The following is a 139997-nucleotide window of genomic DNA, read 5'->3' on the forward strand; positions in this document are numbered from 1 at the left end:
CGGCCATCAGGGAGGGGCACGTTCAAACATCTTCTCTGGATTTACACCATTTTACACACACCCCCATTGATTCCCAGCGAGCAAATCCCCTTCTCATTATTCCCATATGGCTTGTGGGGCCCACCTTAGCTGCCGATTCACTTCCAGATACCACGGTAGCTATTACACAGGTGCTGGCCTCCTAGTCGAGCATTTTGAATGTCCACACACATCTTCCCCCAGGTCAGCCTTTTGAAGCCATCCCCATCCATGTCATGAGGTTTTCTGTTAATTGAAACACAACAATGCTAACAACAAGACAAACACCACAGACAAACAACACAAAACATAGATTCATGGTATTCTGGGTTAGTCTTTTGCTGGCACCAGCTTGCTTGTAGAGTGTCTGAAAAACAAAAGAAACAATTTCCACACACACCCCCAGTGGGGACAGATTAGTGCTTAATAATAATAATACCACTTCCTTTTACAAATTTCCTTGCTAATTGCAGGAAAAACAGAAGAATTCCCTCCAGGCTGTCCTTATTTTGTTCTATAGTTAGATAGTGAATTACCCCACTCACTGGTCATTTATGAAATTCATGAGGTGGTGTGCCTCAGTTTCCCCTCTTGTACAACAGACCCAGTTTGCAATAGTTTCTCTGCTGCACCAAGCTTTAAGTTTATCCTCAGGTAATAGCTGAGAGACAGCTTTAGATTTAGCTTTAGCACTGTACATACACACACACTCCTTAGGGTTAACCTGTCCCCTTATTTTCAGGCTTGACGTGTTTTTTCACCTCCCTTTCCTGGAGGGCCACAATCTGAGTCTTCCAGTAGCTTGTTTGCTGACCAGATGTATTTATTATTTGCAGCTCCTTTGTGCTGCCACTGATGGGCATTTCTCTCCTTCCCCCATCAGCTAGGTCATTTGCATTCACCCCGGCTTTCGGGCTTGGCTTTTGGATCCAAAGCCATCAGCAGCTCAGAGACTGTCTTAAAAGGGACACAATCAACTTCCACCGGAGTTCTGATTACTTTCCACTTTCATCTTCTGCTTCAAAACATACAGATCTGAAAAAGAAACCTCAACCTATTGTGGCTCCCTTTGGAGCCCTAATAGGGTTTGAGCTAAGTACCATGTTTTGTTTGCATTTCTTTTACCCCTTCTCCAATATACACTGCACACGTCCTGGGAAAATGCACATTCCTTCCATAGTTTAACCTTCATAACATTATGTTACAAAACGTAAGTCTCACTTTAGGTTTTTAAAACCTGACACAATTACACACAACATTTTGTTTTGTGTAACATCCCTTGCACTGCAATAATTTTTTTTGCACAACTGAACCCCAATTACACGTCCATCTTGTACAGCCAGAGCCAGCCAGGGGTAGCCAAGTTAAATTCCAATAGAAACCCCTGACATTCCTTTAGTGATATTGCTTACATTACCCAGGAGTCAAATCATTTTGATGAGATTATCTCTCCGCCTGCTGCCTGCAGCCATCCCCCATAGACCATTTCTGTGGGCAAAGGGCCCATTTCCCCTCAGAATGTCTGTAAAGGCTTCTTGGGACAAAACACAGTGGTGGTAGCAGCCACTTTACCTGACCCTCTTGTATAATTTAATTACTAAGCTTCCATCCAACGTGAGTGCACAGAGCTGCACATACAGTTACATTTATATAACTGGGTTTTATTATTAAACCAACAACTGCCCTTCTTGTAACACCACAACTGTTGCCTTTTACTATTTCCACAACTCACAAATGTTTACTTTCCTCCAAACTCTGTATTATTAATTTTTGCAAAACCCTGGGCGGCTGCACTGCAGTGCTGGGGTGACTCTGCAGGGGGAGAAGCTGCTGTGGAGCAATGTAGAGCAGGTGCAGGAAGGAGATGAGGTCACTATTCACATTCTGAACTGCACAATTTTCCAAATTTGGGAATGTCCGAGAACAATTCTAAGGGGAAGGTGAATGCAGAGCAGTGACACTGGAGGTGCCCAGACCTCCAACGGGGGCGGCATGGAAATTAATAATGGGAAGATCATTTGTGAAATTAGTCGTCACTGACAAGATTTGTCTCTTCTTATTTCATGTTATGGTGTTATTTAGTGGAATCAGGACATATTTTTACTATGTTAATTAAACACGTAATTTTATTTAACTAAGCCAAAAACTTAGTGTCACTTATTTTTTTCTCTGTCCTAGGAAGAATTAAATGAATGTTCTGACTTTCTGGAAAGTGCAGCGAGATAAAATGTGGGGAATTCAGTCTCTGTGTTTGTGAGCTGATGTTTTCCTCTCACAGGTCAGTGCCTGCATTGAAATACCAAGAGGGATCTAAGGGCTGGTGTACGCCGGGCACAGGGGTGTTTGCAGAAGGGGCGGGGCCTCAGGTGGAAGGGGCGGGGCAGGGCGTTAGTCTCCCCCAGCTGGCGGTTCTCGCCCTGCCCATGGTGTTGCAATGACAGAGGCTGCCCAGGCTGCACTTGTAGCGAGGTTCCCCCACTAGGTGGCCGCGCAGGGGCTGCAGGAGACAGGCAGGTGGCAGCAGGGGAAGTGGCGACACAGGAGCTCTCAGCAGCAGGGTGAAGGACAATGCCGTAGAGCGACAGCGACGCAGAGTGAACAGGGCAAACCGAGAGCCACTTGAAGGAGTGGCAGAAGCAGAAGCTGAGAGTTTGCTTGATGCCTTCGCCCGCTGCTGTTTTCTGCTGGTCGCTGGGTGACAGTTCCTGCCTGTGGCAGCTGGGGGCTGCGGGGTCCCCTCGCTGCCCATGGCACCCAGGGTCCATGGGGTCCCCTCGCTGCCCGTGGCGGCCGGGGGCCATGGGGTCCCCTCGCTGCCCGTGGCAGCCAGGGTCCATGGGGTCCCCTCGCTGCCCATGGCACCCGTGGTCCATGGGGTCCCCTTGCTGCCTGTGGCAGCCAGGGTCCATGGGGTCCCCTCACTGCCCGTGGCGGCCGGGGGCCATGGGGTCCCCTCGCTGCCCGTGGCGGCTGGGAGCCGTGGGGTCCCCTCGCTGCCTGTGGCGCCCAGGGTCCGTGGGGTCCCCTTGCTGCCCGTGGCGGCCAGGAGCCGGGGGGTCCCCTCGCTGCCCATGGCACCCGGGGTCCATGGGGTCCCCTCGCTGCCCGTGGCGGCCGGGAGCTGGGGGGTCCCCTCGCTGCCCGTGGCATCCGTGGTCCATGGGGTCCCCTCGCTGCCCATGGCAGCCAGGGTCCATGGGGTCCCCTCGCTGCCTGTGGTGGCCGGGGGCCATGGGGTCCCCTTGCTGCCCGTGGCGGCCAGGGGCTGTGGGGTCCCCTTGCTGCCTGTGGCGCCCGGGGTCCATGGGGTCCCCTCGCTTCCCGTGGTGGCTGGGGGCATGGGGTGCCCTCGCTGCCCGTGGTGGCCACGGTCCGTGGGGTCCCGATGGCAGCTGGGGGCTCTGGCATCCACCTGCAGTGCCTGGGAGTTATGGGGCCATCTGCAATGGCATTTGGCTGAGGCTTCTCCTCACCCCCCATGGTGACTGCGCACTCCAGGCTCTGCCTGCGGTGTCTGAGAGCTGGGGGCTCCCTCACTTGCCTGTGTCAGCTGGGAGCTCCAAGGTCTTCGGTGCTGCAGGGTCTATTAGCAATGACGTGGGGCTGCAGGGTCCTCACGCCATCAATGCCTGCTGGGAAATCCTGGGTCTGCTCACAGCACCTGGGAGCTCTGGGGTCTACTTGTAGGAGCTGGGAGCTGCAGGGTCCATATACAGTGGTGTGGGGCTGTGGGGGCTCCCCCGCCAGCCATGGCTGCAGAGGTAGTATATATATTGTGTGAATGGTGCTCACAGAACACAGAGAAAGTTGCCTATGCAGCTCACAATAGTAAATAGGGTCAGACCAGAAGAGATCTTCTTTCCAAGTGGGAATTGTGCAGGGAGGAACAACAGACCTAGTGCAGCTGTGTTGCCACTGTCTACTAGCACTGAAATGGTTCACAATGCCTTGGGTCAAGTGGCACCAGTTCTAAAAGTAAGGGTGATTTAGTGCTGTGGTTCTCAAACAGGGGTATCCAATGGTCTTCCAGGGGGTACAGCAACTCATCTAGATATTTGCCTAGTTTTACAACAAGCTACATAGAAAGCACTAGCAAATTTGTAACAAATTAAAATTCATACGTTGATCTGTTTATACTGTTCTCTATATACACTGAAATGTAAGTACAATACTTATATTCAAGGGATTTATTTTTATAAATATTGCATCTGATTTTGTAAGCAAGTAGTTTTTAAGTGAGGTAAAAAATGGGGGAATGCAAGAGAAATCAGACTCCTGAAAGGGGTACAGGTGTCTCTAAAGGTTGAGAGCCACTGATTTAGTGCAGGTACCACCGGTAACATAGAACCCTGCAAAAACTTCTAGTGCAGATGAATTTGAGAGCAAGCCAGAGAGAAACCGCTGCGGAGCATGCTAGAAAGGGCTGACCTGTCCGCATTGTCTGTGCCTGACAGGCCGTCATGTGGTACAGAGGAGCCTGTGAGAGGTATCGCAAAGCAAGAGGGTTTGATTGGTCGGTAGGAGCTCCACATGCTAATCAGGAGGTGTGTGTCTGTAAATAGCGACATAAACATCTTCTAATGGACAGTGTGCTAAAGCTGTCTCAATTGTGCTTAATGAAATGGGAACCTGGTTTTAGATTTTTGGTCTTTAATTCTCTGGGGGTGAAACCCGTTGTATGAAAACATTCACCGTGGGAAGAAAGCTTGCGCACATTAGCCTGGGTGTGTAGCCGAGCACAGCTTTGTTAAGACTATACTTTCAGGGATCATTTCTATAGTTTGTAACTAGAGAAGTGTGGTTGGAAGTGTCTGACCTTGCTAACCACGATAAAGAGTTAAAGTGTTCTCTTCTGAGCATGAAGTGAGTGGATAGTGGTGCTTTAATGCACCTGCTAGTGATGAGTGTTCTTGCTTTTCTTTTAGGAAGCCGAGAGGAAGAAAACACAGACTGAGTGGTTAGTCCTTATAAAACAAGTTTAAAAATAAATGTTTTGGGTTTTTTTTCCTGTTATCTGAATTTATTTAAACCTTTTGTGCAGTTCTGTTTAGGGGCAAGTCTTAGTTTGTTTTGGTAGAATTTAGAAGAAAAGTAAAGGTAGTGTGAAAATAGTATTTTAAAGGTTTCTAATTCAATACTTACTGAAAGATTTTTTTAAATTTCTTTATGCTGCTCTCTCCTTTTTTCTTGTAATCTATTTAAGAATTTAGGTAGGGTCCTGTGTCTGCATGTTCTCTGCCTTTTCCACTTGCTTCTCCACTTCTCTCTTCTTCCCTTCCCATTTTTCAGGAAGCCCCTATTTTTACTTCTCCTGCTCTGGCAGGGGGTACGCAGTTTGCTCTTGGCCCCAAGCCCATCAGACAATCCACACAGGATCTGAGAGTTGCTGTCTCTTGGCTGTATAGTGGGTAGAGGGTTCTAAAGCTGTCTCAGGGTATGTCTACACTATGGGATTATTCCGATTTTACAGAAACCAGTTTTTGGAAACAGATTATATAAAGTCAAGTGAACGTGGCCACACTAAACACATTAATTTGGCAGTGTGCATCCATGTACCGAGGCTAGTATCAATTTCCGGAGCATTGCACTGTGGGTAGCTATCCCATAATTCCTGCAGTCTCACCCGCCCATTGGAATTCTGGGTTGAGATACCAGTGCATGATGGGGCAAAAACAGTGTCGCGGGTGATTCTGGGTAAATGTCGTCACTCAATCCTCCCTCCGTGAAAGCAACGGCAGACAATCATTTCGCGCCCTTTTCCCTGGATTGCCCGGGCAGACGCCATAGCACGGCAACCATGGAGCCCATTCAGCCTTTTTTCACTGTCACTGTATCTCTACTGGATGGTGCTGACAGACGCGGTACTGCAGTGCTACACAGCAGCATCCCCTTGCCTTTTGCAAGTTAGCAAAGATGGCTACTAGCCATACCGTCCCATCTGCTGCTTTGCAAGTTGACAATGACAGTTGCCAGTTATACTGTACTGTTTGCTGCTGTCATGGGTGCTCCTGGTTGGCCTTGGTGAGGTCGGCCGGGGGCGCATGGACAAAAATGGGAATGAGTCCCCAATTCATTCTCTTCTTTAAGTTTTGTCTAAAGGGAGAGTCAGTCCTGTCTAGACTATCAGGCAAGCCTACTAAAGAACCAGAGAGGCAAATGGCCGCTCTGGGTCAGAGTGCCAGACAGCCCACAGAAATGATGAGCTGCATGCCATTCAAGGGGGTGCCCCTGAAACAACCCCACCCGTTGCTTCCCTCCTCCCCCACCCCTCCTGGGCTACCGTGGCAGTTATCCCCCCATTTGTGTGACGAAGTAATAAAGAATGCAGGAATTTGAAACAACACTGACGTTATTGCCTCTGCAAGTAGAGCTCAAAGGGGGGAGGGGAGGGCAGCCTCCAGCTGCTATGATATTCCAGGCAGGACTGAATCTCCATTAGATAAAGTTTAAAGAAGAGTCATTCCCATTTTTGCCCAAGCACCCCCTACCAACCTCACCGAGGCCAGCCACGAGTACTCATGGGACGACGATGACAGATACCAGTCCTACTGTACCGTCTGCCGTCCGCAAGGGAAGGGAAGGGAAGGGGATGCTGCTGTGTAGCGCTGCAGCACCACATGTGCCAGCAGCATCCAGTAGACATACGGTGACACTGAAAAAAGGCGAGAAATGATTTTTTTCCCTTTGCTTTCACGGGGGGAGGGGGCAATGACATGTACCCTGAACCACCCGCAACAATGTTTTTGACCCTTCAGGCTTTGGGAACTCAGCCAAGAATTCAAATGGTTTTTGGAGAGTGCGGGAATTTTGGGATAGCTACAGACATCAGCCGCACCTCCCTCCGTGAGCGTCAATTTTATTCTTTAGCTTTCTGCTATGCTTGTCTCAGCTCCTTAAGTTTCAGCACTGTGTTGAGTCCCTGTTGTGGCCTCTGTCTATCATGGCCTTGGAGATGTTTTCAAATGTTTTGGTATTTTGTCTTTTGGAACGGAGTTCTGATAGAACAGATTCATCTCCCCATACAGAGATCAGCTTCAGTATCTCCCGTACGGTCCATGCTGGAGCTCTTTTTGGATTCTGGGACTGCATGGTCACCTGTGCTGATCAGTGCTCCACGCAGGGCAAACAGGAAATTAAATTCAAAAGTTCACGGGGCTTTTCCTGCCAACCTGGCCAGTGCATCCGAGTTCAGATTGCTGTCCAGAGCGGTCACAATGGTGCACTGTGGGATGGCGCCTGGAGGCCAATACCATTGAATTGTGGCCACACTAACCCTAATCCGACATGGCAATGCCGATTTCAGCGCTACTCCCTTCGTCGGGGAGGAGTACAGATACCGGTATTAAGAGCCCTTTATATCGATATAAAGGGCTTCGTTGTGTGGACGGTGCAGGGTTAATGCGATTTAACGCTGCTCAATTCGATATAAACTCGTAGTGTTGAGCACAGGGCCGGCTTTAGGCCGATTTGCCCGATTCCCCCGAATTGGGCCCCGCGCCTGAGAGGGCCCCGCACCGGCAGCGTCTCCCGGAAGCAGCAGCTGTTGTTGCTAGGCAACGAGAGACCCTGGCCGGCTGAGGCAGAGGCAGCCGCCTGGGTGTTGCAGGTCAGGAGGGGGGGGGAAGGCACATGTGCTTTGCAGCCTTCCTTCCCCTCCCCCACCCCCAGCACTCACCTGGAGGAGACGCCGAGGGAGCTTCCGGCCCGGTGGGAGACAGGAATCTCTGCCGTGCACCTCACTCACCTGAGCAGCTGCTGGGGCTTCCAGCCGTGAGTGTCTGACCCTGTGATTTCCCAGAGGTTTGTAATATTGGGCTGGTGTTGTGGTTTTCGTGGTGTTGCTGTTTGAGGGTGAGTTGGTGCCTGCCTGTGTCTGGTTCAAAACTAAAGTCGGGATCATGTAACCCAGGAAAAAAGCCCCGAGCCGGTACTTAGTGCTGTGAACTCCAGGTGAGAGAGAGGGGGGTTTGGAGGAGGAAACCAAATACATCAAGAGGGGAGAATGCGAAAGGTCTGCAACACGGCAGGCTGAGACTTCTCTCCCCCCACACCCTTCCTGGCAAGAGGGGAAACTGAGGCACGGCATGATCTGATTCCCCTCTCCAAATTATTTTGCAAAGAAAGAGGACGGAGGCTCCTATCCAGACCAGTTCCCTCCCATCAACTCTGCTTTCCCTGCTGCAAGATCTCTGTAGGGGCTGAATATTTCCATTAAACTATGGCTCCTTCGTTTGCCCTACAACAATAAATTAGACCAGCTTTCGGGGGGGGCTATTCCCCTCCCCCAAAGCTGTGGGGATATTAAGGTTTTTTTGAGGGGGGGCATGATAATATTCCAGATCAATCAAATGCCCAGCTCAGCTTTCTAGCCATCCAGCAGCTAGGGCAGGGAAGGAAGGTGCTCTTGGTGCAGAGTGGTTGCAAAACAGGGGTGAATTTAGCGGGGGGGGGGGGTCCGGTTGAAATCCCGCCTCATGCAGCCATACAGAATCGCTGGCAGTGCTGGGAGAGGCCAGGAGTGGAAACAGGTGGCCTGGGGGTGGGGGGACATTTGCCCTCAGTCCTGGGCTCTGGGATGGACTAGGCTGGGTGGTGGGTTCAGTCTAGTCTTCCAGCCTGTTGCTCTCACTGAGGTTTGTGGTTTTCATCTGGCTCCACCGAAAGAGCAAACAAGCCCAGTAGAAAAGCGGGGTGAGAGAGGCGGGAAAGGGTGTGTAATGGGTTAAAGTGACCCATCAACGAAAGAGTAAAACCAGAGTTTGACTGGGTTTCCCCCCAGCCACCACTCCTGCAAACACTGGGCAAGGGGCAGCCCCATTCCCCACCGAGGCTATGGTGAGGGGCAGCAGAGGAGGAAGGAAGCCTCATGTGATGGCAGTCCCCTCCCCTCCCCTCCCCCCCAAGCACCCAGCACCCCCTCTCTGGCCCCCAAACTCTGTCCCAGAGCCTGCACCCAGCCCTCCGCAATCCCTTCCAGAGCCTGCACCCCTCCACCCTTCCTGCACCCCACCCTGTGCCCCAGCCCAGAGCCTTCACCCCTCCACCCTTCCTGCACCCCACCCGGTGCCCCAGCCCAGCGCCTGCACCCAGCACCCAAACTCCATCCCACTCAGCCTGGGCAAAGCTCTCCTCCGTCTGGCTCCCTGCCCCTCTCCAAGGGTTGCAGGTGTCTGGAGGTGCTGCCTTCCACACCTTCCTCATTCACACCTCATCCATTCAACAGGGCAACTGATTACAAAGTGGGGGGAAGATCTTATTCTACTCCAAGCAAAAAGACATTTTTCTTTTACCTTAATTACACTACCTTTAGGGCCTGCTATAACATATTACCAAGGTTCAATACAAAGTCATATAAAAGTTATACAAAAATGCATAATGCAGAGATTTATCTACAACTGCATTGATTGACTGCGGTGTGCAGTAATATATAGGATCCCTGGGTCTTTGAATGAGGCTTTATACTTGGGGAAGGGTGAGGGGTAAGTGGCGAGTGTCCAAAGTGGCGAGCCGTGCGCCAGCAGGCGTCCTCGGGGCGGGCATGGGGGTTTCTGGCAGGGGAGGGAGAAGGTGAAAGGAGGCGAGTGGTGGTGGGGGACTGACTAGGAGGGATGCAGCAAGCCAGCAGGGAGCTAGGGGTGAAGAAGGATGTGATGGTGGGGCTGAGCAGGAGGGGCAGGTCCTATTTTACTGCTGTGATCTGGTCACCCCATGTGTGCTGTTTCTTCCTCCCTCCACCCCGAACCTTGTTTCGATGGGGCGGAGCTGGGGAAGGAGGGTTTGTTTCCATGGAGCCGGGCGGCGCTGGGGCGGGAAGGAGGGCAATTTTATATTAATAAGGAAATAATTTATAAATTTTAATAAAATAAACATTAATGAAGAAAATCAGTTGTACAACTATCAAAACAAATTATTTTCCTGATATGAAAGTGCAAATCAGCTAATTAATATATGATGCAATGTATGTAATAATAATTTTGTTATTATTTATATAGTCATGGAAAGTAAATAATACATGGAAGAAATGAAAGGGTTTTTTTTAAGGTTTTTTTTGTTTTAGTCATCCCTGCCGTGGCCCCATCGAAACTGTTCGAATTGGGCGCACTTCCTGAAGCCGGCCCTGACAATGAGGCTAATCATCTAGTGGAACAAGCTCTGCAAGGGACGTGGTTAATTCCCCATCACTGCCCTGTGTAAATCAAGACTGCAGCTCTTGCTGCGGACACCTGGTGTGTGGGTGTCCCTGTTCCCCCTTCAGAACCTCTGGTACATGGTGCTTCCCTGCTCCCAGTTCAAGATCCCCATCATGTGGGTGCTCCCATCCAGGATCTCTGGTGGGTGTCTCTGTCCCCCACCCCATGAACTAGCTCCAGTGTGTGGTTTCCCCTGCCTGCCCCCATCCGGGATCTGTGGGTGTCTCTGTTCCCCTTTTCAAGATCCGTGTTGCTTGGGTGCGTCCCTTCCCTCAAGTCAGACTCCCCATTGTGTGGGTGCTCCCATCCCCCCGTCCAGTCTCTGCGGGGGTGTCTGTATAAAAAGAGACTGTGTCTCACTGTCTTGCCCAGGCTACGCTGCAGGGGCTATTCACAGGTGCAACCCCACTACTGATTAGCATGGGAGTTTTGACCTGCTCTGTTTCCAACCTGGGCCGGTTCACCCCTCCTTAGACAACCTGGGGACCCCAAGCTTCCCTAGGATCACCATATTGATGCCAAACTTAGTGTGGACACCCGATCGGCACAGCCCCCTGCAGCCTAGAACTCCTGAGCTCAAGCAATCCACTGGCCTCAGCCTCCCCCAGAGCTGGGATCACAGGCACCAGCCACGGGACCCAGCTGGTTACAGGGTCTCCCGCTTCCAACTTCAGGCTTCAGCCTGGGAGCTCTGCGCTCAGAGCGGGTGGAAGTGGAGCCTGGAACTGAGCTGATGCGCTGAAGGTTATTTGCTCTGCGCGCTTCACATGGAGGTGAAAACACGGGGCACAGATCTTTGAGCACAACCCTTGTCCTGAGCAATGGGTGAGTGGGGGGGGGGGCTGCATAAAGAGAAACCGGCTCTCCCTGGCAGGGCTGCAGCGGCTCTTCACAGGGGCAGTCCCATGGCCAATCGGTACCAGAGTTTTGAAAGCCTCCTTTTACTGGACTGACCTCACTCCCCTCTCTCTAGGGGGACTGGTGACCCCAAACTTCCCAGAAACCATCATAGTGAGGCCAACCTAAGCACAGACACCTGCTCAGCACCCCTGGTTGCAGCCCTGAACCCCGGCAATCAGCTACGCTCAGCTGCCCACCCAAAAAGCGTTACACGCAGGAGCCTTCGTGCCCCGCGTGTTCAGCTCCCTCCCAGCGCCAGCTTCAAACTCCGCTGCTCAGTTCTAAGCTTTGGCCACACGGGGGCAGCCTGGAGCTCAGCCAACGCCTCCCGGTGCTGGTTGCGTTTCCCGCTCCTCGTGGCAGGTTCACACCCCGCAGGCAGATCTCTGAACCGGAGCCGAACCGTTCCCCAAATCCAGCGCTTTAGCAGCAGCTTTGCTAGGAAAGCGCTGACGTCCCCAAGTAAAGTAAGAGCCAGAGCGCTGTGTCCAGGATCTTCTATTGGGCCCCTCACCGTGGTGTCTGTCAGGCACAAGGAGAAACCAGGGAAATGTTTTCATGGCGTTTAAGGGCAGAAGGGGCCATTAGCTCAGCTAGTCTGACCCCCGAATAACACAGAATTACACCATGACACACATTGATCCCACAGACCTTAGATAGATCAAAGCGTTTCAGCCCTCAGGACGGAGGCTAAACTGGGTGCCAGAGGCAGCGAACAAGGGGCCCCCAAGGCAATGGCAGGGAACTGACGAGGTGAAATATGCCCAGATGATCCCAGCAGGCGACCCACCCCCATGCTGCAGATGTGGGAGTCCCTGTTCCTCCTGCCCTTAAGAATCTCTGGTGGTAAGTGGGTCCCCCCAGTTCCCCAGATAAGAATCCTCCATGTGGTTTCCCTGGCTTCACCTCCAAATAAGAACATTCTGTGGAGGGGGTGGGAGGAAGGTTGTCTGGCAGATATGTGTAAGCGGGGGAATGGTCCCACTACTGTGGGGAACTTTCCTGGCTTCTGTGCTACCCTGGTGAAGTGGGCTAGTGAAAGGATCTGAGTCCTCGCTCCCACTTCCTTTACCCAGAGGCCTCCCTGCCCTTGAGGACTCTCCTGTTTGGCAGAGTTCTCGTAGCCCCAACAAGACTGGGCCCAGGATTCCTGGGGGGCTCAACCCCCAACCCTGCTGTGGCCACCTAGGACAGGGGCTAAGGTGTCCCCACTCCGGGGTACCCTCTCTGCACTGGGCACCTCCCTGACCCACTGATTATTCCAGACAATTTAAAGCAAATACAAGTTGTTTACTTAACAATCAATTTAAAGAAAAGAATAAGAATAAATGGGAACGGTTACAGGGAAACACATCACCCTGCTCTGCGGCAGGGAACATTACAAACAATGTCTCTGGACATCAAGGCACTTTGCAGTCTGTTCCTTGTAGGCCCCAGGCCTCCTTCTCAGGCCCTGGCTGTGCTGCAGGGATGCTGTGGGTGGGACACTTGAAATGGTGGTGACCACACACCTCCGGGCTTTGGGTGGTGGGATCCTTCTTCCCAGTGCCAGCCCCCCGGCAGGTTAAGGTCCCCCACCCAGCCTGGCCTGCATGGACCCTTGGCTGGAGCGTCTTTCTGCGCTGGGCCCTTTTACCAAGGTTCCCCCCCTTGGCTGGCCCCAGTTGCTCACCACACTCTGGCTCTCTGGCTGCAGCTCTGCTCCCAGCACAGGATCTGCTCTCCCTGGGCTGTGCCTCTGGCTCTCTGGCTGCAGCTCCACTCCCAGCACAGGATCTGCTCTCTCTGCGCTGTGCCTCTGGCTCTCTGGCTGCAGCTCCGCTCCCAGCACAGGATCTGCTCTCTCTGCGCTGTGCCTCTGGCTCCAGCTCTGCTCCCAGCACGGGGTCTGCTCTCTCTGCGCTGTGCCTGTGGCTCTCTGGCTGCAGCTCTGCTCCCAGCACAGGATCTGCTCTCTCTGCGCTGTGCCTGTGGCTCTCTGGCTGCAGCTCTGCTCCCAGCACAGGATCTGCTCTCTCTGGGCTGTGCCTCTGGCTCTCTGGCTGCAGCTCCGCTCCCAGCACAGGATCTGCTCTCTCTGCGCTGTGCCTCTGGCTCTCTGGCTGCAGCTCCGCTCCCAGCACAGGATCTGCTCTCTCTGTGCTGTGCTGTGAGACTTTGACTCACCCAGGCTGGGCTGCCATCATGGAACAGACCAGGTCCTTCGGTGGAGGGTTTGCGTTCCTCCAAGGACGTGATCTCAGTGTGTGTGGGTGTCCCTGTCCCTTCAACCCTTAACAATCCCTGGTGCGTGGGTGTGCGGGGCCCCATTACAATCCCCTCTGTCTTACCCCCCATGAGGGATCCGGTGGATGTGGGTGTTCTCCACGCTACTGGGGGTGTCTGGTGCACCTGTCCCTCCTGGTTAATAGTGGAGTGTGTGGGTGTCCCCCCGCCCATTAAGGATCCGTGTTGTGCGGATGCACCCGTTCTTCTCATTAAGAATGGTGCAACGGAGCATATGAGTGTGTCCCCCACCCCATGAACTAGCTCCCGTATATGGTTCCCCTCGCTCCCATCCAGGCTCTGTGGGTGTCGCTGTTCCGCTTTTCAAGACCCGTGTTGCAGGGGGGCGTCCCTCCCCCCAAGTCAGAATCCCCAGCGTGTGGGTGCTCCCATCCCCCACTCCAGGCTCTGCAGGGGGTGTCTAAAAAGAGACTGTGTCTCACTGTCTTGCCCAGGCTACGCTGCAGGGGCTACTCACAGGTGCAATCCCACTACTGATCAGCACAGGAGTTTTGACCTGCTCCGTTTCCGACCTGGGCCGGTTCACCCCTCCTTAGGCAACCTGGAGACCCCAAGCTTCCCCGGGATCACCATATTGATGCTGAACTTAGTGTGGACACCCGATCGGCACAGCCTCCTGCAGCCCAGAACTCCTGAGCTCAAGCGATCCACCAGCCTCAGCCTCCCCAGGCGCTGGGATCACAGGCACCAGCCACAGAGCCCAGCTTGTTTTGCAGCTTGGCAGCTGGAGCTTTAAACTCTGCTTGTGAGCTCTGTGCCTTGGCCAGACGGGGACAGCCTGGAACTGGGAAATGCTTCTGCTCCTCCTGCCCCCGTCTCATATCAAGCTGCAGGCGCCGCTGTCCTGCCAGGTAAGATCCCGGATGTTTCGGTGACCCCTTTCCCCGCCCAGGTGTCCGGGTACCTCTCCCCCCCATACAGAATCCTGGATGTGTGGGTGTCCGTCCCTCTGCAGAGGATCCCGGAGTGTGGATGCCCTTGTCCCCCCCTACAACATCCTGGGTGTGTGGGTGCCACTCTCCCCCCCGTAGATCTCTGGTGGGTGGGTCTCCAGGGTGTGAGCGCTCCCATCCCCCGATACAGGCTGGGGGGGGGGGTATAACTGGCTCTCCCTGTCCTGCCCAGGCGGTGCTACAGCAGCTGTTCACAGGGGCAGCAACCTCACTGTCACCCTGCAGCTTTAACCTGCTCCAGGGGTGACCTGCTTCACCCTCCTGTGGGAGCCCGGGGACCCCGAACTGCCCAGAATCACCTGATTGATGCCGAGCTTAGCACAGACACCGGCTCACCCTGGCAGGGAGCTACCCTGAGAATCAGCTTCCCTCCGCCTCCTGCTGCACAGCGAGGGTCCCACGCGAGAGGCTTCGTGCCCAGTTTGTTCAGGAGCGTCCCAGGCTCCAGCTGTAAACTCTGCTGGTCAGTTCTAGTCTTTGGCCACATGGGGGCAGCACTAACGGTCCCATCTAAACGCTGTTTGCGTTCGGCCCTTCGGATCGCAGATTGTAACCCGCAGGCAGATCTCTGAGCGCAGCCAGATCCCTCCCCAAACTAAACATTGAAGCAGCAGCTCCCATTGGAAAGAGCAGGATTTTTGCCTTTAAAAACAAGGGAAATGTCTATAGCGAGAGACTGAAGAAGCTCAATTGATTTCATTGACTGGAGGTTAAGAGGCGATTTAATCACTGGTTTAAATACGTTTTACAAATTCCCAGAGGGGGGGATATGTGATTTAAAGGGTTCTTTAATTCACCTGACAAAATTTGCACAAGACCCCATTGGCTTGCAGTCGATGTCAGAAAATCCCAACTGGAAATGACCATTTTTTAACCGTGAGGCTAATTATCTAGTGGAACAAGCTCTGCAAGGAAGGTGGTAAATTCCCCATCACTTGCAGTTTGTAAATCAAGACTGCAGCTCTTGCTGCAAGATGCCTGGTGTGTGGGTGTCCCTGTTCTGCATTTCGGGATCCCTGGTACATGGTGCCTCCCTCCCACCAGTTCAGGATCCCCACAATGGGTGCTCCAGTCTCTGCGGGGGAGGGGGAGTGTATAAAAAGAGACCGTGTCTCACTGTCTTGCCTAGGCTACGCTGCAGGGGCTACTCACAGGTGCGGCCTGACTACTGATCGGCACGGGAGTTTTGACCTGCTCTGTTTCCGACCTGGGCCAGTTCACCCCTCCTTAGGCAACCTGGGGACCCCCAGCTTCCCAGGGATCACCATATTGATGCCGAGCTTAGTCCGGACACCCGATCGGCACAGCCCCCTGACCAGGCCAGAGAGAGCAGCAGGTTTCCCGTATTGTTTCCCGCTCTTGTTTTCTTGACTAGTTTCTCCTCTGCACCAGCTTCCACTTTTCCTTTGTGAGCCTGGCTAGCTCAGTTGGCTGAGCGTCAGACTTTTAATCTGAAGGTCCAGCATTCAAGTCCATAGTCAGGTGATAAACTACTTGCCAAGATCTTAAACTGTCCTTTCTGTAGTCCTCTTTGATGTTACTTTTTCTCTTCAGGATTTTCCCTTTCCTCAGAAGGGCCTTTTTGTGTGTGGGTTTGAAGGGGCAACTTCCTGACTGCCCCTCTGTCCTTGCAGCCTGGAGGAATAAAGGCCTCTGGTCATAGAGCATGTTCCTCCCCTGCACACACACACACACAGACACACACAAACACACAGAATATCCCTAAGGATTTAGAATCACCTGCTGCCTTCCCCTGTCCTGCTGGATCCCCAAATGAAGATGCTCTTCAGCCTAAACCCATGTCCCCTCTGTTCCCAGTGCCCCTCAGACCCAACCCTCAGCCCCTCCTATGCTCACTGCTCCTCACTCCCAACCAGAGCCTGCTCCTCTTCACCCTTCTCCTCTGTCCCAACCCACAGCCCCCTCCTATTCCCGGTGCCCTTCAATCCCAACCCACGGCTCCCTCCTTCCCTCCAGCAGCAGGTGCTTCACACCCCCTCAGGAAGATTTTCTTGCAAGGTTTCGTGTAGGAGTCTGCATGTGGATTTTACAGTATGTTGGAAATAGGTTGGGTTGCTTGCCGAAATGATCACTTGTGGCTGGTGTTAGATTCCGAGTCTCCTTGTTATTGGGGCAGGAGAAATAAAGGGTTGTTATCCTTGTTGTGTGACCCAAGGGCAGCAGAACTGTGCTTGGCAGACCCCGATGGAGGGACTCACCCTCAATTCAAGAGCACTTGCTAAGCAGGGGACAGGGGTTCCAAAGCCAAGTGGGATGGGGCCTGGGTCCCAATACTAAAATGTAGGTGTTAGACCAACGTTAGGACAGGGTGGCTGTGGAGGGATGAGTGAGTCCCTAGACAACATAGTGAGTACGGGGCCTTCTTATTTCCCACTTTTCCACCCAGGATGGCAGGTGAACTCTACAGAGGCACCTCTGGGCTTGCACTGACTAAGGACAACAGCTGTGAGTGGGGTGCAGAGAGGGGATGGCTCATGTTAAAGGACTTTTAGTTGCTGGACTTACGAATCGTAGGGAGAAGGACACTGCCCAGCTTATCTGGGGGGTGGGTCTTTCCCTCGTGGTTTATGTTTATGTGTTGGGGCTGCAGACATGACTTCTGCTAACCCTGGGCTTACATTGCAGTGTAGACATACCCTGAGAGGGCATCTAGACTGTGATAAAATCCTGCTGGCCTGGATGGTCTGATTTGGGCTCCTGGGGCTCAGGTTGTGGAGCTAAAAACTACAGCGCAGACATCTGGGCTCATACTGGAGCCCAGGCTCAGAGACCCTCTCCCCTCGTGGGGTCTCAGAGGCTGGGCTGAAGCCCAAGTGTCTACGCTGTTATTTTATAACCCTGCAGCACAAGCCTGAATCAACTGACCCAGGGTTTGAGAATAGTGACTTGGGTGTGTTAATGGCAGTGTAGACATAATGCTAGGCTATGTCCACACTGCAATGAAACACCCAGCTCTGTCCCGTGCCAGTGCAGGCTCCCAGGCTAGGGCTGTGGGGTGGTAAATTTGCAGCGTAGACATCTCGGCTCAGGCTCAATACCGGGCTCTGGGAGCCCTCAAGGTTGGGAGGGAGTTTAGCAAGCAAACAAGGTAAAATGGCAGGGGAGTATTACCCTGGACTCAATGGCATTTCTCCATTGGTCTGTCTGCTTTGGGGCAGGGACAATAACACGTCCTGCTGCTTTCGTTATTTCAAAGGGTGGTTTAGGATTTTCATTCTCACACACGGTGCACAAAGCAGGACTCAACCCTCGGTGCAAACTAAATGAGCTGCTCACAGGTTCTGGCAGCCACAATGAGCCATTCAGCCTGAGAGCCCAGACCTGCCCCTGTCCCAGAGGGAGGGGGACATCTGTGACAGGCTGAACCACTGACCTATCAGCTCTTAACTCCCAAACTTTCAGTAAGTCTGTTATCAGTGCCTGTGAGTATAATTTAAGCAACTATACTGGGCTGGACCAAAGAGCTCTGTGTTTTGCCTTCCCACAGTAACCAATACCAGGTTGCCCAAAGGTTAGTCAATAAGGCACCACTGGGAATTGAACCCAGGATCTCCTGTTTACAAGACAGGTGCTTTAGCCAGCTAAGCCATGGTGCCTGCCTGTGGCTAAAACACAGTGTCTGGCCACACCTGACTCCCTGCCAACCCCACTGGGGCCTGAAAAGCTTTGCTTGTGTTTGGATTCTGCAAAGCAGAGCAGCAGGTGAGGTTTTCCTTGCAAGCTCTGTGTGTGTGTGTGTGTGTGTGTGTGTGAGAGAGAGAGAGAGAGAGAGAGAGAGAAAATCTTTGGCCAGGTCTGCACTACAAGGTTACTTCAGCATCATTATTTTGCTCAGGTGTGTGAAAAACACAACGCTCCCTCGGTCAGCAGTTTTTGGCTGGTGCACACACTGCAATGCCACGTCTGGCGACAAAATTGCCCTGTTTTGGTGACAAAATAAAACCACCTCGACGAGAGGCCTAGAGCTTTTTGCAGCAAACTTAAAGTGACAAATTGTCAGTGTAAATGCTGCTGGTCATTATATCACCATAACTGGCCTCCACCAGTATCCCACCACATCTGCCATGAACTCGCCTGCCCTGCATTCCTGCTACAGAGGCTGGGCCCCTCCCTTTTCATAGCTCCAGAAAGTTCTGACAGCTGAGCCACTATCTAACCGGGATTAGCTTGATAGAACTGCATTGCCAGCCTAAGTCATGTAATTACACCAACCTAATTTTATAGTGTAGACCTGTCCAAAGAATCACACACAAACCTTGGGAGCAAAACTTCATCTGCTCCTCTGCTTTATAGAATACAAACACGAACAACACTTGTCACGGCCCAGTGGGGATTGGCAGAGAGTCAGGTGTGGGCCATCTTTATCCCAGGAGAGATGGACTCTAAGGGTACATCTCCATTGCAATGTAAGCCCAGGTGTGGCAGGCTGTGCTCAGAGCAGCACCTAGAAGCCCCATATTCACCACTCTCATATAATGATGACATGGTTTGTTCAAAGTCTGCCTTGTGACGTATCATTTCAAAAGTCTTGATCTGTTGAACATTAATATCATGTTGGATTGTGTGTGTAGCATTGGTTGGGAAGTTATGAAGTTTTGCTCTGTGTGTGTTACTGAGATATGTTATGAGGTTGGGAAATGCCCCCCACCAGCCTTTCAGGTGTGACACGGGAGGAGCCAGACTCGCTGCTGGCCCATTGAGGGGATCCACACTCCCAAGGACTATCCCAGGAACCGTGTACAATGCAGGCTTCTCCGAGATAGCACAGAGACAATGGACACTGCTTGAGTCACATGGTAGCAAAGGAGCTTCCTAGCAAGTTGGAAGAAACTATGAAAGAGGGGAAGAGACATCATGACTTGGTCTCTCTCCCCAACAACTCAGCAGCTGGAAACACACCTGGAGGACAAAGACTGAACTGACTCAGAAATCAGCAGAGAATAATAACAATAATACTTGCAAACCAAAGTCCCCAACCAGACTAGTATTGGTTTTTCAGCAGAAAATTTTCAGTTTGGGGAATTTTGTTTTCTCAGTCAGACTTTTCCAAGGGAAGCAGGGAGAAAATGTTTGAGTTGCCTCCTTCAGAACAGCTTGGCCTAGACACTAGCTCTGGTTCACTGTTCTGGCCTTGCTCGGATTGAGGGTATTTTAATAATTTGGGCAGGTCCCAGTGTTAGCCAAAAGGGCTCGTTTCCCCCTGGAGCTTACCTAATTACACCAAGGAGGCACGGAGACAGGAAGACGAGTACCACACCCTTTATTGATCGGTCAGCTGAGCGGGTGTTCCTCTCGGCTAGTGCCAGAGAAAGAGACACACCTTTCATGGCCAAACGGCCTACCTTTATAGCCGGTAACAAACAACTTAGCCTACGTTTGTCTACGTCATTTGGTTGACCTATAAACCCTGTGGATAATTGGGTGCAGGATACATATATCATTTTGTGGGGCTACAAGAGACATACAGCTGTTGAGGATACATTTGTCATTCTGAAGGGGACACAAGATACATCCGTTGACCCTTTGTACTAGATACTTTGGATGCATACATGTGAACGCAGCTCCATACACTTTGGGAGCCAACATATACTTGGGGAGCCAAACAAAACTGATAAGCGAAATAGCTGACTTAGGTAGATACACGGCCTTCAGTCTAATGAGTTCTGTAAGCTTTCCAACACAGTTTGGACAAGCATAACATAACTTTGGTTTACTCAGGCCTAATACGGAAAGGCTTCATTAGCACTATGATTTTTCCAACAACTCCCCTTTGAGAATACTCACCAAACCTTTTGGCTGAGTTTTCTCACACTTTGAGGCCAAAAAGCAATGAAGCTCTGCAGAAATATTTACAACTGCTCTTTTAAGCTTAGTCACCCCCAACCCAGGAATGAATGCATGGACAAAAGAGTGGAACCTTGTTCATTGAACAACTAAGGGATTGGGGCACTGACTATAACTCAGGTAGGTATACCTAATGGTTTAATTTCCCAGATGTCTCAGTGAATAATTTAGTCCCATATGCATCCTCCCCATGGACCCGGCAGGATTCGGTATGTGGGAGCCCACATCCACCCTAACCGGTCCATATGCTTGGAAGGAGCACTGTAAATGTACACACTTTCATCCAGAAAGTGTCCAAATATGTTTCCATGACCACAGATCAGATGGTACTTCAGATGTGTCTGTAAGGGCAGTGGGCCAAGTCTGGTGCTCAAGATTACTCCAAATGGCCATCAGCTGGTCATTCAGGAAATCCTGGATTTCTAAACATACTAGATCCCACTGCAATGCCTTCCCAGTCTTAGTGATATTTAATACCATCTCTGTCTTCAAAAATAAGGCTAGTGGCCTTTTCTAGTTGGCCCAATTTCTTAGCATATTCTTGGCTTTGAAAAATAATTCAGATGACTGCAACACTATTGGCCCCAGCCCACAGGGATCTGGTCAATTCCCCTTTCTCCAGAGGAAATAACCCAGGCTCTTTGTTGTGCTAAGCTAATGGCAGCCCCTTGTGAGCAATCTGGGTATGTAAAAGTGATCTTAAAACTGGATAAAGACAATGTCATTTAAAATCCAATTAGGAAGGGCAATACATACTAAAGGATTTATCCAAAACACAGGGCGCAGCCTGTAGAATAAACCCCAAAATCCAATTAATTCCACATTCCCAAACATGGGTCCCACAAGTTTTTTTCTGCCAGTGTATAATTCCTCGGGTTTCTTCACCAGGGTCAGTTCTCAATGTCCTTTTTAGTCAGGAATTCCTGGACTTTGGCAATGTCAGTGGAGTGAGTGTTTTTTTTTTTCTTCTTTCCCAAAACAATTGTAGTTTAGCATTCTACAGGGGAGAGATTATCAGCACATCACCCTGTAATGGTTTTTGATTCTTCTAGAAAAGTTCAAAGGCACAGTAGGTCTGTCAGCGGACAAGGGAGAGGTTAGCTAGCACGTCACCTTGTCCTTTTTCCCTGCTGTCCAGAAGGCACAGTGGAGCTAGAAGAAGGAATAGGCTAATCATATAGGAGAGTTCTCCTGATGTGGATGGGTCTTTTTGCAGTGAGAATCATGGGTCCAAGCAATCAGTTTTTGGCATTTCACAGCGGTGTTGGTAATCAGCAGGACTCAATAAGGGCCTTTCCAGCGTGGAGCCAAAGCAGTCTTTTGTTGGTGGACCTGTACATTGATCCGGTCTCCAGGTTCCATGGAGTGGCAGGGCTGCTAGGGTCTTCGGGTAGTGCGTCTTTACCTGTGTAAAAAGGAAACCTAACACATTGCATTAGTGTCTTTGCAGATTGTACAGCCCCCCTTTTCTGGTTGTTAGCCAAGTGTCCTTGAACGAAGTCAGTGTATTTTTTTTTTTTTTTTTTTTGGACTGAGCTTGCTAGTTAAAGTTTTTCTCATTTAACTCGTTCTTTTTCCTTTCCCCTTTTTGGCTTCCTTTTTTTAACCTACAAAGGAAACTTTTACTTTTTACTTATACACCTTTTGTTAACAATGAACACATACACATTGCTGTTATACAGTACATTAGTCTTATTATTTAATGTATGCCACATATACCCTTCTACTAAAATAACCTTATTACAGAGCTTTGGAACAACAAGCCAGGACAAGCACACCCACTTTGAGGAGTTCATTTAATACAAGCTCTAGTTCAATAGCTTCCCACCATCCCCAGCCCTCTGGCTAGAAATCTGAGGTAGCCAGAAGGATGCCATGCACAATATGGGGAGTGGGTTAACTTTTCATGTCCTCGCTTCCAAAGACTGTTAGTATGCAAATTTTAACAACAATTTTCAATTAAAAGATTTGGCCAATGTAGTTTCTTTCTCTTACTTAAGAAAATATATTAGACTTTAATAGATCACATTTTTCTGATGTATCCAAACACTTTGTATTTTAAGTTGAACAAAACAAATATCTGCATTTCAATTCAAGCCTTCTGCTTTATTTCAAACCAGACCATCCCATGAAAATATTAATCACAACAATTTTTTTTTTGGCCACGAGACAAAACACCACAACACAGAACACAGAACACAAAACTTAATTTTTACTCTGCCAGTAAATCACGATACGTTGAATGCTGTTCAGCTGGCATTAGTTTTCTTTGATTATCTGAAAGACCAAAACAGAGGTCTACCCCTTCTGGGCAGTCAATTATTGCTTAAAATATACAAATACCCTTGTTGATTTCAGGCAAAACAAGGAATTACCCCATATTGTCTTATATGTGTTTCATAGACAGCCCAGATTTCAGTGGCCTCTACCTTATCAGTTAGATAATTTGCATTAATACAGATGCTTTCTGGTTTGCTTTTTACTTTTAACTCCTGCTTTTAAACACTGAAAGAAAACATCACCACTTATAGTGCCTTAGAGCCTAATAAATTTTCATTTACATAGCATTGTATACATTCTTTAGCTAATTCAACAAAATTGTTCATAGCCAAATGATTGCAATCTAATAATTTCTTTGCCTGAATTTATTTACAAACATTTAAAAAAAACACCAAGAACTTTTCTCTTTAGCATTTTTACAAAGTTCAACTACTATTCCCTCCAGCAACTACAGAGTTAACTTTTCACTCTCCTTCAAATCACTTGCTCTTTCCTTATATCACTTGCTTTGTCTTTCAACAGCCACTTACCAATTCAAATCACCATTCCAAATATCCTTCTGAGTATTTGAAATCCCCATGCTTATACTCACTTACTTCTTCCTTCCACGAGACCCTCAAAAGTTTCCAACCTGTTCTCCAAGCTCTCTGTCTGTTGCCCGCCCGCCTGGGCCCGATCCTTTTTTTTTTTTTTTTTTTTTTCCGCTGAACCGTTTCTTTCATGGGCTTCTGCCCCCACCCTTCTGGTCTTTTCCCAAAACATTTTATTCACAAGACGACCCGAGTCCTCCCTCGTGAGGCTTGCCACCTGGGCAAAACGCATGGCCCACTGGCGTTAACTATTTAATTGCCTCTTGTAGCAAACACACTGCTGTTACGGCATATGCTGAGCACGAATGGTTACATTTTAACAAGTCCCTGAAGGACTGGTACTTGCTTAGCCAGGGCTTCCTTTTCTCCAACTACTCTATTGCCCAGTCCTGTTACGACTGGGGGTAGATCCTTTCACCTGCCACCCTTCCTGGTCAACCAGGGTGGAGAGAGGAATGCTAAACCCTTCTCCAGTTCTCAGACTTACTGCAGCTGAGAATGGGCACATCTTTAATTATGCAATCCTCAACATATAACACCAACAATACCAAACAGAACAAACATAAAATAACAAGGGTAAAACAAATAGATGGTGTAAATTCTGCAGGGCTCCCCCATTCTCTATTGCTCACCAAACTGTGACAAATTTCTGTTACCAATTTATGCCTCATGTCAGGTGATCAAACTGACACTGCAGGACGTTGCAGGAGGATAGAGAAAATACACCATATAACCAAATTTTAAAGCTTCATTAAAAATAATAAAACAACAATGGAGAGTGTTGGGAATGCTCCCACATCACTCAAGAAAGATATAAATGCCCCATACTTACACATATCCAGACTGGCCACGTCTGTATATAACATTCAGAAAAGGGGAATAGGTGGACGGGAGATTATCCTGTATACAGCTTGTTCAGAATTTCCAACATGCTTCCGCTCTTGGGAAGGCTGTTCTTTTACACCCTGGAATTTCCTGCGGTGTCTCTTTCAGAGATTCTAGTCCAGGTCAGCTACCTGTGGCTTCTCCAGTGTCACCAAGCCACACCAGCACCGGCATCCGTCACAAAGTCAGACTGTTGGATCTCACCAAACAGTTAAGCTTTGCAAATGTAATCTCAGTTCTGTAACTTGTACTGCCTTTGGTTTGCTTGACCTTGAGCATAAAACAACTTTCTCTTTTTATCTCTGGGCGAAGCTGAGTTTTAAATTAACCCGTTTCTAGACAAATTGCTCACACTGTGTCAGAGGCTTTTCTTTGGTGATTAAAAGCTCCTCTGAGATATATGATCCTATCTAGATTAAAGGTACCTTTTAATGGGCATTGTTTAGATGGATCTTCACGCGTATAAAGATTCCAATTCTCTAAATACCTGCAGGTTTTAGAACCATAATGTACGTACATATAATATGCTGGGGTACTCTTAGGGGGTGAGGTGGAATGTTTAGACTGTCCCTTACCCACACGGAAAAGAAGGGGGGGGAGAGAAGATGGGTTCACGCTCCTAGACCCGATTACAGTTTTGGCTTCCAGCATACCAATAGAACAAGAAACAAAAGTACCCCTACCAAAAAGAAAAGCCAGCCCTGGGGCTGCTCTAAGTCCCAGTAATTGTTCAGCACGGCCCACGGACTCGTGGAGTTAATGGAATTATTCATTAGCCATGTCTGAACCTAGGTACCTTAACCAGAAAGCTTTTACCCACACACCTTCCTATTTGTGGGTTCCTTTACCATTAGGGGCCCAAGGTCCCAACCCTCACTCTTCGGGGGCGTTAATCCTCAAACCCAGGAGGTAACGCACTTACCACGCCCGGAGTGGCCACGTCTGGCAGGTGGACTCCCCTCTTCTGGTACTGTCTTGCCTCCGTGTCGTTTGGAGTTCTCTATGGAGGGGGCGTAGCCGTCCCGGCCGATTGCGGCGACCCGGAGCTCGAGCAAACCAATAGCTCAAGGTGGCCACTCTCCTGAGCCGTCCTCGGCCGCCGGTCAGCGCCCCCAACAGGGAGAGAAGTCCCGGCGGAGTCGCCATTTGTTAGCCAAAAGGGCTCGTTTCCCCCTGGAGCTTACCTAATTACACCAAGGAGGCACGGAGACAGGAAGACGAGTACCACACCCTTTATTGATCGGTCAGCTGAGCGGGTGTTCCTCTCGGCTAGTGCCAGAGAAAGAGACACACCTTTCATGGCCAAACGGCCTACCTTTATAGCCGGTAACAAACAACTTAGCCTACGTTTGTCTACGTCATTTGGTTGACCTATAAACCCTGTGGATAATTGGGTACGCAGGATACATATATCATTTTGTGGGGGCTACAAGAGACATACAGCTGTTGAGGATACATTTGTCATTCTGAAGGGGACACAAGATACATCCGTTGACCCTTTGTACTAGATACTTTGGATGCATACATGTGAACGCAGCTGCAAACACTTGGGAGCCAACATATACTTGGGAGCCAAACAAAACTGATAAGCGAAATAGCTGACTTAGGTAGATACACGGCCTTCAGTCTAATGAGTTCTGTAAGCTTTCCAACACAGTTTGGACAAGCATAACATAACTTTGGTTTACTCAGGCCTAATACGGAAAGGCTTCATTAGCACTATGATTTTCCAACACCAGGTTGTTTGGGGGAGATGATGAGGATGTTCCCTTTTGAGATAAAAACTAAGAAATACAGCACTAGAGAATTTCTTTTTTTAAGAAATCTGGGATTTAGACATTTTATTTAAAGCAAGGGAGTTCTGAGTTTCTGATTGCAAGAAGCAACATTGTTTGGTCTGTCATTGTACCAAAGGAGGAGGCGATTGTCTACAAAGGAGGGGTGAAAACTCAACGCATCCAATGAGGATGGGATTTGAACCCATGCATGCAAAGCACAATGGATTAGCAGTCCATCACCTTAACCACTCGGCCACCTCATCTCAGCTGGCAATGAAGAGACAGGAGGAGAAATCTAAGGCCAGCAGAGATAGGGACAATAAGGAGTTTTTAAATACTAAGCAGAAGCAGAGGCTGAATGAGCTCCCCGCTCACATCTAGTGAGGAGCTGGGGGAAAGACTTCAGGAACAGACCGTGTTTGCATAGACACCTACTCTGCCTAGCTATGCAGCATGATGGGGCCGCTTCCCCAAAATGACCAGTTTTGGCTGGTGGTGGGTTACAAATCACTTTAGGATTGAGTGGAATGAAATGTTATTATCCTTCCTGCATGAGTGAAGGGCAGCAGAACATACCTAGTCAGTCCTGATGGAGGGGTAGGGGGTGAGGAATAGCTTTTATTGGACTGCATAGAAGTAATTGAGGATGTCACCCTAAACCAGTGGTCCCCAAACGTTTCACACTGTGCCCTCTTAGCCATGGCTGTGGCCCCTCGGAAGCCGCAGTCAAGAACCGGGGCTGGGAGTAGGGCTGTTGCTTGCTGGGGAGAGGGGTGCAGACAGGGGTAAGGGGGTCAAGGCCGAGCTGGGAGCCAGAGCCCCAGGCTGAGGGTGGGGTTGGGGAAGAGCTGGGGCTGAGTGCTTCTCCCTCCATGGGGGCTGGCTCAGGCCCTGAGGTGCCCCCATGAATGTTCCTCTGTGTCCCCCTAGGAGTCATGCCCCACATTTTGGGAACCACTGAACCCTTCTCGCTAAGCAGGGGCTAGTGATGCCAAAGCCCAGGGAAAGGGAGAACAAGTGCAGGGCCCCCAGCACTGGAACCATGTGAAGGGGCTGCAGGAGAGGAGCAATGGCTGGTGGCCCAGGGAGTTAAGGGCAAAGGAGGCACAGGAGGGGGCAGGAGTTAGGGGTGAAGGAGGTGCAAGGGCTGGGAGTGCAGGAGCTAGCGGTAAAGGGGGAGTGGGGATCATCCAGGGGCAATGGGGAAGTGCCAAAGTACAAGCTTTGCTCAGGGCACCATTTTCCCTAATGCTGGTCTGAGCAAACAATTGGAACTGACCCTTCAGTAAGAACAGAACCATAGTGTAGAAAAGCCCCTTTGTTAAGTGGTGGTGGCTGAGGGCTTAGGGAGATGGGTTAAAAAACAACAAGCATCTCTCTGTGGAGGTTTGATTCTTGCCTGCTAGGCCAGGCTGGTGTGTGGTGTCTCCATGGCTGCACTTTCAGTGTCTGATCACCCACGGTGTCACAGGGAGCCAAGTCTAGACATATTCAGAGGCTCTATGCCAGGGTTTCTCAAACTTCCTTTCACTGCAACCCCCTTCAGCTAAAATAAAAAAAAAAACCTTACTATATGGCCCTGGAAAGAGGGACCAAGCCCCTCCACACCAGGCAGGGGCAGGGGGGAGCCAAAGCCTGAGCCCTGCCCCAGTTAAGGGAGGGCAAAACCAAAGCTTGAGGGATTCAGCCCTGGGTGGTGGGGCTCAGACTTTTGGCTTCAGCCTCAGGCACCAACAAGTCTAATGCCAGCCCTTGCGACCCCATTAAAACAGGGTTATGACCCACTTTGGGGTCCTGACCCACAGCTTGAGAACCACTGCTCTATGCTGAGGGGAGATAGTTTTCCTGTGGGTGTAGTTAATCCACTTCCCCAAGAGGTGGCAGCTATGTCAGTGGGAGAAGCTATATCGGTGGGTGCGCAAGCTGTGGTGGTTGCCACATTTAAGAAGTTTAATCAAACCCCATTTTTAAAGGGGTCTGGGAATGGCAACGGAGCTCAATGAAGCAGGGTCTGTCCTTCAAAGTGCTGGAGATCACAATTCTATACTCCTGTTGTCATGGGGGTATAGCTTAGTGGTAGAGTGCTTAACTGCGGCTCAAGTGGTCCTTCGTTCAAACTCCTGTGTTCTCTTATAACCTTCTTTCTTTTTTTAAAAAAAAGGAAAACATTTATTTTCCATTCTCCATTCTGTTCAGGAGCTCCACTATACAGGGTGCTTGATATGAATGTACACACTCAACATTTCGCTGTCCAAATGCATAAAAACCTAGCAAAGCTGTCCATCAGCTGAAATCCGTTCCAATCCTCTAAGTGTCTAGTTTATGTTTTCATCAATTAAACAAAGGTATCATACGAATGTACATTTGCAGATCCTTCTTCTCCAGGAGCTGTGCTGTGCAGAAGAACAAGAGCCACATCCAGCTGCAGTTCAGGAATCTGATGACCAAAGAGCCAATAAATGTTCTGAGGGCTGGAGAAAAATGCCTTCTAGTGAGCTATTGAACGAGCTCAACCTGTTTAGCTTATCAAAAGAAGATTGAAAGGTGACTTCATTGAAGTGTTGAAGGGCCTTAATGGAGAGAAGAGATTGGGTATAAAAGGGCTCTTTAATCGAGCAGAGAAAGGCATAACAAGACCCAATCGCTGGAAGGTGAAAAGAGACAAATTCATATTACAAATAAGACACAAATATTCAACAGCGAGGATGATTCACCACAGGAACAAGCTACCAAGGAAAGTGGTGGATTTGCCATCTCCTGATGTCATTTAATGAAGACTAGATGCCTTTCTGGAATGTGTTGCCCCAAAAGTAGCTCTTGTGTCATACAGGAGGCCTGTGATATGCAGGGGGTCAGATTAGATGCTCTAATGGTCTCTTCTGGTCATAAAGTCGACCAATTTCTGAAAAACTGAGTGTAGCATTGGGAGCAGCGTCTGATGTTTTCCTGTCTAGCCGACTTGCTTCCTAGAACGAACGCTCCTTGAGTGGGGTGATCCACAGGGAGTAGCTCAAACCTCCAAAGTGCCTGGGCAGGGGCAGGACATTAGCACAGCAAGGGAGGGGTGTGGCAGTGACATCACAAAGGCCTTTTGCAGGACCTCAGACTATTGGTCAAAGGTGGTGGGGAGGTGGTGACCTCACAGAGAGATGCTGACATCAGCATGGCAGGACGGGGATGAGGGGCCAGGGAAACCTCAGAGACCCCTGTGGCTTTGCTTCAGCAAGTCTCCTTCTCCAGGTCTCTCTTTGAGGACTGAGAGAGTATTCGGGTTCACGTACCTGAGCGCCAGGAGGAACCTCTTTCGAGTTTTCTCCTTCCCTTTTCCTGATTTTACTAGAAAACAGACGTCCCTGTTTAGAAGGTAAGAGCCTCCTCGAGGTTTGAAACCTGTTCAGTCTGATCCATCTGGTGACAGTTGAATTCTAGGCATGGAAAACACGAGCTTAAGGAGGCAGAATTTTATTCCGTACCTGGGATTTTGTCCCGTAAAATCACTGGGGATATTAGGGTTTGTTCTTTTTGTTTCACCTTTTCCTCCATCCATCCATCCCTCCCTCCTTTCACTTTTTGTTTCACTGGGGGAGGGGAGCTCAGGGTGTTAGGGGCGGGGTAGAGAGGGGATGGGCGGCACTGGGGAGGGAGCTCGGGGTGTTGGAGCAGGGGCAGAAGAGGGGATGGGCGGCAGTGGGGAGGGGAGCTCAGGGGGTGTTTGGGGTGGGGGCAGAGAGGGGATGGGTGGCACTGGGGAGGGGAGCTCGGGGGTGTTGGGGGCGGGGCAGAGAGGGGATGGGCGGCACTGGGGAGGAGCTCGGGGTGTTTGGGGACGGGGCAGAGAGGGGAAAGGGAGGTCGGGGGTGTTGGGGCAGGGGCAGAGAGGGGATGGGCAGCACTGGGAGAGGGGAGGTCAGGGGTGTGTTTGAGGGGAAGAAGAGGGGATGGGCGGCACTGGGGGAGGGGAGCTCGGGGTGTTTGAGTGCGAGAGCAGAAGAGGGGATGGGCGGCATCGGGAGGGGAGCTCAGGGGTGTTGGGGCGGGGTCAGAGAGGGGAGGGCGGCACTGGAGGAGGTGGAGCTTGGGGGTGTTTGGGGCGGGGCAGAGAGGGGATGGGCGGCACCGGGGAGGAGGAGCTCAGGGGGTGTTGGGGCGGGGCAGAGAGGGGATGGGCGGCACCGGGAGGGGAGCTCAGGGGGTGTTGGGGTGGGGCAGAGAGGGGATGGGCGGCACTGGGGAGGGGAGCTCAGGGGATGTTGGGGCGGGGCAGAAGAGGGGATGGCGGCACTGGGGAGGGGAGGTCAGAGGGGATGTTGGGGCAGGGTCAGAGAGGGGATGGGCGGCACTGGGGAGGGGAGCTCAGGAGGGTTGGGGCGGGGCAGAGAGGGGATGGGCGGCAGTGGGGAGGGGAGCTCAGGGGTTGGGGCGGCGCAGAGAGGGGATGGGCGGCACTGGGGAGGGGAGCTCGGCGGGGTGTTGGGGGCAGGGCAGAGGAGGGGATGGGCGGCACTGGGGAGGGGAGGTCGGGGCGGGGCAGAGAGGGGATGGGCGGCAGTGGGGAGGGGAGCTCAGGGGTTGGGGGCGGGGCAGAGAGGGGATGGGCGGCACTGGGGAGAGGGGAACCCGGGGTTGGGGCGGGGCACAGAGGGGATGGGCGGCACTGGGGAGGGAGCTCGGGGGTGTTGGGGCGGGGCAGAGAGGGGATGGGCGGCAGTGGGGAGGAGCTCAGGGGTTGGGGGCGGGGCAGAGAGGGGGAGGCGGCACTGGGGAGGAGCTCAGGGGTTGGGGCGGGGGCAGAGAGGGGATGGGCGGCACTTGGGGAGGGGAGCTCAGGGGGTTGGGGCGGGGCAGAGAGGGGAGGGGCGGCACTGGGGAGGGGGAGCTCAGGGGGTTGGGGGCGGGGCAGAGAGGGGATGGGCGGCAGTGGGGAGGGGAGCTCCGGGCGTGTTGGGGCGGGGGCAGAGAGGGGAGGGGCGGCACTGGGGGTGGGGAGCTCGGGGGTTGGGGCGGGGCAGAGAGGGGATGGGCGGCATTGGGGAGGGAGCTCAGGGGTGTTGGGGCGGGGCAGGGAGGGGAGGGCGGCACTGGGGAGGGAGCTCAGGGCGGGTTGGGGCGGGGCAGAGAGGGGAGGCGGCAGTGGGGAGGGGGCTCAGGGGTGTTGGGCTGCTCAGGAGCCGCCTCGCGAACGCCTCAAGGCCACGTGACGCCCTCTCGGAAACTCCGCCTCTCCCGAGACAGCCAATAGGAAGAGGAGGCAGAGCCCTGACCAATGGGAGCGCGAGAAGAAACCTGCCCCCCACCCGCCCAGTTCCAGTGCGAGGTTGGGGGCTGCAGTGACCAGAGCCCCCAGCAGGGTGCATCGGGGGGGGCAGCAGGGACCACAGCCCCCAGCAGGGTGCATCGGGGGCTGCAGTGCCCAGCGCCCCCAGCAGGGTGCATCGGGGGGGGGCTGCAGTGACCAGAGCCCCAGCAGGGTGCATCGGGGGCTGCAGTGACCAGAGCCCCAGCAGGGTGCATCGGGGGCTGCAGTGACCAGAGCCCCAGCAGTGTGCATCGGGGGCTGCAGTGACCAGAGCCCCAGCAGGGTGCATCGGGGGCTGCAGTGACCAGAGCCCCAGCAGGGTGCATCGGGGCTGCAGTGACCAGAGCCCCAGCAGGGTGCATCGGAGGGCTGCAGTGACCAGAGCCCCAGCAGGGTGCATCGGGGAGGCTGCAGTGACCAGAGCCCCAGCAGGGTGCATCGGGGCTGCAGTGACCACAGCCCCAGCAGGGTGCATCGGGGGCTGCAGTGACCCGAGCCCCAGCAGGGTGCATCGGGGCTGCAGTGACCAGAGCCCCAGCAGGGTGCAGCGGGGGCTGCAGTGACTAGACCCCAGGAGGGTGCAGTGGGGGCTGCAGTGACCAGAGCCCCAGCAGGGGCTGCCGGGCCGGTTCCCTGCAGCCTGGTGCCAGTCACAGGAGACCCGCAATAGCCTGACCCCAGCCCTGTCCGAGCTCCCGCCCTGCCCCCAGCCCACTGCCTCTTGAGCAGCCCCCTGCGGTGTCACCACTACCCCCGGCTGTGTCCCCGCAGCTTCCCAGCCCCCAGCTCCCCTCCAGTGGCCCCCACACTTCCTCCCTGCAGCCTGGCCCGTTCCCCTGAGTCCCAGCTTCACCCCTCGACATCTCTCCAACCCACCTCCCCATCACAGCCCCTGCCCCCAGTGCCCGGCCCTGCTCCCGGGGCTTGAGGCCCCACCCCCGGCCGCTCCACTCCCCACAATGGGCAGCTGCTGGCGCTGAGGAAGGGGGGTCTGGGCCAGGCCAGGTGCTGGGCCGATCCTGGTGAAAGAGAGACGAGCCGGCAAGGCTGAGAGGCCCCTCCCTTTTCTGGGGGGGGGACAGGGGCTCCCACAATTTGGCCAGTGTCACCCTCCCCCATCCAGAGGAGACGTCCGCTCCCAGCAGGCCGTGCTCCATCTCCACCCTGCAGGGGGGCGCCCCCAGTCCAGCCGTGCCCCCACCCCGCCCCATCAGCAGCCAAGCCGGGAACCTGCCCTTCTCCCCTGCGAGGGCTGCAGGACTCCCTGCCCCGCAGCACCAGCCTCCCCCCATGTCCCCGGGGTGGGGTGGGGGAAGGGGGGATTCCTTCTTCCCATTGCCCAGATCCCACCCCCACCCCGGGCTGCCCAGACGGGAGCCAGGGGCTGCAGCAGTTGGCTGCTTCCCCAGGGCTCCCAAGGAGCCACCAGGAGAAGGGACGAGATTCTCCACGGCGCTGCAGCCGTTCACACTGGGACCCGTCTCACACGGGGGAAACTGAGGCACCAGGGAGGGCGAGATGGGCTGCACCAGCTCAGATTGGGAGTCTGTGGGAGAGCCAGGAATAGAACCCAGGAGTCCTGGCTCCATGGGCAGCTTGGGACTCCTCCACTTGGGGACGCTGGGCGGGCCCGGACTGTGGCCCTGCCCCAAGGCCTGCTGCCACTCAGCCTCCCAGCTCCTGGGGAGGCTGAGGCTGGTGGATCGCTTGAGCTCAGGAGTTCTGGGCTGCAGGGGGCTGTGCCGATCGGGTGTTCGCACTAAGTTCAGCATCAATATGGTGATCCTGGGGCAGCTTGGGGTCCCCAGGTTGCCTAAGGAGGGGTGAACTGGCCCAGGTTAGAAATGGAGCAGGTCAAAACTCTCGTGCTGATCAGAAGTGGGATTGTGCCTGTGAATAGCCCCTGCAGCGTAGCCTGGGCAAGACAGTGAGACACGGTCTCTTTTAAGACCCCCCCCCCCGCAGAGCCTGGAGGGGGGATGGGAGCACCCACACGCTGGGGATTCTGACTTGGGGTGAGGGACGCACCCAAGCAACACAGATCTTGAAAAGGGGAACAGAGACACCCACAGATCCTGGATGGGGGCAGGCAGGGGAAACCACACACGGGAGCTAGTTCATGGGGTGGGGGACAGAGACACCCACCAGAGATACTGGATGGGAGCACCCACATGATGGGGATCTTGAACTGGGAGGAGGGAAGCACCATGTACCAGAGGTTCTGAAGGGGGAACAGGGACACTCACACACCAGGTGTCTTGCAGCAAGAGCTGCGGTCTTGATTTACACAGGGCAGTGATGGGGATTTAACCAATTCCTGCGCAGAACTTTTTCCACTAGATAATTAGCCTCATGGTTAAAAAATGGTAATTTCCAGTTGGCGTTTTGTGACATTGACTGCAAACCAAGGGGGTCGTGTTCAACCTTTGTCTGGTGAATTAAAGAACCCTTTAAAATCAGATATTCCCCCCTCTGGGAATTTTTAAAACTGTGTATTTAAAATCAGTGACTAAATCCCCTCTTAACCTCCAGTCAATGAAATCAATTGAGTTTCTTCAATCTCTCGCTGTAGACAGAAGAGACCAATGCACATTTTCCTTGTTTTTAAAGGCAAAATTCCTGATCTTTCCAAGGGGATCTTCTGCTTCAGCTGTCAGTTTGGGGAAGGATTTGGCTTCCTGGGCTATAATCTGCCCGCTGGGTTATAATCTGCGGTCTGAAGGGTCAAATTTAGATGAGGCCATTAGTGCTGCCCCCGTGTGGCCGGAGATGGGAGCTCACAAGCAGAGTTGAAAGCTGGAGCTGGAACGGACCTGGCTGGACACGTGGGGCACAAAGGCTCTCGCGTGGGATCCTCGCTGTGCAGCAGGAGGCGGAGGGAAGCTGGTTGTCAGGGGTCAGGGCCATGGGCGCCAACTTATATGGGCTCGTGGAGCTAAAGCCCCAGGAATATTCAAAATCAGGGGCTCTGCTCCACCAATATTTGGAGCTAGGTTTTGCCCCTTTAAATTCCAGCCGCGGCTGGGAATCGGAGGGCTCTGGGCTGCCTGCAACCGCGGGGAGCACAGAGCCCTTTAAATCTCAGCCGCGGCTGGGAATCAGAGGGCTCTGGGCTGCCTACAAGCACGGGGAGCACAGAGCCCTTTAAATCTCAGCCGCGGCTGGGAATCAGAGGCTCTGGGCTGCCTGCAACCGCGGGGAGCCCAGAGCCCTTTAAATCTCAGCCGGGGCTGGGAATCGGAGGGCTCTGGGCTGCCCGCAGGGGCAGAGAGCCCAGAGCCCTTTGAATCCCAGCCGCGGCTGGGATTTAATGGGCTCTGGGCTCCCCGCGGCTGCCAGCAGCTCAGAGCCCTTTGAATCCCAGCCCCTGGCCGCTGATTGCCCCCTCCCCAGACCCCTGCCCCAACAGCCCCCCAGGACCCCCACCCCCTATCTAAGCACCACTGGTCCTTGTCCCCCGTTACCCACTCCTGAGACAACTGCCCCTAACTGCCCCTTGGGACCCCAGCCCCTATCTAAGCCTCCCTTCTCCTTGTCCCCAACTGCCCCTCCTGAGACCCCACCCAACTTTCCTCCAGGACCCCACCCCCGACCGGTCCCCAGATAAACCCCAGGGCTCCCCTGCCGATCCAATTGCGGCCGGTCCCCGGACTGCCCCAGCCAACCACTGCCCCAACCAACCCCCCCTGCTCCTTGTCCCTTGACTGGCCCCTGGAACCCCCTACCCCTTCTCCAACCTTGTAATCTTGTGGTACTGACGTGTTGTAGCTTCATTTTATATCGGCTTACAGGGCGGGAGTGCGGGGGGCACCACCATTTTGGGCCCCAACAAAAATTATACAAACCTGCCGCCTATGGTCAGGGCTGCACCCTGCCATGCTGAGCCGGTGTCTGTGCTAAGCTCGGCATCAATCACGTGACTCTGGGAAGTTCGGGTCCCCAGGCTCCCACAGGAGGGTGAAGCAGGTCACCCCTGGAGCAGGTTAAAGCTGCAGGGTGACAGTGGGGTTGCTGCCCCTGTGAACAGCTGCTGTAGCACCGCCTGGGCAGGACAGGGAGAGCCAGTTATACCCCGTCCCCCAGCCTGTATTGGGGGATGGGAGCACTCACACCCTGGGGACCCACCCACCAGAGATCTACGGGGGGGAGAGTGGCACCCACACACCCAGGATGTTGTAGGGGGGGACAAGGGCATCCACACTCCGGGATCCTCTGCAGAGGGACGGACACCCACACACCCAGGATTCTGTATGGGGGGCAGAGGTACCCGGACACCTGGGCGGGGGATGGGGGGCACCGAAACATCCAGGATCTTACCTAGGAGGACAGCGGCGCCTGCAGCTCGAGATGAGATGGGGGCAGGGGAAGCAGGAGCATTTCCCAGTTCCAGGCTGTCCCCGTCTGGCCAAGGCACAGAGCTCACAAGCAGAGTTTAAAGCTCCAGCTGCCAGATCGCAAAACAAGCTGGGCTCTGTGGCTGGTGCCTGTGATCCCAGTGCCTGGAGAGGCTGAGGCTGGCGGATCGCTTGAGCTCAGGAGTTCTGGGCTGCAGGGGGCTGTGTTGATCAGGTGTCCGCACTAAGTTCGGCATCAATATGGTGATCCTGGGGAAGCTTGGGGTCCCCAGGTTGCCTAAGGAGGGGTGAACCAGCCCAGGTCAGAAATGGAGCAGGTCAAAACTCCCATGCTGATCAGTAGTGGGATCACACCTGTGAATAGCCCCTGCAGTGTAGCCTGGGCAAGACAGTGAGACACGGTCTCTTTTTATACAGACACCCCCCGCAGAGCCTGGAGGGGGGGATTGGAGCACCCACATGATGGGGATTCTGACTTGGGGGAGGACACCCAAGCAACACAGATCTTGAAAAGGGGAACAGAGACACCCACAGATCCCGGATGGGGGCAGGCAGGGGAAACCACACACGGGAGCTAGTTCATGGGGTGGGGGACAGAGACACCCACCAGAGATCCTGGATGGGAGCACCCACATGATGGGGATCTTGAACTGGGAGGAGGGAAGCACCATGTACCAGAGGTTCTGAAGGGGGAACAGGGACACCCACACACCAGGTGTCTTGCAGCAAGAGCTGCGGTCTTCATTTACACACGGCAGTGATGGGGATTTAACCACGTCCCTTGCGGAGCTTGTTCCACTAGATGATTAGCCTCATTCAACACTACGAGTTTATATCGAATTTAGCAGCGTTAAATCACATTAACCCTGCACTCATCCACACAACGAAGCCCTTTATATCGATATAAAGGGCTCTTATCTGATATCTGTACTCCTCCCGACAAGGGGAGTAGCACTGAAATCGGTATTGCCATGTCGGATTAGGTTTAGCGTGGCCACTATTCGACGGTATTGGCATCCAGGCGCTATCCCACAGTGCACCATTGTGACCGCTCTGGACAGCAATCTGAACTCGGATGCACTGGCCAGGTTGACAGGAAAAGCCCCATGAACTTTTGATTTTCATTTCCTGTTTGCCCAGCGTGGAGCGCAGATCAGCACAGGTGACCATGCAGTCCCAGAATCCAAAAAAAGCTCCAGCATGGACCGTACAGGAGATACTGAAGTTGATCTCTGTATGGCGAGATGAATCTGTTCTATCAGAACTCCATTCCAAAAGACAAAATGCCTAAACATTTGACAAAATCTCCAAGGCCATGATAGACAGAGGCCACAACAGGGACTCAATACAGTGCTGAAACTTAAGGAGCTGTGACAAGCGTACCAGAAAGCCAAAGAATGAAATGGACGCTCACGGTGGGAGGGGCAACTGACGTCTGTAGCTCTCCCACAGTTCCCGCACTCTCCGAAAACCATTTGAATTCTTGGCTGAGTTCCCAAAGCCTGATGGGTCAAAAACATTGTTGCGGGTGGTTCAGGGTATATGTCGTTCCCAACCCCCCCCCCCACCCCCCCGTGAAAGCAAAGGGAAAAAATCATTTCTCGCCTTTTTTCAGTGTCACCGTATGTCTACTGGATGCTGCTGGCAGACGCAGTGCTGCAGCGCTACACAACACCATCCCCTCCCTTCCCTTCCCGGTACTACAGGACTGATGTTATGGTAGGACTGATATCTGTCATTGTCGTCCCGTGAGTGCTCCTGGCTGGCCTTGGTGAGGTCAGCTGGGGGTGCCTGGGCAAAAATGGGAATGACTCCCAGGTCATTCTCTTCTTTAAGCTTTGTCTAATGGAGATTCAGTCCTGCCTGGAATATCATAGCAGCTGGAGGCTGCCCTCCCCTCCCACCTTTGAGCTCTACTTGCAGAGGCAATAAAGTCAGTGTTGTTTCAAATTCCTGCATTCTTTATTACTTCATCACACAAATGGGTGGATAACTGCCACGGTAGCCCAGGAGGGGTGGGGGAGGAGGGAAGCAATGGGTGGGGTTGTTGCAGGGCACCCCTAGAATGGCATGCAGCTCATCATTTCTGCGGGATGTCTGGGGCTCTGACCTGGAGCGGCCGTTTGCTTCTCTGGTTCTTTTGTAGGCTTGTCTGATAGTCTAGACAGGACTGACCCTCCCTTTAGACAAAACTTAAGGGAATGACCTGGGGAGTCATTCCCATTTTTGTCCACGCACCCCCAGCCAACCTCACCAAGGCAAGCCAGGAGCACCCATGACAGCAGCAAACGGTACAGTATAACTGGCAACTGTCATTGTCAACTTGCAAAGCAGCAGTGGGACGGTATGGCTGGTAACCATCTCTGCTAACTTGCAAAAGGCAAGGGGATGCTGCTGTGTAGCGCTGCAGTACCGCGTCTGTCAGCAGCATCCAGTAGAGATACGGTGACAGTGAAAAAAGGCTGAACGGGCTCCAGGGAAAAGGGCGTGAAATGATTGTCTGCCGTTTCTTTCACGGAGGGAGGATTGACTGACATTTACCCAGAATCACCCACAACACTGTTTTTGCCCCATAAGGCATTGGGATCTCAACCCAGAATTCCAATGGGTGGGGGAGACTGCAGGAACTATGGGATAGCTATGGGATAGCTACCCACAGTGCAACGATCTGGAAATCGACAGTAGCCTCGGTACATGGACGCACACCGCTGAATTAATGTGCTTAGTGTGGCCGCGTGCACTCGACTTTATACAATCTGTTTCCAAAAAACAGTTTCTGTAAAATCAGAATAATCCTGTAGTGTAGACATACCCTGTGATTAATAACTTTGGTGGCTAAATGAAAGGCTGATGGTTCAAACCCAGGTGAAGATGGAGGTTTTTTTTTTAGTGATGAGAATCCAGTACATTTTAACAGGCAGAAAATCTCCTCAATGCTGCTCTAGCCTCATTGGGCAAGCATAAGTAGCCCTTTTGCCAGATGCATTGGTGGTATAGTGGTGAGCATAGCTGCCTTCCAAGTAGTTGAGCTGGGTTCAATTCCCAGCCAATGCAGGGATGTGATGTCTTCTCTGCTGGGAATTGGTTTAATTTCAGTCACGTTGTATCAGTTTATCAATAGAATGAGAGAATCAATGCCCTGCAGGTCATTCAACACAGAAGAAAGGGGCGGGACTATACAATGAGCTGTTGGAGTTATCCTGGTATTACAATGTTTGGTTTATTTTTTTTTTAATTTCTTTTCTTCCCTCTCCCTTTTAGACTCAGAGCCTTTAAGGTCAGAAGGGACCTTATCATCTAGTCCGACCTGCTGCACCTTGCAGGCCAAAAGACCCCACCCACCCACTCCTGTAATAGACCCAGGAGGGGAGGCAGCTCTGTGCACTGCCCCTACCCCAGGCAGCACATGGAGGCCCTCTGCTCCCCTCCCCCAATGGGTGTGCAGAAATGTGCCAGCAGCACTGAGGTGGCTCCCTGCCCACTCTGCCTCCATCCCTCCATGCCACTCCCAGAAGTGGCCGGCATGTCCCAGCATCCCCTGTGGCGGGGGAGTGTCTCCATTCATTGCCCCTGCCCCGAGTACCAACTCCGCAGCCCACATTGGCCAGGAACTGCAGCCACTGGGAGCTCTGGGGGCGGTGCCTGCAGGCAGCGGCACATGGAGACCCCCTGGCCCCACCCACCTAGGACCTGCTTCCGCAGGGTTGTGTGTACCAGTCACTTTGGGAGCTGCACTGGTCGGGGTAAGCGCCACCCCTCCTGCACCCCAACCCCCCCCCCCAGCACAGAGCCCGCACCCCGCACCCAAATTTCCTCCCAGAGCTTTGCTTGTCTTCCTTTCACCCAGAACCATCCTTCTTCTCCTGGGCTGCAAGTAGCCATCCCTGGGAAGCCAAGAGGCAGGCACAGGATTCTGCCTCCCAGCAGCCAACCGCACCTCCCCAGGCTTTGCAGAACGACTGGTGGTGCTCTACTAACCCCACTTAGCTGCACTGAGGCGCTTAGCTTCTGCCCTGCCTTCCTCAGCTCGACTTTCCTCTTTTGCCCCATTCCTGCCTCACTCCCTCCTTTGGCAAGTCACGCAGAAGAGCCGGCCGCCATAGGCCAATCTCCAAGGGCAGAGGAGACCAAGCCACAAGGCTTCAAAAGGTGAGTGGCCCAGATCCTCTAGCTTTCCCCTGCTGATGCCAAGGTTTCTTCTCAGCTCATTTCACCACCCTCTGCCATGCAGGAGTTGGGGTTATCACAGGGACGGACCAGTGGCAGCAGTAGGAGCGCCTTGCTGGACAGGCAGAAATAGTAAGCCCTCCTATTTCTGTCTGGTTTTGAGCCAGGGACCTTTTGTGTGGTAGGCAAACATGATAACCAATATACTACAGAAACTCTGTTGCAGTGCTTTCTCCCTCCCTTCATAAGAATGGCCATACTGGCTCAGACCAAAGGTCCATCCAGCCCAGTATCCTGTCTGCCAACAGTGGCCAATGCCAGGTGCCCCAGAGGAGTGAACAGGTAATGATCAAGTGATCTCTCTCCTGCCATCCATCTCCACCCTCTGACAAACAGAGGCTAGGGACACCATTCCTTACACGGCCTGCCTAATAGCCATTAATGGACTTAACCTCCATGAATTTATCTAGTTCTCTTTTAAACCCTGTTATAGTCCTAGCCTTCACAACCTCCTCAGGTAAGGAGTTCCACAGGTTGACTGTGCACTGTGTGAAGAACCTCCTTTTATTTGTTTTAAACCTGCTGCCTATTACTTTCATTTGGTGTTCCCTAGTTCTTATATTATGGGAACAAGTAAATAACTTTTCCTTATTCACTTTAAGGTGTGGGGGCTGGGCTGGGCTGACTTTAGTCCCAGGCTTGGATCTCCTGAATGACGGGAAACATCCTTTGCTGCTACGCAGGGACAGCAGCTACTGGTGACATACCAGGGCTGGGATGTGAGGGAATGTTGCATGGACTTTATCATACAGGCCCCATCTTGCTTCTCACAGCCCACAGGCGAGAATCTAGAGAAGGGTGAATCATTTCTCAGCTGCATTCTCAGGAGAAGCCGGTAGCCGTCCTTGACCAGAGACCCAGGGGAGCAACCACAGCAGTTCTGCGGACAGCTCTGGCTGCCAGGGGATCCAGCTAGGAAAGGGAGTGCTGGGGGCTCTGCAGTTTTTGACGTGGGGCTGTCTCAGGAGTCACAGGTGGCTTTGTTGGGGGGGTGGGGAAGTAGGGACTACAGGATGTGAGGCTGGCTGAAATGAACCTGCACAAAAAACCTCCCCCTTTGCTCCAGCTAAGGCCCTACTTTGGCCTCTCCCCCTTTCATAAATATCTCCATATCTACCCCAGCTCTCAGAAACCCCCTCTCTCCCATGGGTATTTTCACGGTTTCTTCCTTTTTTCATGGAGAGAGAGAGAGAAAAAACAAACCTATTAATTTGAGCTACCAACACAGTTCACAGCATGAAATACACAATTTTGTGTTCAATGAGTTGTGTTCGTTTACATAACATGAAAAATATGTTTTGGGCAATGCATGAAAACCTCACTGCATTGAACAACCCACTGGATATAGTTAATGTACTACAGAATATTTAAAGAAGTTAAGAAAGATGTGCTTATAAATTAACATGTTGTGCCATTTACACACGGACAAGACACAGAAGAAACTGAAATCTGAGCTACTAAAATTTCCATTTTCTCACAGCATTTTAGTTCTCAATATTGTTTTAATTTGCTTATTCTTTTGGAACTAGAAATGAGGAAAGAGCACACTGAAGTCAGTGGAATTACCGCAGTGAGGGATTAGTCTCATTATTTGCCAATAACAAAACCTTTGTTAACAGAGAGTTAACTTTGACTGTGAATATCTCTTACCTTCCAGAACATCGAGTTCAGTAAAACTCAAACTCTGGAAAAACAGGGAATACAGAGTGATGGTATATGCCCAGATAACCTTAACTCTGCCCTCTAGAAGAGAATCCCTGATAGCATATGAGAACAAGGAAAGGTTTGGGGACAAATTACATTTACTTCCCAAGAGTTTGTTTCTTCTGTAATTAATTGATCCTGGCCCCATCAATTGATCCTGGCCTGGTGTCTGGCTGTGGAATTTACTGTTTACTATTTTTATCCCAGTATATTTAAAGGCAAAACTGCTTTACAAAAGCTCCTTTATTCTAGGTGATACAAACAGGTCACTTCCCAGCTATTTCAAAGAGATGAAATTTTCCTGACCCACAGGGAACTTAAACTAACATGCTCAAGATCACACATTCCTTAGGAGAAAACGAAGGGGAAAAAAAACAAAACCCACCAAACCGTTGCTGTTTCTACCCAAATGATCAATGAGACCAGAAAGTGAGACTGTGCAATTAACTGTCTGGGACTACACTGACTCTGCAGTTACTTGGATGCAGACACACCCAGCTCTACGGCTGGTAACGTACAGAGACTCTGCTGCTGCTCATAAACTAGAAGCACATGACCTCTGAACAGCTGCCATTCGAATGTATCTGAAAGTCACAAGGAACAACGATCTGTGTTAAAGGAAGGTTGCCATTTATTAGAGCCCCAGTTGATGCCGTGTGCACAAACAGAGGATTGAATGTGTAACAGGGAGTTTGGTAAATCTTGGTTATTTTAGTTTTGTAACAGGCTCCTGTCCACCTCCAGTAGAGTTTTCAGTCCCAATGGCAACTTACTTACCAAATGTAATACAGACTAGTCCATGCCTCTCACGTGGATGTGGTTCTTGTTCTTCTGCACATTGTAGCCCATGGAGGCCAAGAACCTGCAAATGTGTCTTCATGTGCCTTCGTTTAGTTGATGAAAACACAAATTAGACACTTAGAGGATTGGAACTGATTTCAGCTGGGGGACATGTTTGCTAGGTTTTTATGCATTTGCACAGGAAAATGTTGAGTGTTTCCATTCATTTCAGGTATTCCTGGTCAGTGGAGCTCCTGAACATAATGGAAATGGATATGCAATTATTATTGCTGTTGAAGGACCAGGCTTTTAAGGGGGCACTTGGATTTGAACCAAGGACCACTTGATCTGCAGTCAAACACTCTACCACTGAGCTATACCCCCTGAGAATTACATTGGCAATGGCAGTGATCTTAAGGATCTTGAAACCTGAGAGTGGAGTTCATTTCTTCCACACCAGTGTTGCTGTCTGTGCATCCCGGAGCTATGGGGTGAGTGGGAAAGGCCCACAACTAGCTTGTCAGTATCAGCAAAGGAGCAGCCGACATCAGGACCAACGAGACGTGTTGGTGGCCCATCAGGAAGAATCCACTCTCCCAGAGACTTCTCGGCGAGGGCAGGGTACACAATGGGGGCTACCTACCCCCCACGTCCCAGCAAGGGTCTGTCTAGTCCCACTTCAGTGTTACCCAATTTCTAATCAGTCTTTGGCCCAGATTCCCTCCCTGAGCGGCACCAGCACATGCCTGGGCCCCCTGCTAGTGTTAAATCTGCCTTGAGCTGGGACCCAGCTTGGCAAAGAGCCTGCAGCCCCCTCTGTGCTGGGGAGTGAGAGCAGCCCTGGCACTGGGCAAGGCAGCCCTGAGGGAATGAACCCAATGTGCCCGTGAGGCCCTGATCCAGAACCTCTGCCAGGCAGCTCGTGCTGCTCGGGCGTCTCTAGTCTCCAGCGAGGATTCAAAGCTTCTCTGCTCCAGGGGAACCCCTGGGGGAGGGGGGCAGGGCTCCTTCAGGATAAATCTTCCTGCTGGCAGAGCTCCGGTCCCCTCCTCATGGGCACAGGGCGTTGCACACGGCACCCACCACGTGCACACACCCCTTTGTGGGGAGAATCAGCTCCGGGATATTGGGGTCAAACCCTTCCCACCTCGTCCCTGCAAACCTTCTCCTGGCTTCAGTGAGGGAATGGGGGCGTGAGGGGCTAGTGCGGTAACAGCAGCAGCGTGGCCGTGGGGCTCGGCCGGTGGCTGGGGCCAGTCACCTGAGCATGAACCCAGCCAACCCCAGGAGATGGACCCGGGTCACCAGCCCAACCCACCACGCGGCTGCTGCCGCTGCCCGCGCGAGCTCCCACAGACCACGCTGGGGAGAGCCCCCAGCTGCAGGGGAGACGCCCCTGAGTGCCTGGCAGGGCCCAGCTCCTGGCTGACCTGCCCTGCTGGGGGTTGGGGGCTGGGTGACAGGGGGGCTCTGGGGTGGGACTGTCACTTCCCCCCCTGCCAAGCCAACAGGATCACAGCAAACGAAACCAGCTCGGCCAGCAGGGGAAGAGTTCAGTCCAGGGCCTGGTGCATTCTGGGAGCAGGGGCGGGGCAGAGAAAGGGCAGATAGGGGGCAGCTCTGAACACTGTGCGCAGAACTGCCTGTCCTGTCCCACAGCCCCTGTTACAGGGGGCTTTTAGCCATAGTTTTAATCAGGCCAATAAATTGAAACAAACCCCTGTTAAACCATTGCTCAGCCCGAGTCCTTCACCCACATTCCTTAGGGCATTGGGTGTTTCATTTCCTGCCTCCATTTCCCACAGAGACACAATTTCCTTTGCACAGATCCATGAACAGCAAAACCTCCCTGTGTCTCTGGTCTGAGCCAGGGCATTCGATTCCAGTGAAATCTTCTCTCCTGCAATGCGATAGTCAGACAGAGGGGACGTGGCACCTGCATCCCTGCCAGGGAGATATTGGCTCGGCTCTTTCTTTCTGCTGCTGTTGTTAGTCCATGAAACATCAAGGGTGGAATGCAAGGCTCAGTTCATGCACCAGCCCCCTGAAAAATTTCAGTGCCCCAGAGAAATCCTGCCACCTGATATTGGAATGATGTGCTGGAGATTTGACTAGGAAAGGGACTGTCTGAATTGTCAGAGTGGGGAATGAACAACAATCTACAGCAATGTCATTCACACAAACACACTCTCATCCTGCTCCAGCCGGAAGGGAAATGGGCAGGAATTCTCGCTGTTCACCCAAGGACACACCTACACTGATGCACAGCCATGAATGTGCTGGGGAAGCTGGTCTGAGCAAACAATTTGAAGAGACAATTCAGTGAGAACTGAATTATCGTGTAGTAAAACAATTACACATCAAGTAGTTGTGGCTGAGTGGTTAAGGCGATGGACTAGAAATCCATTGGGGTTGCCCCGCGCAGGTTCAAATCCTGCCAACTACGTAAGCTCTGCACTGTTGTTATGATTACTGTAGTTTTAGTGCCTGAGCATTCACAGTGCAAACTGGAGCTAAATCTAGTTTCACTCTGTCTACACTTAAAATGCTGCTGTGGCACCTGCTATAGCACTCTGGAGTAGACAGTCAGTGGAGAGGTTTTCCCATCCCTGTAATAGCTGCATTGACAGAACAATTCTTCCTTTTCTTTAGCACTATCTAACCAGGGTTTAGGTCACTGTAACTATATGGATGGACGGGGGGGTTCATACCCTGAGAGACGTTGCTCTGCCAGTGAAGTGCCCAGCGTACACCAGCCCTTAGATCCCTTTTGGTATTTCAATGCAGGCACTGACCTGTGAGAGGAAAACATCAGCTCACAAACACAGAGACTGAATTTCCCACATTTAATCTCGCTGCACTTTCCAGAAAGTCACAAAATTCAATTCATTCTTGCTAGGACAGAGAAAAAATAAGTGATACTAAGTTTTTGTCTTGGTTAAATAAAATTAAGTGTTTAATTAATATAGTAAAAATCTGTACTGATTCCTCTAACTAACACCATAGCGTGAAATAGGAACAGAGACAAAGCTTGTCAGTGATGACTAATTTTGCAAGTGATCTTCCCATTATTAATTTCCACGCTGCCCCCATTGGAGGTCTGGGCATCTCCAATGTCATAGCTCTGCATTCACCTTCCCCTTAGAATTGTTATCGGACATTCGCCTTTCTCTGCAGCGTGGGGCTCGGGTCACTTGCTGGAGGATTCCCTGCACGTTGAAGTCTTTAAACCACGATTTGAGGACTTCGATAACTCAGACATAGGTTAGGGGTTTGTTACAGGAGTGGGTGGGTGAGATTCTGTGGCCTGAATTGTGCAGGAGGTCAGACTAGATGATCATAATGGTCCCTTCTGACCTTAAGTCTATGAATCGATGAATCTATTCCCAAATTTGGAAAATTGTGCAGCTCAGAATGTGAATAGTGACCCCGTCTCCTTCCTGCACCTGCTCTACATTGCTCCACAGCAGCTTCTCCACCTGCAGAGTCACCCCAGCACGGCAGTGCAGCTGCCCAGGGTTCAGCAGGGGCCCCTGGCAAGAACCGTGGGTGCAGCTAACAGCCTGGTTTGCCTGGCCGTGAGGCAGCTGTAAAAAAGCAACACCCCGCCCCCCAGAAGTACAGAGACTGAATTCCCCAACTTTAACATCATGACCCTGTGTAGAAAGCCACACGTGTCAGTTGTATTTTCACAGGGAGATGCAAAAATCAAGTGACACCAATTTTTAAGTTGAGTAAATAAAGTTGAGGAGATAGTTATTAACTTCCCAAAAATATACTAAAGATCCCTTAAGATAACACCTGAAGGTGAAATATGAACAGAGACAAACCTTGTCAGCAAAGGCTCATTTCCCAAACGATCCTCAAAATGTTACTAATTCCCACCCCTCCTCCACAGGAGCTCTGTGCAGTGTCACTGTTCTGCAGGCAGCTTCTCATTCAATGCTGTTGTGGGACATTCCCAGGCCTGGAAATGTACCAACGACAGAATTTGAAGAGCAAACCTGGCTCCCCGCACCAGGCGGGATTTGAGTGTTTTGTCCCTGTCACTTAGTCTTTGTCAATAGTACAGACGCCCTGGGCAGGACTCCAGGCTCTGCTTGAGGGATCCCGGCACTGGGGCTGGGGAGAAAGGAAGGTAGATTCTCACCTGTGCTCTGGAGAGGAGGTAATAAGTGAAGGGGCATTTTTAAATCCTCCCCTCCTCAGGGCTGGAATTCTACATTCCACAGGGCCAAACAAGGGGGTGATGTAATTTGGCTAATGAAAACCAGTGCTCTAGGTGAGGCTTGAACTCACAATCTCAGCATAGTTCCTCTCAGCACTGCCCTATAAGTACTGTGTGCTAACCAATTGTGCAACTGGAGCACCTATTAAATGCTATTCTCCTAGTTCCCTAGGTGGATACAGGCGAGGAGTGACCCCAAAACATTCTCAGTGGAGCTGAGAGCAGGTAGCGACAAGTGTTGTACTTGGTGGGGTGGATTCTTCTTAAGGGTTCCAGGCCCCATTTGTTCTTCCCTGTGTAATAACAGAGCTGGTTAAGACTCAATGGAGAGTCTTGCTGCAGACCAGCAGATCTGAAATCACTGATAACCAGCTCTAAGCGTTAGTCCTGCTTTGGGACAGTGTCTCTCCTGCAAGAAACTGCCCAGTCTGCGCTAGCAGTGAGGCTCCCTCACTAACAGCTGAAATCAGGGAGAGCTGTGTGAAGTGCAGGGCCCCAGGGGTGCCTGAACAGGGGGGAACAACACCCCAGGACTTTTAAAAATGGGAGAGCTCTGCCTTGCCACTTTGTGATGACCATAAGGGTGGGGAGGGGGCAGAGAGCAGTGTCTTGGAGAAAGAGGCAGCGTAGGAGTCCATCTAGCTCTGAAACTTGTCTTCTGACAGTAGCCAATACCAGGTGCCCCAAAAGCCACGCCCAAAGGTACCACTGGGAGTTGAACCCAGGATCTTCTGTTTACGAAACAGGTGCTTTAACCAGCTAAGCCATGGCACCTGCTGTTACTTAAAACATCCTGTTTGCCCACACCTGACTCTCTGCCAATCCCCACTGGGCCCTGACAAGTGTTGCTCGTGTTTGGATTCTGTAAAGCAGAGGAGCAGGTGACGTTTTGCTCCCAAGGTGTGTGTGTGATTCTTTGGACAGGTCTACACTACAAAATTAGGTTGGTGTAATTACATTACTTAGGCTGGCAATGCAGTTCTATCAATCTAATCCCAGTGCAGATAGCAGCTCAGCTGTCAGAACTTTCCCTTGGAGCAGGGGGACACTGAAAGGGGAGGGGCCCAGCCTCTGTAGCAGAAATACAGGGCAGGCGAGTTCACAGCAGGCATGGTGGGATACTGGTGGAGACCAGTCATGGTGATATAATGACCAACAGCATTTACACTGACAATTTATCACTTGAAGTTTGCTGCAAAAAGCTCTAGGCCTCTTGTCGAGGTGTTTTTATTTTGTCACCAAAACAGGGCAGTTTTGTCGCCAGACGTGGCATTGCAGTGTGTGCACCAGCCACAAGCTGCCGAACGAGGGAGCATTGTCTGTTTTTCACACACCTGAGCAATATAATTCTGCTGAAAGAATTAGTGCAGACCTGGCCAAAGATTCACACACACACACAGCTTGCAAGGAAAACGTCACTTGCTCCTCTGCTTTGCAGTATCCAAACACATGCAAAGTGTGTCAGGCCCCGGTGGGGCTGGCAGGGAGTCAGGTGTGGGCAGACACTGTGTCCTAGGGCTTGGCTACACTTACAAATTTGCAGCGCTGCAGCAGGGTGTGAAAACACACCCTCTGCAGCGCTGCAAATTGCGGCGCTACAAAGCGCCAGTGTAGTCAAAGCCCCAGCGCTGGGAGCCGTGCTCCCAGAGCACTACCAGTAGTGCCTTGTTGAGTAACTCTTGGGGTACCTGGTATTAGCTACTGTCAGAGAACAAAACAGAGCATTGGGTGGGCCTTTGGTCCAGCCCAGTATATCTGTTTTTATGGTTTAAATTACACTCACAGGCACTGATGATAGAGTTACTGAAAGTTTGGGAGTTAAGAGCTGATAGGTCAGTGGTCCAGCCTGTCACAGATGACCCCCCTCTCTCTGGGACAGGGGCAGGTCTGGGCTCTCACACCAAATGCTCATTGTGGCTGCCAGAATCTGTGAGCAGCTCATTTAGTTTACATGGAGGGTTGAGTCCTGCTTCATGCACCGTGTGTGAGAATGAAAATCCTAAACTGCCCTTTGAAATAACGAAAGCAGCAGGACGTGTTATTGTCCCTGCCCCAAAGCAGACAGACCAATGGAGAAATGCCATTGAGTCCAGGGTAACACTCCACTGCCATTTTACCTTTTTTGCTGGCTAAACTCCCTCCCTACCTTGAGGGCTCCCAGAGCCCGGTATTGAGCCTGAGCCAAGATGTCTACTGTTATATCCTTGGGGGCAGCCGGTTTAGGAAGAAATCACTTGAGGCCAGACAGGAGACAGCTAACAAAACCACCATTTTATTTACAGACACACAGCTCACCCAACCGGCCGAAACAGGCTGGGCTATCCCCTAATAAACTAACTCAGTTGCCATAGCAACAAAAACCATGACAACCAAATAGAGAACAGTGCCCAGAGGAGGGACCATGTGACAGGATCCAGCCTGGGGCTCTTCCTCCCTCCTGCCAAGCCCTGACTATCAATCCCAGCCCTGACCCTCCTTTCTTCAAGCGCCATGTGGGCCAGAGGAAAAGTGTGGCAGGAAGCACCAGGGCCAAACTTGTGGGCAGCAGGTGAAGCCCAACCATCAAGGTAGCAAGTTCCACAGCCCCAACCCTTTGTGGCCTTCCCAGCCAAAGACCTGGCTCTACAAGGTGTAAGTCACCCAGCAGGAGGGGGGAGACTGGCTCTTGCACAGCTGGAGACAGGGAAGTTGAGCACTGTGAGCTCCAGGGCTTCACCACAAGCCAACACAAGGTCTCACTGAGATTTGAACTCAGATTGCAGGATTCAGAGTCCTGAGTGCTGCCCGTTACACCATGGGACCAGCTCATGCTGCCTTCTCTGTACATCGGTGACCCTCATGGGGCTGGCTTGTGTAAGGGGGCTCTTGGCCCTTTACTAAAACTTAGTGTGTGTGTCGGGGGGGGGGGGTTGGTTGGCTAGTTCCCAGCACCAATAGAAGGGGCAAGGGCCAATGGGAAATCAGGACCCTGAGACTGACAGTCCCCAGGGGCAATGGGGAGAGGCCAAAGCTCCAAGTTAGCCGCACTGACAGGCCAGGCAGTGTAATGAGGGAGTCACCAGGCCAGGGGGTCCCATCTTCCGTGGGAGCTGGAACTGCCTGGGCCAGAGTGGGGCAGAGCTAAGGAGAGAGCAGGAGCCCGAGAAGAGCCAGGGAGCAGAGCTGCACAGGTGTAGTGCCAGAAACTGCTCCCTGTAGGATTTTGCTACCTTTGCTGCAGCAGTTACTGACACCTGAGGTTGTTCTTATTTGCTGACTTGTCCTAATTGGTTAAAACTTGACAGTGTTTTCTCTAGCAAAGGCCAGTCCCTGGCCCCTTGGTCCAGACATCCTCATTCACCTCAGGCTTCAAGTTGAGAGTCATTTCCCCTTCCCGCTCTGTGGGAGGGGAGACTTTTAAACGCGCTCTCTGTGCGACTGCACATGGCTAAGCAAAGAGAACAAACCCCCAATCCCCCCCTGTGCTTTGGGAGCCAGGTTTGCGGTGGGAATTCTGTAGTTCAGATGACTTCATGGCTGGGCATTGTGATTCTTTACCAGTTTCTCTGGCATTGGGGAAGTTTTGTCCTCACAGCTGTGATGGCCGAGTGGTTAAGGTGTTGGAGTCGAAATCCAATAGGGTTCCCCTGCACAGGTTCAAATCCTGCTCACAGCAAGGCCTGTGTTTTAGCCAGTCTCTCACCCGGGGAATACCTCTGTCCAACCCCCTGAGCCACTCTCAATTCTCTCCCCACCCCAAGTAAATCCTGTTCTGCTCCTTTCACAGAGATCCCTGGGACACCCCTCACACTGTGTCCCTGAGGGTCAGGCAAACTCTCAGCACCTGAAACCTCTGCCACTCACCTGGTGCCCCATAGATTAGCCATGTCGACGTGCTCTCCTTCACGTAAATCCGGTCAGTGCGACTCCTGGCCTGTCCCTGCAGAAAGGTGTATCCCCTGCAGCTGCTGTGAGCTCGGGTCTAGGACTAGGACTAGGAGGCTACCGCCCACCCTCCACTGGTTCTGCTATGGAGAAACAAGTCCTCTAAGCCAACCTCGCTACAGACCTGCGCCAGGTAGTGCTCATTGTAAAAACGTTTCCTCTCACAGTTGAGAAAACGGGACCAGCAGTTCTCAGGCCGGCTGAGACAATTAAAATCCGCCCCAACACCAAACACTGTGTGGTCCAGAGGAAGGGAGCCAGTTCCTACCATGGATCTTTCCTTTCACACCTTAACATCAAGTGCCTCCTCTTGGGCCTCTGAATCCCTGCCCCATTCCACGTGCCAGATGCCCCTTCCCAGTACTGTCGTCACTCAGCTTTGCAGAGGAGCTTCCTCCCAAGTCCCTGCCCCTCTGGCACCATCTCCGAGGCCGTCCTGCCTCACTCTGTTCCCGCCATTTTGGGTCGACAAATAAGTCATGTGGGAAAGACAGCTCCCATCTCCCATCCTTATAGGTCAGGTGGGCCAACTAGGGGGAGAAGCCCATGCTCTCTGTTGTCCTGCTGGGGAGCTCAAAATCAGGTACCTGCCCCAGATAAAGCTGCTGCCACCCTCCTAGAAAACAAGCCCCCCCTGCACAAAGAAGGATCAAAGGGCCTGCCAAAGCCTGGGATTGAAACAGGGGCCTTCAGATCTTCAGTCCAACACTCTCCCAACTGAGCTACTTTGGCAGCTGTGTGGCAGTGTTTTGGCCTGTTGCTTCTCTGTTCAGGATGTTTTTGCAGCAGTTGCACACAAAAAGGACGTCATTGTGAGTGGCCCATGAAGACAAAACTCGCTTTTGCCTGCCTTGCTCAGCCTGACTTGCTGCCTCACCCTGTTCCTGCCCTAGTGCCCGGGCTGACCTGGTGGTGGAAGGGGACTGGGGGCCAGTGGTGCGGGGAGGAAGTTGAGCTGGACCCTGAGCTAGATTAGACCCTGGTGGTGAGAGTCTGGCCACCACTTGCCGCCCCACCCTGTTGTCCTGGCTTCCCCCACTGGGTATCATTTCGGGAGGGAAGTGGGGCTTCTGCCTCCCCGCCCCAATTTTCACACCGCAGAGGAGTGCGAACAGGAAAACGAACGGCTGCTCCACACCCCCACCGGAGGAACCCAATGCCCTTAGCTGCTCCCCTTGCTCCCCCCCCAGCTGTGCTACTGAGTGGAAGCGTCCTGTGCCCATCACACAGAGATCGATCAATCAAAACCCTCTTCTGCCAGCACCGGGCCTCCTTCTTCTCACACTGGGCCTGCAAGCGAGGGGGCGGCTGGCACAGCACCAAGAGTCTAACCTGTGAGGCAGGAGGCGGCTGACGCCCGCAGCCTGCTGGGGAGCTCCCAGAAGTTATTAAGGGACAGAGGCTCCTCAATGCCCTTAGTAACAAGGGTTTGGGGTCACCAAGGCCAGTAAGGGGTCACTATTTCGGCCTTATAACCCTGGGTGTCAGGTCGCTGTGCAGCTTTGATCTAGAGCTCGGATCCCAACATCCAACCAGCAGCCCTCAGCCTCCCCCTGTGTCTGCCCCACCTGGTTCCTCCTTACAGGCCGACCTTACCCCCCTTCCAGCCCCGGATTCGCCCCCTAATCATACTACTGCCGCTCAGAGCCACAGCCGTGGAGGTGCTGAAGGAGGAGGGGTGACTCTAGGGTGGGGTTCTTCTCTAAAGATGGCTGGCAGAAAGGTGGTGCTCAGCTCTGTCAGCGACCTGCCCAGTTGCCTCGCTGCCAGGGGATGCAGATGTTTCTGTAAGGCCATTAATTGGTGTATTTGACTTCTGATTGAATGTGAGGAATGTGCAATCCTGAGAGGGAATTTCCATCCCTCTTTCCACTGGTTTTCAGGGCCCCAGTGGCCTAATGGATAAGGCGTTGGCTTCCTAAGCCAGAGATTGTGGGTTCAAGTCCCATTTGGGGTGAAAAACTCCTTTCTTCTTGTATATTGCAACAAAGCCTTGGTGCTATTTTCACCAAGGAAGCTGGGTGACGTTTGAACCCAAAGTACTGGATCTTGGGAGCAATCCCCCAGAAACGGTATCTTCCACTTGACAAATGCTTTCTAGACCCATCAGTAGCAAACAGTTAATACTAGTGTTTGTCTGAGAATAGAAGGAAGGGGAGTGTTTACTCTGACACCTCAGCGAGTGAAACAGACAGAAAGAGCAAGGCTGTCCTGAAAGAGAATGGATCTGTCTGGAGACAAAGCAGAACCTGAGAATGAGCAACAGTGTGAAAAGAAGAACTTCAAATGTGTGTTAGGTGTTAGTTAGGTTGGTCTGACAAATTTCAAGAAAATACCAATGCTCGTAGACTGATGCAGACACTGGCTGCTTCTGATCTTTTACTGAGAGGTCATTGAGAAATATTTTCCTTAACTATGATATGGAATATTGGGTGGGCTATGAAGGTACCATTCCTCCTGCTTTCGCCCTTGGAGACAACACGGCTACATGGCATGCGGCCAATGCTCACCTTCCAGTCAACTGCTAGAGAAGACAGCACAGACAGGGATGGCAGCAGGGCAGCCTGGAGCTCCATGGAGACGGTGGGACCAGGTCTCATCAATGGGGAGGTGGCCACCCCACCATGCACAAGGCTGAGCCAGCAAGTGCGGCGTGTGCTTCACTGTGTCCCTACTCACTGCACATGGTGGTGGAGGGCTGTCCTGCCTGGCTGATGTCAGCATCTCTCTGTGAGGTCACCACCTCCCCACCACCTTGGACCAATAGTCTGAGGTCCTGCCAAAGGCCTTTGTGATGTCACTGCCACACCCCTCCCTTGCTGTGTCAATGTCCTGCCCCTGGCCAGGCACTTTGGAGGTTTGAGCTACTCCCTGTGGATCACCCCACTCAAGGAGCGTTTGTTCTAGGAAGCAAGCCGGCTAGACAGGAAAACATCAGACGCTGCTCCCAATGCTACACTCAGTTATTCAGAAATTAGTCGACTTTATGGCCAGAAGAGACGATTAGAGCATCTAATCTGACCCCCTGCATATCACCGGCCTCCTGTATGACACAAGCCGGCTTCCAGAAAGGCATCTAGCCTTCATTAAATGACATCAGGAGATGGCGAATCCACCACTTTCCTTGGTAGCTTGTTCCTGTGGTGAATCATGCTCGCTGTTGAATATTTGTGCCTTAGATGTAATATGAATTTGTCTCTTTTCACCTTCCAGCCATTTGCTCTTGTTATGCCTTTCTCTGCTGGATTAAAGAGCCCTTTAATACCCAATATTTTCTCTCCATTAAGGCCCTTCAACACTTCATTGATGTCACCTGCCAATCTTCTTTTGATAAGCTAAACAGGTTGAGCTCATTCAGTAGCTCACTAAAAGGCATTTTTCTCCAGCCCTCAGAACATTTGGTGGCTCTTTGCTGCCCCAGCTCCAATTTCACAACATCTTTTCAAATGAGGACACCAAAACTGGAGGCAGTATTCCAGTATCAGTCTCACTGATGCCGTGTCACCTCCTGTGACGTTATTGACATAATCTGTAACTGTACAGATCACTGTTGCGACCACTGTTCTATATTTGCAGCCAATATTGTAGAAAGGTTGTTGTGTAAGGGGTCTACGGAGAGGTTCTGATTGGCTGATTCTAATGATGCTATCTCTAGATGTGTATCATTTTTGTAGCTGACGTTATGAATATTGGCTGTATGCTGCTCGTATTTCAAACTTGTGCTCTGCTTCCGGGGAACACCCCAGACAAGTTGGTGTCAGTTCTGTCTAGCCTGTTTGATGGGTCATTAAGGAACATCAGCTGTACAATTGACCCATTGAGAGAAGGCAGATATGGCTCCCTGCCATGCCAAACCCCCGCTGAAGGCCACTCACAGACCAGCATTCGTTCAGCGGCCAGCATCACAAGGCGGTAGGAAAGCAGGGCCAGCCCCTGAGTGGGGCCTCTGACCGTTCCCACTCAAGGGGCTCCTTTTGGCGGTGGGGCAGGAGATATTTCCCCCAAGAGGCTTTTTCCCAGCTGCTGAGAAGCACAGAAGTACCCGGTGTTTGCTCTTGTGGTGAAAGGGGTTAATACGTTTAGGCGGCCTGGCTAGCTCAGCTGGCAGCACCTCTGGCTCTTACTCTGAAGGTTGAAGTGACAATTCCCTGTTTGGGTGCTTGGGGCTCCTCTTCAACAACACAACACACAATCTGCCTAAGCCCCCACCCAGTAACCTGGGGAAACTAACCCTGGCCACTGGGTGCCTCTAAGAGGCGATACTTTCCCCACTCACACGCACTGAGTGTAGAAAAGACACTTTAAGAAAAAGGAGGAAAATCACCTTGTATTAACTTGGGAAAACACCACAATCAGGATTCACAACACAACACTATGAGCAAAACACCCCCCCCCCCCACAGTGCGCTGGGCAGTGGCCTTTTGCCTCGGGTTCCTAAATCTAGACACCAGAAGCTCTTTGGATGTGCCCCTCCCTTTACTGCACCTCACCCACAGCTGCTGCCCTGGGTCAGTGAAAACCCAGATTTCACCTATCACCTCCCGGGAAAGCCCTTTCTCCCTCCGCTGTCGGGCCACCTCGCCGGCCACTTGCCCGCCCCCCCGCTCACCGCCCTGCTGGCCACCCTCTGCGCTCTGGGACGTCTTGTGGTCCCACCAGGAGCGGAACAGGCTCCTAAAAGGAGCGGCCACCAGAGCCCGACAGTAGTCCCACCCCTTCCACTCAACACCACGCCCCTGCCCCACCCCTTCTCCTGAAGGCCCCACTCCTACGCTGCCTCTTCCCCCAGACCCCACCTCCCGCTCACTGCTCTCCGCCTCCCCACCCTCACTCGCCCTTACGGTCATTACAAAGTAGCAAGGCAGAGCCCTCCCATTTTAAAAGTCCTGGGGTGTTGTTCCCCTGTTCAGGCACCCTGGGGCCCTGCACTTCACACAGCTCTCCTGATTTCAGCTGTTAGTGAGGGAGCCTCACTGCTAGCGCAGACTGGGCAGTTTCTTGCATGAGAGACACTGTCCCAAAGCAGGACTAATGCTTAGAGCTGGTTCTCAGTGATTTCAGCTCTGTTGGGCTGCAGCAAGACTCTCCATTGAGTCTTAACCAGCTCTGTTATTACACAGGGAAGAACAAAAGGGTCAAATGGTGCCGGGAACCCTTAAGAAGAATCCACCCCACCAAGTACCAACACTTGTCACTACCTGCTGTCAGCTGCACTGAGAATGTTTTGGGGTCATGCCTTGGCTTTATCAGCCTAGGGGGTCTCAGAGACTTACAATTAACAGGTGCTCCAGTGGCGCAATTGGTTAGCGCACAGTACTTATAAGGCAGTGCTGAGAGGAGCTATGCTAAGGTTGTGAGTTCAAGCCTCACCTGGAGCACTGGTTTTCATTAGCCAAATGGCTTCACCCCCTTATTTGGCCCTGTGGACTGTAGAATTCCGGCCCTGGGGACACTGAGGAGGGGAGGAGTCAAAAATGCCCCCTTCACTTATTATCTCCACAGTGCAGGTGAGAATCTACAATTCTTCTCCCTGCCCCAGCCCAGCACCTGTGCCAGGATCCCTCAAGCAGAGCCTGGAGTCCTGCCCATCCTTGACCCCTGAGCCTGGGGAGGGAGAGGAGCAAGGAGCCATTGTTAGAGGGCTTTCCCTTCCCCCGCCCACTTCCCTGGCTCTTGTCACACAATCAATAAGCAGCAAAAGACCAGAAGTCGGAAGCGCAGACAACGGGATGTTTACTGGGGTTAGTTTCCAAGCAAGCAGATTCCAAAGCCCTTCACACCAGTCGGGCTTATCTCTATAGACCGACAGAGTCTGTTCCCCAGTGTTCCCTTCCCAGCTCTGACACCGCAGAGCGTTTACCCCACATCCCTACAGACAATTCTTTCCTGGGTGCTGAGTCCTGCCCACATGCTAAGGGTTTAGCTGATCGTCATATTTGGGGTCAGGAAGGAATTTTCCTCTAGGGCAGGTTGGCAGAGACCCTGGGGGGGTTTCACCTTCCTCTGCAGCGTGGGGCACGGGTCACTTGCTGGAGGATTCTCTGCACCTTGAAGTATTTAAACAACGAGTTGAGGACTTCGCTAGCTCAGACATAGGCCAGGGGTTTGTTACAGGAGTGGGTGGGTGAGAGTCTGTGGCCTGCGTTGTGCAGGAGGTCAGACTAGACGATCACAATGGTCCCTTCTGACCTTAAAGTCGATGAGTCTATGAGCTCTGACACTGCAGAGTGTTTACCCACATCCCCTTCCCAGCTGTGACACTGCAAAGCCTTGTCTGTGTCCCTGTTCCCTATTCCCATCCCCCTGTTAGCATGATTCCAATTTCCTCTTCCACTTCCTGTCTGACCCCAGTTTATACAGTAATATTCTCAGCTAGACCTTAACCAGTCATTGTAACTAACCAATTCTAACCTATTGTAACAGAATTCTCTAACCAATTACATCCCACTCCCCTAATTAACTTACACCCAGCAAAATTAATTCTGCAGCAGACAGAAACAATTAGAGAACCAGACAGATTGACAATAGAAAAGTGGGGGCCAGAAAGCTAAACCCTACAGAAATGAGGGTTTCACAACCACAACCATTGAGAAGGATTTCTTGCCAGACCGGATGCTCCTTAAGATCTGTTTCGTTATCTGGTGTTGATGGGCACTATCGGGACAGGATCGTCTTCCTAACAGCCCAACCCCACCTTAGTTCAGTGTGACGGGTTTGGGAGGTGAGGATGGGACCGTTCTTCCCAGCTTATGGCTGCCCCTGCTGCTTAGCCAAAGGCCTTCGCCTACAAACAAGGCTCAGACTCTCCGAGGAGAGAAGGCCCAGACGCAGGCCGACTGGGATTTTGGGTCTTTCTTTTATACCCCTGTCACTAGCTAAGTGATAAAAATACACCTGAGTTCTTAAAGTCTCGGCCTGTACAGGCAGCCTGAATATCTCTAGTCTAACAGCCATCGGTCCCTGTGGGAAAATGATCTATTCAGGGTTGTCCCTAGACATTTTGGTGCCCTACACGGCACCCCCGTCCCCCAGCCCGAGCTGGCAGAGTGGAGCAGGCTGGGGCCAGGTCACTCCACTTCCCGCAGCCCGGTGATTGCAGGGGACGCCCGAACCCACAATCACGGGGCATCGGGAAGGGGCGGGAGCCGGCCCCAGCCTGCTGCACTCTGCTCCCCGCCGGGGCAGTTGGGGGGGACACGCCCCCCCCCGCGCTCACCAGTGGCGCGGGCGGGAGCTAGTGGAGCAGAGCAGGCTGGGGCCAGGTCGTTCCACTTCCCACCGCCCAGTGAGTGCCGGGTGCGCCTGATCCCTCCTGCCGTCCACCGGGGTGTCGCTCTGGGGCAGGGGGGGCGGGGGGGGGGAGGGGGGGGAGCGGGGGGGGAAGTGGGGGGTGGGGGCAGACCAGGGGTGGGGGCTGTGGGGAAGAGGTGGAGCAGGGGCAGGGGCAGCTTTCCTGGCCGGCTCAGCCAGCCGGGGGATCGGGTTCCCCGCTGGAGCAGTACGCAGCTGCGCAGGGCACCGGGAAATTTGGGGCAATTTGGTGCCTCCACATCCCTTAACCAGGCAGCGTCCCTGTGGTGTGGGCTGTCTGCATAGGCCCTTTCTCAATCTTTCTCACCCTCTTGTCTCCAGTCTCCTGTGTCTCTGCTTTCTAAGCACAGACTCACTCTGGCTGTTCAGAGGAGGGGACGACCATGCCTATGCGTGGCCAGCAGACAGCGACAAAGACCCCCAGCCAGCCTGCTCCCTGCCATGCCAAACACCCACTGAAGGCCACCCACAGACCAGCATGCGGGGCGGCTGCTGATGCTCTGTGGCCAACATCAGACGATGGTAGGAAAGCAGGGCCAGCCCCCCCGGTGGGGCCTCTTACTGTTCCCACTCCAGGTGCTCACTTTGGCAGTGGGGCAGGAGATTTTACCTCGAGAGGCTTTTCCCCAGCTGGCGAGAAGCAGAGAAACACCCAGGCTCCCAAGGTGCTATGTAGCAAGTACCCTCCAGCACAGGGACAGGCGCACACTTGGAAGAGGGAAACTGCTCCACACGCTAGCCCGGCAGCCGCCCAGTTTCTTGGGCAAGTCAGGAAGGGCAAAGGCGAGACTGGAAGCACCTGGGGCTCATGCCCCAGCCTTTGTGACACCCACCCCAACTCCTTCCCGGGGCTCTAGCTGAAGCCAGAGCATTGGCCTAAGTGACCAAAAAGAGGTTCCAGCCCTGAAGGGAGCAGGACGTTCAGCCAAAGGTAAAACTGCACAAGAACAAAGGGACTTGAACTCTCAACTGCCTGATTTAAAGTCAGACACCTTATCCATTAGGCCACGTGGTCACACTAGAAAATGCTCTCCAAGTACTTCTTTAGAGAAGACAGACACTGTGTTTCTCAGACTCAGGTCAGCTACTGAGGGGGGCCGAGACTCTCTGGGCACAAGAAGTTGAGTTCCCAGCGAGATGTGAGACTTAATTCTATGGAGCCAGGTGCAGGGCTTTGGCAGGGAGGCTTAGGTATGGGGGACTGGGGTGCAGCGGATGGACCAGCTGTCTAGGTGCGGAGATTTAGTTGCACTGAGGCACAGGAGGGAGGAGGAATCCCGCTGATGGTCAGTGGCTGTGCAGAAAAAAGGGTGTTGATTCCCCCATCCTAAATGGGCTGGTTGGCTTGACTCTTCTCTCTGCTGCAGAGCATGGTGGGGACTGCAGCTCACCCCTTGTGGGGCAGGAAAGCACAGGTGCAGGGCGCTGGGCTCCGATGCACCTGGAAGGCAGCTCCGGTGGGGTGGGGCAGGGCCTGTGGTTTACGTTCTGCGTTGCCTGGTGCTGGGCCATTGCACAATCCCCAGCCATGCCGCACAGCGCACCCCGAGAGGGGCAGGGGCCCAGCAGATGATCCAGCCTGAGGGGGCGTGGAGGGGGGGTTGGGGGAAGAAAGGCCTGTGGCTGCACTGGGGGAGTGCCGAGCAGGGGTGACACCCCCGAAACCTGCAGCCCAGGGAGGGACCGGTGGGGTGGGTGGATAGAAAGGGCCGTGCGCCTAAACGGGGAGTGGGGGTCAGTGGTCAGAACAGGGAGGGGGCTGGGTGCTAGGACCTCTGGATTCTATTCCTGGCTCTGGGAGCAGAGGTGGGTCTAGAGGTGGGAGCAGGGGGACTGGGAGCATCTTCCTAATTCACAGGGTAGTTCTCTTCCCAGCTCGTGCGAGGGCGGGAAGCGCCACCAGCCCCATTTCCTGGACGGGAGAAGAGAGGCTGAGTGATGTGCCCAAGGACACTCGGGAAGTCTGTGGCAGAGCACAGCATGTTTCTCCCCCTCCCCCGCCGGGCTCTGGCCTGTTAGTGGGTGGTGCAGGGGCGGGGTCTCAGGAGAAGGAGCAGTGGGAGGGCGGGGTCTCAGGACAATGTGAGGGTGGGGTCATAGGGGCAGTGTGGGGCGGGGACTCAGGGGAAATGGGCAGTGTGGCACTGGGGACTTGGGGGAAGAGGCGCTGTGAGGGCAGGGTCTCGGGGCAAAGCGGAAGCATGTGGGTGGGGTCTCGGGGGAAGGGGCACTGCAGGGGCGGGGAGTAGAGGGAACAGGTGCGGCAGGGGTGGGGTCTAGTGGGAATGTGAGGGCAGGGTCCCAGGTGAATGGGCGGTGCAGGCGCAGGGTCCCAGGGGAAGGGGCGGTGCCGGGGTCTCAGGGGGAATGGGTGGTGCAGGCATGCGGTTCCAGGGGGGAAGGGGCAGTGCAGGGGCGGGGTCTCGAGGAGAAAGGGAAGCTCAAGGGTGGGAACTCGGGGGAAGGGGCCATGTGGGGTGGGTCCTTGGGGAAAGGGTGCAGGGAGGTGTATTGGGGGCAATGTGGGAGTGGGGAGTCGGGGAAGGGGCAGCGTGAGGGTGGGGTGCTGGGGAAAAGGGGCAATGCGAGGGTGGTGCCTTGGAGGAAGGGGCGGGGCAGGACTTCAGGGAAAGGGGCAGGGATTAGGGGAACAGGCGATGTGAGGGGGACCTCGGGGTTAGGGGCAGCGTGAGGGCAGGACCTCGGGGGTGGGGGCAGGTCTTTGGGGAAAGGGCAGAGTGAGGGGGCAGGAGCAGGGCTTTGGGGGGGGCGGGGCAGGACCTCGGGGAAGGGGGCAGGGGCAGGGCTTTGGGGAAAGGGGTTTGGCAGGGGCAGGGCTTTGGGGAAGGGCACAGCGGGGGGGCAGGGCTTTGGGGGAAGGGTGGAGCGAGGGGGGCGGGGGCAGGGCTTTGGGCTTTGACCTGCCCTCCAGCTGAGCCACCACTGAAAATTGAAAAACAAAACAGTAGAACCGTAAAAGGCTTCAAAGCCCACCAGGACCAACCCCGCTTCTAATACGGCAGAAAAGCCACAGTTCTCCTGACTAGGTAGGGACGTCCTATGGCCCCACAAGAAGTGGAAGGCCATCGTGTTCGGTCTCAGCAGCACTCGTGGAGCAGGGGGAAATACCTGGCTGAGGAAATTCCCCACAGATGGGTCTTGAGCATCACAACCTTGTAGGTAATGACAAGGTCCACTTACGCCACCGGCTGAGCCATTCCTCACAGGCCAGCAACCATTTCTCCCAGTTCGCGTTCTCCACCTCAACCCCAACCGAACGCTAGAAGGCCCAGCCATCAACCTGCCCACTCTTGCAGCCCTCCCCTTCCGCCCTGACTGATAGGGGGGAGCATTGAGCCTCCCTCCCTTAGGCCCTTCAGCATCCCTGGGGAACACCAACACCGCCCAAGTGACTTTGGGCCAGTAGGTCAACCAACAGGGCTGCCTCCCAGGCCAGGCTGCAGCCCAGCTTCAGGACTGAGAGGAAATGGAGCTCGCATCCCTACCTACAGGACTCCAGGCATGGCCAGGCTTCTGGATCAAACATCCCCTCTTGTGCTCAAGTCACAACAGCTAGCGGGTGAAAGACAGGCATTCATGGCATTGGAGAGAGCAAGATAGAGCCTTGGAAGACCCAGCAGGGTTTGTGGCACAGGAATTGTCCTCAGATCCCACCGAGACTTCAGCTCAGATTGCAGGATTCAAAGTCCCGAGTGCTGCCCTTACACCATGGGACCAATAGGGAACCCCCAGACCTCTGCTGAGCTCTGGTGTGTATGACCCTGTGCGGGCAGCCCTGCATTTGCTCACCAAGTTGTCATGCAGCAGTTTGCTGCACCTCCCAGAGGCCTTTCTTAATCCAGACTGTGAAAGGCCAGTGGGCATGAGAGGAAGTTTCCCCTTCAGTCCCAGGCAGTACATGGCCCTTCCTAGTGAAAGGTGAACTCCTGGGGGAAAAAAGTGATTCAAATAACATCCTGGAGAGATGCCTTCATCAGTTCTGGGGGAAATATCCAACAGGGAAAGGTTACTTCTCACCTGACCAGGGACTTGAACCCTGGACCCTCAGATTAAAAGTCTGATGCTCTACCAACTGAGCTAGTCAGGCTCATGTTTCAAAGAAGCAAATTCCATGCAGAAGAGAAACTAATCAAGAAAATGAGAGCAGGAAACAATACAGAAAACCTGCTACTCTGGCTCTCTTAGCAGTCCTAGCCCTAGCCTGCTCCTCCATCCGGTGCCCTGAGGCCTTATTCTTTTTTTAGTTAAATAACAAATCCAGGAGAAAACACAGTTATACAAAGCAAAACAAAATCACAAACAGAAATGCCATTGGAAATACAAAAATAAAAAAGGAAAATGCAATCCCCATCACTTTATCATGTCTGGGCCATTCCTGTATCGAGAGCACCCGCTAAGGTCCCTGTGTGCTTACGAGAAACCTGGAGGAACTCATACCACAGCCTGAACATGAAACTCAACTGCTCCCAAGTGCCGCAGTAAAACCCTTTCCCTGCTGTGACGTTGCACTCCATAGGATTTTATGAATATATGCTAATGAGTGTGAATATGATGTAACTGGAACATGCTTCATGCAAAAGGTCTCTTGTGCAGTATCATTACAAAGCTTATAATCTACTGTGTGTGTTCATCCTATTTGTATGAACCGATCATTCTTGTATCTGAAACTAGAAATATGAACTATAACTCTGAGGTCCTGTTGTAATGATGCAAAGTGAGGGCCATTAATAGTGGTTTGGACTCTTGATGGCTCCCATTAACCAGGACAATTGACTGGAGATGGCTCTGTCCTGCACCATCTGTGAGTCAGGCCAGGAAGAATGAAGGCTTGGGGGGGTCTCACAGGACATGTGACCATGTTACCTGGTACAGGAATCCATCTTAAACCTGGGGCTTTTCCCCAGGAGAGAGACAAAAGATTCCTGCCTTGTACCAAAGCTGTATAAGGGGGTGGAACAGAACAAAGGTGGCTGCAGTCATGAGACATCCCCTAGCTACCACCTGAGCTGGAACAAGGGCTATACCAGGTGAAAAGGTTGGGCCCAGACAAGTGTAACCCTTCTGCCCCTCTGAGCTGGCAGCAACAAGGGCCGGGTTCAGTATCCAGGGGTTCCGTTTCAATAACACAATGCAAAACTGGCTCAAGCCACCACCCAGTGACCTGGGACAATTACCTACCACCCCCCGGGCGCCTCTAGGAGGCAATACTTCCCCACTCGCAAGCACACAGTCCGAGTGTAGCAAAATCCTTTTAATAAAGGAGGGAAACAATGCGGCATCACGTTGGAGAGACACCACAACCAGGACTATACACAAACCATAAGCAAAAAAACCCACCTCCAAGCACATTTGGCACTGTCCTTTCTCCCTTAGAGTCTTACGTCCAATCACCCCAAAGTCCAACAACCCAAGAGTCTCTGTCTCTGGTCAGTGCCACCCCAGAGTTCAAAAGTTTATCTGCAGAGTTTTACCGCCCCCCCAGCCTGGATGGAAATGGTGGGGGCACACACAGGGTGTTAAGGGACACCTTACATGGGCCAGGGCCGACTGCCCCGCTTCTCCGTGGAGTTCTGCTGCAGCCTTCACCACGACTGGCTCCACTCCACCAGCTGTGCCGCTCCTCCAGCCAACCCGTGAACCGCATCAGCCGTCCACGTGAACTACTCCACACTGCTCACTGTTCCACGGGCTGCACCAACGTGCTGCAGACTGCTCCGCTCTGCCAGCTGCTTAGCGATCGATCTTCAGGCTCCCCTACTCAGTGATCTCAGCTCAGTAAGCTTAGCTCTTTTAGCGATTTCAGCTCTTAGTGGTTTCAACTTGTAGTAGAGGAGCCACAGTGCTACCTTGGCCCAATGTGAATTTAGGTCACCAGCCTCCAGATGGACTCCTAAAGAATTCAAAATTAGCTTTGCTTTTTAACAGTGGAGAATGGAGGATGTACAATTGGTGTTCCAGGCCCTCAAAAGGGACCCATACCATCAGGTACACACACCAGTCCCCAACCTCTCTCCCTTCACTGGGTTGTGGAACCCATGTCCCTTGTCTAGCAAGTACTATTTAATGTAGGTTGAGTCATTTCTGTCATAAAGCAGTCTCATAGTTCCTCATTCACATAATTAAGGTAACAGCACTTTTTTCTCCTTCCTGCCCCAATAACAAAGAAATTGGGGATTCCACAGTGTGAAAATAACCATCCCATGCTGCTGTGTGTTATGCTAAGTGGAGTGGGTTTACCAATGCAAATGCACATTCCTAAAATTCCTTTGCCCACTCCTCATAATATACCACCAGATGTCAGGGTAGAGCTCATCATGACTCTGCTTACATAAGTAACAGCAGGTACCATGGCGTGGCTGGTTAAAACACCTGTTTTGTAAACAAGAGATCCTGGGTTCAACTCCAGGTGGTACCTTAAAGACTGGCTTTTGGAGCACCTGGTATTGGCTACTGTCAGAAGACAAGATTCAGAGCTAGATGAACCTATGGTTTAAATTACACTCGCAGGCACTGATAATAGAGTTACTGAAAGTTTGGGTGTTAAGAGCTGATAGGTCAGTGGTCCAGTACCCTTAATGTGGTTTTAGCTGGAAACACACCTGGAGGACAAAGACTCAACTGAACTGATTCAGAAGAGAATAATAACAATAATACTTTCAAACCAAAGTCCCCAAACAGATTAGTACTGGTTTTTCAGTTTGGGGAATTTTTTTTTCCCAGTCAGACCTTGCCAAGGGAAGCAGGGAGAAAATGTTTGAGTTGCCTCCTTCAGAACAGCTTGGCCTAGACACTAGCTCTGGTTCACTGCACTGGCCTTGCTCGGATTGAGGGTATTTTAATAATTTGGGCAGGTCCCAGGGTGTTTGGAGGAGATGACGAGGATGTTACCTTTTGAGATATAAATTAAGAAATACAGGACTAGAGAATTTTTCTTTTTTTAAGAAATCTGGGATTTAGACATTTTATTTAAAGCAAGAGAGTTCTGAGTTTATGAGAAGGTTTTTGTTTGCAAGAAGCAACATCATACCAAACGGGAACATGGTTGTCTACAAAGGAGGAGTAATGACTAAATGCATCCGATGAGGATGCGATTTGTACCCACGCATGCAGAGCACAATGGACTAGCAGTCCATCGCCTTAACCACTCAGCCACCTCATCAGAACTATCAAGGAAAAGACAGGAGGAGAAATCTAATGTCAGCAGAGCTAGGGACAATAAGGAGTTTTTAAATACTAAGTGGAAGCAGAGGCTGAATGAGCTCCCCCTTCACATCTAGTGAGGAGCTGGGGGAAAGACTTCAGGAACAGACCGCGTTTGCATAGACACACCTACTCTGCCTAGCTATGCAGCATGATGGGGCCGCTTCCCCAAAATGACCAGTTTTGGCTGGTGACAGGTTACAAATCACTTTAGGATTGAGTGGAATGAAATGTTGTTATCCTTCCTGCATGAGTGAAGGGCAGCAGAACATACCTACTCGGTCCTGATGGAGGGGTAGGTGGGTGAGGAATAGCTTTCACTGGACTTCATAGAAGTGATTGAGAACGTCATCCTAAAACAGTGGTCCCCAAACATTTCACACTGTGCCCTCTTATCCAGTTGGGGGAGGGCAAAACCAGAGCTTGAGGGATTCAGCCCTGGGTGGTGGAGCTCAGACTTTTGGCTTCAGCCCCAGGCACCAACAAGTCTAATGCCAGCCTTGGTGACCCCATTAAAACAGGGTTATGACCCACTTTGGGGTCCTGACCCACAGCTTGAGAACCACTGCTCTATGCTGAGGGGAGAGAGTTTTCATGTGGGTGCAGTTAATCCACTTCCCAAGAGGTGGCAGCTATGTCAGTGGGAGAAGCTATATCGGTGGGTGTGCAAGCTGTGGTGTTTGCCATATTTAAGAAGTTTAATCAAACCCCATTTTTAAAACCACCTGTGGTCTGGGAATGGCAAAGGAGCTCGATGAAGCAGGGTTTGTCCTTCAAAGTCTTGGAGATCATGAGTCCATGGTCATGGGGGTATAGCTTAGTGGTACAGTGCTTGATGGTAGATCAAGTGATCCTTGATTCAAGCCCCAGTGTTCTCTTATAACCTTCTTTCTTTTTTTTTAAAAAAGGAAAACATTTTCATTTCCATTCTTCATTATGTTCAGGAGCTCCACTATACAGGGGTGCTTGATATGAATGTAAACACTCAACATTTCACTGTCCAAATGCACAAAAACCTAGCAAAGCTGTCCATCAGCTGAAATCAGTTCCAATCCTCTAACTGTCTAGTTTATGTTTTCATCAATTAAACAAAGGTATCATAGGAATGTACATTTGCAGATCCCTCTTCTCCAGGAGCTATGTTGTGCAGAAGAACAAGAGCCACATCCAGCTACAGTTCAGGAGTCTGATGACCAAAGAGCCAATAAATGTTCTGAAGGATGGAGAAAAATGCCTTCTAGTGAGCTCAACCTGTTTCGCTTATCAAAAGAAGATTGAAAGGTGACTTCATTGAAGTGTTGAAGGGCCTTCATGGAGAGAATAGATTGGGTATTAAAGGGCTCTTGAATCGAGCAGAGAAAGGCATAACAAGAGCCAGTGGCTGGAAGGTGAAAAGAGACAAATTCGTATTACAACTAAGGCACAAATATTCAACAGCCAGGATGATTCACCACAGGAACAAGCTACCAAGGAAAGTGGTGGATACACCATCTCCTGATGTCATTTCATGAAGACTAGATGCCTTTCTGGAATGTGTTTGCCCCAAAAGTAGCTCTTGTGTCATACAGGAGGCCTGTGATATGCAGGGGGTCAGATTAGATGCTCTAATGGTCTCTTCTGGTCATAAAGTCGACTAATTTCTGAAAAACTGAGTGTAGCACTGGGAGCAGTGTCTGATGTTTTCCTGTCTAGCCGGCTTGCTTCCAAGAACGAATGCTCCTTGAGTGGGGTGATCCACAGGGAGTAACTCAAACCTCCACAGTGCCTGGCCAGGGGCAGGACATTAGCACAGCAAGGGAGGGGGTGTGGCAGTGACATCACAAAGGCCTTTTGCAGGACCTCAGACTATTGGCCAAAGGTGGTGGGGAGGTGGTGACCTCACAGAGAGATGCTGACATCAGCCAGGCAGGACATGGGTGAGGGCCAGGGAAACCTCAGAGACCCCTGTGGCTTTGCTTCAGCAAGTCTCCTTCTCCAGGTCTCTCTCTGAGGACTGAGGGAGTATTCGGGTTCACGGACGTGAGCGCCAGGAGGAACCTCTTTTGAGTTTTCTCCTTCCCTTTTCCTGATTTTACTAGAAAACAGCCGTCCCTGTTTAGAAGGTAAGAGCCTCCTCGAGGTCTGAAACCTGTTCAGTCTGATCCATCAGGTGACAGTTGAATTCTAGACATGGAAAACACGAGCTTAAGGAGGCAGAATTTTATTCCGTACCTGGGATTTTGTCCCTTAAAATCACTGGGGTCATTAGGGTTTGTTCTTTTTGTTTCACCTTTTCCTCCATCCATCCCTCCCTCCTTTCTCTTCGTTTCTTGCTTCTTTTGTCCTTTCTCCTGTTCCCCTCCCAAAACCAGGAGCAGTGTCGGGCCTGGGCGGCAGGTTATATATTTGTGTGGGGCCCGGGCCGCAGCAATATTCAGGGCTGGGCGCCCTGCTCCAGCAATAGTTGGAGCTGGGTCTCTTCCCGCCCCCCAGTCCTGCCTGGATCGGCCCCGGCCACCGCAGGTCTCCCCCCGCCGCCGCGACTCTGGCTGGAGCAGGTCCCAGCCCCCGCCTGCCACCCCCCCTCCGCGTGTTCCCCCCCCCCTCCGCCACGTTGTGTTGCGTCCCTGCCTGACAGAAGGCAGCGCGCCTCTCCCCTGCCTGCTGCCCGGAGGGCTCCCAGCAGATTTGCTGTCTGCTGCCGCAGGGTCCTAGTGCCTGCCCACCGCCAGTACTGGCAAGGCAGGCTGCCCTTACCCTGAGCCTCTCCAACCCCAAACCCTCAGCCCCAGCCAGAGCCCTCATCCCCCCCCACCCTAATCCTCAGCCCCAGCCCTGAGCACCCCCACATCATGAACCCCTCATCCCCCGCACCTAATCCTCAGCCCCAGCCAGAGCCCTCATCCCCTGCACCCTAATCCTCAGCCCCAGCCCTGAGCACCCCTACCTCATGAACCCCTCATCCCCTGCACCCTAATCCTCAGCCCCAGCCAGAGCCCTCATCCCCTGCACCTAATCCTCAGCCCCAGCCCTGAGCACCTCCACAGCATGAACCCCTCATCCCCGCACCCTAATCCTCAGCCCCAGCCAGAGCCCTCATCCCCACACCTAAACCTCTGCCCCAGCCCTGAGCCCCCCGCATGCTGACCCCCTCATCCACAGCCCCCACCCCACACCCCACCCCTCGGCCCTAGCCCCGAGCCCCCTCCTGCCTCCGGTCCCCCTCCTCCTCAGCCCCACAGCCCACACCCTGCACTCCCTCCTATCCCCAAACTCCCTCCCCCTTCCCACACACCCCTTCCCAACCCCAAACTCCATCCCAAAGCCTGCACCCTTCACCTCCTCCTGCACACCCACCCCCTGCCCCAGCCCAGAGCCTCCACCCAGCACCCAAACTCCATCCCAAAGCCTGCACCCCTCCTGCACCCTAATCCCCAGCCCAGGATCTGCACCCCAGACCTCCCCCGCCGAGCCCCCTCCCAGAGCCTTAGGCAGGTGGGGGCGGAGTTGGGGGGGGCGAAGTTGGGGGCGGGTTCTGGGCCCCACCAAAATTTTTACAAACTTGCCACCCATGGTGTCGGGGTGTGTTTGGGGCAGGGGCAGAAGAGGGGGATGGGTGGCATCGGGGGAGGGGGAGCTCGGGTGCGGTATGGGCACGGGGGCAGAGAGGGGATGGGCGGCATCGGGGAGTGTTTGGGGCGGGGGCAGAGGGGATGGGCGGCACTGGGGAGGGCCTCGGGGGTGTTTGGGGCTGGGGCAGAAGAGGGGATGGGCGGCACTGGGGAGGGGAGCCTCGGGGATGATGGGGCTGGGGGCAGAAGAGGGGAGGCGGCAACGGGGAGGGGAGCTCAGGGGTGTTTGGGGGCGGGGGCAGAGAGGGGCTGGGCGGCACTGGGAAAGGGAGCTCGGCGAGGTGTTGCGGGCGGGGCAGAGAGGGGATGGGCGGCACTGGGGAGGGGAGCTCGGGGGTGTTTGGGGAAGAAGAGGGGATGGGCGGCACTGGGGAGGGGAGCTCAGGGGGAGTTTGGGGTGGGGGCAGAAGAGGGGATGGGTGGCACTGGGGAGGAGGAGCTCGGGGGTGTTGGGAGCGGGGGCAGAGAGGAGATGGGCGGCAGTGGGGAGGGAGCTCGGGGTGTTTGGGGTGGGGGCAGAGAGGGGATGGGCGGCACTGGGAGAGGGGAGCTCGGGGTGTTGGGGGCAGGGCAGGGAGGGGATGGGCGGCACTGGGGAGGGGGAGCTCGGGGTGTTGGGGCGGGGCAGAAGAGGGGAGGGCGGCACTGGGGAGGGGAGCTCAGGGGTGTTTGGGACATGGGCAGAGAGGGGATGGGCGGCGCTGGGGAGGGGAGCTCAGGGGTTGGGGGCAGGGGCAGAGAGGAGGATGGGCGGCATTGGGGGAGGGGAGCTTGGGGTGTTTGGGGGCGGGCCAGAGAGGGGAGGGCGGCATTACGGGAGGGGAGCTCAGGGGGTGTTTGGGGCAGGGCAGAGAGGGGATGGGCGGCAGTGGGGAGGGGAGCTCAGGGGGTTGGGGCGGGGCCGAGAGGGGAGGGGCGGCACTTGGGGAGGGGAGCTCAGGGGTTGGGGGCAGGGGCAGAAGAGGGGAGGGGCGGCAGTGGGGAGGGAGCTCAGGGGTTGGGGGCGGGGGCAGAGAGGGGATGGGCGGCACTGGGGAGGGGAGCTCAGGGGTTGGGGCGGGTCAGAGAGGGGATGGGCGGCACTGGGGAGGGAGCTCAGGGGTTGGGGCGGGGCAGAGAGGGGATGGGCGGCAGTGGGGAGGGGAGCTCAGGGGGTGTTGGGGGCGGGGCAGAGAGGGGATGGGCGGCAGTGGGGAGGGGAGCTCGGATGGTGTTGGGGCAGGGGTTAGAGAGGGGAGGGCGGCAGTGGGGGAGGGGAGCTCAGGGGGTTGGGGCAGGGGCAGAGAGGGGATGGGCGGCACCGGGAGGAGCTCAGGGGGTTGGGGGCGGGGGCAGAAGAGGGGATGGGCGGCAGTGGGGAGGGAGCTCGGGGGTTGGGGGCAGGGAGGAGGGGATGGGCGGCAGTGGGGAGGGGAGCTCAGGGGTTGGGGGCGGGGCAGGAGGGGAGGGGCGGCAGTGGGGAGGGGAGCTCGAGGGGTTGGGCTGCTCAGGAGCCGCCTCGCGAACGCTTCAAGGCCACGTGACGCCCTCTCGGAAACTCCGCCTCTCCCGAGACAGCCAATAGGAAGAGGAGGCAGAGCCTTGACCAATGGGAGCGAGAAGAAACCTTCCCCGCCCAGTTCCAGTGTGAGTTTGGGGCTGCACTGACCAGAGCCCCAGCAGGGTGCATGGGGGCTGCAGTGTCCAGAGCCCCCAGCAGTGTGCATCGGGGCTGCAGTGACCAGACCCCAGCAGTGTGCATCGGGGCTGCAGTGACCAGATTCCCCAGCAGGATGCATCGGGGGCTGCAGTGACCAGAGCCCCCAGCAGGGTGCATCGGGGGGGGCTGCAGTGACCAGAGCCCCCAGCAGGGTGCATCGGGGGCTGCAGTGACCAGAGCCCCAGTAGGGTGCATCGGGGTGCAGTGACCAGAGCCCCCAGCAGGGTGCATCGGGGCTGCAGTGACCAGAGCCCCAGCAGGGTGCATGGGGCTGCAGTGTCCAGAGCCCCAGCAGTGTGCATCGGGGGCTGCAGTGACCAGACCCCCAGCAGTGTGCATCGGGGGCTGCAGTGACCAGATTCCCCAGCAGGATGCATCGGGGCTGCAGTGACCAGAGCCCCAGCAGGGTGCATCGGGAGGGGGCTGCAGTGACCAGAGCCCCAGCAGGGTGCATCGGGGCTGCAGTGACCAGAGCCCCAGTAGGGTGCATCGGGGGTGCAGTGACCAGAGCCCCAGCAGGGTGCATCGGGGCTGCAGTGACCAGAGCCCCAGCAGGGTGCATCGGGGCTGCAGTGACCAGAGCCCCAGTAGGGTGCATCGGGGGTGCAGTGACCAGAGCCCCAGCAGGGTGCATCGGGGGCTGCACTGACCAGAGCCCCAGCAGGGTGCATCGGGGGCTGCAGTGACCAGAGCCCCAGCAGGGTGCATCGGGGTGTGTGTGGCTGCAGTGACCAGAGCCCCAGCAGTGTGCAGCGGGGGGTCTGCAGTGACTAGACCCCCCAGCAGGGTGCATCGGGGGGGGCTGCAGTGACCAGAGCCCCCAGCAGGGTGCCTCGGGGCTGCAGTGACCAGAGCCCCCAGCAGGGTGCATCGGGGCTGCAGTCACCGGAGCCCCCAGCAGGGTGCATCGGGGGGGGGGGGCGGCAGCTACCAGAGCCCCCAGCGGCCGGCCGTGGGGTTCCCTGCAGGCTGGTGCCCTTCACAGGTAGGCCCCTAATAGCCTGACCCCCCACCCTGTCCGAGCTCCGCCCTGCCCCCAGCCCACTGCCTCTTGAGCAGCCCCCTGCGGTGTCACCACTACCCCCGGCTGTGTCCCCTGCAGCTTCCCAGCCCACAGCTCCCCTCCGGTGGCCCCCCCACACTTCCTCCCTGCAGCCTGCCCCATTGCCCCCTGAGTCCCAGCTTCACCCCCCGACATCTCTCCAACCCACCACCCCCCATCGCAGCCTCTGCCCCCCAGTGCCCGGCCCTGCTCCCCGGGGGGCTTGAGAGGCCCCCACCCCCCGGCCGCTCCTCTCCCCACAATGGGAAGCTGCTGGCGCTGAGGAAGGGGGGTCTGGGCCAGGCCAGGTGCTGGGCCGATCCTGGTGAAAGAGAGACGAGCCGGCAAGGCTGAGAGGCCCCTCCCTTGTCTGGGGGACAGGGGCTCCCACAATTTAGCCAGTGTCACCCTCCCCATCCAGAGGAGACGTCCGCTCCCAGCAGGCCGTGCTCCATCTCCACCCCGCAGGGGAGCCCCCAGTCCAGCAGTGCCCCCCACCCCGCCCCCATCAGCAGCCAAGCCCGGAACCAGCCCCATCTCCCCAGCGAGGGCAGCAGGACTCCCAGCCCCCGCAGCCCCAGCCACCCCCCAAGTCCCCGGGGTGGGGTGGGAAGGGGATTCTTCCTCCCATTGCCCAGATCCCACCCCACCCCGGGCTGCCCAGACGGGAGCCAGGGGCTGCAGCAGTTGGCTGCTTCCCCAGGGCTACCAAGGAGCCACCAGGAGAAGGGACGAGATTCTCCACGGCGCTGCAGCCGTTCACACTGGGACCCGTCTCACACGGGGGAAACTGAGGCACCAGGGAGGGCGCGATGGGCTGCACCAGCTCAGATTGGGAGTCTGGGGGAGAGCCAGGAATAGAACCCAGGAGTCCTGGCTCCATGGGCAGCTTGGGACTCCTCCACTTGGGGAGGCTGGGCGGGCCCGGACTGTGGCCCTGCCCCAAGGCCTGCTGCCACTCAGCCTCCTCCTGCCAAAGCCCCGCCCACACGCCCCTTCAGCCCCGCCCACACTCCCCCCTCAGGACCCCTTTGTTCCACTCCCCTGACCCCCCCCCGCCCACCTCTCACGTCTCTTTCCCCGAGGCCCTGCCACTTGTGCCTCTTCGCCCCCACCCCAAGGCCCCCCCGCCGGCCGCTCAGCCGTTTGCACCCCCGGCCTCTCCCCCCACGGCCCCATGTGGCCGGATGGAGCTTGGGAAAGGGCGAAGTGAGGATGGGGCCTTGCGGGGGAGAGGACGAGTGGGAGCAGGGCCTCTGGGTGGAGCACAGGCCAGGTTCCTCCCCGGGCCCCTTACACCCACCGCCCCTGCCTGTCTCCCGGCCTCCCCGGCTCTAACCACTAGACCCAGCGGCACTGGGACAATTTGTATAGTGGGAGGTGCTGAGAGCCAGTGAACAAACCTGTAAACCCTGCACAGGATGGAAACCACTTCAAGCCAGGGGGTGCACAAGACTGGACCCCACTCCCTTCCCAGAGCCAGCGGTGGGACCCGGATACCCTGGCTCCCAACCCCCACTCTAACCACTAGCCTGCACTGCCCTGCCACAGCTGGGGAGAAGAACCAGGAGTCCTGACTCCCAGCCCGGCTGTGGGTGGAGCAGGACGTACTGGCCATGGGCTCAGCTGGGCATCGCTTACCATCAGGCTGGATGGTATCCCAGTGCTGACCTCCAGCCCCACAGCTCTGCTGGTGCCCCTCACTCCCGACCTGCAGCCCCTGCTATCCCAGTCCTGACCTCCACACCCACAGCTCTCCTGGTGCCCCTCACTCCCGACCCGCAGCCCCTTGGTTCCCCCCACCACTGACGGTGCCCCTCACTCCTGACCCGCAGCCCCTGCTATCCTAGTCCTGACCTCCAGACCCACAGCTCTGCTGGTGCCCCTCACTCCCGACCCACAGGCCCTGCTATCCTAGTCCTGACCTCCAGACCCACAGCTCTGCCGGTGCCCCTCACTCCCGACCCGCAGCCCCTGCTATCCAGTCCTGACCTGCAGACCCACAGCTCTGCCGGTGCCCCTCACTCCCGACCCGCAGCCCCTCCTATCCCAATCCTGATCTCTACACCCACAGCTCTGCTGGTGCCCCTCACTCCCGACCCGCAGCCCCTGCTATCCCAGTCCTGACTCACAGTTCTGTTGCTGCCCCCTACTCCCGACCCGGAGCCCCTTAGGCGTCCACCAGCTCTGACGGTGCCCCTCACTCCCGACCCGCAGCCCCCTGGTCTCCCTCCTGCTCTGCTGCTGCCCCTCACTCCCGACCCGCAGCCCCTGCTATCCCAGTCCTGACCTCCAGACCAAGAGCTCTGCTGCTGCCCCTCACTCCCGACCCGCAGCCCCTCCTATCCCAATCCTGATCTCCACACCCACAGCTCTGCTGGTGCCCCTCACTCCCGACCCGCAGGCGCTTTGGCGTCCACCAGTTCTGACGGTGCCCCTCACTCCCAACCCGCAGCCCCTCCTATCCCAGTCCTGACCTCCAGACTCACAGTTCTGCTGCCCCTCCCTCCCGACCCGCAGCCCCTCCTATCCCAAGCCTGATCTCCAGACCCACAGCTCTGCTGGTGCCCCTCACTCCCGACTTGCAGCGACTGGGCTTCCCGCAGAGCTCCCCAGTCACTGTGCTGCCGGTGCCCCTCACTCCCGACCCGCAGCCCCTTAGGCGTACACCAGCTCTGACGGTGCCCCTCACTCCCGACCCGCAGCCTCTGCTTTCCCAGTCCTGACCTCCAGACTCACAGCTCTACCGGTGCCCCTCACTCCTGTCCCGCAGCCCCCTGGGTTCCCCCCAGCTCTAGTGGTGCCCCTCACTCCTGACCCGCAGCCCCTGCTATCCCAGTCCTGAGCTCCACACCCACAGCTCTGCTGGTGCCCCTCACTCCCGACCCGCATCCCCGTCGATTCCCCGCTGAGCTACCCAGTTACTGCGCTGCAGGTGCCCCTCACTCCCGACCCGCAGCCCCTACCCAGTCCTGACCTCCAGCCTCCCATCTCTGCTGTTGCCCCGCCCTCCCGACCCGCCGCCCCCTCGTCTCCTCGCTGAGCTCCCCAGTCACTGCGCTGCTGGTGCCCCTCACTCCCGACCCGCAGCCCCTTAGGTGTCAACCAGCTCTGACGGTGCCCCTCATTCCCGACCCGCAGCCCCTGCTATCCCAGTCCTGACCTCCAGACTCTCAGCTCAGCTGGTGCCCCTCACTCCCGACCCGCAGCCCCCTGTGCTCCCTCCAGCTCTGACGGTGCCCCTCACTCCTGACCCGCAGCCCCCTCGATTCCTCGCTGAGCTCCCCAGTTACTGCGCTGCTGGTGCCCCTCACTCCCGACCCGCAGCCCCTTAGGCGTCAACCAGCTCTGACGGTGCCCCTCACTCCCGACCCGCAGCCCCTGCTATCCCAGTCCTGACCTCCAGACTCTCAGCTCTGCTGGTGCCCCTCACTCCCGACCCGCAGCCCCCTGGTCTCCCTCCTGCTCTGCTGCTGCCCCTCACTCCCGACCTGCAGCCCCTCCTATCCCAATCCTGATCTCCAGATCCACAGCTCTGCTGGTGCCCCTCACTCCCGACTTGCAGCGACTGGGCTTCCCGCAGAGCTCCCCAGTCGCTGTGCTGCCGGTGCCCCTCACTCCTGACCCACAGACCCCTGGGCTTCCTTCAGCTCTGCTGGTGCCCCTCATTCCCGACCCGCAGCCCCTGCTATCCCAATCCTGATCTCCACACCAAGAGCTCTGCTGGTGCCCCTCACTCCCGACCCGCAGCCCCCTGGATTCCTCGCTGAGCTCCCCAGTTACTGCGCTGCTGGTGCCCCTCACTCCCGACCCGCAGCCCCTTAGGCGTCAACCAGCTCTGACGGTGCCCCTCACTCCCGACCCGCAGCCCCTGCTATCCAGTCCTGACCTCCAGACTCTCGGCTCTGCTGGTGCCCCTCACTCCCGACCCGCAGCACCTCGGCTTCCCCCAGCCCTACCGGTGCCCCTCACTCCTGACCCGCAGCCCCCTGCGCTCCCTCCAGCTCTGATGGTGCCCCTCACTCCCGACCCGCAGCCCCCTCGATTCCTCGCTGAGCTCCCCAGTTACTGCGCTGCTGGTGCCCCTCACTCCCGTCCCGCAGCCCCTTAGGCGTCAACCAGCTCTGACGGTGCCCCTCACTCCCGACCCGCAGCCCCTGCTATCCCAGTCCTGACCTCCAGACTCTCAGCTCTGCTGGTGCCCCTCACTCCTGACCCGCATGGGTCACCCCTGGAGCAGGTTAAAGCTGCAGGGTGACAGTGGGGTTGCTGCCCCTGTGAACAGCTGCTGTAGCACCGCCTGGGCAGGACAGGAGACCCAGTTATACCCCTCCCCCGCCCCAGCCTGTATCGGGGGATGGGAGCGCTCACACCCTGGGGCCCCTGATTTGGGACGGAGGGAGGCCCCCGTGCACCAGGGATGCTGTAAGGGCAAACAGGGGCACCCACCCACGCACCCGAGATCTTCTAGGTGGGGAGAGTGGCACCCACACACTCAGGATCTTGTAGGGGGGGACAAGGGCATCCACACTCCGGGATCCTCTGCAGAGAGACGGACACCCACACATCCAAGATTCTCTATGGGGGGCAGAGGTACCCGGACACCTGGGCTCCTGGACAGGGGATGGGGGGCACCGAAACATCCGGGATCTTACCTGGGAGGACAGCGGCGCCTGCAGCTCGACATGAGATGGGGGCGGGGGGAGCAGGAGCATTTCCCAGTTCCAGGCTGTCCCCATCTGGCCAAGGCACAGAGCTCACAAGCAGAGTTTAAAGCTCCAGCTGCCAATCTTCAAAACAAGCCGGGCCCTGTGGCTGGTGCCTGTGATCCCAGCGCCTGGGGAGGCTGAGGCTGGTGGATCGCTTGAGCTCAGGAGTTCTGGGCTGCAGGGGGCTGTGCCGATCAGGTGTCCACACTAAGTTCAGCAGCAATATGGTGATCCTGGGGAAGCTTGGGGTCCCCAGGTTGCCTAAGGAGGGGTGAACCGGCCCAGGTCAGAAATGGAGCAGGTCAAAACTCCCCTGCTGATCAGTAGTGGGATCGCACCTGTGAATAGTTCCTGCAGCATAGCCTGGGCAAGACAGTGAGACACGGTCTCTTTTTATACAGACACCCCCTGCAGAGCCTGCAGGGGGTGACGGGAGCACCCACATGCTGGGGATTCTGACTTGGGGTGAGGGACGCACCCAAGCAACACATATCTTGAAAAGGGGAACAGAGACACCCACAGATCCTGGATGGGGGTAGGCAGGGGAAACCACACACTGGAGCTAGTTCATGGGGTGGGGGACAGAGACACCCACCGGAGATCCTGGATGGGAGCACCCACATGATGGGGATCTTGAACTGGGAGGAGGGAAGCACCATGTACCAGAGGTTCTGAAGGGGGAACAGGGACACTCACACACCAGGTGTCTTGCAGCAAGAGCTGCGGTCTTGATTCACACAGGGCAGTGATGGGGATTTAACCAATTCCTGCACAGAACTTGTTCCACTAGATAATTAGCCTCACAGTTAAAAAATGGTAATTTCCAGTTGGCGTTTTGTGTTATTGACTGCAAACCAAGGGGGTCGTGTTCAACCTTTGTCTGGTGAATTAAAGAACCCTTTAAAATCAGATATTCCCCCCTCTGGGAATTTTTAAAACTGTGTATTTAAAATCAGAGACTAAATCCCCTCTTAACCTCCAGTCAATGAAATCAATTGAGTTTCTTCAATCTCTCGCTGTAGACAGAAGAGAACAATGCACATTTTCCTTGTTTTTAAAGGCAAAATTCCTGATCTTTCCAAGGGGATCTTCTGCTTCAGCTGTCAGTTTGGGGAAGGATTTGGCTTCCTGGGCTATAATCTGCCCGCTGGGTTATAATCTGCGGTCTGAAGGGTCAAATTTAGATGAGGCCGTTAGTGCTGCCCCCGTGTGGCCGGAGATGGGAGCTCACAAGCAGAGTTGAAAGCTGGAGCTGGAACAGACCTGGCTGGACACGTGGGGCACAAAGGCTCTCACGTGGGATCCTCGCTGTGCAGCAGGAGGCGGAGGGAAGCTGTTTGTCAGGGGTCAGGGCTGCACCCTGCCAGGCTGAGCCGGTGTCTGTGCTAAGCTCGGCATCAATCAGGTGACTCTGGGAAGTTCGGGGTCCCCGGGCTCCCACAGGAGGGTGAAGCAGGTCACCCCTGGAGCAGGTTAAAGCTGCAGGGTGACAGTGGGGTTGCTGCCCCTGTGAACAGCTGCTGTAGCACTGCCTGGGCAGGACAGGGAGAGCCAGTTATACCCCCCCCCCAGACTGTATCGGGGAATGGGAGCGCTCACACCCTGGGGACCCACCCACCAGAGATCTACTGGGGGGGAGAGTGGCACCCACACACCCAGGATGTTGTAGGGGGGGACAAGGGCATCCACACTCAGGGATCCTCTGCAGAGGGACGGACACCCACACATCCAGGATTCTGTATGGGGGGCAGAGGTACCCGGACACCTGGGCGGGGGATGGGGGCAACGAAACATCCGGGATCTTACCTGGGAGGACAGCGGCGCCTGCAGCTCGACATGAGACGGGGGCAGGGGAAGCAGGAGCATTTCCCAGTTCCAGGCTGTCCCCGTCTGGCCAAGGCACAGAGCTCACAAGCAGAGTTTAAAGCTCCAGGTGCCAGGCTACAAAGCAAGCCGGGCTCTGTGGCTGGTGCCTGTGATCCCAGCTCCTGGGGAGGCTGAGGCTGGTGGATCGCTTGAGCTCAGGAGTTCTGGACTGCAGGGGGCTGTGCCGATCAGGTGTCCGCACTAAGTTCAGCATCAATATAGTGATCCCGGGGAAGCTTGGGGTCCCCAGGTTGCCTAAGAAGGGGTGAACCGGCCCAGGTCGGAAACAGAGCAGGTCAAAACTCCTGTGCCGATCAGTAGTGGGGTTGTCCCTGTGAGTAGCCCCTGCAGTGTAGCCTGGGCAAGACAGTGAGACACAGTCTCTTTTTATACAGACACCCCCCGCAGAGCCTGGCTGGGGGGATGGGAGCACCCACATGCTGGGGATTCTGACTTGGGGGGAGGGACCCCCCCTGCACACGGATCTTGAAAAGAGGAACAGCGATACCCACACACCACAGAGGCTGGATGGGGGCAGGGGAACCACACACGGGAGCTAGTTCATGGGGTGGGGGACACACCCATATGCTCCATTGCACCATTCTTAATGAGAAGAACGGGGGCATCCGCACAACACGGATCCTTAACGAGCTGGGGAGACACCCACACACTCCACTATTAACCAGGAGGGACAGGGGCACCAGACACCCCCGGTAGTGTGGAGAACACCCACATCAAATGGATCCCTCATGGGGAGTAAGACAGAGGGTATTATAATGGGGCCCAGCGCACCCACACACCGGGGATTGTTAAGGGTTGAAGGGACAGGGACACCCACACACACTGAGATCACGTCCTTGGAGGAACACAAACCCTCCACAGAAGGACCTGGTCTGTTCCATGATGGCAGCCCAGCCTGGGTGAGTCAAAGTCTCCTTTTATACAGGCACATCCCAGAGATCCTGACTAGGGCGAGAGAGACACCCACCCCCAGAGATCCTTAATGGTCTAGGGTGCACCCACACACCAGGGATTCTTATGGGTGGGAGGAATGGAGACAGCCAGACACACTGAGATCACTTCCTCCCAGGAGCCTGGGCCAGACAGGGAGACACAGTCCCCCTTTACATCTCTGCCAGACAACCTTCCTCCCACTCCCTCCACACAATGTTCTTATCTGGAGGGGAAGCCAGGGAAATCACATGGAGGACTCTTATCTGGGGAACTGGGGGGACCCACTTAACACCAGAGATTCTTAAGGGCAGGAGGAACAGGAACTCCCACCTCTGCAGCATGGGGGTGGGTCGCCTGCTGGGATCATCGGGGCATATTTCACCTCGTCAGTTCCCTGCCATTGCCTTGGGAGCCCCTTGTTCGCTGCCTCTGGTACCCAGTTTAGCCTCCTTCCTGAGGGCTGAAATGCTTTGATCTATCTAAGGTCTGTGGGATCAATACGTGTCATGGTGTAATTCTGTGTTATTCGGCGGTCAGACTAGCTGAGCTAATGGCCCCTTCTGACCTTAAACGCCATGAAAACATTTCCCTGGTTTCTCCTTGCGCCTGACAGACACCACGGTGAGGGGCCCAATAGGAGATCCTGGACACAGCGCTCTGGCTCTTACGTTACTTGGGGACGTCAGCGCTTTCCTAGCAAAGCTGCTGCTAAAGCGCTGGATTTGGGGAACGGTTCGGCTCCGATTCAGAGATCTGCCTGCGGGGTGTGAACCTGCCACGAGGAGCGGGAAACGCAACCAGCAACGGGAGGCGTTGGCTGAGCTCCAGGCTGCCCCCGTGTGGCCAAAGCTTAGAACTGAGCAGGGGAGTTTAAAGCTGGTGCTGGGAGGGAGCTGAACACGCGGGGCACGAAGGCTCCTGCGTGTGATGCTTGTTGGGTGGGCAGCTGAGCGTAGCTGATTGCCGGAGTTCAGGGCTGCACCCCAGGGTGCTGAGCAGGTGTCTGTGCTCAGGTTGGCCTCGCTATGATGGTTTCTGGGAAGTTTGGGGCCGCCAGTCTCCCTAAAGGGAGGGGAGCCAGGCCAGGAAAGGAGGCCGGCAAAACTCTGGTACGAATTGCCAGTGGCACTGACCCTGTGAAGAGCTGCTGCAGCCCCGCCAGGGAGAGCTGGTCTCTCTTTGTGCAGCCCCCCCCCCCCATTCCTCAGGACAGGGGTTGTGCTCAAAGATCTGTGCCCCGTGTTTTTACCTCCGTGTGAAGCGCGCAGAGCAAATAACCCTCAGCGCCTCAGCTCAGTTCCAGGCTCCACTTCCACTCGCTCAGGCAAGATGGTGCAGAGCAGGGCCAGCTTTAGGCCTATTCCACCAATTCCTCCGAATCGGGCCCCGCGCCTAAGAGGGCCCCACGTCCAGTGAGAATCCCTTCCCTGGATAGAGGCGCCTTTTTAATTTTTACTCACCTGGCGGCGCTCTGGGTCTTCGGCGGCACTTCAGCGTCGGGTCCTTCAGTGCCGCCAAAGACCTGGAGTGAGTGAAGAACCTGCTGCCGAAGACTCGGAGCACCACCCGGTGAGTACAAGCCCCGCACTTCCTAAAGCCAGCCCTGGTGCAGAGGAGCCCCTGGGTGGCTGTGGGCCTGGGGAGGATGGCTTTTGATTTTTCGGCCTGACCGTTACGGGCAGCCAGGCCAAAAGTCAGATGGCCGGCTCTCCCATCCACCACGCTCATCAGGAGCCCTTAGTTGACCGGCTCGGAGAATGCGGGCAGCGTCCCCCACTACCTCTCGCATGCAAAGCGAGCGCTCTGCCGCTTGAGCTAATTCCCCACAGCTGGCCTGACTCTCAGGCACCGGGCAAAAAAAGGCAAGGGCACTGTGGCCTTAAGCAGAACACAGCCTGAAATGGGGAGGGGGGGCAATAACCAGAGCTGGGGAAGGGGGTCCAAGTCCCAGCCACGCTCCTCGGCACAAACACCAACGCTCCCTCCCTGGAGTGTGTCTGGGCTGAGAGTTAGCCCCAGAAACAAGCACCAAACTTCAGAAGACAACGCAGGGATAGATCACTTGACGATTGCCTGCTCTGGCCATTGCCTCTGAAGCGCCTGGCATCGGTTACTGTCAGAAGACGTGATAGTGGCCTAGATGGACCATCGGTCTCACCCAGGAGGGCCGTTCTTATCTTCACCACTTTCCTCTAACCCAAGCAAAGCCAGGAGCAGGCCCAGCTCAGCAACTCTAGCAGACTCCCTGGCCCCTGGCCCAGCATACAGCAAAACGACCCTGCCTCCGCCAGGATAGACAGCCACCGACTCCCTCTTCCAGACCAACGCAGCCCTTCCCCGCTTTGACTGTCTCCAAGCTGTCTGCGTGCTCTGCTCTGCTCTGCTCCACGGCTGCCATGCTGCCTGAGATCAGGAGGCTGCGAGGTCTCACGGTCTCAGCTGAGCTGGTATCGCATGCCACCCCGCCCATCTCCTCAATCCCTTCATGGACCCCTAGGATGTGAGTAATTCTGTATTTGAGTGGCTCTCCCTCCCGGCCAATGAGCTTGGCATAGACTAGCAGGGAGGGAGGAGGAAAGGGGTTGTGCTCCAGTGAGAGCTCAGAAAGAAAGGTGCAGGTCCCCCACTAGAGCCCAGCACAGCAGAGCCCAGCAGGCTGGAGAATGTGTGTATGGGTCTGACTACTTCTCCCATGCTCTTCCATTTGAGCTAACTTCCCCCAGCTGTTGCCAGCCTCCCAGTCAGCGCAAGGGGGAGAAGGGCCGGGGAGGAAGAGCTTTGTGCTCCGCAAGGGCTGGCTTTCTGGGAGGCCAAGCGGGGAGAAGGATGGAGGCCACTGGAGAAGCTGAGCCGGCTGACTGTCCATGGCTTCTAAAGGAAGGGCAAGAGAAGGTCCCGTGGCTGCCTTGCCGCTGGAGAATGCGGGCATTGATCCCGCTGCCTCTCGCATGCGAAGCGAGTGCTCTACCACTTGAGCTAATTCCCTTACCTTGGCAGATGGCGTCTTGATCCATCCATTCGATAACGGAGGCCACATCGTTCCCCACGCCAGCCGGTGACTCCTTCCAAAAGGGTCAGGCAGGGGAGGGCTTTCCATAGGCCGGCTAGCTCAGCTGGTTAGAGCGTGGTGCTAATAACGCCAAGGTCATGGGTTCAAGCTCTATGCTGGCCACTGCAGGAGGGAGAGGGTGACTTCTGCTCTTTTGGCTGACTGCTAGGGGTGGCAGAGGCCAAAACCAGGTGGGCCGGGAGCGGGCAAGAGCCCTGCTGGGCGCCGGGCAGGACGAGGCTCGGGACACCTCCTTGGGCTCCCCTCCCTGGGCTCCTCGCTCCACCTGCTGCCTGAAAGGAACTTGGGCCCGGGGAGGAGACGGGTGAGCCCGGCCGGCTGCCTTCCAGGCTCATAGGAGGCCAGGCTTGAGCTGCCCGCCCGAGAAGCCAAAATCGCAGGCCTGCCGGCTCGCCCACATTGTCCACAGAGGGTTGACCTGATGGCCCGAATTCTTGCCGGCCGCCAGCTCCACCCAAATGGACCCGACGCCGGATCATGATCCCCAGCCCAAGCCTCGGCACCCCAACCTAGGGGAGAGGCTTCACACTCCGCTGGCGCAGGGTGACCTTTGGGACTTCCCTGGACACCATCCTCCCACCGCCCACAGCCAGACCCCCCCCAAGCCCACACTCGAGCCCACCCCTCCGACAGGAAGGTGCAGGAGGACCACTCTGCCCAGGGGCACCACCAGTCGAAGTCAGCTTCACTTGCTTTCTCTTCTACCCCTTTCCTCCCAAGTTATGCGCCCCTCACGGGAGCCGGCCCTGGGAAGACGCAGGCACGGCACTCTGACTGGCGCAAGCCAAACGTCCACACCGAGAGTTTAGCACGGGCTCTTGAGGCACTGGAGGAACCCCATGCAGACGCACTGACGGAGCTAAGCTTTACGGCCAAGGGCCCTACCTGTGCAGAAAGCCAACTTCCTTGTGAAAAAGACTCCTCTTTCGTCTCCCCTTCCAAACTTCCAAATGCCTCCAAATGGGAAAACACACACACTGAAACACCCAAACGGTCCTAATGCTGGGGCCAGGCGAAAACGAAAAGCAAGGAAAAGATTTCTAAATGGCCACCCTGCCAGAGTCGTACAGCTGTGCAAGTGAAACCCATGGGAGGGACATTACACAGAAAAGGGGAATGGAAAGCTGCCCAAATTGAGATGCTGTGGAAAGCTACAGCCCCATCGCTACTACTACTCTGCACACTTCTTGCAACAGCTGATGAACGGCCAGGTGCTTTTCGCATCCAAGCCCACACCAGGGGAAGACCTTGAGAAGCTTCCCGTGGCTTGCCTGGTTCAGCTGGTCAGAGTGCGGCACTCGTGGAGGCCATGGGCACCAACTTATATGGGCTCCTGGGGCTAAAGCCCCAGGAATATGCACCGTCAGGGGCTCTGCTCCACCAATATTTGGAGCTAGGTTTCTCCCCTGCTTGGAGCGCCCCCGCCTCTCATTTCCCCCGCCGCCGCCGCCAGGGCTGGAGCTTCCCCCCGCTCCCCGCCCTGGAGCTTCCCTGCCTGAACGTAAAGAGTGCGCAGCGCATCTCTCTCCCTTGCTGCTGCTGCTGCCGCCGCCTAAGGGCTACAGCATAACAGCAGTGCAAGCTGCTGGTGCTGTAGCACCTCAGGAGCGGGAGGGGAGTGGAGGGAGCCGTGCCGTGCTTGGCAGCCCTCCCCTCCCCTGCCCCTACCTTGAGGAGACACGAAGGGGACTTCAGGCCAGGAGACGGACATCACTCACCTTAGCAGCTGCTGGGGCTTCCGTGAGTGTTTGACCCTATGATTCCCCCCTGGCCCCGCCCCAGCCCCCACTCCTGCCCAATGCTGGGAAGGGCAGCCCCATCCTCCCACCGTCCCCAGTGAGGCTGTGGTGAGGGGCAGCAGGCTGCAGCAGGGGTCAGGGAGGCAGGAAGCCACATGTGAAGGCAGTGCCCCTCCCCACCACAGGGGAGATGGGGGAGGGGGTTCATAGACCTACCTGAGCAGCTGGGGCTTGGGTGTATTTTGTGACAACTTGCTCTCCCTGTCCCCCAGCCACCACCCTGCAGCCCCCCCCCCACTCCTGCCCCACACTGGGGATGGAGAAGCCCCATCCCCTACCCCCAGTGAGACACAGCAGGCTGCACAGGGGAGGCAGGAAGCCACATGGGAAGGCAATGCCCCCTCCCCCAGCACCCACCAACCCACCCGCCACAGGGGGGATGGGAGAGGGAGGCTTCCTAGATCTAAGCAGCTGGGGCTTGGGTGAATTTTATGACACCCTGCTCCCCCCCTGCCATAGCCACCACCCTGAAGACCCCACTTCTGCCCCATGCTGGGCAAGGGGCAGCCCCATCCCCCATCCACAGTGAAGTTATGGTGAGGGGCAGCAACATGGAAGGCCACCTGTGATGGCAACCCGTCCCCCCCCCCCCCCAGTACCCATCATAGGGAGGGAGTGAGCTTTCTGGACCTGAGAGGGGCTCTAGGAGCATGTGCAGAGTGTGTGTGCCGTGGGGCAGGAGGGTCCCTCCTGGAGCTTGCTGCTGCCAGTGGTGGTGGGGGGGAGTCCTCTCTGGCCCTAGCCCTGGGGCAGCCTGTCTGCACCCCAAGTTCCTCATCCTCAGCCCTGCCCCACCCCAAAGCCTGCACCCCCAGCACCGAGCATGCTCCTGCACTGTGAACCCCTCATCCCCAGCCCCACCCCAGAACCCTCACCTGAGGGGAAAAACATGCAACTTAAATTTGGTGGTCAGTTTGGAGTATCATTGTATTTAGCACAATATTTGATTATTTTACACCCTTCAAAGTATGTAACTGGTCGTATACAGGTGTTACGAAGTGGGAATGTGCTTAATGTTTTCTCTGAATACTGTCTGTGTGCCTCAGTTTCCCCTATGCATTTCTCAAGGCTCTAGATGGTGGGATAAGGGGGTGTGATTATTGTAGAGCCCGAGAGGGACTGTGTGATGCTGTCTGCACAGAGAATGTCCGACACCCTGTCTCCAGGCAACAGATGGCCTGGGCCCTCCCCTGCAAAGGTGCCAGCTGAAGGTGTTGGTGCGCTCCCTCCAGCTCTGACGGTGCCCCTCACTCCCGACCCACAGCCCCTGCTATCCCAGCCCTGACCTCCAGACTCACAGTTCTGCTGGTGCCCCTCACTCCCGACCTGCAGCCCCCTGCGCTCCCTCCAGCTCTGACGGTGCCCCTCACTCCCGACCCGCAGCCCCCTGCACTCCCTCCAGCTCTGACGGTGCCCCTCACTCCCGACCCGCAGCCCCTGCTATCCTATTCCTGACCTGTGATGTTATGAGTGTAATATAATATTTCATTGAAAGGTGACAGGGCCAGAAAGAGTTAATTAACTCACCTCACCCACTGACCTGCCCCATGGGTGAACCTTAAGGACTGGTTAGGAAGATCTGTAAATGACTAGAGCTTTGAAATGCAAGTCTGCATTGTTAGAGGTAGAAGGGGAGATGTTTGCTCAGGGCTTGTGATGTCAGCAAACAAGTCTTGTCTATTGCTGTAGTTTTAATTCAAAGATCAGAAAAGGAATATTAACATTTATGATCATAATTGAGTGAAATAGTATTATTGTCTCTGTGTCTCTTTGAAGGTTGTGCTAACCTGGATCTGAACTGTTAATGGATAAATTACCCTGTGCTAATTGCCAGGATGTTTGGGAGAAAGAGTTAAGCCTATTGTTTTCTCAGGCTGAAAGGCTGCTGGAAATATATAAGAACCCTGGGACATGATCCTGCTTCATCTCAGAACTGCTTTGGGATTTAAGAGGGGGAAACCTTAAACCATAAGGATTGAGATCCCGAGTCAATGACTGGAGTCACCCTGAATATGGACATTGGACTATCACCTCTGGACTATTTCTAAAAGGACTTTTGGCAACTACAAGCTCATCTCTGCTGTGCATCTGAACCTCAAGAATTGAATTCAAGTCTGTCTGTATATTGATCTTTTAACCAAAACTCTCTCTCTTTTCTTTTTTAATAAATTTTAGCTTAGTTAATAAGAATTGGCTGTAGCATGTATTTTGGGTAAGATCTAAGTTATAATTGAACCTGGGTGTGTGGCTGATCCTTTGAGATTGGAAGAACCTTTTCTTTTATATAATGAGATCAGATTTTCAGGAATCATCATCATATCTGACATGTGTGTCTGGACAGAGGCCTGAGGCTGGGCACTATAAGGGAACTGCGTGGTTTGGATTCTAAGTGACCAGTGAGGTGCTACAGAAGCTGTTTTGTGCTGGTTGGTAAATCTAAGTATTGGAATAACCACCAGCGTTTGGGGTTTGTCTGCCCCGTTCTGTTTGCAGTTCACCCTGATTGAGTGACCTCAGCTGGCTCCCACAGACAGCACTGTCACACTGCTCCTTTCTAGTCACACTTTCTACACATCTAACATTAGTATATAATGTAATACAGATCTATCCCAACACCTGCCGGAGGTCCTCTGGTAAGGCGGATTCGGCGGCATGCCTGCGGGAGGTCCTCTGGTAACGCGGATTCAGCGGCATGCCTGCGGGAGGTCCTCTGGTAAGGCGGATTCGGCGGCATGCCTGCGGGAGGTCCTCTGGTAACACAGATTCAGCGGCATGCCTGTGGCAGGTCTGCCGGTCCTGTGCCTTCAGCGTACCACCACCGAATTGCTGCTGCAGCTGGGGCACTGGCAGAGCTCCCGCAGGCATGCCGCCTAATCCGCATTACCAGGGGACCTCCTGCAGGCAGGCTGCCAAAGGCAGCCTGACTGCCACCCTCACAGCGACCGGCAGGCCACCCCCCCGCAGCTTGCTGCACTGGTGCCTGGACCCGCCCCTGTCCCTGACCCAGGGCAGAGGATAGTGAAGCTGAAGATCCAGAGCTTGCAAGATAAAGGAGCAGGGGGGCGAGGCCTGGCGGTGTTGGCAGAACGGGAAAGCATCAGAGGGTTCTGTGGCAACCAGGGGGATTGGTGGGAGTCAGTGAGGGAGGAGTTCTGGCAGTCGTGCAAACACCACAACATTAAAGAAACCAACAGTGCCACAGCACTTGCCTGTGGGATTTCCACAAGAGCATCCAGGCTGGGGAGCCAGTCAGCATGTGACTGTATGACTGGATCAAGTGACAGCTGCCCGAGTTCCAGGAGATGAGGCTGCAGCTGGCCAACATGAGCAGGAGCACTGAGTGAAGGGAGGGGCGGCCTCCCCTGACATTTTTGCAGCCTGCAGGGAATGGAGACAAAGCAGGGGGATGCAGGGACTCAGGGCAGGACCCACGGATACGGTAGTGCAGGACTATAGTCGCTGGAGGAGGAGAGAGAGTCCTGCGAGAGGAAGCTGCTGGTGGGAAGCAATAAGTGCAGAGTGCAAAGCAGCCAGCTGAGAGTCACAGGGGTCTAGAAAATGAAACAGTAGCGGGTCCCATGGTGTAATGGGCAGCACTCAGGACTTTGAATCCTGGAATCTGAGTTCAAATCTCAGTGGGACCTCTTGGGCATATGTTGGTTTGCTGCAAAGCCTTGGAGCTCAAGGTGCTTTGTTACTCTCTCCCTGGCTGAACTAGAGTGATGTTTTTTCTCCTCCTCCTGGGTCACTGGTGCCCATTGGAGATAGGTCTCTGGTCCAGCTGGCCGCTATAGGTTGGGGTCCTAGACCTTAACAGTCTGGCTAGAGATTCCTGCGGGTTGACCTGATGTTGGGTTTCTTGCTGCTTCACCTGATGTCCACAACTTTGGTCCCTGTAGCTGCAGCTCTTCCTCTTGCCCACGTGGCATTTAAAGGAAGCAGGGCCAGGGCCAGGCTTCCCAGGCTGGAGCCCAGCCCCTCTCCTCCTCTGGGCACCTAGAGCAGAGGCAGCTGGTGCTGACAGCTCCAAGGGAAGGCTTAAAAGCCACAGAGCAACTGAGGTCAGGGCCAGAGGAGACCAGGACCATGCCTATGTGTGGCCTTCAGATGGGCACAAAAACACCCAGTCAGCCTGCTCCCTGCCATGCCAAACCCCACTGAAGGCCACCCACAGATCAGCATGTGGGGCGGCTGCTGATGCTCTGTGGCCAACAACAGAAGATGGTAGGAAAGCAGGGCCAGCCCCCCTGGTGGGGCCTCTCACTGTTCCCACTCAAGGTGCTCACTTTGGCAGTGGGGCAGGAGATTTTACCCCAAGAGGCTTTTCCCCAGCTGGCGAGAAGCAGAGAAACACCCAGGCTCCCAAGGTGCTATTTAGCAAGTACCCTCCAGCACAGGGACAGGCGCACACTTGGAAGAGGGAAACTGCTCCACACGCTAGCCCGGGCAGCCGCCCATTTTCTTTGGCAAGTCAGGAAGGGCAAAGGAGAGACTGGAAGCACCTGGGGCTCATGCCCCAGCCTTTGTGACACCCAAACCCCAACTCCTTCTCGGGGCTCTAGCTGAAGCCAGAGCATTGGCCTGAGCGGCCAAGAAGAGGTTCCAGCCCTGAAGGGAGCAGGACTTGCAGCACAAAGGTAAAACCGCACAAGCACAACCACGAAGGGCCTTGAACCCTCAATCGCCTAATCTGAAGTCAGACGCCTTATCTATTAGGCCACATGGTCACACAGAAAAAGGCCCTCCAGGCACTTCTTTGGAAAAGGCCGACACTGTGGGGATTCACCCACGAAAGCTCATGCTCCAATACGTCTGTTAGTCTATAAGGTGCCACACGACTCTTTGCTGCTTTTGCAGACACTGTGTTTCTCAGGTCAGCTACTGAGGGGGGGCGAGACTCTCTGGGCACAAGAAGTTGAGTTCCCAGCGACACGTGAGACTTAATCCTCTGGAGCCAGGTGCAGGGCTTTGGCAGGGAGGCTCAGGCATGGGGGATTGGGGTGCAGCGGACAGGCCGGCTGTCTAGGTGCAGAGATTTAGTCTCCCTGAGGAGGAGGAAGAGGAATCCTGCTGACAGGCAGTGGCCAGGGCCGGTGCAACCACTAGGCGAACTAGTCGGCCGCCCAGGGTGCCAAGTGCTTGGGGGCACCAATAAACTCATTTAGGGGAGGACGGGGAGTGGAGGTGAGCTGGGGCAGGGGCTGGGAGGTGCGGGGGGTGGGCTGCCCGCAGCAAGTAAATGGGGGGGGGGTGTGCCGGGGCACCGCTCCCTGTCCCTGCTCACCTCTGCTCCGTCTTCTCCCCTGAGCACGCCGCCCCCACTCTGATTCTCCGCCCGTCCCTGGCTTGCCGCACTAACCAGCTGATTGGCACCACCAGCCTGGGTGGCGGGAGTAGGGGAGCGGCGCCGGCGTGCTCAGGGGAGAAGGGGGAGCGGAGGTGAGCTGGGGTGGGGAGCTGCTGCTGGGGGGGCTGCCCGGCTCTTCCCCATGGCCCCTGCCCCTGCTCTGCCCCAGCCCCCCCCCCCCCCTGTACTCACTGCATGGTAAGTGGAGTGACCCAGCCCCAGCCTGGTCCATTCCCTGGCTCCCAGCCACACCGCCAGCAAGTGCTGTGGGGCGGTTCCCCCTCCCCCAAGCTTGGGAGCCAGGGGAGCTGGGCAGGGTGGGGCCGCGGGCCTCGATGGGGGGAAGCTGGGGGGGGCTGGGCCCAGGCCTCCGGGGGGGGGGGGGGGCTGGCTACTTCCTGTGGGAAGTGGAGTGACCCGGCCCCAGCCTGCTCGCCTCCCCTGGCTCCCAGGCGTGTGTTGGTGTTGGCTGGATTTGTGTGGGTGTTTGTGTAGAGTAGCAATTGTGTGGGGGTGGGGCGGGATTCATGCATGTGTTCATGTCTGTTTGCACTGGTGTGTGTGTATGGGTGTGCGAATGCTCAGCTGCCCTCTGCCGGCATGACAACCGTTTCTCCGTATGTCACAGCCCCCATACCATCAACCCCGATGGTGATTTACCCATCTTACAATGGCTGGCTGGCCTGACCCTTCTCCCCTCTGTGAAGTGTGGCAGAGGCTGCAGCTCACCCCCTGTGGGGCAGGAGGGCCCAGGTGCGGGGGGCTGGGCTCCAATGCACCTGGAGAGCAGCTCAGATGAGGTGGGGCAGGGCATGTGGTGTCTGTTCTGCATTGCCTGGTGCTGGGCCATTGCACAATCCCCAGCCACGATGCACAGCGCACCCCGAGAGGGAGTGGGGAGCCAAGCAGATGATCCAGCATGAGGGGATCATTCTCATTGGTAGCCGTCCAGTGGCAGTGAGTTCCACAGGCCTTGGCACATGTGAGTGCGGCTGGGGGTGTGATTGTTTCTCTCTTTGGGGGTTCGCTAGCATGTCCCTCTGGGTGTGTTGTGTGTGAGTGTTCTTGGGATTGTGTGAGTCCCTGTGTGTGTGAGCGAGAGAGAGAGAGAGACTTGCTGCAGAATACAAAATCCTGCAAAGCCATTGCCTACTGGTTAGCCCACTGATACAAACAGTGTCACAGACGCACACACACACACACACACACAGAGTAGTGCTCAGCCCCACCAGCAGGGGGCAGCAGGGACACACGCGTCTCTCCTGGGCCAGCTTGGACAATTTCCCATCACGACCCGGCACAGTGCTGGTGCCCCCACACGGGGGTGGGCAGCGACCGGGCGTGGGGGGGGGGGCAGATGTGCTGGATTCAGAAGGAAGCACTTTGGGAAAATCAGTCACGGCCCTTAGCAGAGCTGGGACACAGACCCAGTGACCATGCACCACCCTGGGAGGGGAGTGGGGTCTAGTGGTCAGAGCAGGGCGGGGGCTGGGCACCAGGACCCCTGGGTTCTATTCCTGGCTCAGAAGTGGAGAGGGTCTAGAGCAGGGGGACTGGGAGCCAGGACTCCTGGGTTCCATAGGGGAGACTGTTTTTTCCTGGGCTCCCCTCCCTAGAGATCCCAGCCCAGCCCCCTAGAGGAGACTGAGCACAAGTGGGGAGAGTTGTTCTCCCACTTTGGACTTATGATTCAAACTCCTCCCCGAAGGACTGTGACTCCGCCGGGCTCCTTCGGTTCCTCTCGCTGCTCCCCGTCCTGCCGCCAGACACTGCTCATCTGCATAGCCCCGCCCATGGACATGTGACCCATTCTGTCCTGCTGGTTTCAAGTGAGTGAGTTGCTCTGGGGGAGTGAGCAGGTCACAGCAGGTCACAGCCCCAGCCAGGGCTGGCTCCAGGCACCAGCTCAGCAAGCAGGTGCTTGGGGCGGCCAAGGGGAAGGGGCGGCACATCGGGGTCTTTGGCAGCAATTCGGCAGTGGGTCCCTCGGTCCCTCTTGGAGGAAAGGACCTGCCACCGAATTGCTGCCGAAGAAGAAAGCGGTGCAGTGGAGCTGTCGCCGATTGTGATCATAGATTTTTTTTTTCCTGCCGCTTGGGGTGGCAAAAACCCTGGAGCCGGCCCTGGCCCCAGCACACATCACAGCCCCAGCACACGTCATAGCACATCACAGCCTGGGGCAGGGAGATATTGGGGAAGGGGATGAGGGGATGGGGGGAGATAGGGGGAGAGACCCAGCCCCATAGACCCCTAGAGGCAGTGGGATATGGGGGGGCAGGAGAGGGGATGGAGGGAGGAGAGACACATCTCCTTAAACCCCCAGAGGCAGGAAATGAGAGGAGAAGGGGGGAGGGAGGGATCTAGCCCTATAGACCCGTAGGGGCAGGGAGATATTGGGGGCAGGAGGGGAGATGGGGGGGTGGCAGAGACCCAGCCCAGGGTGCAGGGGAAATGGGGTGGTTTGGAGGGAGCTGGGGAGGAGAAGAGACACAGGGCAGGACACATGTTGGGACAGGGAAACTGACTCACTCCGAATACATGCGGAGCAGGGCAGGGCGGAGGCAGATCATGCTGGTCCCAGGGTAATTCCGGGGGGTTCTGATTCCCCACTCAGCCGGGGGGCTCCCCTCTGGGCTGAGGAGCCCTGGGGTGGGGCGGGTGCAGGGGCTGGGTGTGTGTGTCAGGCTGGGGGAGCTGCCTGGGCAGAGGGGCTGGAACTGGGGCTGCTGAGCCATGTAAATTATCCCGATCTAAGTGCCATTGTAGAGAACGCTATGTTGGCACAGCGCTTCCTGGCAGCCGGAGACTGCACTTTCTACACCTGCTCCTGTGGATGTGGCCTCTCTCCTGATTGCCAAGGAAAGGAACCTTTCCAGGAAATGGCCACAGCTTCTGGGTATCTGCATGTGGCTGTAAACAGAATTTGGTTCCTGGCACACAAGGCAACTTAAAAGCTGAGCACCCAAACAGGTGCTTGAACCCTGGGCCCTCAGATTAAGAGCCTGATGCTCTACCAACTGAGCTACCTGGGCTTGTTGAAAACCATTGTTACGGTTCACCACAAGAGTGAGCAGGCAGGCCAAAGAGAGGCAAAAAAAGTCCCAGAAACCCCTCCTCTTTTTCTGCACAGCCACTGCCTGTCAGCAGGATTCCTCCTCCTCCCTCCTGTGCCTCAGTGCGACTAAATCTCCACACCTAGACAGCCGGTCCGTCCGCTGCACCACAATACCCCATGCCTGAGCCTCCCTGCCAAAGTCCTGCACCTGGCTCCATAAAATTACATTTCACATCTCGCTGGGAACTCGACTTCTTGTGCCCAGCGTCTCGCCCTCCCTCAATAGATGACCCAAGAAACACAGTGTCCACCTTTTCCAACAAAGTGCATGAAGTAGGCATCCACATGGCTTAACGGATAAGGTGTCTGACTTTGAATCAAGAACTTGAGAGGTCAAGTCCCGTTGTGCTTGTGCAGTTTTATCTTTGTGCTGCAAGTCCTGCTCCTTTCAAATCTGGAACCTCTTCTTGGCCGCTCAGGCCAATGCTCTGGCTTCAGCTAGAGCCCCAGGAAGGAGTTGGGGGTTGGGCATCACAAAGGCTGGGGCATGAGCCCCAGGTGCTTCCAGTCTCACCTTTGCCCTTCCTGACTTGCCAAAGAAAATGGCTGGCTGCCCGGACAAGTGTATGGAGCAGTTTCCGTCTGTCCATGTGCTTGAGGGGGGTTGCTACATAGCGCCTTTGGAGCCTGGATGTTTCTCTGCTTCTCACTAGCTGGGGAAAAGCCTCTTGGGGTAAAGTCTCCTGCCCCACTGCAAAAGTGAGCACCTTGAGTGGGAACGGTCAGAGGCCCCACCAGGGGGGCTGGCCCTGCTTTCCTACCATCTTGTGATGTTGGCCACAGAGCATCAGCAGCCGCCTCGCATGCTGGTCTGCGGGTGGCCTTCAGTGGGTGTTTGGCATGGCAGGGAGCAGGCTGGCCGGGTGTCTCTGTGGCTGTCTGCTGGCCACACATAGGCATGGTTCTCCCCTCCTCTGGCCCTGCCCTCAGTTGTTCTGTGGCTTTTAAGCCTTCCCTTGGAGCTGTCAGCACCAGCCGCCTCTGCTCCAGGTGCCCAGAGGAGGAGAGGTGCTGGGCTCCAGCCTGGGACTCTGCCTCCCTCCTGCCTATCAAGCCTGGCCCTGGCACCACTTTGTTCAAGTGCCATGTAGGTAAGAGGAAAAGTGTGGCCACAAGCACCAAACTTGTGGGCATCAGGTGAAGCAGTGAGAATCCCAACCACAGCCACTTCTGGACCCCAACCACAGACCTGGCTCCAGTGGGGAGGAGTCACCTAGCAGAAGGGTAATGACTCACTCTTATATAGCTGGAAACAGGAAAGCACTTTGAGCACCAGATCTTTACCACCAGCTAACACAAGGTCCCCCTGAGATTTGAACTCAGATTGCAGGATTCAGAGCCCTGTGTATTACACCATGAGAGCAGCTTGTGCTGCCTTCTCTGCACATTGGTGACCCTCACAGGGCTGGCTTGTGTAAGGGACTGTTGGCCCTTTACTAAAACTTAGTGGGGTTTTTGGTTGGCTAGTTCCCAGTCCCAATAGAAGGGGGAAGGGTCAATGGGAAATCAGGACCCGGAGACTGACAGGCCCCTGGGGCAATGGTCACCAACTGGTAGGGAACAAGTGAGAATTTGTTAATGGAGAAAAATTCCTGGTGAAAATTGGCAAAGCTGTGGAGAGTTTGAAAAGTTCCAGTGAATTTACACATGAAGATACAAACAGAGAGACAAACCCACACAGAGAGAATGAGAACATCACACACTGCACAGACCCACACAGACATAAACAAAAACCAAACAGCACACAGAGCCATATACACATAAGGGAAAGCCACACAAAACATAGAAAGAACAAATCCACACCAAAAAGTACAGCAAAAGCCCACAACAAGAATGCACAAAACCCACATAACAAAAGAATACTTAGCAAAAAACAATATTCATGCAAAAATCATACACACACTCACGCACACAAAACTATGCAAGGCATCCACCAAAATCACACAGGACCCACATGCACATCAATGAGACAGACAAAAACCACACCGACATACAGAAAGCCAGGCAGGGTTTGAGTCTCACAGCGAAGAGGGTGAGCACACAGGTGGTTTGGGGAGCAAAGATTGAGGGGGAGTTGGGGGCAGTGCTCTGGGCTCTGCCTGACCCCTCCTGACACAGGTGGCTGGTGGAGAGCAGAGGCTGGTAGATCTGTGGAATCTGCCCTGCTCTCTGTAAAGCAAGGGGACCTCGGTGTCTTCTGAGCCAGAATTGTATTTTCTGCAGGGCAAAATGATTGGGAGAAGCTATTTGCTTAAAGAAAATTAGCACTTTAGGGGAGGTTTGAACTCAACTTCAGCCCACTCAGCAGTGCTCCATAAGCACTGGGCACTAACCCATTGCACCACTGGAGCCCACATGTAGGAGTTTGTATCTGTATTTCATGGATGGATTAGAGGGGTCAGGGGTTGCATTAGCTAAAACAAATCCATATTAAAGGCTGCAGGATGGCAGCAGCAGAGGTGGGGAGCCTCCTTCCATGTGATAGAGCTGGTTCCCCCTTCTGTTGCTCAGGGGAAGGTTGGTGCTTTGAGCCCACCCGGTGCTGGAACGTCCCATGGGTGAGATTAACGGGACTCTTGGGAAGGGAGGGGAAGTCTTTTCTATCCCTGCCTAGCTCCATTGGTCCCCTGTGGCCCTTTTGGCTCTCTGCTCCCCTGCTGGGGAGATGCAGAGACAAGCCCCCATCTGGGTGAGTCACGGACAGGCTGTGTCCCATGGCGTGTGTGGGGGAGAGGGGGAGGGGTGGGATGGGGCTCAAGGGGAGAAGGTTGTGTGTGACAGTGTGTGGGGGAGGGGGAGGGTGTGTTCCTTAGGATAGAAATAATGGAAAACACAGGGGCAGTGACAGTGAAGCCCCGTGTCTGAGTGTTATGACCCTGTGTGGTGCTGCCGTTCACCTTCCCCTCCTATGGGCTCAGCTTTCATTGAATCCAGCATTTTTTCACCTGTCCTCACCACAGAGGTGTCCCACATGCCTTAGCTACTGAGTGTCCCTCTTAGAGACGCCGAGGACTGGAACTGATTTCAGCTGCTGGACAGCTCTGCTAGGTCTTTATTCATTTGCACAGGAAAATGCTGAGTGTTTAAATTCATTTCAAGCCCCCTGCCCCCCTTCAGCAAACTCCTGAACATACTGGAGATGGGTCTGAAATTGATTTTCATTCGAAAAAGTTTTTAAAGGAATCACTTGAATTGGAACTACAAACCTATTATCCTGCAGGGAAACATTCACCCACTGACCTACCCTCACAACAGAGAGTGTCATGTATAGCCCAGAGCAGGAACAGTTTTTAACCTGGGGGTTAGTAAACTTTATCTCTATACAAACACCACAGCTTACAAACTCCCCACCCCCACTCTGTGTCACCAGAGCACAACAACAACTCTCCTTGGAGCACACACGGCTCCCCAGCTCCCTGCCCGTCAGTCTCTCCAACATTGCTCCAATCCCTTAAAGCAGGGTCTCAACCTCAATTTACCTTAGGGCCGGTGCCAGTCCTCCCAGTGGGCCAATAATGTCACTCATGCTGCCCAGAACCTGCCCCCCAAAACTCTGCCCCTCACCTGCCTAAGGCTCTGGGAGGGAGTTTGTGTGGGGGAAGGAGATCTAGGGTGCAGACCCTGGGCTGGGGCTGGGGATTGGGGTGCAGGAGGGGTGCAGGATCTGGGGGGAGTTTGGGTGCAGAAGGGGTGAGAGGCTGGTCTCTGGGAGGGAGTTTGGGTGGGGGAGGGGTTCTGGGGGGCAGACTCTGGGATGGAGTTTGCAGCGCTGTAACAAGGGCGAGGCGAGTGAGGCACTTGCCTCGGGCGTGCAAAGTGGAGGGGCGCAGCTCTGCGATCAGCGGCACTTCGGTGGCAGCTCTACTGCTGCTGCTTCTTTGGCAGCAAGTCGGCAGTGGGTCCTTCTCTCCGAGTGGGACTCAGGGACCCGCTGCGAAATTGCCACTGAAGGATGAATGAAGCAGCGGTGGCAATTCAGCGGCAGGTCCTTCCCTCCGACAGAGATTCAGGGACCTGCCGCCAAAGAGCCTGGAGCCGGCCCTTGCCTCGGGCACAAAAATTCCTTGTTATGGCTCTGGGAGTTTGGGTGCTGGGTGCAGGCTCTGGGCTGGGGCAGGGGGTAGGGGGAACAGGAGGAGGGGTGGGGGTGCAGGCTCTGGGGGGGAGATTGGGGCGGGCGGGAGGGGGTGTGTGGAGGGAGAGGGCGCAGGCTGTGGGAGGGAGTTGGGGGCAGGTGTGTGTGGACTGAGGTGCAGACTCTGGGAGGGAGTCAGGAGTATGGCGCTTACCTGGGGCTCCAAGGTGGGGCAGGCTGGGGGGTTTCCATGTGCTGCTGCCCCCAGGCATCACCCCCGCAGTGTCCCATTGGCTGCAGGGGCTCAGGGTGGGGGTAGCGCGCGGAGGCACAGACCCACCCTGCCCTGCCATGCGGAGGGGCCGGCAGCCACTGGAGCGAGCAGGCAGATGCTGCTCAGCTCCGCTGCACTGACAGGGCCCCTGGGGGGGAGCACCTGGGGGCAGCAGGTGGGGCCAAGGGAGTGACCAGTGAACCCTTCTCTCCTGCAATGGCGACGGTCAGACAGAGGGGACGTGGCACCTGCATCCCTGCCAGGGAGATATTGGCTCGGCTCTTTCTTTCTGCTGCTGTTGTTAGTCCATGAATCATCAAGGGTGGAATGCAAGGCTGAGTTCACGCACCAGCCCTCAGTGCCCCAGAGAAATCCTGCCCCCTGCTATTGGAACGATGTGCTGGAGATTTGACTAGGAAAGGGACTGGCTGAATTGTCAGAGTGGGGAATGAACAACAATCTACAGCAATGTCGTTCACACAAACACTCTCCCATCCTGCTCCAACCGGAAGGGAAATGGGCAGGAATTCTCGCTGTTCAGCCAAGGACACACTTACACTAATGCAGCCGTGAGTGTGCTGGGGAAGCTGGTCTGAGCAAAGAATTTAAAGTGACAATTCTGTGAGAACAGAATCATCATGTAATGAAATGTACATCAAGTAGTTGTGGCCGAGTGGTTAAGGCGATGGACTAGAAATCCATTGGGGGTCTCCCTGCGCAGGTTCAAATCCTGCCAACTACGCAAGCTCTGCACTGTTGTTGCTGTTATTATAGTGTTTAATCAATATAGTAAAAATCTGTCCTGATTCCTCTAACTAACACCACAGCGTGAAATAGGAACAGAGACAAATCTTGTTGGTGACGAATAATTTTGCAAATGATCTTCCCATTATTAATTTCCACGCTGCCCCCACTGGAGGTCTGGGCATCTCCAGTGTCATTGCTCTGCATTCACCTTCCCCTAGAATTGTTCTCAGACATTCGCCTTCCTCTGCAGCATGGGGCTCGGGTCACTTGCTGGAGGATTCCCTGCACCTTGAGGTCTTTAAGCCACGATTTGAGGACTTCAATAACTCAGACATAGGTTAGGGGTTTGTTACAGGAGTGGGTGAGTGAGATTCTGTGGCCTGCGTTGTGCAGGAGGTCAGACTAGATGATCATAATGGTCCCTTCTGACCTTAAGTCTATGAATCTATTCATCTAGTCCCAAATTTGGAAAATTGTGCAGTTCAGAATGTGAATAGTGACCTCATCTCCTTCCTGCACCTGCTCTACATTGCTCCTCAGCAGCTTCTCCCCCTGCAGAGTCACTCCAGCACTGCAGTGCAGCCGCCCAGGGTTCAGCAGGGGCCCCTGGCAAGGACAGTGGGTGCAGCTAACAGCCCGGTGAGCCTGGCCGTGAGGCAGCTATAAAAAAGCAACACCCCCACCCCCAGAAGTACAGAGACTGAATTCCCCAACTTTAACATCATGACCCCCTGTAGAAAGCCACACGTGTCAGTTGTATTGTCACAGGGAGATGCAAAAATCAGGTGACACCAATTTGTAAGTTGAGTAAATAAAGTTGAGGAGATAGTTATTAACCTCACAAAAATATACTAAAGATCCCTCAACATAACACCTGAAGGTGAAATATGAACAGAGACAAACCTTGTCAGCAAAGGCTCATTTCCCAAACGATCCTCAAAATGTTACTAATTCCCACCCCTCCTCCACAGGAGCTCTGTGCAGTGTCACTGTTCTGCAGGCAGCTTCCCATTAAATGCTGTTGTGGGACATTCCCAGGCCTGGAAATGTACCAACGACAGAATTTGAAGAACAAACCTGGCTCCCTGCACCAGGCGGGATTTGAGTGTTTTGTCCTCGTCACTTAGTCTTTGTCAATAGTACAGACGCCAGGGGCAGGACTCCAGGCTCTGCTTGAGGGATCCTGGCACAGGGGCTGGTGTGGGAGAAAGGATTGTGGATTCTCACCTGTGCTCTGGAGAGGAGGTAATAAGTGAAGGGGGCATTTCTGACTCCTCCTCAGTGTCCCACGGCTGGAATTCTACATCCCAAAGGGCCAAATGAGGGGGTGATGCCATTTGGCTAATGAAGACTAGTGCTTTAGGTGAGGCTTGAACTCACAACCTCAGCATAGCTCCTCTCAGCACTGCCCTAAGTAAGTACTGGCCACTAACCAATTATGCCACTGGAGCACCTGTTAGTTAGCATTTTCTGAGACCCCCTAGGTTGATACAGGTGAGGGGTGACCCCAAAACATTCTCAGTGGGGTTGAGAGCAGGTAGCGACAAGTGTTGGTACTTGGTGGGGTGGATTCTTCTTAAGGGTTCCAGGCCCCATTTGACCCTTTTGTTCTTCCCTGTGTAATAACAGAGCTGGTTAAGACTCAATGGAGAGTCTTGCTGCAGACCAACAGATCTGAAATCACTGATAACCAGCTCTAAGCATTAGTCCTGCTTTGGGACAGTGTCTCTCATGCAAGAAACTGCCCAGTCTGCGCTAGCAGTGAGGCTCCCTCACTAACAGCTGAAATCAGGGAGAGCTGTGTGAAGTGCAGGGCCCCAGGGGTGCCTGAACAGGGGGGAACAACACCCCAGGACTTTTAAAAATGGGAGAGCTCTGCCTTGCCACTTTGTAATGACCGTAAGGGTGGAGAGAGGGCAGAGATCAGTGTCTTGGAGAAAGAGGCAGCGTAGGAGTCCATCTAGCTCTGAAACTTGTCTTTTGACAGTAGCCAATACCAGGTGCCCCAAAAGCCACCCCCAAAGGTACCACTGGGAGTTGAACCCAGGATCTTCTGTTTACGAAACAGGTGCTTTAACCAGCTAAGCCATGGTACCTGCTGTTACTGAAAACATCATGTTTGCCCACACCTGACTCTCTGCCAATCCCCACTGAGCCCTGACAAGTGTTGCTCGTGTTTGGATTCTGTAAAGCAGAGGAGCAGGTGACGTTTTGCTCCCAAGGTGTGTGTGTGATTCTTTGGACAGGTCTACGCTACAAAATTAGGTTGGTGTAATTACATTACTTAGGCTGGCAATGCAGTTCTATAAACCTAATCCCGGTGTAGATAGCAGCTCAGCTGTCAGAACTTTCTGGAGCTATGAAAGGGGAGGGGCCCAGCCTCTGTAGCAGGAACGTAGGACAGGCGAGTTCACGGCGGGCATTATGGGATACTGATGGAGGCCAGTTATGGTGATATAATGACCAGCAGCATTTACACTGAAAATTTGTCACTTTAAGTTTGCTGCACAAAGCTCTAGGCCTCTCATCAAGGTGGTTTTATTTTGTCACCAAAACAGGGCAATTTTGTCGCCAGACGTGGCATTGCAGTGTGTGCACCAGCCACAAGCTGCTGACCGAGGGAGCGTTGTGTGTTTTTCACACACCTGAGCAATACAATGATGCTGAAATAACTTTGTAGTGCAGACCTGGCCAAAGATTCACACACACACACACACACACACACACACACACACACACCCCTACCTTGCAAGGAAAACCTCACCTGCTCCTCTGCTTTGCAGAATCCAAACACAAGCAAAGCTTTTCAGGCCTCACTGGGGATGGCAGGGAATCAGGTGTGGGCAGAGACTGTGTTTTAGCCACAGGCAGGCACCATGGCTTAGCTGGCTAAAGCACCTGTCTTGTAAACAGGAGATCCAGGGTTCAACTCCCAGTGGTGCCTTCTTGAGTAACTCTTAGGGCACCTGGTATTGGCTACTGTCAGAGGACAAAACACAAAGCTAGGTAGACCTGTGGTCTAGCCCAGTGTGGCTTCTCTTAGGGTTTAAATTACACTCACAGGCGCTGATAACAGAGTTACTGGGAGTTAGGAGCTGATAGGTCAGTGGTCCAAGCCCATCACAGATGACCCCCCTCCCTCTGGGACAGGGGCAGGTCTGAGCTCTCACACCAAAGGGCTCATTGTGGCTGCCAGAACCTGTGGGCAGCTCATTTAGTTTGCACCGAGGGTTGAGTCCTGCTTTGTGCACCGTGTGTGAGAATGAAAATCCTAAACCGCCCTTTGAAATAACGAATGCAGCAGGACGTGTTATTGTCCCTGCCCCAAAGCAGACAGACCAATGGAGAAATGCCATTGAGTCCAGGGTAATACTCCACTGCCATTTTACCTTGTTTGCTTGCTAAACTCCCTCCCAACCTTGAGGGCTCCCAGAGCCCGATATTGAGCTTGAGCTGAGATGTCTACGGTGCAAATTAACCACCCCACGGCCCTAGCCTGGGAGCCTGCACTGGCACGGGACAGCCGTGGGTGTTTCATTGCAGTGTGGACATAGCCTAGCATTATGTCTACACTGCCATTAACACACCCAAGTCACTATTCTCAAACCCTGGTTTAGTTGATTCAGGCTTGTGGGGCTTGTGCTGCAGGGTTATAAAATTACAGTGTAGACACTTGGGCTTGAGACCAACCTCCGAGACCCCACGAGGGGTGAGGGTCTCCAAGCCTGGGCTCCAGTCTGAGCCCCAGGAACCCAAATCAGATCATCCAGGCCAGCCGGGCCACAGGGATTTTCTCACAGTATAGATGCCCTCTCAGGGTATGTCTACACTGCAATGTAAGCCCAGGGTTAGCAGAAGTTATGTCAGCAGACCCAACACATAAACATAAACCACGAGGGAAAGTCCCACCCCCAAATAAGCTGGGCAGTGTCCTTCTCCCTACAGCTCGTAAGTCCGGCAACCAAAAGTCCTTTAACATGAGCCATCCCCTCTCTGCACCCCACTCACAGCTGTTGTTCTTAGTCAGTGCAAGCCCAGAGGTGCCTCTGTCCAGTTCACCTGCTACCCTGGGTGGAAAAGGGGAGAAATAAGAAGGCTCCATACTCACTATGCTGTTTAGGGATTCACTCATCCCCCCATAGCCACCCTGTCCTAACGTTGGTCTAACATCTAAATTTTAGCATTGACAGCCAGACCCTGGCCCACTTGGCTTTGGAACCAGTGTCTCCTGCCTAGCAAGTGCTATTGAATTGAGGGGGAGTCCTTCAATCGGGGTCTGCCAAGCACAGTTGTGCTGCCCTCGATTCACACAACAAGGATAACAACCCTTTATTTCTCCTGCCCCTATAACATGGAGACTGGGAATCCAACACCAGCCACAAGTGATCATTTCGGCAAGCAACCCAACCTATTTCCAACATACTGTAAAATCCACATGCAGACTCATACATGAAACCTTGCAAGAAAATCTTCCTGAGGGGGTGTGAAGCACCTGCTGCTGGAGGGAAGGAGGGAGCCATCGGTTGGGATTGAGGAGCAGCGTGAGGCGGGGGGGCCTGTGGGTTGGGATTGAGGGGCACTGGGAATAGGAGGGGGCTGTGGGTTGGGACAGAGGAGAAGGGTGAAGAGGAGCAGGCTCTGGTTGGGAGTGAGGAGCAGTGAGCATAGGAGGGACTGAGGGTTGGGATTGAGGGGCACTGGGAAAAGAGGGTACATGGGTTTAGGCTGAAGAGCATCTTCATTTCCGGATCCAGCAGGACAGGGGAAGGCAGCAGGTGATTCTAATTCCTTAGGGATATTCTGTGTGTGTGTGTGTGTGTGTGTGTGTGCAGGGGAGGAACATGCTCTATGCCCAGAGGCCTTTATTCCTCCAGGCTGCAAGGACAGAGGGGCTGTCAGGAAGTTGCCCCTTCAAACCCACACAGAAAAAGGCCCTTCTGAGGAAAGGGAAAATCCTGCAGAGAAAAAGTAACATCAAAGAGGACATGAGAAAGACAGTTTAAGATCTTCATGAGTAGTTTATCACCTGACCATGGATTTGAACTGTGGATCCTCAGATTAAAAGTCTGATACTTTACCAACTAAGCTAGTCAGGCTCATGAAGCACAGGAGCAAGTTGGTGCAGAGGAGAAACTAGTCAAGAAAACAAGAGCAAGAAACAACAGGGGAAACCTGCTGCTCTCTCTGGCCCAGTCAACACTACGAGTTTATATCAAAACGTCTGTTAGTCTATAAGGTGCCACAAGACTCTTTGCTGCTTCTACCAACTGAGCTAGCCAGGCTCACATAGGAAAAGTGCAAGTTGGTGCAGAGGTGAAGCTAGTCAAGAAAATTCTTGGGTGAGTTCCCAAAGCCTGAAGGGTCAAAAATATTGTCACGGGTGGTTCAGGGTATATGTCCCCCCCCCCCCAAAGCAAACGGAAAAAAATTGTTTCTCATCTTTCTTCAATGTCACTGTATGTCTACTGGATGCTGCTGGCAGACGCGGTGCAGCAGCGCTACACAGCAGCATCCCCTTTCTTTCCCTTCCTGAGGGCAGATGGTATGGGAGGACTGATATCTGTCATTGTCATCCCGTGAGTGCTCCTGGTTGGCCTTAGTGAGGTCGGCCAGGGGTGCCTGGGCAAAAATGGGAATGACTCCCAGGTCATTCTCTTCTTTGTCTAATGGAGATTCAGTCCTGCCTGGAATATCATAGCAGCTGGAGGCTGCCCTCCCCTTCCTGCCTTTGAATTCTACTTGCAGAGGCAATAAAGTCAGTGTTGTTTCAAATTCATGTACTCTTTATTACTTCATCACACAAATGGGGGGATAACTGCTACAGTAGCCCAGGAGAGATGGGGGAGAAGGAAAGCAATGGGTGGGGTTGTTGCAGGGGCACCCCCTAGAATGACATGCAGCTCATCATTTCTGCCAGATGTCTGGGGCTTTGACCTGGAGCAGCCATTTGCTTCTCTAGTTCTTTAGTAGGCTTGCCTGATAGTTTAGCCAGGACTGCCTCTCCATTAGACAAAACTTGAAGAAGAGAATGATCTAGGAAGGTATTCTTATTTTTGTCCATATGCCCCCAGTCAACCTCACTGAAGCTAGCCGAGAGCACGCATGACAGCAGCAAACAGTACAGTATAACTTGCAACTATCATTGTCAATTAGCAAAGCAGCAGACAGTACAGTATGGCTAACAACCATCTTTGCTAACTTGCAAAAGGCAAGGGGATGCTGCTCTGTAGCACTGCAGTACCGCGTCTGTCAGCACCATCCAGTAGGCATACAGTGACGGTGAAAAAAAGGCTGAACGGGCTCCATGGTTGCCATGCTATGGCGTCTGCCCAGGCAATCCAGGGAAAAGGGCGCGAAATGATTATCTGCCATTGATTTCATGGAGGGAGGATTGACTGACAACATTTACTCAGAATCACCCATGACACTGTTTTTGCCCCATCATGCACTGGTATCTCAACCCAGAATTCCAATGGGTGGGGGAGACTGCAGGAACTATGGGATAGCTATGGGATAGCTACCCACAGTGCAACGCTCCGGAAATCGATACTAGCCTCAGTACATGGGCGCACACCGCCAAATTAATGTGCTTAGTGTGGCCGCGTTCACTTGACTTTATATAATCTGTTTCCAAAAACCGGTTTCTGTAAAATCGGAATAACCCCATAGTGTAGACATACCCTGACACAGCTTTAGAACCCTCTTCCCACTATACGGCCAAAAGACAGCAACTCTCAGATCCTGTGTGGATTGTCTGATGGGCTTGGGGCCAAGAGCAAACTGCGTACCCCCTGCCAGAGCAGAAGTAGTAAAAATAGGGGCTTCCCAAAAAATGGGAAGAGAAGAAAAGAGAAGCGGAGAAGCAAGTGGAAAAGGAAGAGAACGTGCAGACACAGAACCCTACCTAAATTCTGAAATAGATTACAAGAAAAAAAGAGAGAGAGCAGCATAAAGAAAATTTAAAAAACTTTCAGTAAGAACTGAATTAGAAACCTTTAAAACACCAGTTTGCACACTACCTTTATTTTCTTCCAAATTCTATCAAAAGAAATTAAGACTTGCCATTAAACAAAAGCTTTAAACAAGCTCAGATAACAGAAAAGAAAACCAAAACATTTATTTTTAAATTTGTTTTATAAGAACTAACCACTCAGTCTGTTTTCTCTTCTTCTCAGTTTCCCAAAAGGAAAGCAAGAACAGTCATCAATAGCAGACAGCAAGTGCATTAAAGCAACACTGTCCACTCACTTGATGCTCAGAAAAGAACACTTTAACTCCTCATCGTGGTTAGCAAGGTCAGACACTTTCAACCACAATTCTCTAGTTACAAACTATAGAAATGATCCCTGAAAATATAGTCTTAATAAAGCTGTGCCCGGCTACACACCCAGGCTAATGTGCGCAAGCTTTCTTCCCACGGTGAATGTTTTCATACAAGGGGTTTCACCCCCAGCGAATTAAAGAACAAAAATCTAAAACCAGGTTCCCATTTCATTAAAGCACAATTGAGACAGCTTTAGAAGACTGGCTATTAGAAGATGTTTATGTCGCTATTTACAGAAACACACCTCCTGATTAGCATGTGGAGCTCCTAGCAACTAATCAAACCCTCTTGCTTTGGGATACCTCTCACAGGCTCCTCTGTGCCACATGACAGCCAGTCAGGCACAGACAATGCGGACAGGTCAGCCCTTTCTAGCATGCTCCGCAGCTGTTTATCTCCGGCTTGCTCTCAAATTCATCTGCACTAGAAGTTTTTGCAGGGTTCTATGTTACTGGTGGTACCTGCACTAAATCAGTGGGTCTTAACCTTTAGAGACACCTGTACCCCTTTCAGGAGTCTGATTTCTCTTGCATACCCCCAAGTTTAACCTCACATAAAAACTACTTGCTTACAAAATCAGATGCAATATTTATAAAAATAAATCCCTTGAATATAAGTATTGTACTTACATTTCAGTGTATAGTATAGAGAACAGTATAAACAAATCAATGTATGAATTTTAATTTGTTACAAATTTGCTAGTGCTTTCTATGTAGCCTGTTGTAAAACTAGGCAAATATCTAGATGAGTTGATGTACCCCCTGGAAGACCATTGGATACCCCTGTTTGAGCACCACAGCACTAAATCACCCTTACTTTTAGAACTGGTGCCACTTGACCCAAGGCATTCGGAACCATTTCAGGGCTAGCAGACAGTAGCAACACAGCTGCACTAGGTCTGTTGTTCCTCCCTACACAATTCCCACTTGGAAAGAAGATATCTTCTGATCTGACCCTATTTACTATTGTGAGCTGCATAGGCAACATAACAACTCTGTGTTATGTGAGCAGAATCCACACACTATATACTACCTGTATGGCCCTGAGGATGCCACATCGGCCGCAGCTGGTGATTGGGCCACAGGTTGAGAATCACTAGTCTATAATTTTGCAAAGACCATTGCCACAGGCTTTTCCCCCATGTCTGCTGTGAGACAAGAGCACATGAAATTCATAGCAATATAAATATGAGTGAAACCACCCAAATATATTTACATAAAAATTAGATAGTCTCATTTTAAAACAAAGAAAAACACAGGCCACACAGGGAGTGGGGCAAGAGTCTCCAATGATTTATACCCTCTCCTACCCGCCATTCAGCATAAGAATTAACCTGCATGGATCATGACTATTTAAATAGAGCATCTTTCTCCTACAAAGCAGAATAAGACAAAAGGTTGAGGTTGTTCCCCTTCACATTTGAGGGGGAGAGGAGAGGAGTAGAAGGATTTAGATGCTCAATCCACTTCAGATTATGAAAGAAACCAAGCAGACTAATGATTTACTCAAAACCCATCCCAGCAAAAAGAAAACCAGACTATCTGCACCTAAGCGTTATGCAAGTTTCTAAATAAAGCTATTAGATCTAACCTTCCTCATAACTAGATTTCTGGTACACTGAAAAAACTCCTTCTTTTATTCAGTATACAAAGTCTAACCACTCAGTCTGTGCTTTCCCCTCTCGCTTTTCCAACTAGCAGTCTATACATTAACTCCTCACTTAACCTTGTAGTTACGTTCCTGAAAAATGTGACTTTAAGTGAAACAATGTTAAGCGAATCCAATTTCCCCATAAGAATTAATGTAAATGAGGGGGTTAGGTTCCAGGGAAATATTTTTCACCAGACAAAAGATTGTTTGTGTGTATACACACACACACAGAGTATAAGTTTTAAACAAACAATTTAATACTGATACACATCCGAAGAAGTGGGTATTCACCCACGAAAGCTCATGCTGCAAAACATCTGTTAGTCTATAAGGTGCCACAGGATTCTTTGCTGCTTCTACAGAACCAGACTAACACGGCTACCCCTCTGATACTTGACAGTGATGATGATTGTGAAGCTTGGTTGAGGTGGAGGAGTTAGAGGGTGGGATATTTCCCTTGCTGCTAAATGATGAACTAGCAATTGGCTGAGCCCTCAAGGATTAACTCTCTCACTCTGCAAGGCAGCGGGAATGGAGGGAGATATGCACATTTCCCTTAAGTACACTGCCTTGTTAATTAGATCAGCTTGCTGAGACCCCAGCTGCTGCAAGCTCTCTCCCTCCTGAGCCCTGCTCTATGGAAGATAGGGTAAGTGGGGTGCAGGAGCAGGGGGTAGGGGGCACCCTGACATTAGCCCCCCCTTCCTTCCCTCCCCCCAGCACAGCAAGCAGGAGTCTGGGGGAGCAGCTCCAAGGCAGAGGGCAGGAGCAGCACATGGCAGTGGGGGGAGGGACACAGCTGAACTGGAGACAGCTGCAGCACAGGGAAGTTAGGGGAGTGGGGAGCTGATAGGGGGCTGCCGGTCCATCCTGGTCCCAAGCCCCCCTCAGCTAGCTGCAATGGGCTGCTCTTCCTGCAAGCAGTAGACAAAGCAGGCGGCTGCCAAACAACATTAGAAGGGAGCATTACACAACTTTAAATAAGCATTTTCCCTAATTGATCAGCAACATAACGAAACGTTAACCAGGCCGACTTTAAATGAGGAGTTACTGTAGGAGGGTTTAGGTCAGCTCAGCTATGTCTCTCAGGGGTGTGGATTTTTAATTTACCTCAGACAGAAAAAAAGAGAGTAACAGAAAAGAGAAGAAATAAGATGGGAAGGAAAACACCCAGTGGGGGATGGGAGATGTTGACATATGCAAATCCCTCATGTAAACCCCTCCCCCCATGCCCTTCATTGTCTCCTCCACCCATTCCAGGGTTCCCCAGTCTTTCTCCATGGCAGGGGTTCTGTGTGTTTGATTCCACCCATAGCAAGGTCCTCCATTCTCCCCAATGGCAGGGGCTCTGTGTGAGCCGCTTTTCTCCCCATTCCACCCTCTACCCACTATACGGCCAGGAGACAGCAACTCTCAGATCCTGTGTGGATTGTCTGATGGGCTTGGGGCCAAGAGAAAACTGCATATCCCCTGCCAGAGCAGTAGGAGTAAAAATAGGGGTTTCCAGAAAAATGGGAAGGGAAGAAAAGAAAAGCAGAGAAGAAAGTGGAAAAGGAAGAGAATGTGCAGACACAGGACCCTACCTAAATTCTGATTAGATTACAAGAGAAAAAGATATAGCAGCATAAAGGAACTTTAAAAATTTTTCAGTAAGTCCTGAACTAGAAACCTTTAAAACACCATTTTCACACTAGATTTACTTCTCTTCCAAATCTTATCAAAACAAATTAAGTTTTGCCATTAAACAGACTAATAATAATTGGAGATATACCAATTGCCTAGAACTGGAAGGGACCTTGCAAGGTCATTGAGTCCAACCCCCTGCCTTCACTAGCAGGGCCAATTTTTGCCCCAGATGGCCCCCTCAAGGATTGAACTCACAACCCTGGGTTTAACAGGCCAATGCTGAAGCCACTGAGCTATGCCTCTCCCTAAACTAGATTATCAGCAAATACTATAAACAGATTAAGGTAACAGAAAAATCTAAAACCATATTCTTAAATTTGCTTTGCAAGGCCTAACCACTCAGTCCCTCTCCTTGTTCCCCAAACAGGGAGACAGGAACAGTCATCAATAGCAGACAGCAACTGAATTAAAACAACAAAACACTGTAACTTTTCATGGATACCAACACAGATACTTTCAATCACACTTGTCTAATTACAAATTTTAGAAATGATTCCAGAAAAAACAATTTCAATAATAAGCCCCTCGGCTACACACCCAGGGCTAATGCGCAGACGTTTAATCTCCGCGGTGAGTGTTTTCATACAGCGGGTTTCACCCCCTGGGAACTAAAGGACACTAATCTAAAGCCAGGTCCCCATGCCATGACGCACACTCGAGGCAACTTTAGCCCACTGGCCATTGGAAGAGGTTTATGTCGCTATTTACAGAAACACGCCTCCTCATTAGCATGCGGAGCTCCTACCGACCAATCAAACCCTCCTGCTGTTACTGCCCGAACCTGCCCCGCCTCTCACAGGCTCTGCTCTGCCACGTGCCGGCGCCGCGCCCGTTTCCCCGCAGGCGGAGCCCGGCCCGGCGCAGCTCTGCCCGCCCGGGGCTGCAGCTGGTTCGCTCCGGTTCCCGGCACTAGAGACTCCGCGTGTCACGTGACCGGGGCAGGCGCTGCTTCGAGACTGGAGCATCCCGGGGAAAAACCAGATGGGTCATTAGTGCCCAGCAGCAGCAGCCCCCGCCCCCTTCCCTCCTCGCGCTCCCCCAGCGCCTCCCGCCCGCTGACAGGGAGGGAGAGGAGCTGAATGCGAGAGTGGGGCATTGGGGAAAGGGGGGGCGCGGGGCCTGGGAGGAGCCCGAGGGGGGGGGCAGCCCCCCAGCATAGTGGAAACTCGGCGCCCCTACATCGTATTAGTGCAACCGCAACCATTTACATGCTGCAAAGCGGAGGCCGAGCAGCGGGATTTGGTTCAATTGCTGCTCTCAGCACAATTCCCCAGCGCCGGGCGCGGTGTATCCAGGAGACAGCAAGTCTCGAGTTTTGCAAGTCTATCGCCACGATTCCCCCCCTTGAAACAGCAGCACCCATAATTCATAGCGATCTAAATATCAGTAACTGTTAGTGAGCCCAGCCAAATAGTCTGGAGTGGAAGCTAGAGAGAGCTGGCATCGGAGTCAGGTGCTGGACACGTTCGCCTCCCTGGAGCGTGTTCGGTAACCATCTGTAGAGGTGTAACAGGCATTTAACTACACTCTCTTTCTCCTGAAAAGCGGGACAAGGCAAAGGCTTAAAGTTGCCTGTAGGAGAATTTTCAAAGCCATACAAGTGATCTGGGCACTCAATTCCCACTGATTTCTAAACTGGTTTTCAAAATCCCCCACCACAAACAAATTAAAAAAAGGCTGATGAACAAACCCCTCACAACAACGCCTAGGAAAACGAAGTATTCTATAGATTGAGAAACAAAACCAGCTGTTATAACCTTCCCAAAGCATAATTTAAAAAGTCATATTTCAAAGCTTTTTCATTCATTCATTTAATACAAACCCCGCCCCCAGTCTATGCTGTCTCCCTCCCGCTTCTCCAGCGGGAAGAAGCAGCGGGCATCAGCGCCAGACAGCAGCTGCATTCAAGCAATCCCGCCTATTCGGTGCCGGATTGGAAGAAAACATGGTAAAAATCGTCCTCCAACAATCCCTTTGGCAAGCACGTCTCTAGCTAAGCGCCGGCCATTTCTCCTGCAAAGACACCCTCCCTGCTGCCAATCCCCGGCTACCCTGATTAACGTCGTAATGACTCGTTTTTAAAAACAAGGGGTCGCGAAAGAAAATGGATCGGACCTTTTGCAAACAACCTTTTTGTCAGCAGATGGCCACGTTCTTCACAGAAGTGGGGGGGAGCACACTTTGTAGTTTGTACAGGTCGAGTTTATTGCCCGCCCCCGAGGCTCCCAGCACCCCTCAATTCACTCCTACAAGCTCCCTATGTGCCCTCTCCCATCCCACTCTTTTTAGGGACTCCCTGAAATTCCCCCAATCTCAGACCTTACCAGAGAATCTCTGCACCCTTATTCTCCCCATACCAAGTTCCCCACACTTCTTCCCACACCAAAGGCTCTGTTCTCACCCCCATTCCCACTTCCCCATGGCAGGGACTCTGTGTTCCCTCTATTCCCCCATGCCGGGGTCTTTGTGTACCCTCCCTTCCCCCCATGCCAGGTTCTTCCAATCTCCATAGGACTAGGGGTTCTGTGTATCTCCACTTATCCCCTCACTTCATTTCAGGGCCCCCATTCTCTCCACCACTGTAGAGACTGTGTGCACCCCTATTTGCCTCTTCTCCCCCATTCCTCCCTCCTTCCCAAACCAAGCTCTCCCAGTCCCCTTACCTGCCAGGGGTTCTGTGGGTCCCATTTTCTCCTCCCCCACTTCCACCCTACAGCCTGTACTAAGGGCTCAGAGAGGCTCCCAGAAAGTTGCATACCAACGAACTGGCAGAGCATTAGGGGTAAAAATAGGGGCTACTCAAAATGGGGGAGAGGGTGGAGAAAAGAAGAAAAAGTGGAAAGTGAAGAGAACTTGCAGAATTAATATCCATGAGCCTATTACTTTAAACTAGAACGAGGGCGGACAAAAGAGAAGGACACTGCATAAAAAGGTGGACTTAGAAGTTCAAACAATTAGAAGTTCAATTAAGCAACTGTTTAAATAAAAACTGTTGTATTTTACACTGCATTTTCTTCTCTCATGCTATTAGAAAACTCACTGAAAAACACCCACATCCTCCCACAATACAGAAGTAATAATATTAGTTACAATCACTACATCCCTTCTCTCTATATACACATCAGAAACATAATGTAAACACCAACTTCAAAAAAATGTTTTTAATGTAGTTTATACAGACTAACCACTCAGTCTGTGTTCTTTCCCTTCTACAACCCCCAGAGGGAAGAAAGAAAAATCATCAATAACAGACAACAACTGCATCAAAGCACTACTGCTTACTCGCTTTACACTCAGGAAAGAGCACTTTAACTCATCCTTCTACTTAGGGAGACCAATCACTTTGTGTTAAAACAACCTCCCATGGCTATAGTCTAACAGGGCCGCCCAGAGGGGGGGCAAAGGGGGCAATTTGCCCTGGGCCCCGGGCTCCGCAGGGGCCCCCAAGAGAACAGTGGAGGCTCCTGCCTCCGCCCATCTCCTGGAGCCTCAGCACATCAAGCGCCGTGTCTCCGCCGGGGCCCCTGAGCCCCGCCCTGCTCAGAGCCGCGTGGTGAGAGGCGGGGCTGGGAGCTCCGGGCTGAGCTCAGCTCCCTCCGCTCGGCGTGGAGCTCGCAGCCCTGCCCCCTCCCCACACGGCTCTGAGCGGGACGGAGCTCAGGCCCCGCCGGAGGCACGCTGCGGCTGTCGGGCGAGGCGCTGAGACTCCGGGTGAGGAGGGAGCCGGGGGTAAGAGGCTGGGGCTGGGGCTGGGGCCAGGGTGGGGGGGAAGCGGGACCCGCCGCCGAAGCGCAGCCCGGTCTTCAGCGGCGGGGCCCTTCGTTCGGACCCGCCCGAAGTGCCCGAAGACCCGGCGGGACCCCCGCCGCACCGCCGGCGGGTCCCGCCGGCGGTGGGGCTCCCGCCACGGGTCTTCGGGGCACTTCGGCGGTGGGTCCCGGAACAGAAGGGCCCCCCGCCGCCGAAGACCCCGGGCCCCCGGAATCCTCTGGGCTGCCCTGTAGTCTAACGTCTAAAGCGCCCATATTTAGTGGTTACAATGTGTAATTTAATACATCAAATCTCCCTATGATCAGAGAGACAGCGAGACTGACAAACAGCACACTGTATGCATGTCTCATTGTGGCACCTCACATATGAAGGGAAGGCTTAAAAGCCACAGAGCAACTGAGGGCAGGACCATGCCTATGTGTGGCCTTCAGACAGGCACAAAAACACCCAGCCAGGATGTTCCCTGCCATGCCAAACACCCACTGAAGGTCACCAGCATGTGGGGCAGCTGCTGATGCTCTGTGGCCAACATCACAAGATGGTAGGAAAGCAGGGCCAGCCCCCATGGTGGGGCCTCTTACCGTTCCCACTCCAGGTGCTCACTTTGGCAGTGGGGCAGGAGATTTTACCCCAAGAGGCTTTTCCCCAGCTGGCAAGAAGCAGAGAAACACCCAGGCTCCATGTAGCAACCCCCGTCACGCACAGGGACAGAGGGAAACTGCTCCACACGCTAGCCCGGGCAGCTGCCCATTTTCTTTGGCAAGTCAGGAATGGCAAAGGCAAGACTGGAAGCGCCTGGGGCTCATGCCCCAGCCTTTGTGACACCCATCCCCCAACTCCTTCCCGGGGCTCTAGCTGAAGCCAGAGCCGCCAAGAAGAGGTTCAGGCCCTGAAGGGAGCAGGACTTTCAGCTCAAAGGTAAAGCTGCACAAGTACAACCATGAAGGGACTCGAACCCTCAATCGCCTGATCCGAAGTCAGACGCCTTATCCATTAGGCCACATGGTCACACAGAAAAAGGCCCTCCAGGCACTTCTTTGGAAAAGGCCGACACTGACGCATCCAACGAAGTGGGGATTCACCCACGAAAGCTCACGCTCCAATACGTCTGTTATCTATAAGGTGCCACATGACTCTGCTGCTTTTTCAGACACTGTGTTTCTCAGGTCAGCTACTGAGGGGGGCCAAGACTCTCTGGGCACAAGAAGTGGAGTTCCCAGTGAGATGTGAGACTTAATTCTCTGGAGCCAGGTGCAGGGCTTTGGCAGGGAGGCTCGGGCATGGGGGATTGGGGTGCAGCGGACGGACCGGCTGTCTAGGTGCGGAGATTTAGTCTCCCTGAGGAGGAGGAGGAGGAGGAATCCTGCTGACAGGCAGTGGCCAGGGCCGGTGCAACCACTAGGTGAACTAGTCGGCCGCCCAGGGTGCCAAGTGGTTGGGGGCACCAAAAAGCGCACTCAGGGGAGGCGGGAGAGTGGAGGTGAGCTGGGGCAGGGGGCTGGGGGAGGTGCAGGGGGAGGGGCTGCCCGCAGCAAGTAACGGGGGGCAGGGGTGTGTGTGCAGGTGAACCGCTCCCTGTCCCAGCTCACCTCTGCTCCGTCTTCTCCCCTGAGCATGCCGCCCCTGCTCTGATTCTCCTCCCCTCCCAGGCTTGCCGCAGTAAACAGCTGATTGGCACCACAAGCCTGGGAGGCAGGAGAAGTGGAGCGGCGCCGGCGAGCTCAGGGGAGAAGGCGGAGCGGAGGTGAGCTGGGGTGGGGAGCTGCTGCAGGCAGGGGCGGCTCTAGAGCCCAGCGGGGCAAGCACCCGCCTGGGGCGGCCGTTTCCCAGGGGGGCGGCAGGCTGGGCCGGCGGACCTGCCGCAGTCATGCCTGCGGGAGGTCCACCGGAGCCCCGGGACAACCGGACCTGCCGCAGGCATGACTGCGGACGGTTCGCTGGTCCCGCGGCTCGGCTGGACCTCCCGCAGGCATGACTGCGGCAGCTCAACCGGAGCCGCCGGACCAGCGAACCGCCCGCAGCTGCCGGAGGTCCAGCTGAGCCGCGCGACCAGCGGACCCTCCGCAGTCATGCCCGCGGGAGGTCCGCTGCTCCCGCGGCTCGGGGGCGCCTCCCGGGCATGACTGCTTGGGGTGGCCAAATTTGTAGAGCCGCCCCTGGCTGCAAGGGGGCTGCCCAGCTCTTCCTCATGGCCCCCACCCCTGCACTCACTGCCTGGTAAGTGGAGTGACCCAGCCCCAGCCTGGTCCACTCCCCTGGCTCCCAGCCACGCCGCCAGCGAGTGCTGTGGGGCAGTTCCCCCCGCCCAAGTTTGGGAGCCAGGGGAGCAGAGCAGGCTGGGGCCCCAGGCCTCCATGGGGGGAAGCAGAAGGGGGCTGGCCCCAGGCCATCGTGGGACATGGGGGGCTGGCTACATCCTGCAGGAAGTGGAGTGACCCGGCCCCAGCCTGCTCTGCTCCCCTGGCTCCCAGGCTTGTGTTGATGTTGGCTGGATTTGTGCGGGTGTTTGTGTATATTAGCAATTGTGTGTGTGTGTGGCTGGATTCATGCATGTGTTTCCGTATGTTTGCAATTGTGTGTGTGTGTGTGCTCTGCTGCCCTCTGCCAGCGTGACAACCGTTTCTCCATAGGTCACAGACCCCATACCGTCGACCCCGGTGGTGATTTCCCCATCTTACAATGGCTGGCTGGCCTGACCTTTCTCCCCTCTGCGGAGTGTGGTGGGGCTGCAGCTCACCCCCTGTGGGGCAGGAGTGCCAAGGTGTGGGGTGCTGGGCTCCAATGCACCTGAAGAGCAGCTCAGGTGAAGCAGGGCAGGGTGTGTGGTGTCTGTTCTGCGTTGCCTGGTGCTGGGCCATTGAACAATCCCCAGCAGTGCCGCACAGCGCACCCCGAGAGGGGGCAGGGGGCCAAGCAGATGATCCAGCACGAGGGGATCATTCTCATTGGTAGCCGTCCAGTGGCAGTGAGTTCCACAGGCCTTGGCACATGCTGTGTGGGGCAGGAGGTCCTTGTATTTGGCGCAGTGGGAGTGAACGGTATGCAGTTGTATCGCTGAGCACAATTGCGAATATTATTGTGTGTGTGTGGGGGGGGTGATTGTTGCTCTCTTTGGGGGTTGGGCTAGCATGTCCCTCTGGGTGTGTTGTGTGTGAGTGTTCTTGGGATTGTGTGAGTCCCTTTGTGCGTCAGAGTGTGTGTGTGTGTGTGTGTGTGTGTGTGTGTGTGTGTGTGTGTGTGTGTGTGTGTGTGTGTGTGTGTGAGAGAGAGAGAGAGAGAGAGAGAGAGAGAGAGAGAGAGAGAGAGACTTGCTGCAGAATACAAAATCCTGCAAAGCCATTTCCTACTGCTTAGCCCAGCAACACACTGATACAAACAGTGTCACAGACACACACAGACACACAGAGTAGCTCTCAGCCCCACCAGCAGGGACACACACGTCTCCCCTGGGCCAGCTTGGACAATTTCCCATCACGACCCGGCACAGTGCTGGTGCCCCCACACGGGGGTGGGCAGTGACCGGGCAGGGCGGGCAGATGTGCTGGATCTGTAAAAGCAGCAAAGATCCTGTGGCTCCTTATTGACTAACAGACGTATTGGAGCATGAGCTTTTGTGGGTGAATCCCCACTTTTCGTTGGATGGATTCAGAAGGAAGCACTTTGGGAAAATCAGTCACGGCCCTTAGCAGAGCTGGGACACAGACCCAGTGACCCCTGCACCACCCTGGGAGGGGAGTGGGGTCGAGTGGTCAGAGCAGGGAGGGGCTGGGCTTTTTCCTGTGCTTCCCTCCCTAGAGATCCCAGCCCAGCCCCCTAGAGGAGACTGAGCACAAGTGGGGGGAGTTGTTCTCCCACTTTGGAGTTATGATTCAAACCCCTCCCTCAAGGACTGTGACATCATGAAATCTGCCCCCCCCCCCCAACACAGAGAAAACTGGTGGGATTCTGTCCACACGCAGAGAATTCTCTCCGCCGGGCTCCTTCGGTTCCTCTCGCTGCTCCCCGTCCTGCCGCCAGACACTGCTCATCTGCATAGCCCCGCCCATAGACACGTGACACCTCCTGTCCTGCTGGTTTCAAGTGAGTGAGTTGCCCTGGGGGAGTGAGCAGGTCACAGCCCGTCACAGCCAGGGGCGGCTCTAGGCACCAGCAAAACAAGCTGGTGCCTAGGGCGGCAAAATGTAGGGGGCGTCCCCTGCCGCCGGGGAGGGCGGGAGTCTGGGCCGGCGGACCTGCCGCCGTCATGGCTGCGGCAGGTCGACCGGAGCCCGGGACGAGTGGACCTGCCGCAGGCATGACTGCGGAGGGGGCGCTCGTCCCGCGGCTCGGCTGGACCTCCCGCAGGCATGACTGCGGCAGGTCCACTCGTCCCGGGCTCCGGTCGACCTGCCGCAGCGGGAAGAAGGGAAGAAGGGACCCGCCGCAGGACCGGGGAAGGGCGGCGCAGCGCACCGCGCTGCTTGGGGCAGCGTGATTTCTAGAGCCGCCCCTGGTCACAGCCCCAGGCAGGGCCGGCTCCAAGCACCAGCTCAGCAAGCAGGTGCTTGGGGCGGCCAACGGGAAGGGGCGGCACGTTGGGGTCTTCAGCAGCGGGCCCCTCGGTCCGTCTCGGAGGGAAAGAGCTGCCACCGAATTGCTGCCAAAGAAGAAAGTTGGGCGGTGGAGCTGCCGCCGATTGTGATCACGGATTTTTTTTTCCTGCCACTTGGGGCAGCAAAAACCCTGGAGCCGGCCCTGGCCCCAGCACACGTCATAGCATGTCACAGCCTGGGGCAGGGAGATATTGAGGGAGGGGATGGGGGGAGAGACCCAGCCCCATAGACCCCTAGAGGCAGTAGGATATGGGGGGGCAGGAGAGGGGATGGCAGAGGAGAGACCCATCTCCATAGACTCCCAGATGCAGGAAATGAGGGGGGGGGAGGGATCCAGCCCTATAGACCTGTAGGGGCAGGGAGATATTGGGGGCAGGAGGGGAGAAGGGGGGCTGGCAGAGACCCAGCCCGGGGTGCAGGGAAAGGGGGTGGTTTGGAGGGAACTGGGGAGGAGAAGAGACACAGGGTAGGACACATGTTGGGACAGGGAAACTGACTCACTCCGAATACATGCGGAGCAGGGCAGGGTGGAGGCAGATCATGCTGGTCCCAGGGTAATTTCGGGGGGTTCTGATGCCCCACTCAGCCGGGGGGCTCCCCTCTGGGCTGAGGAGCCCTGGGGTGGGGCGGGTGCTGGGGCTGGGTGTGTGTGTCAGGCTGGGGGAGCTGCCTGGGCAGAGGGGCTGGAACTGGGGGTGGCTCCAGGCACCAAAACACCAAGCGCCTGGTTGGGGGCAAGCTGCAGGGGGCTCTGCTGGTCACCACGAGGGCAGCAGGCAGCCCAACCTCCCCACTCTACCCCCTTCCCCACTCCTCCCAGAGCGTCCTCCCCACCCTGTCCGCCGTGCCGGGCCCTCCCCTTCGCCCCGCCCGCCCTCCTCCTCCTCCCCCCCCCGCCCTGTCCTCAGCACCCTGCCCCCCCACCTCCTCCCCCTCAGCGCCCCAACCTCCTCCGCCCAGCCCACCCCGACATCCTCCTCCTCCTCCCCGTCCTCAGCACCCCACCCCTTCCTCCTCCTCCTCCTCCCCATCCCTGTCCTCAGCAAACTCCCCTCCCCTCCCCAGCACCCCACCCTCCTTCTCCTCCCCCATCCTCAGCACCCTGACCTCCTCCTCCTGTTCTCAGCACCCCACCCCTTCCTCCTCCTCCCCCCCATCCCGCTGCCTCTAGGGGTCTATGGGGCTGGGTCTCTCCTCCTCCATCCTCCCCTGCCCCCAATAGCCCTCTGGGGCTCTGTGGGGCTGGGGCTCTCTCCCTGCCCCTGTGCTCCCCCCTGCCCAGCATGTCCTGGGAGTGACTCAGTTTCCCTGGACCAACATTTCACACACCCCACCCCCACCCCACATGTCTCCCTCCACCCCACCCCATTTCTCCTGCACCCCAGGCTGGGTCTCTGCCAATCCCCCTTCTCCCCTCCTGTCCCCAATATCCCCTGCCCCTGCAGGTCTGTGGGGGTGGGTCTCTCCCGCCCCCCATCCCCTCATCCCTTCCCCCCAATAGCTCCCTGCCCCAGTCTGTCTATGGGGCTGGGTCTCTCCCTGAAGCCCCGCCCCCAGCGCGGGGCTCACAGACAATCCCCGCCCGGCGGCTGTGACGTGCGCTGGGGCTGTGACGTGCGCTGACGTGTTCACTCCCCGCAGGCAACTCATCCACTCGAGATCGAAACGACAGAAGGTGTCACGTGTCCATGGGCGGGGCTATGCAGATGAGCAGTGTCTGGCGGCAGGACGGAGAGCAGCGAGAGGAACCGAAGGAGCCCGGCGGAGAGAATTCTCTGCGTGTGGACAGAATCCGGTGTGGGGAGTTCGTGCTGTGGGTGCCTGCACCGGAGTCACTTCGGGGCAGTGATTGCCACCGAGCTACATAGTGACCAAAGGCGTGTGAATGGGGTGTGGTGCCTGGCGGGGAGCAGCTCATGGTGAAAAGAAAGCAGCAGATCTTGTCCTAGCAGTGGTTTGTGGGGGTTTCTTTGCAACCATGAGTGGGATTGTTGTGGGTGCAACTAGACCCCCCTTTTCTCTGGTGGGGTGGGGCCTCTACTGTCTGCCTTGGGGAGGGGGAGGTCCATGATGTCACAGCCCATGCGGGAGGGGAGGTTGAATCATGTTTCTGAAGTGGGAGAGCAACTTCCCCTGCTCCCACTCACTCTCTACTAGGGGGCTGGGCTGGGATCTCTAGGGAGGGAAACACAGGAAAAAACAGTCTCCCCAATGGAACCCAGGAGTCCTGGCTCCCAGTCCCCCTGCTCTAGACCCCCTCCACTCCCTGGGCCAGGGATAGAACCCAGGTGTCCTGGTGCCCAGCCCCCTCCTGTTCTGACCACTCGACCCCACTCCCCTCCCAGGGTGGTGCAGGGGTCACTGGATCTGTGTCCCAGCTCTGCTAAGGGCCGTGACTGATTTTCCCAAAGTGCTTCCTTCTGAATCCAGCACATCTGCCCCCCCTGCCCGGTCACTGCCCACCCCCATGTGGGGGCACCAGCACTGTGCCGGGTCGTGATGGGAAATTGTCCAAGCTGGCCCAGGAGAGACGTGTGTGTCCCTGCTGCCCCCTGCTGGTGGGGCTGAGCCCCACTCTGTGTGTGTGTGTGTGTGTGTGTGTGTGGTGGCTTTGCAGGATTTTGTATCCTGCAGCAAGTGACACACACACACACATTGACGCACAAGGGACTCACACAATCCCAAGAACACTCACACACAACACACCCAGAGGGGCATGCTAGCTCCACCCCCAAAGAGAGAAACAATCACACTCCCCAGCCACACTCACAATCACACACACACACCAGAATATTCGCAATTGTGCTCAGAGACACAACCGCACACAGTTCACTCACACTGCTCCCAACACAAGGACCTCCTGCCCCACACAGCGTGTGCCGAGGCCTGTGGAACTCACTGCCACTGGACAGCTACCCATGAGAATGGACCTTTCCAGGATACCAATAGACATGGCCATGGCGACAGAGGGGGCTGGGCTCGGCTCCCTGGGTTTGACCCGGGCTGAGACTGGTTCTGACCTAGAAGGGGTCTATCCAGCAGGGGGCCACGTGACCCACACACAGACCCACCAGAAGCGCCTTTCTTAGCGGGTCTCCCAGGCCATCCCCCACCCTGCCCCGGGTCGGGTAACAAAGGGGCAGTACGGGACTCTGGGCCGTGTCACAACCCGGACCCAGCCCCTCGCTCCCACACGCTGGTGAGTTGGGTAACTGCCGAGGGATTGCACAAGAGAGAGTCAGAGCCAGGGAGAGAACCCAGGAGTCCTGGCTCCCCAACACACACCCTAACCACTGGCTCCCACTCCCCTCCCAGGGCTGGAGATAGAACCCAGGAATTCTGACCACCAGCCCCCCCCCGCTCTGACCACCAGACCCCACACTCCCCTTTTAGATTTTAGTCCCGCTGCCTCTTCTAGCCACCCACCCCACCTGTCCATCCCTTTGCTGCAGGTTTCTGGGGTGTCACCCCTGCTCTACACGCCCCAGTGCAGCCCAAGGCTTTTCCTCCCCCCAACCACACATCCTCTCCCCCCTCGTGCTGGATCGTCTGCTTGGCCCCCTGCCCCCTCTCGGGGCGCGCTGTGCGGCGTGGCTGGGGATTGTGCAATGGCCCAACACCAGGCAACACAGAACGGACACCACACGCCCTGCCCTGCCTCACCTGAGCTGCTCTCCAGGTGCATCAGAGCCCAGTGCCTGCACCTGGGCCCTCCTGCCCCACAGGGGGTGAGCTGTAGCCCCCGCCACACTCCACAGAGGGGAGAAGGGTCAGGCCAGCCAGCCCTTGTAAGATGGGGAAATCACCACCGGGGTCAACGGTATGGGGGCTGTGACATACAGAGAAACGGTTGTTGCGCCGGCAGAGGGCAGCGGAGCATGCACACGCACACGCACACACAATTGCAAACATACACAAACACATGCATGTATCCAGCCACACACACACACACACTTGCTAATATACACAAACCTCCACACAAATCAAGCCAACATCAACACAACTGCTAACAGATGCAAACACATGCACAAATCCAGCCCCATGAACACACACACTTGCACAGCCACAAACACCCCCTCCCCACACACAAAACTCTTGCCTAAAACCACATGCAGAAATCAATACATACATACATACACACCCACACACACACCATCCCCATTCTATGCACACACCTTGGGTCAGTGTGACACTGAATACTTCAATTGGATGGGGGGCCCAGCACCATGGCTATTCCCTGCCCCCCAGGGCTCGCAGGGGTTGGAATTGGGGGCACAGATGGCACGATCCAGTGCCAGCCAAGGGCGGGTTAGAGGTGTGGATGGGGCCGTGGTTTCTGTACCACCCAGTTCCTGACACAGGCTCCTTCCAGGATTTGCATTTCTTGGTAGCTTTCATCCCAGCCCCCGTCCTGCTGTGCAAGGTGGTTAAGGGCGGGATGGGAAGAACCCAGGAGTCCTGGCTCCCAGCCCCACCTGTGCTAACGTACAAGACTCCACTCTAACCCCAGTGCTGGGACTGGAACCTAGGAGCCCTGACACCCATCTTCCTTTCCTCTAACCACTAGACCCCACTCTCGCCCTTTTGGGGAGCCAGGACTCCTGGGTTCTGTCTCCAACTCTGGGAGCAGAGGGGGGTCTAGTGGTTAGAGCAGGAGGCGCCAGGACTCCTGGGTTCTACTCTCAGTGCTGCTGTGTGACACTGGGCCTCTGTTTCTCCTCCCACTTTTTGGGTGTGGAGCCTGTAAACTCTCTGGGGCATGACCTGTCTCTTGCTGTGTCTGGGCAGTGCCTGGCCCAACGGGGGCCTTGATTCTGCCCCGGTCTCTGTAGGTGCTGCTGTTGTACAGATAAATAGTCGTGATACTAGAAGGTGTGGCAGTGCATGAGTGCACCACCATTGCCGTGCAAGGGCTAAATGTGATTCTTATACCTGTGACCTTCTATGCACCCTTCCCCCACCCCGATTCTCCACCCTGAGCCCCTTGTACCACTGCCCTCGTCAATGGCAGTGCAAAAAGCCACCCAGCCCTAGCCCTAAAACTAGAAGATGACCAAAAAAACCCAAAAAAGCTCACACCAACAGGAAACCAACCCCAGCAGTTTGTGACTTCACTTTCCAAAATTAGACACACTCACACTCACACTCTCTCTCTTTCTCCCTCTCTCAAACAGCCCCCTTTGCCAATGCACCACCTCACCTCGTCCAGGGAGGTCTAGGTGGGGAGCTCCGTGTGGGAGCGGCACCATCAAGGTAGGTTCTGGAGATGGTCCTACAGGTACGAGCGTCTCGGCTCCAACAGGCACTGGGCTCACGCTGGGCTGCGTTCAGTTCCTCTCTCTGGTGTGCGCCCCGGCTCCACAAACGCCCCCGCCCCCTGCTCTTTCCTTCTGGTACTAAAAATATCCTCTTCCTTTGCCCCAGAGAGAGACACCCAAGGTGCTGCTCAGCACACGCCTTCCCTCCACCTTCCCCCCATTCCCAGGAGCGTGGGATCCGGGCGGGGGGGGCCCAGGGCAGAGGCAGCGCGGAGTGAAAGGGCTTCGCCCCCCCCCCGCTGGGCCTGGGGGGCAGCAGCGGGGGGGGGCGGGGCTGAGCTGCCTGGGAGCAGCCCCACAAGCGCAGCCCCCCCAACCTGCCCCCGCAGTGTCCCCCCCCCGCTATGACCCTCCCGCCAGCCCCGCCCCGGCGTCCCCTCCCCACCCTGTCCGCTCTGCCCGGCCTGTCCCTTCGCCCCCTCCTCCCCATCCCTGTCATCAGCACCCTGCCCCCCGCCTCCTCCCCCTCAGCGCCACGACCTCCTCCTCCTGCCCCACCCCTGACATCCCCTCCCCGTCCTCAGCACCCCACCCCTTCCTCCTCCTCCCAACATCCCTGTCATCAGCACCCTGCCCCCGCCTCCTCCCCCAGAGCCCCGACCTCCTCCTCCTGCCCCACCCCTGACATCCTCCTCCCGTCCTCAGCACCCCACCCCTTCCTCCTCCTCCCCATCCCTGTCATCAGCACCCTGCCCCCGCCTCCTCCCAGAGCCCCGACCTCCTCCTCCTGCCCCACCCCTGACATCCTCCTCCCCGTCCTCAGCACCCCACCCCTTCCTCCTCCTCCCCATCCCTGTCATCAGCACCCTGCCCCCGCCTCCTCCCCAGAGCCCCGACCTCCTCCTCCTGCCCCACCCCTGACATCCTCCTCCCCGTCCTCAGCACCCCACCCCCCTTCCTCCTCCTCCCCCCATCCCTGTCATCAGCACCCTGCCCCCCCGCCTCCTCCCCCCCAGAGCCCCGACCTCCTCCTCCTGCCCCACCCCCGACATCCTCCTCCCCGTCCTCAGCACCCCACCCCCCCTTCCTCCTCCTCCCCCCATCCCTGTCCTCAGCGCCCTGCCCCCGCCTCCTCCCCTCAGTGCCCCGACCTCCTCCTCCTGCCCCACCCCTGACATCCTCCTCCCCGTCCTCAGCACCCCACCCCCTTCCTCCTCCTCCCCATCCCTGTCCTCAGCACCCTGCCCCCGCCTCCTCCCCTCAGCGCCACAACCTCCTCCTCCTGCCCCACCCCGACATCCTCCTCCCTCTCCGTCCTCAGAACCCCACCCCCTTCCTCCTCCTCCCCATCCTTGTCCTCAGCACCCTGCCCCCTCAGCGCCCTGACCTCCTCCTCCCGCCCCACCCCTGACATCCTCCTCCTCCTCCCCTCCCCGTCCTCAGCACCCCACCCCCTTCCTCCTCCTCCCCATCCCTGTCCTCAGCACCCCACCCCCTCAGCGCCCTGACCTCCTCCTCCCGCCCCACCCCTGACATCCTCCTCCTCCCCTCCCGTCCTCAGCACCCCACCCCTTCCTCCTCCTCCTCCCCATCCCTGTCCTCAGCGCCCTGCCCCCAGCGCCCGACCTCCTCCTCCCACCCCACCCCGACATCCTCCTCCCCTCCCCAGCACCCCACCCCCTTCCTCCTCCTCCCCATCCCTGTCCTCAGCGCCCTGCCCCCAGCGCCCGACCTCCTCCTCCCGCCCCACCCCGACATCCTCCTCCCTCCCCTCCCCGTCCTCAGCACCCCGCCCCCGCCTCCTCCCCATCCCTGTCCTCAGCACCCTGCCCCCGCCTCCTCCCTCAGCGCCCCGACCTCCTCCTCCCGCCCCACCCCGACATCCTCCTCCCGTCCTCAGCACCCCACCCCCTTCCTCCTCCTCCCCATCCCTGTCCTCAGCGCCCCACCCCCGCCCCCACCTCCTCCCCATCCCTGTCCTCAGCAGCCCGCCCCGCCTCCTCCCCTCAGCACCCCGACCTCCTCCTCCCGCCCCACCCCTGACATCCTTCTCCCCTCCCCGTCCTCAGCACCCCGCCCCCGCCTCCTCCCCCATCCCTGTCCTCTGCACCCTCCTCTCCCTCCCCAGGGCCCCGACCTCCTCCTCCCGCCCCACCCCGACATCCTCCTCCCCCAGCACCCCACCCCCTTCCTCCTCCTCCCCATCCCTGTCCTCAGCACCCTGCCCCCTTTTCCTTCCCCCAGTACCCCGACCTCCTCCTCCCGCCCCACCCCCAACATCCTCCTCCCCTCCCTGTCCTCAGCGCCCCACCCCTTCCTCCTCCTCCCCATCCCTGTCCTCAGCACCCTCCCCTCCCCTCCTCCAGCACCCCACCCGCCGCCTCCCCATCCTCAGCACCCCGCCCCCTTCCTCCTCCCCTATCCCCATCCTCAGCACTCCGACCCCTCCTCCTCTGTAGGGCCCCGATAGCCCCTTCAAGCCCCCGCAACCTGCCCCTCCGTGTCTCCCCTTCTGTTGTGACCCTCTCGCCAGCCCCATCCCCATCTGTGGGGATCCCTCAGCCCCCAGCATCCCCTCCCGCATCCTGTACAATCTGCCTGGCCTTTCCCTTTGCCGCCGCCGCCCTCCTCCGCCGCCTCCCCCCTGGCCTCAGTGCCCCAACCCCAAGTCCTCCTGCCCCTCCCCGTCCTCAGTGCCCTGCCCCTAATTGATTCCAACCCATTTCTCCATTGCTGGGCCCCACTTTCCCATCCCCCCACTCCCCCAGTCCATCCCCAGGGTGTGAGGTTCCTCATCTCCAATCTCTGCTGCCCCCCAACCTGCCGGGTTCCCCTTTTCAGCCACTGTGGGGCCCTCCAACCCGCCCCCACCCATCCACTCTGGGCTCTAAATCCCACATTCCCACAATGCACCTCGGTAACCCCACCCTCCTCTATCCCTAATCCCCCTAGTCCCTGCCCTTGGGTCCTCCTGGACACCCCAACCCACAGTCCGGCCCCCACATACATCCCAGTCCCTCATTCACACGCTGAGCTAGTCCTTCAGGGGCCCCCACAGCCCCCCAAACTCCTCCATCCATGAGCCCCGTGGGCCTGTGGCCGGGAAGTGGGGGAAGCTCCCACTTTGGCTGGGCTGGGTGTGGGTGTTAATCTTTTCCTGGCTTGTGTGTGCTGAGCTCACAAAGGGTTTTTGCTCCCTCGGGGTGGGGGGTGGTTTTGGCTGAAGGTGACATGGTTTGGTAGCCCTGTGGATGCTGCGCGGTGTCTGGAATGGGGCGTGTGTGTTCCCATCATGCCCCTTCCCCTCTGCCTGCAGAGCTGAGCACAGACAGGCCTGAGGAGCAGAGCAGGAGCTCTGGGAAGGAGAAGAGCAATATGAAGATGGAGTCTAAGACGAGGCCAGGTGACTTCTGTGGAGGGAGACATGCTGGACAGCACCAAGGATTGGGGAGACAACCAGGTGTGAGCCCAGGGTTCAGATTTCTAATTGTAGCTGTGATGGCAGAATGGGAGGAGGGTTGAAGCCGGAGCCCTGGGGTGCGGGAGTAGCGAGAAGAGGAGTCTCGCCACCATTGCTTTTTATTTTCCTCTTGTGTTGTGTTTCATACCAAGGGAAAAGAAGTCGTGGGGACGGAGTCCAGCTCTGAGATGAGATGGCAAGTGAGCGAGAGCAGTGACAGGGTGAATCCTGTTGATGCCAGGCAAGACCTGCCCAGCTGGGATGAGAGTAGTTGTCTCTATCGGTGAGAGAAGTATCTGGTTTGGGGAGGGCTCTGGTCACAGCCCCCCTGGCTCCAGGCAGGGACGTCCCCTTACCTGGGTGTGGGTTTCTGGACTAGCTGTGGCTTCAAGGGAGATGATGTTGCCATTCGTAGGGGCTGATCATCTCTCTGGCCAGGAGTGGTGTGTGCTCCCTAGCAGAAAGTTGGATCCATGAGGGTGACTCCCTGTTCTGAGTTTCTTTCTTTCTCCAAGGTTTCTCTCTCTGTGTTGGCCAACTTACACTCAAACTCTCTCTCTCCTTTCATGGACACCTCTCATGTTCAGTTGTCTTCATCCTCTTCCTCTGCTCCTCCTCCCCCAGTCCCCTATGGGCTCAGCTGGGTCTATCTGCCCACGGGCAAGGTCTTTGCCATACTGGGAAGGATGTGTCCTGCCTGCCAGGATAAGGGGGTTGCTCCTCCCACCCCCTATCTTCAGGGAGACCTCATTGCTGTAACTGGGTCACAGCATGAGTGGCCGGTCATGTCTTTGGGGCTGTGGGGGCTGAGACTGAGAGGAGTGGGCTCGCAGTCATGGCTTTGGGCACAGGATTAGAGATGCCCAGAACCCCCCTTATCACCCGCTAGCTCCATTACTGCATCACCCAAAAGCCTCGCTCAGGGTCCATTATGCCTCCTTGTGCTGGGCACTGCAGGGCCAATCAGAGGGACAGCAGGATGCATGAGGAAATAGATGAGTGTGTGAGGCAGATGGGTGAAGGGGGGTGTGTGGCATACATTGGGGATGGATGGGAGGTTGAGAGTTTGACGGACAGCGGGACAGATGGAGAACTGCAGGGACAGATGGTGAGGTCACAGGCTGGACTTTTGATGGGTTCAGCTCATGGCCGCTGGCCCTGTCATCTCCTGCCCGCATCTGCCCGTCTGACTCTGCCCCTGTCTCTCACAGGCAGCACTCAGCAGAGTCTGGCCCTGTCGTTACACTGGTGCCTACATGCAGTGCACACCTGTGTGTTATGTGCTCCTGGAGAGCTCAGGCAGGGACAAGCGTGTGGCTCACGGCTGCTGAACCAGCTACTCCAAAACTGCCACAGATCTCCCCCTCCTTGGGCAGCAAGACCCTGGCCGGGGGGTTCCCTGTCCCTCCTCGCTGCCAAAGCAGCCTGCTCAGCACAGAGACCGAGGTCACCTGCCTCCGCCCAGCCTCTAGCTGGAGCTGCCCCAGCCCCGAATTGCTGGTATCCAGCCTGGCCGGAGTTGGTGCGATGTCCTAGCGGAGTCCGTTCTTTCTCCCCTGTAGATGACAATTTTCCCCACTGCAGTTAGTTGCTCTTTCTCTGCTTCCCCATAGCCCCTCCCCAGTGATAGTGACCCCTGCTGGCCAGGCACGGGAGTGTCCTGTAGGTCCCTTCTCGTAGGAGCAGTGACTCCTGGTGGCGAGGGGCAGCAATGCCTGGCACGTATCCCCCCTAGCATTGCTGCAGCGCCTCCTGGTGGCCACTGAGGGCAGTTGTCTCTGTGACCCCACCACTGCCATTGCGTCTGTGAGCGCTGGTGGGTGGGTGAGGCAGGGCCCTGTATGTATATCAGCCATTGGGGCAGTGCCCTCTGCGTATCCCACTCTCATCTCGGTGACTCGTGTTGCCCAGGTGGGGCAGTCCCCTGTGTGTATTTACTCCCCCCAACCCCTGCATTGGGCCAGTGACCACTGGTAGCCGGAGGAGTCAGTGCCTGAGGTGTGTTCTTCACCTCCCCCAAGGTGGCAGGGTGCCTGGGTGGCCGTGTCAGGCAGTGCCCTGGGTATCTTCCAACCCCTTTGTGGCAGTGAGTCCTGCTCCTGGTGTGTGTCACTCCCCCACTAGGGATGTGCACTGGTGGCCAAGTATGGCAGTGCCCTGTGTGTAGCCTCCTCCCTCCCCCCACCCCCAGGGTGACCAGATAGAAAGTGTGAAGAATCGGGATGGGGTGGAGGGTAATAGGCACCTACATAAGAAAAAGCCCCGAATATCGGGACTGTCCCTATTAAATCGGGACATCTGGTCACCCTATCCCCTCTACCCCTGTGCCAGGTATGGCAGGCACTGAGCCCTGGCATCCCCGTGGGGCAATACCCTCTGTATATCCCCCAATTGGGGCAGTGACCCCTGCTGGTCAGGTGGGGCAGTGCCCTGTGTGTGTCCCCCCTATTTAGGTAGTGACCCCTGGTGGCTAAGTGAGGCAGTGGCTTTTGATTTCCTCTTCTCTCCCCAGCCCCCTCTCTCTCTGGGGTAGGGCCCCCAGTTGGGGCACTACCCGATGTGTGTATCTACTAATTGGAGCAGTGACCTCCCCGTGGTGCCCTGGTGTGGCAGTGCCCTATTGGAATCTCCCTCCCCCTCTCCCCACACCATTGTGGTAGTGGCCACTTCAGGCAGTGGCCTGTTTATCATCCCCACACACCAGCACCACCACCATCATTGCAGCAGTGCCCCCTGGTGGCCATGTGCAGCAGTGCCCTGCATGTATCCCCCCCAACCATTGCTGCAGTGACCCCAGGTGCCCAGTTTGAGTAGTAGCCTGTGTGTACCTCACCTCTTGGGGCAGTAATGTGTGGGACCAGCTAAGACAGTGCACAGTCTGTGACGTCTGGGGGCCACGGAGGGCAGTGGCCTGTATGTACCATCTCCTCTGGAGCAGTGACCACTGGTGTCTTGGTGCTAAGATGCAGCCACCTCTGGGGTACATGGTGGGGCTGTTTACAGAACAATGGGGACAGCCCCCCCCCCCGTTCCAGGAAGTAGGGGGATGTCTGGTGTTCGGGGCAGAGCGTTCCACCTTCTATTGAACTGTGATGCTCTGAGCACCTTTCCCCTGCATGAAGAAGACCCTGTGTGGCTCCAAAGCTGGTCCAGTAACAGGTATCACCTCACCTGCCTTGTCTCCTGGTATTCTGGCCAGTGTCCAACTTCCCCTTCACTGTTGGTCCTCAAACCTCCTCCAAGCAACCCCCCCCCCAGTCCCTTAAGATGCCAAACCTCCCCTGGAGCCCATCCCTGGGGGGGGGGGCACCCCACTTGAAAACCCTATGGCACGATGGGAGTGGTAGTGTCCACTGCCTCCATCTCCCACCAGCCAGGTCAGGCCCCACAGCACCATGGGAGTGGTCGTGTCTCCTGCTTCCATTTCCTGACAGCCGCTGCCAGGCCCGGCCCAGACTTCCCGTTTCTGGTGCGAGTCCGGAAGCAGATGCTGCCATGAGGTGGTGCTGGGAAGGGTGGTGCTGGTGTCAGGAGAAAGCAGGAGGAGCAGGTGGGGTCTGTGCTCCTGCAGGGAGGTGCTGCCCTTGCTGTGAAAAGGCCCTGCCATTAGGGGAGATGTCATCTCCCTGCCCTGCCACGCTCTGCACCAGCCCCTGCTTGTCACGGGAGCAGGGCTGGCTCCAGGCACCAGGGTAGCAAGCAGGTGCTTGGAGCGGCCAGTTCAAAGGGGGGGCCCGTCCGGTATCGGGGCAGCACGTCTGGGTCTTTGGTGGAAATTCGGCGGCAGGTCCCTCATTCCCTGTCTTAGTCTTTGAGCTGCCGCCGAATTGCTGCCAAAGAGGAAGGGGGGGAGGACTCGCCGCCGAACTGCCGCAGAAGCAGCAGTGTGGTTGAGCTGCCGCCGAAGAGCCACAGCTTGTCCTTTTTTTTTTTTTTCCTCCTGCTTCGGGCAGCAGAAAAGCTGGAGCTGGCCCTGCACAGGAGGAGCAGGCTCCAGTCTGCGGCGCTGCAGCAGGGAACTTGCAGCCCAACGCCTGTCAGGCACCCCCGTTCTCCAAGCCCCTAATCCCTGCTGCTCCCCCCCCCCCCATCAGTTATAGAACAGGAGGCAACTTAACTTCTGCTCACTGTTCCCGGTGGGACTCTAACAGAGCGCGAACCGGAGCCACTTAGCTTCCATTCGCTGTTCCCTTTATAGACGCACAGTCAGAGCTCTCACAGGCTGGGCAGCAAGGAGCTGATGCCGTTTTTCTCACCCCAGTGGATATTGCAGCCCTTAGTATAGAGGTTTGTTCTTTAAACATGGGGTCAATCTCCTGTGGGGTTGGGCCACAGGAGAGCCCCTGTGCTTCTAACCCTGCACTGTTCACCCTGCGTCCTCCCCCACGCCCCTAACCCTGTGTCCCCCTCTGGCACCCCGAACCTCGGCACCCCACACCCAGTGCTCCCTCCAGCACCCCTAACCCTACATCCCCAACCTCTGGTGCCCCTAACCCTGCACCCCCTCCAGCACCCTTACGTCCCTCACCCCTAACCCTGTGCCCCCTACACCGCTCACTCTGTGCCCCCCAAACCCGATACCTGTGACCTCTGGCACCCCTGTGCCCCTAACCCCCGCACCCCTAATCCCTGCACTGTGCCCCCTCTTCCCCTAACCCCTGCACCTCCTCCTGTGCCCACTCGGGGAAACTGACCTGGATGCACGGAGTAGCTGCATTGCTGCTCGCTCCCCCCGCCGCCCCTGAACACTGCTCCTCCGCAGATCGCTAGGGGGCTGTGAGGGGGGAGCAAGGACCCACCACCGGGCACCCTGCCTCCAGCACACCTTCCCTACCTGGGCGGCTGCTCTTTGTCCTCCCCTTATGCAGCCCAGGTGGGGAAGGTGACCTGGAGGCAGGGAGCCCTGATGTCGCTCCTTGCTCCCCCCTCACAGCCCCCTAGGGGGGCACGGAGGAACATTGGGGGGAGCAGTAGCCACTCATCACCGCTCTCTCCCCCTTCTCTTCCCCTCCCTCCCCCCATGTTCCTATGCCGGGAGGGAGCAGGGAGAAATCTGGGCACCACCCCAAGCAGCACTCCCCTGCCAGCCGGGAGCAGTTTCTGACTTTACACCGGCAGCACACACCTCTCTGCTACTGTACAGCACCACCCTTGAGCATGGTACCCCTGGGCAATGCCCTGGTGGCACCCACCCCTAAGGCTGGCTCTGGCTACGGGCTGCAGAGGGAGTGAGCAGACCAGGCGGCCATGGAGAGCTCCAGCCCCTGTTCTCCCCTCCCAGCTTCTAGCAATCAGAGGCCAGGGACATGCTTCCATGCTGATGACAGGTACTGCTCGATAATGATCCAAAGTACATTCATATTCCTCATCTGAGTCAGATGCCACCCACCGAAGATTGATTTTCCTGTCTAGTGGTTGAGGTTCTGTAGTGTCTGCATCAGAGTGTTGCTCTTTGAGGACTTCTGACAACATGTTTCACACCTCGTCCCTCTTGGATTTTGGAAGGCGCTTCAGATTCTTAAACCTTGGCTCGAGCGCTGTAGCTATCTCTAGAAATCTCACATTATACCTTCTTTGTGTTTTTTGTCAAATTTGCAGTGAAAGTGTTCTTAAAATGAACATGTGCTGGGTCATCACCCAAGACTGCCATAAAACGAAATATATGGCAGAATGCGGATAGAACCATGGAGTAGGAGACATACAGTTCTTCATCAAGGTCTTCAGTCACAAATTAATGCATTATTTTTTTAACGAGCGTTTTCAGCATGGAGCATGTCCTCTGGAATGGTGGTTGAAGTATGAAGGCATATGGATGTTAGCATATCTGGCATGTTAATACCTTGCAATGCTGGTTGCAAAAGTGCCACGAGAGAGCCTGTTCTCACTTTTAGGTGACGTATACAAGACACGGGCAGCATTATTCTAGTAAATGTAAACAAACCTGTTTGTCTCAGCAATTGGCTGAACAAGAAGTAGGACTGACTGGACTTGAAGTTTTACATTGTTTTCTTTTGAGTGCACTTATGCAACAACAAAAATCTACCTATGCAAGTTGCACTTTAATGATAAAGAGATTGCACTACAGCACTTTATATTTTACAGTGTAAATATTTGTAATAAAACTATATATAGTGAGCACTGTACACTTCGTATTCTGTGTTGTAATTGAAATCAATCTAATTGAAAATGTAGAAAATCAAAAAATATAATAAATTTAAATTGATATTCTATTGTTTAACGGTGTGATTAAAACTGAGATTAATCATGATATTTTTAAAGTTAATTGTGTAAGTTAACTGCGATTAATTGACAGCCCTACATTTGAATTTTTCTGTCCCATGCAGGACAAGCTGGAATATCCGTGTGCAGGGAAAGAGCCTGGGGGGAATTGTGCTGGGAAATTATTTCCTGTTCTGACATGTCCCCAGTTGCCCTTTTTGCCCTAACAGGCTGCAGCGCAACATCCATGTTTTGCTCCAGCTCATTCCGTCCTCCCAGGGGCCGGGGAAGGGAAATGGCTGCAGTGGAGCCAGTTGAGGGAGGGATTATCAGGGAGTTGCTGTCGGGTTCCCTTGGTGGGGAGAAAGGGCAGTAAATACATAGGGGGTGGGAACTTCCAGGGAGGTTGGTCTGGGTGGGAGAGGGCAGGAAATCCCCAGGGTGGGGGATAGGGTGTGACAAACCTGCTGGGATTTGTTTACTGTGAGGCTCCAGCATTTCTCAAATGTGGCCACCAGGGGCTTTTATTGTGGCCACAGCCTCCCGGGCTGTAATTGAGGGGGAGTCGGGGGCAGCAAAGTAGCGGCTCATCCCCCTGACTGCCTGCAGAGGCTGGTCCCTACCCCCTTCCGGAGTCATAAACACTGCAGGAGCCGGCAACCAGCGGGAGTTCCCCTCCTCCCCACGTGCGGTGGGGCTCAGGCTTCAGGCTTCTGCTCTGGGATGGTGGGCGACAGGCTCAGTCAAGATACATGGAACATAGGCTGGGTGGGGAGAAGTCTGTGTAACTCATCCAGTTATTGATATACATGTGACCTTGAATATTGCCAATCTGTGTCGTCCCCCCCCAACCATCTCCCAAACAGACCCTCAGTCTGGAAAGCATTCAACCCTCATGTTGTTGAAAAAACTCACAGCAAACAGAAGAATCTCAAAGAATCCTGTGGCACCTTATAGACTAACAGATGTTTTGCAGCATGAGCTTTCGTGGGTGAATACTGCTTGCACCCGAAGAAGTGGGTATTCACCCACGAAAGCTCATGCTGCAAAACATCTGTTAGTCTATAAGGTGCCACAGGATTCTTTGCTGCTTCTACAGAACCAGACTAACACGGCTACCTCTCTGATAGAAGAATCTCAGCTTTTAAAACAATTTTCCAGCAAGACAAAGAAACTCACAGCTATAGACTCAGAAAACACTCCCAAGGAATTTTAACAATATGTTGTTATGAAGAACTTAAGTGCTAAAGAAACCTGATTTTCCAACTAATTTAAAAAAAAATCTTCTCAAATCAGCATCTTTAGAGTGAATCTTATTCTGCTTTTTTAACCACACAATTCTCCCCAAAAGGAGAGGCACTGGTCCTGAAAATAGTACAATACCAGGTCAATGCATGGGGTGGTGAGAGCAAGCTCCTATTCCATCCCCTTGTTTCAAAAATCAATTTAATATACAGTCCTCAAATAAAGGACCTATCAGATATTAAACTGATAAGAACTGACACTACACTTATCTTAGCCAGAAGGCCAAGAAGCGATGCTGTTAGTCTCGGACGTTAGGCAGCTGCTCTTCCCCCACTTCTTTCTACTTCAGCACGAGGAGCTCCCAGACACGCACCAAACACCATTCACGACACTTGATAACTAGGTAACTCGAAGTGATGATCTCTTCCCCGAAATGACTCCACTGGAAGAATTCAAAGCAAGAGCCCTTAACACACAATTCTGTTCAAAGACAGAGAAGTCTTTCACCCTCCTTCCTCTTGCTGGTTTCCCTGTACACGCCTAATTTGCATAAACCCACCCACTGACATGTGACTAACAATCTCTCACTGTTAACTCTTACAGCAAAACAGGCCAAAGAAAGCCTATGCAAGCGCTATACCGCAGCCCCACTGCTCTTTTCTGCTCCTTCTCAAACGTACACACAAGTGTTTTGCTCCATACCAGTCCAGTTTCTTGTCTAACCACTGCACACACATGGTATAACCGTACCCTGAGCTGATTCCCGACTTTTGCACTCAATACAGGAAAACGAGAATTGAGAGAGAAGCTGTGCAGGGAAGTCTTCCTCAACTTGCACTCCACTCCCCAAGGGCCTTTCGGGCTCTTCTGTGGACTTCAGGTTCCATTTGATTGCCAAGGTTTATGGTCTTATTAATTAGCCATCTCCTAATGCAAGGATGCTACATGACAGACTAAAGATCGATTTTCCAAAAGAGCTGAGAAACAGAACTAAAGCTGAGCACGAGGTGTTACATTTCCATGAGCATCCAGAATCTGACTGTGCCCTGGCAAGTTCAATGCTTTCGAAAGAAATCAGAAAATAAGGAGCCCGTCAGGTCCCCCTGCTAGCACCCAGAACTAATCAATCTGCTGGGAAATAAGGAAAAGGTGATGAATAAAGAAGTCAGGAAATAACAAGGAAATGAAGAGGTTTGTCGAACGGGTTTCTGTCCGATATACCATCTTCTCAGCTACCAATCAAAGTTAAAGACCTAAAGTCGACCTATCGGCATAAGTACAGATGGTTGGATGGAAGTTAAAAGGAGCTGCTGTGGCAAGTGTTAGGAGCCCGCAAGCAGCATGCAGATCGTTTAAAAATGCTGCAATTAGAGGCTGCGACAAAGTTCCTCCTCTACCTAGGTGGGTCCTGCGCTTATTAGCAGATTTGCTCACCACAGTGATTTTCCCCTCTGGTGGAACCCACAGTCTGGGTCAACTCCTCCTGGGTCTGATCAGGAGTTGGGAGGTTTGGGGGGAAACTCAGGCCCACCCTCTACTCCGGGTTCCAGCCCAGGGCCCTGTGGATCGCAGCTGTCTATAGTGCCTCCTGTAACAGCTGCATGACAGCTACAACTCCCTGGGCTACTTCCCCATGGCCTCCTCCCAACACCTTCTTTATCCTCACCACAGGACCTTCCTCCTGGTGTCTGATAACGCTTGTACTCCTCAGTCCTCCAGCAGCGCAGCACAGCACAGCACAGCACAGCACAGCCACAGCCACAGCCTCTTGCTCCCAGCTCCTCACACGCACACCACAAACTGAAGTGACTCCTTTTTAAATCCAAGTGCCCTGAGTAGCCTGCCTTGATTGGCTGCAGGTGTCTAATCAGCCTGTCAGGGGTGCAGAAAGCCCCAGGGCGGGTGCAAGGAAGTTTTGGGCCCTAGGTGAAACTTCCACCTTGCACCCTCCCACCCAGCTAACCGCGTCTGTCCGTTCCCCCACCCCCCGCAGCTAACTCAGCCCCCCACCCGGGGAGCCCCCCTGCAGCAACTACTCCCCCCGTGGCAGCTACCCCTGCCTGGGAGACTTCTCCCACCCCACCCCCGGCCACGGCAGCGACCCCTGCCTGGGGAGACCTCCTGCGGACATGGGTGGCAAGTTTGTAGAAATTTTGGTGGTGCCCAGAACCCGCCCCCCAACTCTGCCCCCCCCAACTCTGCTCCCACCTGCCTAATGCTCTGGGAGGGGGCTTGGGAGGGGGAGGTCTGGGATGCAGATCCTGGGCTGGGGATTAGGGTGCAGGATTTGGGTTGGTGTTTGGGTGCTGGGTGCTGGCTCGGGGCGGGGGCTGGGGGGGGGTGTGCAGGAGGGGGTGAAGGGTGCAGGCTTTGGGATGGAGTTTGGGGTTGGGAAGGGGTATGTGGGAAGGGGAGGTGCACCTTGTGGGGAGGGAGTTGGGGGATAGGAGGGAATACAGGGGTGAGGGCTGTGGGGCTGAGGATGAGGGATTCATGATGCAGGAGGGGACTCAGGGCTGGGGCAGAGGATTAGGTGCGGGGGATGAGGGCTCTGGCTGGGGCTGAGGATTAGGTGCGGGGATGAGGGGTTCATCCTGCGGGGGCTCAGGGCTGGGGCTGAGGATTAGGTGCGGGGATGAGAGGTTCATGCTGCGGGTGGGCTCAGGGCTGGGGCAGAGGATTAGGTGCGGGGATGAGGGGTTCATGCTGCAGGGGGCTCAGGGCTGGGGCAGAGGATTAGGGTGCAGGGGCTGAGGGCTCTGGCTGGGGTTGAGGATTAGGTGCAGGGGATGAGGGGTTCATGCTGCGGGCGCTCAAGGCTGGGGCTGAGGATTAGGGTGCGGGGATAAGGGGTTCATGCTGCAGGGGCTCAGGGCTGGGGCTGAGGATTAGGGTGCAGGGGTGAGGGCTCTGGCTGGGTCTGAGGATTAGGGTGCAGGGGATGAGGGGCTCATGCTGCGGGGCTCAGGGCTGGGGCAGAGGATTAGGTGCAGGGGATGAGGGGTTCATGCTGCGGGGCTCAGGGCTGGGGCAGAGGATTAGGTGTGGGGGATGAGGGGTTCATGCTGCGGGGGGGCTCAGGGCTGGGGCAGAGGTTTAGGTGCAGGGGATGAGGGGTTCATGATGTGGGTGCTCAGGGCTGGGGCAGAGGATTAGGGTGCAGGGGATGCGGGGTTCATGCTGCTGGGGCTCAGGGCTGGGGCAGAGGATTAGGGTGCAGGGGATGAGGGGTTCATGCTGCAGGGGGGCTCAGGGCTGGGGCAGAGGATTAGGGTGCGGGGGGATGAGGGGTTCATGATGCAGGGGGGCTCAGGGCTGGGGCAGAGGATTAGGGTGCAGGGGGATGAGGGGTTCATGCTGCGCGGGGGCTCAGGGCTGGGGCAGAGGATTAGGTGCAGGGGATGAGGGCTCTGGCTGGGGCTGAGGATTAGGGTGCGGGGGGATGAGGGGTTCATGCTGCGGGGGGCTCAGGGCTGGGGCAGAGGATTAGAGTGCGGGGGGATGAGGGCTCTGGCTGGGGATGAGGGTTTGGGGCATTGGGGAGGCTCAGGGCCGGGGGAGAGACCCAGCTCCAAATATTGCTGGAGCAGGGCCCCCAGCCCTGAATATTCCTGGAGCCCGGGCACCGCACAGAGATATAATCTGCCGCCCCTGCCTGCGGAAGCTAAGCCTGCCTGGGGAGCCCGCCCCAGCTCACCTCGGCTCCACCCCCTCCACTGAGCACCCCGACATCGCTCTAATTCTCCTCCCCGCCCAGGCTTGCGGCACCGACTGGAGGAGAATTAGAGCTGGGCTGTGTGCTCGGCGGAGGAGGCAGAGCGGAGGTGAGCTGGGATGGGGAGCGGTTCCCCTGTGCGCCCCCAATCCCCCATTACTGGGGACAGCCCTCCCCGCGCGCCCCCCCACCCAGCTCACCTCTGCTCCACCTCCTCGCCTGAGGGGGCTATTAGGCACCTCCAACCACTAGGCGGCCACCTAGTTTGCCCAAATGGTTGCACCGGCCCTGGTGTTCACAAGCATTGTGAAAACGTGCTCACACTGCACAGGGGCAGCAAAGCTCCGGGGTTCTCTGGAATCACACAATAATGCTGGCTTTGTTCCCACAGCACCTGGAGCTTTGCACAGTGAGACATGGGGGTGCTGCAGCCCCCGCCGCAGCTCTCGGTCCCGCACCTCTGCTTCTCTGCAGGGAACTTGTTATGCCACGAGGGGAGACTGTGCAGGAGACCTAGGCCCATGCGCTGAGCACTGCAGCTCCAGTGCTGTGTTCGGGATTCATTTCTGCTCTCTGATAAAACTGCCCCAGGCTCCTCTGGCCAACTAATATTCGTCCAGGCTCCCCGGCGCTGTTAGTTTCTGTCCAGAGCTCTCGCCAGCCCTGCCCCAGGAGAGCTGGGCGCTCGCCCTGCTCTAGGAGAGCCAGGCAGGCCCTGAGCACTAGACGGTGACCCTAGGCCAGTGGTGCCAGAACAATCTGTATAGTGGGGGGGGGGGGCTGAGCCACCGAACCAACTGTAACCCCTGGGTGTGATGAAAACCACGTCAAGCCAGGGGCTGCTGCAGCCCCCCCAGTTCCAGCCCCTCTGCCCAGGCAGCTCCCCCAGCCTGACACACACACACAGCCCCTGCACCCGCCCCACCCCAGGTCTCCTCAGCCCAGAGGGGAGCCCCCCGGCTGAGTGGGGAATCAGAACCCCCCGAAATTACCCTGGGACCCGCATGATCTGCCTCCGCCCTGCCCTGCTCCGCATGTATTCGGAGTGAGTCAGTTTCCCTGTCCCAACATGTGTCCTGCCCTGTGTCTCTTCTCCTCCCCAGTTCCTTCCAAACCAGCCCCTTTCCTCTGCACCCCGGGCTGGGTCTCTGCCAACCCCCTTCTCCTTCTGCCCCAATGTCTCCCTGTCCCTACAGGTCTATAGGGCTGGATCCCTCCCTCCCCTTCTCCCCTCATTTCCTGCCTCTGGGGTCTATGGAGATGGGTCTCTCCTCCCTCCATCCCCTGACCCCAATATCCCCTGGGGCTCTGTGGGGCTGGGGCTCTGTCACTGCCTCCGTGCTCCCCCCTGCACAGCATGTCCTGGGAGTGACTCAGATTCCCTGGACCAACATTTCACTCCCCATGTCTCTTATCTCCCCAGCTCCCTCCACCCCACCCCATTTCCCTGCACCCCAGGCTGGGTCTCTGCCAACCCCTTCTCCTCCTGCCCCAATATCTCCCTGCCCCTGCGGGTCTATGGGGCTGGGTCTCTCCTCCCTTCTCCCCCCATCCCCTCATCCCTTCCCCCAATAGCTCCCTGCCCCAGGCTGTCTATGGGGCTGGGTCTCTCCCTGAAGCCCCGCCCCCAGCGTGGGGCTCACAGACAATCCCCGCCCGGCGGCTGTGACGTGCGCTGGGGCTGTGACGTGCGGTGACGTGTTCACTCCCCGCAGGGGGCTCATTCACTTGAGACTAAAACGACAGAAGGTGTCACGTGTCCATGGGCGGGGTTATGCAGATGAGCAGTGTCTGGCGGCAGGACGGGGAGCAGCGAGAGGAACCGAAGGAGCCCGGCGGAGAGAATTCTCTGCGTGTGGACAGAATCCGGTGTGGGGAGTTCGTGCAGTGGGTGCCTGCGCCGGAGTCACTTCGGGGCAGTGATTGCCACTGAGCTACGTAGTGACCAAAGGCGTGTGAATGGGGTGTGGTGCCTGGCAGGGAGCAGCTCCTGGTGAGAAGGTGCCCCTCACTCCCGACCCGCAGCCCCTGCTATCCCAGTCCTGACCTGCAGACCCACAGCTATGCCGGTGCCCCTCACTCCCGACCCGCAGCCCCCACTATCCCAGTCCTGACCTCCAGAATCACAGCTCTTCTGGTGCCCCTCACTCCCGACCCGCAGCCCCCGCTATCCCAGTCCTGATCTCCAGACCCACAGCTCTGCCGGTGCCCCTCACTCCCGACCCGCAGCCCCTGCTATCCAGTCCTGACCTGCAGACCCACAGCTCTGCTAATGCCCCTCACTCCTGACCCGCAGCCCCTGCTATCCCAGTCCTGACCTCCAGACCCACAGCTCTGTGGGTGCCCCTCACTCCCGACCTGCAGCCCCTGCTATCCCAGTCCTGACCTCCAGCCTCACAGCTCTGTGGGTGCCCCTCACTCCCGACCTGCAGCCCCTGCTATCCCAGTCCTGACCTCCAGAATCACAGCTCTTCTGGTGCCCCTCACTCCCGACCCGCAGCCTTTGATATCCCAGTCCTGACCTGCAGAATCACAGCTCTGCTGGTGCCCATCAATACTCCCGACCAGCAGCCCCTGTTATCCCCGTCCTGACCTCAAGACTCTGCTAATGCCCCTCACTCCCGACCTGCAGCCCCTGCTATCCCAGTCCTGACCTGCTGTGATGGAGTAGGGGCTGTCTGTGTGGGAGTTGGGAGAGCCAGGGAGGATTTTAGGTGAGGGACAGGTATTCAGCCTGTACCATGAGCTAGGCGGGGGGAGGGGAGGTCAACACCTTTGCCCGGGGAGCTAGACAAAGCCAGGGAGCCGGCTGGAGGGGGTTGGGTCAGTTTCGGTTTGGGGCTTGGGGGGGAGAGTTCAGGGAATCCTATGCTGGGATCCCTGCACCCTGAACCCCAGAAGGACTCGATTGAGGGGTCCTGGTTGTGCTGTAGCCTGTATTCCTGTTGTCCAATAAACCTTCTGTTTTACTGGCTGGCTGAGAGTCACTGTGAGTCCCAGGAAGAGGGGTGCAGAGTCGGACTCCCCCACACTCTGTGACAACTGGTGGCAGCGGCGGGACCTACTGCACCCCGTGGACGGCGCTTCCTGCAGTAAGTGACTGGGGAGCAGCAAAATGAAGGGGGAACTGATGGGGACCAGGTGGGCTGAAGAGACAGAGAGAGACAGTTTCAGGAGGCGATTAACCCCTGGGATTGTGTGACCAGAGAGAAGGACTTTGCAGTAACAGGGTCCCCCGGGGGAGTGCAGGAGCAGTCCCAGGGGCGGAGGAGTCTGCAGCTCGACCCTGGCAGAGAGTTGGTGACCTGAAGAAGGGCTGGTGCACGAGGGGTCTCCCTGGAACCGGTGGGAAGCTGAGAGCACAGGCCGGCGAGTGGCCAGCAGGAAGATGTATGCTAAGCACCTTAAGAGCGACCTGGCGGAGCTGTGCAGGCAGAGGGGGCTGCGCATTGGGAGGTCCACCAAAGACCAGCTAATTGCCCAGCTGGAGGAGACGGATCGCTTGGGTGAACCGAGCCCTGTCCCAGAGGGAAGCCATCCAGCGGACACAGTGTGGGCCCCGGGGCCTGACATGGCTGGGAGGGGCCAGACTGCTGCCGAGGACACCCCGAGACCTGCCCACCTATACCTAGGGGAGGGGTTGGGGGAAGCCCAGCGAATACCGAGGGCACCTGGACTGTGGCGGCCAGCAGGGGATCCTCCCGGCGGAGCTCCCCGTCCCTGGAACAGATGCGGCTGGAATATGACAGGGAGGCGCTCGAGTTAAGGAGGAAAGAACTGAAGGAGCGGGAGAACCAGCGTAAACACGAGGAGAACCAGCGCCAGCGTGAGCTGGCACTGGCCCAGCTGAGAAGCAGCGGGGCCCCGGCTGCAGTGAGTGAGGGGGGACCCAAGCCTACAAAGAGCTTTGATAAGAGCTTCCTGGCCCGGCATAAGGAGGGGGAGGAGATAGATACCTTCCTGACGGCCTTTGAGAAT

The 139997-nt window shown here is 55.3% G+C and overlaps 20 non-coding genes and 1 pseudogene across 20 annotated transcripts; 10 read left to right on the forward strand and 11 right to left on the reverse strand.

The window, feature by feature from the left end:
- The first annotated feature begins 4767 nt into the window (after positions 1–4767).
- On the forward strand, positions 4768–4977 carry LOC120376589. Its single transcript, XR_005587446.1, has one exon. It is a non-coding gene; the product is annotated as a small nucleolar RNA U3 (small nucleolar RNA).
- A 12913-nt stretch (positions 4978–17890) lies between these two features.
- Positions 17891–17964, reverse strand: TRNAT-UGU. The gene has a single exon. It is a non-coding gene; the product is annotated as a tRNA-Thr (tRNA).
- A 7962-nt stretch (positions 17965–25926) lies between these two features.
- Positions 25927–26008, reverse strand: TRNAS-GCU. The gene has a single exon. It is a non-coding gene; the product is annotated as a tRNA-Ser (tRNA).
- Positions 26009–38378: 12370 nt separating this feature from the next.
- On the forward strand, positions 38379–38450 carry TRNAG-UCC. The gene has a single exon. It is a non-coding gene; the product is annotated as a tRNA-Gly (tRNA).
- Positions 38451–42419: 3969 nt separating this feature from the next.
- Positions 42420–42491, reverse strand: TRNAC-GCA. The gene has a single exon. It is a non-coding gene; the product is annotated as a tRNA-Cys (tRNA).
- A 1980-nt stretch (positions 42492–44471) lies between these two features.
- TRNAS-AGA lies at positions 44472–44553 on the forward strand. Its single transcript has one exon. It is a non-coding gene; the product is annotated as a tRNA-Ser (tRNA).
- A 2482-nt stretch (positions 44554–47035) lies between these two features.
- TRNAT-CGU lies at positions 47036–47109 on the reverse strand. Its single transcript has one exon. It is a non-coding gene; the product is annotated as a tRNA-Thr (tRNA).
- Positions 47110–49908: 2799 nt separating this feature from the next.
- On the forward strand, positions 49909–49990 carry TRNAS-CGA. The gene has a single exon. It is a non-coding gene; the product is annotated as a tRNA-Ser (tRNA).
- Positions 49991–52143: 2153 nt separating this feature from the next.
- Positions 52144–52216, forward strand: TRNAR-CCU. The gene has a single exon. It is a non-coding gene; the product is annotated as a tRNA-Arg (tRNA).
- Positions 52217–55543: 3327 nt separating this feature from the next.
- On the forward strand, positions 55544–55637 carry TRNAI-UAU. The gene is made up of 2 exons: positions 55544–55581; positions 55602–55637. It is a non-coding gene; the product is annotated as a tRNA-Ile (tRNA).
- Positions 55638–61605: 5968 nt separating this feature from the next.
- Positions 61606–61678, reverse strand: TRNAK-UUU. The gene has a single exon. It is a non-coding gene; the product is annotated as a tRNA-Lys (tRNA).
- A 20092-nt stretch (positions 61679–81770) lies between these two features.
- On the forward strand, positions 81771–81844 carry TRNAI-AAU. The gene has a single exon. It is a non-coding gene; the product is annotated as a tRNA-Ile (tRNA).
- Positions 81845–87113: 5269 nt separating this feature from the next.
- Positions 87114–87185, forward strand: TRNAQ-UUG. Its single transcript has one exon. It is a non-coding gene; the product is annotated as a tRNA-Gln (tRNA).
- Positions 87186–91847: 4662 nt separating this feature from the next.
- TRNAK-CUU lies at positions 91848–91920 on the reverse strand. Its single transcript has one exon. It is a non-coding gene; the product is annotated as a tRNA-Lys (tRNA).
- Positions 91921–97011: 5091 nt separating this feature from the next.
- TRNAS-AGA lies at positions 97012–97094 on the forward strand. The gene has a single exon. It is a non-coding gene; the product is annotated as a tRNA-Ser (tRNA).
- A 2027-nt stretch (positions 97095–99121) lies between these two features.
- Positions 99122–99195, reverse strand: TRNAT-CGU. Its single transcript has one exon. It is a non-coding gene; the product is annotated as a tRNA-Thr (tRNA).
- A 774-nt stretch (positions 99196–99969) lies between these two features.
- Positions 99970–100043, forward strand: TRNAT-UGU. The gene has a single exon. It is a non-coding gene; the product is annotated as a tRNA-Thr (tRNA).
- A 4201-nt stretch (positions 100044–104244) lies between these two features.
- LOC120376585 lies at positions 104245–104461 on the reverse strand. The gene has a single exon (XR_005587442.1). It is a non-coding gene; the product is annotated as a small nucleolar RNA U3 (small nucleolar RNA).
- Positions 104462–110947: 6486 nt separating this feature from the next.
- On the reverse strand, positions 110948–111079 carry LOC120376619 (annotated as a pseudogene).
- Positions 111080–112465: 1386 nt separating this feature from the next.
- On the reverse strand, positions 112466–112538 carry TRNAR-UCG. The gene has a single exon. It is a non-coding gene; the product is annotated as a tRNA-Arg (tRNA).
- A 19870-nt stretch (positions 112539–132408) lies between these two features.
- On the reverse strand, positions 132409–132598 carry LOC120376346. The gene has a single exon (XR_005587231.1). It is a non-coding gene; the product is annotated as a U2 spliceosomal RNA (small nuclear RNA).
- Between the last annotated feature and the right edge of the window lie 7399 nt (positions 132599–139997).

Source organism: Mauremys reevesii, linkage group 12 (genome assembly GCF_016161935.1).
Source record: "Mauremys reevesii isolate NIE-2019 linkage group 12, ASM1616193v1, whole genome shotgun sequence".
Classification (NCBI taxonomy): domain Eukaryota; kingdom Metazoa; phylum Chordata; order Testudines; family Geoemydidae; genus Mauremys; species Mauremys reevesii.